The sequence below is a fragment of the Cricetulus griseus genome (assembly GCF_003668045.3).
Source record: "Cricetulus griseus strain 17A/GY chromosome 1 unlocalized genomic scaffold, alternate assembly CriGri-PICRH-1.0 chr1_0, whole genome shotgun sequence".
Classification (NCBI taxonomy): Eukaryota; Metazoa; Chordata; class Mammalia; order Rodentia; family Cricetidae; genus Cricetulus; species Cricetulus griseus.
In genome coordinates, this window is record NW_023276806.1 from 273,697,108 (window position 1) to 273,840,317 (window position 143,210).

Here is a 143,210-nt window from a genome sequence, read left to right on the forward strand (position 1 = left end):
AGACTTCACTGAAATAAATAACTCCAGTCAGAACCATCTCAGGTTCTGGCAATCGTGTAGAAAATCATTTCACTGTAAGCGATCCTTCCAATCTCTAATTGCCCTCTCAAGGTGACTGCCTACTTTGCCAATTGAGAGGTTAGTTTGGGATAGCACTGTGGAAGTTTGGGAGCCAGGGAAGTTCCTAGGAATTCTTCAGTATGATGTAAGTGAGGGGCTGCTTTGTCAGGCAGAAGATGGCTGCCGGGTCTGGAGGAAGAGATGGATAGACTGAAACAGATTTGGTCATGAATCTTAGAGACAATGGAGACTTAGGGAATTATTTTCTTCCCCATCTTCCCAGGACAAGGCCAATACCTAGTAGCAAAGAATGCCAAAGTAGTCTTCATTCCATCACCACAGGTGAGGGTGAGTGGTGTTAAAGGGTGGGGCGTTAAGTAAGTCAAGGTCAATGGGAAGGTTCTGGCCATCCCTGAGTGTCTGTTTAGGATGCCTGGGTGTCACTATCCCCCTAGGAAGTGGCTGAATCAATACATGGGTGACATGACCAGTGCAAATCACATTGTACCATTTTCTTTTCTAATATTTTTTAGATTTTTTTATTTTATTCATATGCATGCATGTGTGTCTGTGCTCACATATATGCCTGACACCTGAGGAAGTTGTAAGCCTCTATGTGGGAATCAAACCCAGATCCTTCGAGAGAACAAGTACTCTTTCAACCATTGAGGCAACTCTCCAGCCCTGTACTATTTCCTTAAGGTTTTAAAACTATTCATCTTCAAAAGGTGATATATTCATATATTCACAATTTACAAACTAAGACTGGTGCTCAGGTATGTGATGTCCCCGGCCAAGTGCTGCATTCTGCTACATCTCACGTCTTCTCTTCACCAACGTTAATTTAAGATACTCTTAAAAACCTAGACCTGGGACTGGAGAGATGGCTCAGCCATTAAGAGCACACACTGCTCTTGCAGAGGGCCCAGTTTTATTCTTAGCACCCACATTGGGAGCTGACGCCTCTGGCCTTGTTGAGCACTGGTATTTACCGACATACTCTAACACAGACATACAAGTGATTTTTTTTTTATTATTTTAAGTCTATTTTTAAAAAAACCCACTACTTAGACTCATCATGAAGGCCAGATTATTTTAGCTTTCAAGAACAGACTGAACCCAGCAACAACACTAAATTTAAACTGCTTGTCTCTAGTCAAACAACATAAACATCATTTGTTTTTCATGAGCCATATATATCAAGACTACATTTTCAGTAAGTAAAGGAGACTATGTTGTCAATTTCTTTCATTTTTTTCTATAGTTTTATTATCATCAAGTTAACAAAATTGGCAAGAGTGAGGAAAGGATGCAGAACAGATCTGTTTTGAATATGAAAGCGCATCAACCATTGCAACTGTTAGCAAAATCAGGCTTAGACGGGTCAATGAGATGGCTCAGTGGGCAAGGGTGCTTGTCACCAAGCCCATGTGATTCCTAGACCCACGTGGTGGAAGAAAGAACCTCCATGGTGCATGTATGCCTTATACAACAATGAATAAATATAAATAAATAAATAAATAAATAAATAAATGTAATTTTATAAATTAGGCTTAGACATTTTTTTTTCACATTTTAGGCAAGCATTTGCCACTGAGTTCCATCCCCCCTGACACTGTATAAAATCACTATGGTTATCTCATGGTTTGTACAATTGAATTCATTGTAAAGAAAGTACTAAAATAGAAATCCCCAGGGGTTTTGTGTTTGTTTTGGACTTTTGAAATAGGATATCTCTGGTTGTCCTGGAACTGACTATGTAGACCAGGCTGGCCCTGAACTCCCAGAGATCCACCAGTCTCTGCCTCCCAAGTGCTGGGATTAAAGGCATTAGCCGTGACACCCAGCCGGATTTTATTTTTAATTTCAGGGAAACTTCATTTCCTTTTACAATGAGGAGTCATTGTTAAGTCTTTCACTTTTGTGAAAGTGTAACCATTAGGTGATTTAAGAATTTCTTAACATAATTTAAGTCTGTGCTATAGTAAATACAGGCTTGTTATTCCATGGCAGTGATCTGATTTATTTTATTTATTTATTTATTTATTTATTTATTTATTTATTATTTTTGGCTATGCCCATGATTTTGTTACAGCATGCAAGACGACAGCATAGAAGCATCTACTTCCATCTCTCAGCTTCTGCGAGAAAGCTATCTGGCTGAAACCAGGCATCGCGGGGACAACGAGCGGAGTCGAGCAGAGCCTTCCTCCAACCCTTTCCACTTCGGCAGTCCTTCTGGAGCCGCAGAAGGAGGAGGCCAAGAGGACCTTCCGGACCTGTCTGCCTTCCTGAGTCAAGAAGAGTTAGATGAGAGCGTCAATCTGGCAAGGCTGGCCATCAACCACGACCCTTTGGAGAGAGTGGATGAGGCTCAAGCTAGGAAACGTCTGTCTTCTGACAAGACGAAGCTTTCACCCAAACCAAGCTTCGAACCTGCCTTCTGCCAGGACAGCCCTGGAGGTCCTGCCAGCTCTAAAGACAGTCCCCCGGAGACCAAGAGGCCACAGTACAGTTCTGAAACCCAGTCCAAGAAAGTCTTCCTCAACAAGGCCGCCGATTTCATCGAAGAGCTGTCCTCCCTTTTCAAGGCGCACAGCTCCAAGAGGATCAGACCGCGGGCTTGCAAAAACCACAAGAGCAAAACGGAATCTCAAAACAAAGCCCTGCAGAAAAACAGCTCCACTTTCTCAGATCTGACAGAGAGGCGAGAAAGAGCATCTGTACCCATTCCCATCCCTGCAGACAGCAGGGACAATGAGCTGAACCACGCGATTGAACAACGGGAAGCCAAGAGGCGGGAAGCAGAGTTGGCCGCAGGCGAGGCTGCTGCTGGAGACAGCACCCCAGGGTCTTCACCTTCATCGCTGTACTATGAAGAACCTCTGGGGCAGCCTCCCCGCTTCACACAAAAGTTACGGAGCCGAGAAGTTCCGGAAGGAAGCCGAGTCCAATTGGATTGCATAGTGGTAGGAATTCCACCACCCCAAGTAAGGTAAAAACAGCCAGTGAGTGGTGTTTAGCAATGCTGTCAGCCATGATTGTTGTTCCAGAAAACCCTGAACTTCCTTTGAGAAAAGGAGCTAGGATGAAAGGCAGGAACCTAACATTAGCTCCGTAAGTAGTCAAATTATTCTAGGGTTGAGGCTGTAGTAGGCTTGGAATTGATAGTTTACTTGCCCAGCATGTGTGAGGGCCTGAGTTCAACCCCTCATCCCAGTATTGCAATGAATAAAATTTCTTGGGCTGGTAGAGTGCTTGTCTAGCTAGCATGCCAGAAATCCTAGATGCCCTCAGCATCACAGAAAATCAAATATGGTGGCACAAGTCTGTATTCCAGCACTCGGGAGGGAAAGGCAAGAGGATCCGTAGTCCGAGGTCATCTTTGACCACATACAGAGTTCAAGACCGGTCTACATACGACCCTCTCTCAAATTCTTTTCTTCTAAAAGCTGTAAGGTCAGTTTTTAAAAATCCATCCTACATATATAAAACACTATTCTCCCTTATTCCCATGTCTTTCCCTAATGTTCAGTGTGTGTGTGTGTGTGTGTGTGTGTGTGTGTGTGTGTGTGTGTGTGCATTAGCTGGTCCTTGAGTTGCTGGGAGTTCTTTGCCCTCGCCTCCCATCTTACCAATGGAACACTGGGAGAACATACAGACACTACCACACCTGGCTTTTACACATAGCTTTTTTTCTGGGGATCCCAGATTTGATTCTCAGGCTTGCAAGTCAAGCACTTGCCTTCTTTCTAAAGACACTCATCTTTACTGTGTCTACCATAGTCAGCTGTTCTGTGAGGCACACAGGCAGAAATTTCAGGGCCTACATATGCTGTACCTAACTTTATGTCCTAATGTGATACTATACTTTGAAGTATTCCCTTTTATGTTTTTGGTCCTACAGAGCCTGGAGCCAACCGTAGCTTCCCAGGTGATATTCGCTACCTCTTTTATTACTATATGGTAATATGAATAGTGCAGCTAAAATACATTGTTTTTGTGGAGAATTACTAGTATTCAGAGGCCTGGAAGAGTTACCATATTTCCCTAATCACCTAATCACTGCTAGAATATGACATCATTACTATGTAATCTTTAGTCTCTGTAAGTCAACAGTATTTCATCTTTTTCTTTTGTAATATTTGTACTATAAAGCAATTATATTAATATGAATAATTGTTTTTTATGTATGCACACTAATTGAAGGTATTCTGGCCCAAAGACATATTCATATATCAGATTTTGCTTTCAAGGATAACATAAAGCATATCCATAATGACCGTTTACTATCAGGTTACCCAGCTGACTTTCAAAGCACGTTTCCATGGTTTTGAGTCTTGAGCATCAAGCATCACTTCTACCCCATGCTGGCCATTCAGGAATGTTGAGCGAATAGATGAATAAATAGTGGGTGGGGAAAACTATACATTCAGGGACATTATCATAGCTAATTACTGTGAAGAGCATTGCCAACCCTGAGGAGAAGTTGCAGAGTGAAGTGGTTCCTGCTGTGGCTTCCCTGCACTTGGCATGTGCAGTTGATACTGGTTCTCATCATTTGGGAGAGTATAAGGCAGAGGACACTATCTGAGTGTTAAAAACAAACAAGCAAAACCAGAAAATCAAGAGTTCATTCACCTTACATTTAAATCGTGAGTTAGACAGTTGGACAAAGAGTGGGAATGGTGGTGTCTGACCTTCTCCTTTAAATATGACTGATGACACTTCCTGGGACTTTGGTCAGTAAAGCTTGTGAGGTGTCATTCCAGCAGCATGACACATGTCCTTCCATGGCTTCTGGTCAGTCTAAGTAAGCTGGTGAGCCCTTAGATTACAGCACACACACACTTTAGAGTGATCCAGTCCAACTCACTGGTTTCGGAACACAGACTTTTTTTTTTTTTAGAAAAAGACCAAATCCCTCATTCTTCCCATTTCTCAATGGCGACAGTCTTGGCTACAAGAACCAATCCAGTACACCTCCCCAAAAAACCAACCAGGATTATAAAGTATCCCTTCCCCAATCAAAGTAATCCAATAGCCACCCAAAACTGATTAATCAGGCAGGGAAAGGTTTACAAATCTATATGTTTTTCAAGCTAGAGAGGTGACTCAGTGGATTAAAGTGCAAATATGAGGATCAGAGCTCAGATCAGATCTCCAGAATCCACAGAATGCAAGATTCCTAGGTTTACTGATTAGTTAGATTAGACGGAATGGGTGAGCTCCAGGCTCAGAAGAGATCTCACCTCAGTAAATAATATGGAGAGAAATAGAGTAAAACATCTGATGTGACGTCAACCTCCCCTGCCTCCATGCATGAACATGAACTCACACACATATGAACATGCATACATTGATACTCACACACAAAACATGTATACACACACAAAGCAAAAGTCATATATATGGCTTCTATGAAGCAATACTAATTTTACCTGGGAAAAATTTCTCTACTGATAAGAGTTCATGTCTATACCAACTATTGTTCTGAGGCCAGGAAACATGTGGGAATTCATTACATTCATTTCTGAATGAACTTCTACTGAATTTCCAGACTATAATCGTATGAAGAAAACTGTAATTTTCCTGGCCGGCTATCAGCCATCACCGTTTTCCTGATAAAGAATTTATGCACGTTTACTCTGAAAGCAATATTTGTTTAGTTTTTAATTTGCTTGACACCATTGTCAATGCAAATATACAAATAATATAAATTCGTACCTATGCCTTCCAGGAGGTTAACATCTACTGGAAGAAGTCATCCTAGTTTCTATAGTAATAACCCATATATGTTCTCAGGCTGAGAAACAGGAAAGTTGAAGAAGGCTGTGGAGATGTAAAGACATTCCAGTTGAACTTTGGAGACAAAACAGGAGCTACTTAGAAATGAACTCATTTGTTATTCAACAAACACCTACTGAGTCATTAAAGTTGTTCCCTAAGAGTTCAAAGCAGTGAGCTGTTGGAGGTTAGTGACCTTGTTTTAAAACCACATCTAAACCATTCTGAGAGGGCAACTCATAATCTAGTACGGAAATCAGACGTGTAATCAGAACGCTGCAGTATCGTATAATAAGGGACATACAAAGAGTAGGGCTGGGGACGCCTGAGTTTGGTCCCCAGCCTCACATAAAGCCAGACATGGTGACACATGCCTAATCAGTACTTGGAAGTTAGAGGCAGGAAGGTCAGAAGTTCAAGGTCGTCCTTAGCAACACAGCAAGTTTGATGTTAGATTAGGCTCCATGGGACCCTACCTTTGAAGACAAAAAAGAGTACAGGATGCAGTGTGGCTCAAACCAGACATTACTGTGCCTGGAGTTCAGGATAAAGCAAGCATTGGACCCTGGAGTGGAAGCAGTGGTAGAAAAACCAAGTGCAAAGGCCCAGAGGCAGCTGCTCTCAAGGAATCACAAGCCCTTGTCTGGTGGAGAACAGAGGGCAGAGGCTCAATGAAAAGGTGGGTGGAAAGGATGAACCCTGTCCTGCTACGGAGGCCTGCTTACAGAGGGCCACAGATGCAGGCATTGTAATATTTTTATTTGACAGGGAGGAGACTCACCTAACCAGAAAGGAGAGTGGAGCCAGATGATTGATTCTGCAGGGCCTGGAAAGGAAAGTCCAGAACAAACTGGAAACCGTCTAAGGTTGTGTGAGCAAAGTGAAAGGGAGCATTTTGGGAGTATGGTTCTGGAAGGCTGGGTTTGATCAGGAAAGGGTGGAGTGCTGAGGTTTCTGGGGAAGCCGTGGAAGGTGTCCTGGGCATCAGATACTCCAGAGGGGCGTGGGGTGCATGCCAGGAGAAGGAGAAGAAAGGATGCCAGAGACCAATGCTTAGATGAGGCTGAACTCCATGACTGGCTAGACAGGAGGGATGATTTAAGAAACTTCTCCATTTGAAAAGGCTGGGTAATGTTCTGGGGGGGGCAGCAAGCGGATCCTTGGGGATCCCTGGTAGATAGTAGGGTGCTTATGCTCCAGGAAATGGCTCTACACCCATGCACATAAAGGTAGCACACTGTATGGCATTCTCAAAGAATAAATTGTAAAAGAAAGATAGACAGTAACTGATGAATGACACATGATGTCAACCTCTGGTTCCCACAAGCATGTGTATGCATACACACACACACACACACACACACACACACACACACACGCACACGCACACGCACACGCACACGCACACACACACACACACACACACACACGCACACACACACACACACACATTATTCCATAAGGGATGGGAACTCAAGGTCATCCTTAGTTACACATGAATTGGAGACAACCCGAGACCCTGTCTAAAAGGAATTAGAACATCTGAAGAGTTAGCCTGGACACTGGAAGGTCTGCCTCAGCGTCCTTGTGCCTAAGTTGGTCTAGCCTATAAGGACAGAGGGAATGCTTGTGTTTCTTAGTGTTTACAAAGGGACTTGGTCACACATTGACAGTGAAGAGCAGTGCTAGAATGGAAAACAGGAAAATAGTCTCCAGCTTTCCTTCAACAGTAACTCTCCACGAAAAAAATTTCCTCCAAATCTGTCTCTGTCTCTCTGTCTGTCTCTGTCTCACACGCACATATTTTTAAGACAAAATCAGTATGGTTTGGCTTAAAGGAGCTGAGCAGAGAGCGCCTGAAACCCGCTTGTTGCACCACTAAAGCTCCTAGAACATCGCAAGGGACCCTGCAACACAGATTTCTGATCTACAGAGTTTTTCTAACAATATATCACAGTTGAGCTGGGGATGTACCTCAGCTGGCAAAATGCTTGCCTAACATGTGTGAGGCCCCAGGTTCAATCCATAGCAGACCTGTAATCCTAGAAGGTAGAGGCAAGGAGGATCAAATATTCAAATATTCATCATTCTGGTCAAAATAATGAGTTCCAGGGCAGCCTGAGACTTTGTCTCAAAAAAAAAAAAAAAACAACAACAACAACAAAACAAGTAGAATGATGAATCATTTCAGCTTGTAAAATAGGAATATCGTGGGCAGGAAGGAAATGAAATGTGTTGGGCAGCTGTCTCCAGGCTCCCATTTTACCCGAATTCATGTAACCTCAGTTTAGCAAGCTAGAAACACCTCTGTGCTCTTAGCCTTGGTTTCCAAGTGAATTATGTTGAGATCTCTCAGTAGACTCAAGATCCTATTTCGACGAAATTAGCATTTCTGGAAACCCTGTTAAGGTTCGGCAGAGTTTCATTCTGGGTCTTAGAAAATGGCATCCATTGGTGCAGTAGTCCAGGATGAAAGAGTCTTCAGGAATTCACAGCAAATGGCCCTGATGCCGTTCTGTGTCCTGACTCCAGATTCTTTGCCCAGGAATGTACAGCTGGGTTACTCTGGGGCTGCCTATACACAAACTTCTAAGGCAGCACAAGTCTACCTTTTTATATCGATCAGAGCCTGCTATGGTTGTTGGTTTTCCTGACTGCTACTCCCGAACAGTTATGTGCTTGACAGTATCATGCCAAGGGAACAGAAAGGAAATGTGATAATTGTTTTAAAACAGAAGAAAGGATGTACAGCCGTGGGGCTCATGCCCATAATCCCAGCCAGCACTGGGGAGGTAGAGGCAGGAGGATCTGAAGTTTGAGGTCCTCCTTGGCTGCTTAGCAAGTTGGAGGCCATCCTGGGCTACATGATGCTAAAAATAAAATAAAATAAAGCAATCTTTTTTTGGGGGGGTGTATTGTAGCTCTGGCCATCCTGGAACTCTCTCTGTTGATCAAACTGGCCTCAAACTCACAGATCTGCGTGCTTCTGCCTCCCGAGTGCTGGGATAAAAGGCATGCACCACCATTGCCCAGCAAGGAAAGGTATCTTAAATAATACAGAGGCAAGTCATATTCTGTTATTTCGGGGCTTTTTCTTTAACCTTTTGGGAAATCCCACATTCACTCATTCATCCAATGAATATTTAGCACATTTATGTGTTTTGTGTCTAAGTTTAAATCAATCAAGACTCAGAAATCTCCACTTTCAGAAAGCTTAGAGCCTAGTAGGGGGATCAGATAATTAAAAACTCTACAAATGATACATAATTTTAATAGTGATGAACTTTATAAAGGAGGGAACACACAGTAGGGGACAAGCCTAATGATTGGTTAGGGACATTTTCCCTAAAAAAAAAATAGTACTAGAGCTGACACCTAAAGAATGACTAGGTGGAGTTAGCCCAACCAAGTAGAGTATGGGGAAAACTGTCACAGAATGAGGGAACAGAAAAGCCCGTGAGGCAAACTGCAAGGTAACTGTGGAGTATAAAGAGCTGAACGAAATTACACAGCCAAAACAGGAGGAGTGAGGCAGAGATGTTTTGAAGAGAGGGCAGCGGCTTCAGTAGCTTCTAGAGCAGGTAGAGTGGCTCACTGGACCTGCAGCTCGAGTGTCTCCCAGGACCTAAACAGGCAGGCAACTTCATAGCCTTTACCCAGGAGCCCCTGAGTCAGGGTCTGAAGAGGAGGCCAGACACCGTATTTTAGCGAGCCGCAGGAAACTTGTTAATAATTGATGACGCTTAGCAATGGGTGTGTCTCTACTTTGTCTATAATTAAAAAAGAAAAAAAAAAAAGTTAGAGGTCAGCAAGATGAAGGTGCTTGCCACCAAAGCTGACAACCTGAATTTGATCCACAGAACCCCCACGGTGGAGGGAGAGAGCTAACTGGGTATGTTCCTCCAACCTCCACATGAGCGCTAAGGCACGTGCCCATAGCCCTCTCCCCCACACACAATGTATAAGTATTAGCTTTTTTAAAATTAAACGTATGGTAAGTCCGTCGTGTAAACATTTTAGATGACTGGAATGAGAACGTCCGCTGTGTGACTTTGCTTCCTTAAGAGCATATGACTCTATTCAGTTATTTTTCATTGCTGTATAGTAAATATATGGCCACGTGGTTAGATTGTTGTGTTACTACCGGTGTACCTCTGATTTACCTCACTGTTTTTCCACACATGAATAGTGGTATATGCTCTCAATAATCCAGGTGAGTTTCACCTGGTATGTTACTGTGGGTAAGGATGGAATTGTAGGCAGTGCATGTATAGCTAACTTCAACTTCGTAATTCCAGCAATTTCTTTTTCCCAAAGAAAATAATGTAAGGATTTTGGTTATTCCACATCGTTTTGCCAATGTGAACGATACCAGTTTAACCATTACAACAGGTATGAAGTGCTGCCTCGTGTTATTTAGTCGTTTATTTTTAAATTTACTTATGTGTCTGTTATTTTGTGTGTGCAAGTGCCATGGTGTGATATAGGCTCTGGAGGACAACTTGCAGGAGTCACGCCTCTCTTTCCACCACGTGGTTTCAGGCTGGGCAGCAATCAATTTTACCGGCACCTATCTTGTTGACTCGAGATGTTCTTATTTTGCTACTGAATTGCTTAGTCTTTTCTTTTTGTAAGATTTTTTGGGGGGTCTCGGGAGGATGTTTCAAGACAAGGTTTCTCTTGTAATAAGCTCTGGCTTTCCTGGAACTCGATTTTTGTAAACCAGGCTGGTCTCCAACTCACAGAGATCCACCTGCCTCTGCCTCCCAAGTGCTGGGATTAAAGGCGTGCGCCACCACCACCCAGTTCTTTTTAATTAAGATTTAAAAAAAAAATAGTCTGGACATTAGCTGAGCTTAGTGGAGCAAGCCTATCATCCCAGCTACTTGGGAGGGTGAAGCCGAGAGATTATGAGTTCGAGATCCGCCTGAGCTGTGGAGTGGTTCTAGGTCTGCCTGGGCTATTTAGTTAAACCCTGTCTCATGGTATATTTTTCCATTTCCTTAGGTATCCTTTAACAAATTTGTTTGGTTTGGTTTGGGCTTTAGATTGTTTTTGAAACAGGGTTTTGCAGTTACCACTGGTTGAGAACTCCCAGGCTGGCCTTCTTTTGTGCTCCTTCTGGTGTCTCTTGAGTGCTAGGATTACAGGAGAGAGTATGTTACTGAGAATGGAATCTAAGGCAGCCGTGTGCAAGGCTCCACTGAGCTGCCTCTCAGGCCCAAGCAAATATGTCGGTAAAGATTTAAAATCATTTCTGTAAGTCTTACCAAATCTTTGGTTACCTTTATTCACAGGAATTTCTTTTTTTTTAATGCAACTATAAATGGTATCTTTTTTTTTTTTTTTTTAAAAATGACATGCTGTGTTTGTCAAGTATAGAAATATGGTTGACTTTCACAACCTTGCTGAATTCACAAAACATTCTCATTTGGGAAACTCCCCTCGTTCCACAACTGCTGAATTGATGAAAATTTAGCTATAGTTTTGTTCCCATAGTCTTTCTTTCTGCGTCTGTCCTGTCGTTCCTTGCTTACCTGTTGATCAGAATGGTGGCATTTATGTAGAAATCCCATTTAGAAGACAGAGGCCAGTTTTGTGAGACTTGACATGTATATATAAACTGGAGGCAACCTCTTTAAGATAAATAACTTAGCTGGGCGTTGGTGGCGTACGCCTTTAATCCCAGCACTGGGGAGGCAGAGGCAGGTGGATCTCTGTGAGTTCGAGGCCAGCCAGTGCCAGGATAGGCTCCAAAGCTATACAGAGAAACCCTGTCTGGAAAAACCAGATAAATAACTTAACCTCCTGAATATACAGTAATGAGGTTTGGAAGGGTGCCGTAGAAACCTAAAGCTTCAATGACATGGAGACAATATGAACCCTAACAGACAAGGGAACATCATACCTAAATCATAGAAAAGATGGCCTAGGTACTAGGATCTCTTCTGGGCATGCTCCAGACTCAGAGGGGAAAGACCCAGGAACTAGGAGAGGACCCTGGCAGTCGTCGTGATGAACCTGGGGACAGCATTTAGAGCAGCTGTGGGTCAGGGCTTCCCACTCTGCTTGGGCTGAGCACCAAGCACAGCCCTGAATACAGGAGCCAAAGCAGCAGGCGTGCTCTGAAGGGGCCGGGCAGTGGCCCAGATAGCTAACAATAGCCAGGAGGATTGAGGCACTTCTGGTACACAGTGTCTACCTATCTGAAACCTCAGCTGCCCCTCCCCAGCAATCACCAGAAACTATTGTCTCCTGTAATGAGAGCCGAGAGTCCTGAGCAGGCCAAAGTTTCAAAAGGCTCAGGAAAACCAACTTGGAGACAGCTCCCCCCGGGAACAAACAAAGGAGTTCTTCTAGAAGATGTAACCTAGCAGGGTCCAGGGACAGGTTGTTTGGTAAAATGCTTGTTGCACAAATCCGAGGGCTTGAGTTGGCTCCTCGGTGTGCATATAATAACCTTGGCATGGCAGCATGCTGCGGTCCCAGGGCTGGGATGTAACAGATGTAACAGGGTGACCTCTGGTGCATGCTAGCTAGCCGTTCAGAGCACTCAAATCAAGTCTGTGAGCTTCAGGCCAATGGGAAACCCTATCCTGAATAATTTTTTTTTTTAAAATGTAGGTAGAAAGTAACTGAGGAAGACACCCACTATTTGACCTCTGGCCTCCACCTGTGTAAACACATAATCAATCACATGTACACTCTCACCACCCCCACAATATATCGGACAAAACAAAGGAATACATTATATTTTAAACATGTAACACAGAAAGATTTCAGTACACCAGACTGATGACAGCAAAACCTGAAAATCTGTCTGTCTGCTCATTCAATAACAATTCAAGGCACTTAATATGTACTGGGAAATGTTTCAGGGACACGGGAATCCTTTAAGTAAAGGGAAGTTCTCTGGAATACTACATTCTGTGAAGAAGAACAGATAATAAATGATAACTTTAATAAATAAGCAAATTTTGTAGTAATTTAGACAAAAAAGGCAATGTATTGAAGCAAAATAAGTTTCTGGAAAGAAGCAATTAAAGTTTTGGGCAGGCAAGCCGTGGCAAAAAGTAATTTGGTCTGTAAAATATATTACTTTAGTGTTGGCCTGGTAGGATCCCTAGCAGTAGATAAACTCAAGAGGTGGAGGCAGGAGGGTCAGAAGTGCGAGGCAGTTAGAGACCAGCCTGGGATATATAAAACCCTGTGTCAAAAAAAAAAAAAAAAATACGGGGAGCAAATGTGGTGAGCTTGATCCTAATCCCAGGGCTTGGGAGGAGAAGATGGAGAATCGAGAATTGTGAATCCAAGGTCAGCCAAGGCTCAGGAATTGCTTTCCTTGTCTTTATCCAATCTCCTTTGCTCTACATAAATTTAGCTAAGTGGGGAAGGGAGGGCTCAGTGTCTTCATATGAGACACCTGCTTATTTTTGCTTAAGTTACCAATTAACTCCCACCTGGAAGAATTCAGGAAGAAGACTTCACACTTGGTTTTTTGTTTTGTTTTGTTTTGTTTTTTGTTTTTTTTTGAGACAGTGTATCTCTTTGTAGAGCTGACTGTCCTGGGACTCACTATGTAGACCAGGCTGGCCCCAAACTCAGAGCTCTGACTGCCACTGCCCCTTGAGCACTGGAATTAAAGTTGCACACCCCCACGTCCAGCTAAACTTACACATTTTAAAATAAACTTAAAGCTTGGCCTATCCTCCCACACCTTTCCAGGAGTGGAAGCCGCATACTCAATGGAAAAGGGAGACTTAAACTTGTGAATTTAGGAGTAAACAGTAAACATTGAAAACATGAAGTTGTGTCACGAAATTGAGCACACAGCTGGGAAGATGGCTTAGTGAGCAAGATGCCTGCCATGCAAGCATGAGAACCTGAGTTCCTCCTCTAGAACCTACACAAAAAAATGCCAGGCCTGGTGGGGCACCCTTGTAATCCCAGTGCTGAGACGCTGGGGAGACACGGTATCCCCAAGACTCACTGACCAGCCAGTCTGGTCCTATTGGTGAACTCCAGGCCATAGTGAAACCCTAACTCAAAGGAGGTGGATGATATTCCCATAGGTGGTAACCAAGGTGTTGCCCTCTGACTTTCACACATATGCAAGCATACCCATTCACATACACATATACAGTAAAATATGTGTATATTTTATGTAAAAATACAGCATAGCTTCTAGTCCTTGATATCTCTTGTGGTTTTCGCATCCAATTAAGGAAAGATATGTTAAACACATAATATACAAATAAAGATGTTATTACCCAACATCTGTAGATTCTAGGAAGGAAAAGGAACCAGCTAACAAAATAATAGAAGGTGAGATGGGGACTTTGGAAGGACTGGGGTGAGGTTAAAAGAGGACTCTGAGCAAGCGCTTGCTCCCTTAGCAGGAATTATTACTGGTGAGTCAGAGCAGTGCGTTCAAATTATACTTAGAACTTGTTAACGTGCTAAAACGACAAGTCACAATATTTACCCGTCATGTTTTAGCTGCACTAGTAATCTAGCAGTAGAATGGTAATTGGTAATGATAGGCAGCTGAGAGAGGGTAGAACAACCGGTTAAATTTGGAAAACATATTTCTTGAGTGTCCTCCTTCCCTGGCTTGATAGCTGGCCAAATCAGCAGGCTTGGCAGGTGACTACAATACATAGAAGGGAGGTTTGAATCTGCCCTGTTTCCCCAGCCCAGTGACTCATTTCTTCTGAGTCATGAATCACACTGGGCACCACCTCCTGCCATTCTATGAGTGTCATAAGGACAGTCATTCTGGAAACCTGGAGTTAGTGAGAGCATCTCTACGAAAGTATTCGACAATATAGGGAGCTCCGAGATCAGACGTCGCTCTCCCACCCTCAGATGTCTTCAGGGTGGCTGGGTAGGTTGTCAGCCTTTCAGGAGGCAGCCTGACCACTCTGGTTTCTGAGTGGATCTCAATGTTAAAGTCAGAGTTAAATGGACTGGTCTTGGGCCCTGGCTGAAGCCACCCTGGTAGTCTGAGTCAGGTGACGGTACTTCTGACAAATGGCTCAGGCATTCAGATCCACCCTGATTAGCTCCCTCTGGCTATGGAATTATCAGACATAATTCCACTCTCTTTTGGTAAGGAGGAGAAATCTTACCTATGGGATTGAGACAAACCTATAATGTTTATATAAAGGAAGGCATTTATTTGTTTTAAACTACTTATATTTGTTTTAGAAAATTAAAAAAAAAACCTGGTGCATTGCTTAAAAATTCAAATGCAGACACTAGAGAGATAGGTAAGTGGCTAAGAGCACTATATATACATATATATACATATATATATATATGTGTGTGTGTGTGTGTGTGTGTGTGTGTGTGTGTGTATGTATATATACTCTGTTAGAAGACCTGGGTTAAATTCCCAGCACTCACATAACAGCTCACAATCCTCTGTAACTACAGTTTCAGGGGATCCATCACCCTCTGTAAGTACCAGGCACACACAAAGACATGCAACCAAAATACCCAATACACATAAAATTTAAACATGAAAACTGAAATACTGGTCAGGGTATGGTGGCATACCCCTTGGTCCCAGCACTCCAGAGGCAGAGGCAGGTGGTTGTCTGTGAGTCTAAGGCCAGCCTGCTTACAAATTGAGTTCCATGCTAGCCAGGGCCACACAGTGAGAAACTACCCCCACAAACAAACAAACAAACAAACAAACAAAAAAACAAACAAACAAAAAAACCCGAAAATATTATAGCACAGACTACTTTCAATTCTCGTTGCAGTTTCCTGTTGTTTCCCTCTGTGTCTCTCCTAGTGCTTCCCAGCTATTATTCTTAGTTGTGCTTTATAATCTTAAAGATCACGAAGGTCCAAAAGAAGGGGTTTCATTGTCTCCTCCCTCTCCTTCCTCCTCCCCTTCTCTTCTTCCTTCCTCTTCCCCTTTTCTCCTCCTCCCTTCACAGGCCCATCCCCCTCCCCCTCTCCCTCCTTTTTGCCCTTCCTGTGCAGGAATGGAGCTTGGGTTATCAAACAAGCATTCTGTCACCAAGCTACAGTCTTCAGCCTAGAAATTTTGTTTACATGAGCTATAATTACATCTCATGTTAGAAATTAAAACTCCAGTGTGTTTCAAATATTCATTCATTTTAAAAATAGCAACAATAATAAATATATCACTCTAAATAATTTGATGAATAATAACTATTTTCCAAGTAAAAAAAAGTCTCCTACTGATAGGGAGTTGGAAACAGGAGAGTTTCACAGTTTCACGACTTTTCAGGTTGTGGCTTCCTAAAGGTTAGCCACAGTGGGAAACCTAAACCTTAGCAAATAACTTTTGTCCTCTGTTGTGTTAAAACCCATTGGTCCACTTTGAACTCCATAGGGACAGTGTCTTCCATCTGTCATTCATTTGGAAAAAAAAAACAGATCTTCCAAAATTTCTGGCATTAAGAAAAGCAAAACTTATTTGTTAAATCACTGATTTTCATTAAAAACCAAATCAAACCAAAAACAAAAAAAAACAAAAAACTTTAAGATAGTTAAGAAACCTAAACTCACTGTAGGAGACACAAAAGTTTTCTAATTTCTCCTAGAAAACACTTCTTCTTCTTCTTCTTCTTCTTCTTCTTCTTCTTCTTCTTCTTCTTCTTCTTCTTCTTCTTCTTCTTCTTCTGCTTCTTCTGCTTCTTCTTCTTCTTCTCTCCTCCTCTTCCTCCTCCTCCTCCTCCTCCTCCTCCTCTTCCTCCTCCTTCTCCTCTTCCTTTAATTCATGAGCAACAAACTTGCTTCCTCTGATTTGTGAGAAAATGCCTGTGGAATACCCATATCTGAGTGTCCATAGCTGGTTATCATTCATCCTTTCAAGTTGAAATACCACTTTGTGCATTAAACATCTAGTTTAGCCTTCAATTTAAGCACAGCACAAGGGCCTTCCCTCCCTCATGAGGCAGAAATGCCCTATACCACATCCCAGTCCACCACCCAGAATATTAAAAAACACGGACTCAAGGTTAAGACTCAATAAAAAGTTGCTGGATATGGTGACACACACCTTTCATACCAGCACCTGAGAGATAGAGGGTAACCTGGTCTGGTCTCCTTGGTGAGTTCTAGGCTAGCCCAGACCCCACCTCTAAAAGGGGGGAAAGAGTTGATAAAAAGTAATGACTTTTGTTGGTTTGTCCAAGTATGCTCTTTGCGGGTATGGTGGACCCAGTACCACAGTCAGCTCTGTGACAGGCTCCAATTCATGTGGCTGAAGCACTCAGAACTCTCTTCACTTGCTGGGGCTTTTGCCCTATCAGTGTGAACATGAACACAAAGAGCAAATAATCTCACTTTTGTTCTCACTGAAAGTGAGAGACACTAGCTCAGCGACATGCTTGTTATGCCATTGCTCAGTATGCTAGGGTCAGCTATTTTCTGCTGCCTTCCTTGTCTATTGCGGTAACTTAGCACCCTCACACGAAAACAGCTCTCCTGTTTTTTCTTTTTTATGTTGCCTCAATATATTGTCACATTGTTATATCAAAAAGTATTTAGTGTTCTTTTGCTTGTTTCTGGAAAACTGTCCTTCACGCCAGCCTTATGGGCTAGAAGAGTTTTTCTTTGTTTACACAGCACCACACTGTTATCAGGAAATTGGCTGCAGATGTTCCCTGCGGATACCAACATCTATGCTGCTTAAGTTCCCTATATAAAACTATGTGCTTTATTTATTGTTTGTATAGGATTGATGCATATTGTCCTATACACATTTTTCTCTTTGGGGTCATGGTGTTTGGGGCTAAACCCAAGGTCTCATGTGTGGTAGGCAGTCACCTGGTCACTGAACCATGACCCCAGACCTTCCTGTGTAATTTAAATTGTATCTAGATGAAATGAGAAGAAGGCTTTCATCTTTTGGGTTGATGGGAAAAGAGAGGCTGACAGAACATTTTGACATGAGAGAAGGGGTGCGGGCAGGTGAGCACCTGTCTGGGAGAAGGAAGGGAGCTAAAAAGGGAGATGAGGGGTAGCATGATGGAAGAAGAACACATCAGGACAAAGTAGAATGTCACCTGTGAGTGAAGAGGCCACTGCTAAACCCATGGCTTTGGTTGCTAACTTAAAAATAAATTTAGCTGGGCGGTGGTGGCGCACACCTTTAAACCCAGCACTTGAAAGGCAGAGGCAGGCAGATCTCTGTGAGTTTGACATCAGCCTGGTCTACAGAGCAAGTCCCAGGACAGCCAAGACTGCTATAGAGAAAAACCCTGTCTCAAAAAACCTAAATAACTAAATAAAATTTAAAGGCTAGGCATGGTGGCATATACCTTTAATCCCAGATCTTGGGAAGCAGAGTCAGAGAGATCTCTGTGAGTCTGAGGCCAGCCTGGTCTACACAGCGAATTCCAGGCTAGCTGGGATTACACAGTGAGACCCTGTATCAAAAAAAAAAAAAATTAAATAAAAGGGAAGGTGTGTGTGTGTGTGTGTGTGTGTGTGTGTGTGTAGCCAGCAAGAGGGCTTAGCTGGGGTAAGGGCACTTGCTACGAAGCCTGAGGATCAAAATTTATCCTAAGGGCCCCACGTGATGGAAGAAAAGAACCAACTCCCACAAGTTGTCCTCTGACTTCCACACATGCTATGGTGCACACCCAAAAATAAATAAACGTGATAAAAGTTAAACACATAAATAAGAGCATACCTGACATAATAAATGTATCAATAGTTGCTCTTGTATATTGTTGGGAAAACACTAACCCACAAAGTCTGTGCATCTCTGATGCAAATATGGTCCCCACCCCTGCATTCATGGAATTCCCGGTTGCATAGACTGCAGCTCCAGAAGGACGAGGCATACTGTTGATTTTGTCCTAACTTATTGTTGGCCTGGCTCTTGGTGGTAGTGATTTCGTCCCTACTTGTTTGAATATGAAACAAATTCATCCCAATTCTACTATCAGTTTGTGAAATTTCCAAACAGCCTGCTCTATAAGGTTAAGCCCTTCATTTCCCCCTAGAGAAATACCTCCTGCGTCTCTACCTTCTCTTGCTCCCTTCTGGGACCTCTGCTTGGTCACCCTGCAGTTTGGTCGTCCTGGGAGGACGGCTGACTGCTCAGCTGAGGGGCAATGACCTGGGGCGGAGGCTTATTTTCCAAATGTGTAACCTTTCCCCCTTTTTTACACTCCACATCCTCTCCCCTGTTGTCAAAAATCTCCTGTCTCCATGTCCCAGATTTCTGGAGTTTCGCTGTATCAATGCATCTTTCACTGACATCCCCAAGGTTTGCAACTCTGGGCTAGCCTGCTTCTGTAGGTTCTGTCTATCTTCCCACAGCACCTGAAGTCTGTTATCTGCTCTCCTTCCCATTCTTTTAGTTTTTGTGGCTTGGTGCCCCTAGAAGTTCTTTTCTTTTGTAATCTCAGCATTCAGGAGATATGGTCAGAGGATGGGGGATTCAAGATTATCATTGTCCTGGTATCAAGTTTTAAAACCTGCTTTGGCTACAAGGGACTCTGTTCTGACACCCCCACATAGGCAATAAACAAGCAAACAAACAAGCAAATAAATAAAGAAAAAAGAAAAGAAAAACCCCTTTAGTTTCATTTTATGGGTATTTCAAATGGAGAATAATGATGACAAATGTGCTCAACACGCAGTGTTTAATGGAAAGCCCAGGATTTGTACCTGTTTCTGGTTCATTCACAGCCACTCCCGGTAGCCTGGGTTAGCTGTGTGCTCTGAGAGATTTGCAAGTCTGTTTCAGCAGCTGCAGGTTCTGTGTCTGCTGCTCAGAGACAGGCAATGAATCTGATGGAACAAACTGAATACTCACAGAACATTAACTATGAATGTTTCCCATCAATTGGTGGTCCAAGAAGTCCATCAACACTTCATTTAATTTTCAACAATTAATTAATTTTCCGAGTACCTCCCATGTACCAGGGTGCTGCTGTAGGTGATGGGATTGTAGTGGTAAATAGGACTGATGAAGTCATCTCATAGGACTTAAAATGTGCTGAGGGGGACAAACAGTGGCAAGGTAAGTTTGTAAGATTTCAAGCGGTAGGGAGTGCGGAGAGGATGACAAATGAAGGTTCTGTGGTTTGGATATAAATGTCCCCCAAAGGCTTATGCATTGAATGGTCACCTAGCTTCTGATGCCGTGTTGGAAGATTAGAAACGTTAGGGAGTAGGTCCAGTTGGAGGAAGTAGGTTGTTGGGAGTGGTTTAGAAGGTGACAACTGATTCTAACTAATGGCCTTGTTCTTCCTGCTTCCGGTGGGCCATAAAGAGAAAAGCCTCTTTTGACTTATGTTTCCTGCTGCCATATGTTCTTCCTAAGTGCATGGGATCAAGTAACCAAGGACTATCCCCCCTGAAACCTTGAGCCAAGATAAATCCGTCTTCCTTTATGATGCTATCCGAGGTATTTTGGTCACAGCTACACAAAAGTAACTGATGCCTGGGTTAGCATGATAGAGTGGATGGATATAAAGAGACCACACTGGGAAAAGGGTGTGGGAAGCCTCCCCCAGAAAGTGACATTTGGGCAGTGGTCTTACTTAGCAAGATTTATTTCCATGAAGATCTGGGGCAGATGATTTTAGGGATCACAAAAGTCTCACAGTGGAGCCAGGTGCGAGAGTGCATATTTGTACTCCCATACTCAGGAGGTGGAAGTGGAACCAAAAGTCCAAGGTCAGCCTGGGCTATAGAACAAGTTTCAGGCCAACCTGAGATACCTAGTAAGATCCTATCTCAAGGGCCTGCAGGAAGACAACTTAGCAGGTAAAGGGACCTGCCACCAAACTTGATGACCTGAGTTGAATCCCTGGAACCTACCTAGTGGAAGGAGAGAACTGATTCCCACAAGTTGTCCTCTGACCTCCACAAGCATGCTGTGGCAGGAATGCTCCCCCAGGTGAATAATTTTTATAAATTAAAAAGAAAACAAGTAAGAATCCATGGTAGAGAAGGTTCAATGTGCTCACAGAATAGAAAAGTCAATCAGGCTGAACAGAAGGAAAGAGATGAGAAGAGAGAGTTGGGGCTGAGAAAGCAGATGAGGAGGTGAGGTGTGCTGGACACTGAGGGGTGAGATAAGATGCCGAAGAAGAGAGCAGACAGAGCTACCCTGGGCTCTGCCACTGCTTCAAGAGCATAAGGCACTGTCCTGAATGAGGCAAGCCGCTCCTTGTGGAGATAGAATCCTAAGAGTTCACAATTCAGTGAAATTAGCGAGACAAACAATTTCAAAACAGAGACTCAGTGAATTTCCTGTGTCATCAAAACTTTCACGACATGAGATAGATCTTTTCTTTTCTTTTTTCGAGACAGGGTTTCTCTGTGTTGCTTTGTAGACCAGACTGGCCTCGAACTCACAGAGACCCACCGGCCTCTGCCTCCTGAGTGCTAGGATTTAAGGCTTGCACAACCACTGCCCGGTAAGATAGATCTTTTCTTAAAGGTGAAATTAGAAAACACGCTAACCATCAGTGGAAGGGTAGCCTCCTGTGGGAGGTGATATCTGAGCCTAATGATGATGGATGAGTTATATTTATAGGTGCAGGAAAAGCAGAGGAAGGGGTAAGAACCTGGACAGAGGTTTGGATACTGGGGAGCCCGTGACATGTTTATGCAAGAGTAGAGAACAGCTTGATTGTAGGAAGTAGGTAAACAGATGAGATTTCTGGAATGAGTCTTAGAACGACATTAAGTGGTGGGAGGGAGGGGTTAAACCACTTGGTGGTTAAGGATGTCTTAGAATGCCGTCTACACTGACAGTCGGTGCTTCCTCTCATCCTCCTTTTGGAGCTGCAGTGTTCTGTTGTGTGGCTGTATCTTGGCTTGGAGAACAGTGACCTAATGATGGACAGTTAGGTTGTTTCCAGCTGCTTGCTATTCCAACCAGTAGCCTGTATGCTTATCATTTGTACGTCTGTAAGTCTCTCTGTACATAGATTCCAATAAGATTGTTGGTTCCAAGAATAAAATGTATCTGTAATTTTTAGCATCACTTCCAGAGTCCTTTCATAAGAGTAATAGTTTCATTGTTGCTAATATATATGATCAGTAGATTTTCCCAAAACTGTTATGTGGAAAATTCTATTTTCATTTTTTATATCATGAACTTCCACTGTAGGGGACACTGTAACCACGCCTGCTAGGGGCTAGCTTCAGGTATGCCTGACCATGCCTTCCAGGGTGTGGTCAGGGTGCTGTGGGGAAGGTTTAAGAGTGAGGGGTGCATACGTGGAGGCCCCTTCTTCCTTTTCATCATTTGCTTGCTGTACTTACCCTGTGCCCTGCCGGCTGACTAAGTTGCTCTGTAAGTAAGGTATCTTCCTAATAAATACCCTTATATTTTTACCTGACTCCGCATTGGTAATTCTCACATTACTTTCATATTTTAAATTTTTTCTTCTTTTAAATATATATTTTTTAATTATATGTGCATGTAAATTTGGGTACGAATGGAGGGCAGAAAAGGGTGTTGGATCCCCTGGAGCTGGAATAGTTAACAGTGGTTATTTACCACTTGACATGGATGCTGGGATCCATCTTCAGTCTGCTGCAAGAGTAACATGCAGTCTTAACTGATGAGCCATCTCTCCAGCCCCTAAATATTTCATATATTATTCTGTATTAACTTTTGGCCAAAACAAAACAAGACCTATATGCTATATGTAGTAAAAGGTTCTAACTTTAAGTATATAGAATTAAAATAAAGGACGATCCAGGCATGTGGCCCACACTTTTAATTCCAGCACTCGGGTGACAGAGGCAGGTAGATCTTTGAGTTTGAGTCCAACCTGTTTTTAGTGACTTCCAGGCCATCCTGGCTACATAATGAGACCTTGTCTCAAATAAATAAACAAATAAACCATGCATCCCCCATAGAAACATTTAACTTGGGTTGTTTGCTATGGAGAAGTAGTAATAAAATGAACTAATTTTCTTACAGTGTCAGACATAATGAGAGTACACCTGACATGGTAAACACTTACTACCTTTTTGGTGCTTTCTAGATAAGATGAAGTAGCAATTGGAACATGCTACAAAAATTTGGGAAGAAATGAACATCTGTATCACAGTCGTAGCTTTGGAATTGATAGTGTCTGTTTTCTCAGCATCTCTCAGTTTCGTAAATTTTTTAAAATTGTGTGTTTATGTGTGGGTTCCTATGCAGAAACGTAGTGCCCATGGAGGTCAGAAGAGCATCAGGTCCCTGGAGCCAGGATCCTGGGAGAGGTGGGGGAGGGGTGTGAGCTTCCTGACCTGAATGCTTAGAACCAAACTTGGCTCCTCTGAAAACGCAGTAGGGACTCTTAACCTCTGAGCCAGCTCATCAGTGTCATTTTCGATAGGAGTTACTCTTTGATTTCCAGAATGAGATATCAGTGTGGTTTGAATATTGACAACTGTCTTCTCCACTGTTGCAACCAAATAATAACTAAAACAAAGGATTGTTTAATATTCTGACTCAAAGTTTGTCAGTTTCCTTCTCAGAAAATGTCTGGAGCCATCTCTGCTACTCAATCTTTGATGTTATTTATTTAGTTTGGTGTGGTTTGTTGTAGTTGTTTTGGAGCAGGGTCTGGTGTAGCTCAGGCTGACTTCCAATTCACTGTGTAGTCTAGGATGACTTTGAACTTCTGATTCTGCTACCTCCACCTCCCAAGTATTGGGATTACAGGTAAATTCCGCCATGCCTGACAACTTTCCTATTTTCCCCGGGATCTGATGGCCATATGCTCCTCCTTGCAGGTGGTATTGTGAAGGCAAGGAGCTTGAAAATTCTCCAGACATTCACATTGTGCAGGCAGGAAACCTGCACTCTCTGACCATCGCTGAAGCCTTTGAAGAGGACACAGGACGGTACTCATGCTTTGCTTCCAACATCTATGGGACAGACTCAACTTCTGCTGAGATTTACATAGAAGGTAAAGCTACATACTTCTGGAACATGGCATACACTATCAAAATATAATTATGTGTAATTAAATAAACATTTGCTGAGGGCCTATCTACCTATCTAGACACTGAGGACAATGGCATGGATCGAGTAGACGAAAGTGTTTAGATGGGCTGACGAATTTACATTATAATGGGAGAAACTGCAGACGATAAATCACAGCATCACAGAGAAATAGGAAATGAATAGTGTGTGTGTGTGTGTGTGTGTGTGTGTTGTAATTTTTTGATTAGGTGACTTAATGTCACTAACGAGGGAGACCTGGAGGAAGTAAGTGGTGGTCACAAGAGAGTTGAGGGAAAAATCACTGGAGGCAGAGAATTCAGCAGCAAATGCAGTAGCCCAGAGGTGAGAGAACATCACCGGTCTTGAGGTAGAAATGAGCCAGTGTGTTAGGTCAGCTAGATGCTTCCTACTAAATATAAAAGCCTGGGCCCGGCGTTGGTGGTGCACGCCTTTAATCCCAGCACTCGGGAGGCAGAGTCAGGTGGATCTTTGTGAGTTCGAGGCCAGCCTGGTCTACAGAGTGAGTTCCAGGACAGCCTCCAAAGCCACAGAGAAACCCTGTCTCAAACAAAAACAAAAACAAAAAAGCCTGGAACCTGAGTTTGATCACTGGTATCCACAGTAGAAGGACAGAACACACACACACACACACACACACACACACACACACACACACACACACACACAAATAATGGCAATAATAATAATAAAAAAACAACTTAAATAAAATAGGAAGAATTGAACTAATGTGGCCAGAGTAGAGCAAGCAAGGACAAAAGTAATAGGAAAGAGGCTTGAAGTTCAAGGTGAGGCTGAGGTGGAGGGAGACAGTGAGCGGATTCTCAGTCCTTATCAGTCACTGCAGGGCTTTGCTTGTGAGTAACAAAGAAAATTCTGGAAGGCCCTGAACAGGGATAGAAGTCTGGCGACCACTTGAGAGCTTTGGGCTGTCGTTTGTAAGAGTATCAAGCAGGGGTGATTTAGAGGAGAAAACCATTTGTAGACCTCAGCTATCCATTAAGCTTTTGTTCCTGTTTGCTTCACCCTCTGAGTTTTATCTGGAGGACCATTGTCCAATACTTTTTCTTGCCTATATAATACCTCAGGTACGCTTTGCCTTGAGCACTTACATACCATATGATATGGATCAAACATTCATTTGCCAACAAGATTGCAAGGCCCAGATGGTCTCATTGCTCTTCATCTCTGATAATTTACACAGAACCAAGCACATAATGAATATTCGACAGACATTTAGCCAATAAATCATCCATAGTAATGTGTTCCATGTTTTTAGCCTCAAGTTTTTGGAGTACAATAAACACCCCCCCAGGTTTAGCTCTACTGTATATTCCTGGAATTTCCTATCTTGAGAAATAAATCTAGGATCTGGCAGGAGAACTGAGATTGGACTACTGTTTGTTTTTCCACTCTGGCATCTGGGCATCTAACACTCCCACACCCAAGATGGAGGATGACTTGTTAATACGAGGGCAGGACGGAAGAGCTCCCGCCTACACCTGCAATGTTTGGAATCCAGAATAATCCCCCCTTTCACCCACTCTGTTTGGATTTATGAGCACCAGGGATGCCTGCAAAGACGGCCCTGATAGTCCAAAGATCTTAGCAGGTGTTTCGAACACTGGAATGCAGAACTTGGCTCTTTTCATTGGAACTGTGTCATTCACTGGGCACACGTCCTTGATTGACTCCTTTGGCTTCTTAGGGTCTATTCCCCCCTTTGCCAGAATGACAGATTGGATGTTCATGTGGGGAGCCACTGGGTTCCTTCCTTCAAATGCCTAGGAATTTGTTTAATAAATTATTAATATTAAAAATCCCATCTCTTGTTTTCATTTCTCTAGGAGTTTCTTCCTCTGACTCAGAAGGGGACCCTAATAAAGAAGAGATGAATCGGTAATGCTAACAGCCTAGACATCCTCAGACCCCAAGGGAACCCCTAATTAATGTCTAGAACTTGAAGGAGGTGGTTCCATAATAGATCCTAGTATCATAAGAAACCATATATATGTACCTACATATACATGGGCAGATTTGGGGAAGACTCAGTTTGGTTTTGCTTAAATCCTGCCCAGCAGATTAATTTAAATCTCCCTGGTATTAAAAAAAAATGAGATGTCATTTATGAAATATTATCATGCTTTTATTTACAGGATTAAAAATATAACCCAATAACTTTTAAAATATGTTTTTTAAATAGTACTTATAAAGCTAAGTGCGGTGGAACACACCTGTGTTCACAGCACTTGGGAGACTGAGACAGGAGGATTGCCATGAGTTTTAGATAATATAAATGTCTTGGCAACTCAGCTTTTTTGATGAACAGTGGTACCGAATAAAGGGTTTTTTTGTTTGTTTGTTTTTTGTTTTTTGTCTTTTTTTATTTTTATTTTTATTGCTTTTTTGGTTTTTTGAGACAGGGTTTCTCTGTAGCTTTGGAGCCTATCCTGGTACTCACTCTGTAGACCAGGCTGGACTCGAACTCACAGAGATCCACCTGCCTCTGCCTCCCAAGTGCTAGGATTAAAGGTGTGTGCCACCACCACCCTGCCCTCTATAAAGTTTTATCCATCTAGTTATTACTTTTTTACAGCCTTTATTGAACCCTAACTATGGCCCAGGTTCTGCACTAGATTCAGTGGACACCAAGAAAAATCACAGGCTTCCTGCAAATTCCAGATTTAAGGACTAGTAGAGGGACATGTACAGGAAGTATGGCAAGAAATGACAAAAGTAAGAAGGTGCTATGGAATACGACCATGTGTGGTCTGTGCAGGACTCGGATGGATACGCCAGTGGTCAAGGAAGGAGAAAGAGATCAAGAAAGGCTTCACAGAGCTGTGGGCACAGAGGGAAAGCTCCAGAAGGGAAGAAATCACATCTTATTCCTTAGGCGTTCTGTGTCTACCCTTGCAATAACTCACTGTTAGCTCTTGTATGCATATGAACATTAGTAAGTAAAGGGTTTCTCTTTCACCCCTCACCCCTTTCCACCATCGTTCGCAAGGCCTTTGTCCCATTCCTCTTCCTTGTGTCTGTCTACCATCGCCTCTTTAAAGGCCTTCCTCTCTGCCCCAGGCTCGCTCTCTCTTCTAGACTTTGAAGAGGTACCAATTGTTCTCAAACTGAGCATTCTGGTCTCATCCTGTTCCTGGCTTAGAAAAGATTATCTGAAGACCGGTGGTGGGGTATGGCCTATGCCTTTATTCCTAGCTCTCAGTAAGCAGAGGCAGGTGGATCTCTGTTGAGTTTGAGGCTAGCCTGATCTACAGAGCAAGTTCTAGGACAGTTGGAGCTACACAGAGAAACCCAGTCTTAGAAAGAAAGAAAAAAATAAATAAAAAGATTATCTATAGGAAAAAAAAAAAACTAACTGTGACTTAAACGACACAGATATTTACTTCTCATTTACATACAGATCAGGAGTTGTCTGGCAAATGGGCTTCTCAGTCTACTAGGTGCCAGCATGGGACATCATAGGTCCCTGGTGGTCAGATCGAGCTTTCTGCTCACCTCATGCTAATACACGGCCCCATCTCCTCAGTATTAAAGGAAGGCATGAAGGACACGCCAACCCTCCTTTTGAGTCATCTCTCTTAAGCTGTACATGTCACTCTCCCTCATGGCCCATGTCCAGAAAGTCATCACAGAGACACACCTAGCCACAGGGGAGGTTAGGAAATACTCTTTATATGGAGTAGCCCTGTGAAAAGCTAAGTGACTCTCCTATTGTAGAGGGAGACATGCTATGGAGACAACGATAGGCCATGTAATTTCACTTCTTAGAATATGTGCTGCCAGTCTGAGGAAAATTCATTCTGTGTCTTTTTGTCCCACCCAGTTTTATGGAGATCCCACAGGCATCTCCACTGAGCATGGGGAAAGCAAGGACAAGCTAAGTATCTGAGGGGTGTTATCTCTTTAACCCTTCTAAAGGACTCACGGGCTATAAATGGTTGTTTACCCATTTTAGAGATGAAGAAACTGAGAGGCAACATCCAGACCAAAGAAAGGGTAGCCTACTGTGAGTGGTCATGTGTCCCAAGGGTCATAGGTGAAAGACCGATGGTCAAGATCTTGAGGGCCCTTTAAGCCCAGCACTTCCTGTTTCTCAGTGCTCTTTTGGAGGATCAGAATCTTCTACCCAAAGGGCTGCCTTTCCCTCTGCCTTAAGCTCTCTCTCATGCCAGATTCTCTGGCCAGATCCTCAGACCTCTATCTTCCTCACAGAACTAATTTTCCTTCTGCATCCCTCTCAAGAGTACTTCTCAGTTCAAATCTCTTTAAGTAAAGTTGTATAAATTTGAAGAGCTTGTCGACTTCAGGATATTTCTACTGTATGCCAGGGCAAAATCCCAGAAGTAAAGATTTATAAAGCCTAGCCTCTTTTTTTTTTTCCTTGCTCAAAATGGAAAGAGGAGGAGCTGGGGTATGAAGCTCAGTTGGTGGAACACTTGCCAAGTGAGCAGAAAGCCCTGGACTTGATCCCACATAAGACAGGTACAGTGGCTCACACCAATATCTGAGCACTCAGAAGGCAAAAGGATCAGAGGTTCAAAGTCCCCCTCAGCTACATAGCCAGTTCAACGCCAGTAGAAAGAGCGAGAGCCAAATTTAGTGGTTCAGACTTTTAATCTCAGCACTTGAGAGAAGCAGAGGCAATTGGATCACTGTAGCTTCAAGGCTAGCCTTGCCTACAGGGTGAAACCTTGTCTCAAAAAAGAAACAGAAAAAATAAAGAGAGGAGGGGGGAAGAAGGGAAAGAAGAAAAGAAAAAAAGAAATGAGAAATCCAATAGAGATAGTGGCAGCAAAATAGAGCTTTAAAAATTATCTCCAGCCTGTGCTGTGCCCATCACTTGTGAATCTCAGGTCATTGTTGATACCTCTGACTCACTGGCTGTACCCCAACCAAGAATCCAAGGCTAAGAATGTCGTATTCATGTGTGTATTGCCCAACAGAATGTGTAGCAATGAAACATTGGTGAATACTTAAAGAACACTGTCAAAGACTAGCTATTTCCAACAGCAAGCAATGCTGACATTACTGGTTTTGCTGACTTCCACAAGCAGTTATAATTTTGTTTTATAATCTGTATTTTAATAATTCCTCAGAATCCAGAAGCCAAATGAGTTGTCATCTCCTCCCACTACCTCTGCAGCCATTCCTCCAGTAGCCCAAGGCCAGCCCCAAGTGTCCACTATCCAGCAGGTAGGCAAATCTAAGCTGAACAAGTGACCCTGACTGCCTTGCATGGTGTGGCAAGGTCATGCTCCTCTGTTGTAATCTATTGTTAAGATAATTGATTTGTCCTTCTACTGCATGAAATTGCTTCCGATGGCTTTGGGAACCTAGTCTCCTCCTTGGGAAAACATAATAGGATAAGAGCCACTGGACAGTTAGTCTCTGGCACTACTGTTTTATAAAAAGTGATGATATTTTGTGAACCAATGGGTGTACATCTTAACTTTATTTCATAGAACTTGGAATAATTCTACTTCCAAGGCAAGCAGTAATTCTTTTTTTTTTCAAAAAATAGTAATGACTCACATCTTTCAAGTTGATGACAATGTTTATTATAAAACACTCAATGTATATTAAGTAAAAACTTTAATCATAGCTGAAGAGATGGCTCAGTGGTTAGGAGGGAGTATTGCCCTTGAAGAGTACCCAAATTCAGTTCCCAGTACCTACTTTGCTCAGCTCACAACCAACCATAATTCCAGTTCCTGGGGATCCAGCTGCCTCTTCTGGGATCCATGGGCACCTGAAGGTATATGCACAAATGGAGATACATACCTATACATATAATTAAAACTAAAATAAGATCTTAAAAAAAAACATCAACTTTATTCAAGCTTGTATCTCTACAACCCTATCCTCAGATGAATATCCTGTCAATAATAATAATTGCTAGGAGAGACTTCCAGGCATTTTCTACTCATACATAAAAATATTCATGGATGCATGTACTTTAAAACATGAAATTATACTTTCTAAATGTATTTGCTGCATGTCAATGATAATCTGAATAAATATATTTTGATATATTGATCTACAACTTAAAAAAAATATTGAGGATTACTTATCTAACCTCTTCAGTATTGTGGGGGGTCAACTTTGAGTCCAAATCCATTGGTCTTTAAACAGTGATTTGTGTAGCCCCAGGACTTGATGAGCCCTCTTCAGATTAGGCCTAGTTACCTGGACCCATATGGGGTGGGGGAAGTGTAATTTTACAGCCATCCTGACCTGGGAAGAAATGCAATAGGTTCAATCTACAATCTCAAGCCTGTGATTCGTGAATTTAGAAAACACTGGTCTTTTGATTTGAGATTAATTTTATATAACAAAGTCTGTAGATTTGTTATCTCAGTCTATCCCTGCAGCCACCTTGGTGACAATGAATGTATTGTTGGTTCCCTTCTTACAGTGTCAGAGTCCTACCAACTATTTGCAAGGACTGGATGGAAAGCCTATCATTGCAGCTCCAGTGTTTACTAAGGTAACCAAATAAGACTTCTTTCTGCCAGGGCTTTAAACACCAGGGGACCCAGACAAAGGACCTGAGATCCTCTGATTTTTATCTCAAGATTTGTCTTTCGGGAGTACAGTGCAGGACTAAAGGTTTCTGTGTTTTGGTAGTTTCTATGGTATCATGTCTAGTCCCAGGTTTATTTATTTTATTTAACTTTATGAGGTGGCATCTCATATATCCCAGGATGGCCCCGAACTTGCTATGTAATTTAAGATAACCTTGAACTTCTAATCCTCTTTACCTCAACCTCTTGACTGCTGTGATTACAGGTGTATACAGCTACACACAATTTATTCATTGCTAGGAATTGAACTTGAGCCTGTGTGTACTAGGCAAGCACTCTGTCAGTTAAGCTATATCCCAGTCCCCCCCCCCGCCCCCCGAGGCCCCCCCCCAAGTCTCAGATGTCTTTTCTTCTTTTTTTCTTTTTGTTTTTAACTAAAACAGTTGCCCTGGCTCCTGGAACTCACTCTGTAGACCAGGCTGGCTTCAAACTCATGTAGATCTGCCTGCCTCTGCTTCTGAATGCTGGGATCAAAGGTGTGTGCCAGCACTGCCTGGCTGCAAACTGTACTTTTTACCCCACTTCTTCCTTCCAAAACTATTCTTTCTGTTAGGAAGGGAAAAGTCTTCCTTGTCATGCAGCTAGAAAACACTCAGGCTCAACAGGTAATTGCCGGGGAAACATAACAAAAATACAAAACTGATCAAGAGCTCTTCTGCTCTTATCTGCCTGGCCAAGTCATGTCAGGCCAAATGGGAACAGGAGGTCTCATCATTGGAGGCCCAGACATCATGGGCATGTGGCCTCCCATGGGTGACCTTATTCCAAGGAGCAGGAGGGCCACTCATTGGCATCATGGGAATGCCTCCCATTTGGGGTGCAGGTCTCATGGCAGAGCAAGGAAGACCCAGGAGACTGGGAAGAGGCAGGATCACAGCCTCAGCAGGAGGAAGAGGGAATGGAGTGGAAGAGGTATCTTTCCTTGTTGAAATGTAGGCGTTGTTTGTCAGTCAGGCTCTAGGCCCGCTCTTCTATCCATTTCTGTTAGAAGTCTTTGACATTCTCTCTGCGCTTCTGACCACTTCAGTGTCTTTTTTACAGATGGAGAATCATAGGTATGACACATAGCACAGCAGTCACAATAAAACATAGGCATGTTGCTCCGAAGGCCATTTGCTCCAGGCTCATCACTGCCCCAGGTCTCAGATTTCTAATGTCATAAGGGAAATGTACTGCTCACTGCTAACCACACTGATCTTTATGGCCATTCTAAAGGTTGTTAAACAGTCACTCCTGAAAATCAGGTGACAGGATCCTGGCTACTTGTTCTTCCAGAAATGTATGCCGACTTTCAGGAGGATCTGGTTGTGGGGCTGGCTTTGGTGCTCAAGGAAACAGCTAAATGACCTTAGGGAATTTAACGTAAAGCCTGGATTAGGACAAAGAGCTGACTCTTCTGTTCCTCACTATTAGCGGACTATAGAGTCACCAAATTCTAAATCACACAGCGTTTGTATTTTGAACTTAAAAATTCAGTTAGAGATTTTCATTTACAAAGGAGAAAAACCAAGGGTGGGTCAGAGAGATTAAACGAAAAGTCAGCCAACCTCGAAGGTCTGGTTAATGGTGGAATTAGAAGTAGAAACAAAGTTTCCCTCTTCTAAGACTATGAATCTTTCTAAGTGCAGCACACACTGTTGCCCAAGACAATGAGTTCAAAGGTGAAAAAATAAGTCACACTAGAATTTTTCTTTAAAGATTTATTATGTATATGTTGTTCTTCCTCATGTATCCCTGAAGGCCAGAAGAGGGCAGCAGATCTCATAATGGATGGTTGTAAGCCACCATGTAGTTGCTGGGAATTGAACTCAGGACCTCTGGAAGAGCAGTCAGTGCTCTTAACCACTGAGCCATCTCTCCAGCCCCTTAGAAGTTTTGGTAGTATGAAGATCAAATGTGTTTTCGTGATAGTCTTCCTAGTATGAATAGCAAATTGTAAGACCAAACAGAGTTTTACTCTATAAAAAATATGGCTTGAGTCATGGATTAATTGTGGTTGATTTTGTTGTCCAAGGGTCATTGGTAATGTCTGGAAACACTGTTGATTGTCACGTGAGAGGGCTATGCTAGTGGCATTTGGAGATGTTGTTAAGAACAGTACAGCGAACAGGGTACCAGACCCTACAGAAAAGAATTATCTAGCCCCTAATCTCCAGACTGCTCAAGATGAGGAAGGGGAGTTCGGCCATTTGGATGGAATCTTCCAAAATGGCTTTCCAAAATCTATCTCTGAGTCTAGAGTGATGCCTATCTACTCATTTCCATGTTGATTAAGCACATTTTCCTTATGTGAATAAGATTATGTCTTTATGCCAAGTGATGGTGGTGCACATCTTTAATCCCAGCACTCGGGAGGCAGAGGCAGGCAGACCTCTGAGAGTTTGAGACCAGCCTGGTGTACAGATCTAGTTCCAAAATAGCTAGGGCTACACAGAGAAACCTTGTCTCAAAAAAACAAAAACAACAACAACAAAAAAAAACAACAGCAGCAAACAAAAAAACAAAAAAAGGTATCTCTGTTTTTTAGACTCACTTAATAATCTGCCTCTGGTATTTCAGCTACACTGTTGTAAAAGACTGGAAGTAGAAAAATACATCATGTTATGACTTAGTAGATGCAAGACTCTGAAGAAAAATTGTGGATAGACTGTGTCTTTGTGTGTGTGTGTGTGTGTGTGTGTGTCTGTATGTGTGTGTCTGTATGTGTGTGTCTGTGTGTATTGATGTGCCTGTTGTGTGTGTGTGTGTTGTGTGTGTTACAGTTAGTAGACCTATTTCTGTCATCTCTTATCACTGCTAAGCCATCTAGCCTTAAGAGACAGTGTAAGCCGGGTGGTGATGGCTCACACCTTTAATCCCAGCACTCAGGAGGCAGAGGCAGGTGGATCTCTGTGAGTTCGAGGCCAGCCTGGTCTACTGAGCAAGTTCCAAGACACCCTCCAAAGCTTCAAAGAAACCCTGTCTCAAAACCAAAAATAGAGAGAGAGCGTAAAAGCAACACAGAAATAAAGCATTTGTCTTGTCCTCTTGTCACAGGTAGCTAATCCACCAATACTCTGGTGGTCCCAACAGTCTCCCTTCTCCCCATCCTCAGTACCTGCCACCACTCAATTTCAAATCTCAGCTGTGCTAAGATTCCTATCACCCAGAGCGCATGACTTGCAGGTTCATCACAGGTAAAGCTGCTTGTATTTTTAGTTTTTCCCAATCACCCTGAAAGCAATGTGTAATATGCAGATAAAAGGTAAAGTCTGGTACACTGACGCATGCCTATAATCCTAACAATCAGGAGGCTGAGACAGAGAGAGGCTGTTCAAGGCCAGCATGGGCTACATAAAAAGACCTTCTCTTAAAAACTAAGTTTGAAAAGCTTTTTTTTGGTCTGTGTTCAGAGTGTAGTTCAATGGTTAGGTACTTCTCTAGTGAGCACAAAGTAAGAGGAGACAGAGAGAGACAGTCAGATAGGACCCTTTAACATTCTTTATATTTAATTTCCAAGGACAATCAAAGCATTCACTTTAACTGCTTTACTGGGGTGACTCTGAACAACTCTCTCTGATTAGATGTTCTGGTTGGCAGATACGTATTGCCTTTGACAAATAAACATGGGGAAATGAATTGATGATTAGATACAGTGAAATCTATAAAAAATACTAGCCACCTGGTGGGAAACCAGTTCTTGGAACACAGACACAAACTGTGAGGAGGTTTTCTCTGCCCTCTGAATGTAGGCTCTTGCCTCCATAAATGGGATTGTTCAGGGACATGGGGCACCAGGCTAGGCTGGGGGGTTCAGATTCCAAAGAGACTTATCAGCCGCAGTGTGCTTGCGTTACTTTCCGTCAGTGAGGGCAGGATTGAGGTCACAGTCACTGCCAGTGTCATTAGCGAATTTCTGAGTCACAGTTACCAAGGATGGTATTTCGCCACCGAGCAATGCTAGCAGGTGATTTGCATATATCTGTCCAGATTATTCTGTCTCTGTTTATCTCTTCAGGGGCTTCTGGCGGCATGGCTCTTGTGACTCACTTTCTATACAGCCCAACAAAGCATTTCTTTGCCAATTAAGGCAAGCCGTGGTTTTTCAAAAAGAGAGTTTTATTTAACTCCTTTTCCCCCTTCTTTAATGAGCTTCCTTTTATAGAAGGTTTAAGTGAAAAGGAGACTTGCCTGGACAAATGGTAAGAGTTAAGAGCAGACTATGGTGTTCAGGAGGAGTTGCACATAGAGGAGGCCTGTGGCCTTTGTTTGCTTGCTGTGCATTGAGTATGTGCTTATGAATGCTAGGTAAATCTCTGCTGCAGCAGAGCAGAGCCCCCCTTTTTGTTGTTGTTGTGTAACCAAGGCAGACCTTGAACTCTCTATATAGCCGTGGATGACTTTGAACTCTCAGTCCTCCTGCTTCTACATCCTGAATGCCAGGGTTACAAGGTATTCATTACCACACTGGTTTATGTGGGGCTGGGACTCAAACCCAGGGCTTTTGTGCCTGCTAGGTAACCTCCCTACCAACTGAGGTACATCCTTAGCCCACCTTCTATGTTTTGTTTCTTTTACTTTTTTAGATTTATTTGTTTATTGGGGTTGGGGTGGGTACAATACATGCATGAGTTTAGAGGCAACTTACAGGAGTCAGTTCTGACCCTTGACCATGTACACTCCAGGGATGGAACGTAGGTTGTCAGTCTCCATAATAAGCGCCCTTCCCTGTTGAGCCATCTCCCCATCCTTCTTATGTTTTTAAACATCCTGGGTCTGGCGCTAGACCACCCTTCCTCCTCTTGGCAGCATCAGAAACACTTCTCTCTGCTTAGGAAGAGGACAGCACTCACGCTTCTGGAGTGTGAAGGGAGGGACGTGACCAAATTAGAATCTTGCTCCTGTCACCTCCCACTCTGTGGCATCTGCCCTGGCCAGCTTTCAAGGCTGCGGCAGCCCTGGCTCTGGCTGCTTCAGCAGTAATTTGAAGAGTGTAAGGGGGCAGGGGACTTCAGAATTTGAAGAGCACTACATTATATAACAGCAGAGGCAGGAAACCCGGAAATAACTGGGCCAATGGCCAGATCCAGATTTCTGAAAATTTCAGGGTCCCTCTTCCCAATCCACCAAATTCAGAGACTTACCTTTTCCTGGGGTGCCCATGACAACCAAGGAGCAAAGGGCCTTCTGTCTAGCTTTTTTTTTTACACCCCCCCCATTTGTGTGTGTGTGTGTGTGTGTGTGTGTGTGTGTGTGTGTGTGTGTGTCACGGCCCAAGTGTGGAGATCATAGGACAACTTGTGGGAGTCAGTGTTTTCCTTCCACCATGTAGGTCCTGGGACTGAACTCAGATTCAGGCTTGGTGGCAAGCCCCTTTACCTGCTGAGCCGTTTCACCATCTCCCATTGGTCTAATCAGTTAAACTTTCTGGGCTAATTCCAGCCTAAGACACTGTACACATTCACCTGCATCAAGCCCAAAGGTGCAGAAACATAAATAAATATAAACATAAAACAATAATAAAGATAAATATAGACATAAAAAGATAAATGAAAAAATGAACCTTGAACCTCTTGTTTTTTGTTTTTGGAGAGAGGGGGTATGGTTCAAGACAGGGTTTTTCTGTAGCTTTGGAGCCTGTCCTGGAACTAACTCTGTAGACCAGACTGGCCTCAAACTCACAGAGATTCCCCCTGTCTCTGCCTCCTGAGTGCTGGGATTAAAGGTGTGCGCCACCACTGCCCAGCCACCTTGGAACTATTCTTTAAAAATATTTATATATTTTATTTTATGTATATGAGTGTTTTGTCTGCATATATGTATATGTGTTCCATGCATGCCTTGTGTCCAAGGAAGCCTGAAGAGGGCATCAGATCCCCTAGAATTGGAGTTACAGACAGTTGTGAGTCACCATGTGGATTCTGGGAATCAAACCCAGGTCCTCTACAAGAACAAGTGCTCCTAACTGATAATGTATTTTAACCAACAAGGTATCCTTGCATTGTGTCTGCCAGCCAAGATCCTCTAAGCAGGAACCCACATCTGTAGCACCTGATGAAGGGTGGGGACAAAACAAGCATGTGTTAGAATTTATCCCATGGTAAATCTATTTCTGGAAGCTTCGGGAAGAGCAGAAACAATGGGCCCAGGGCTGGAGTCCATGGACCAGCAGGTTGGTAATGAGTGAACTCAAGATGATCTGTATGATGACAAATACGGTTGATTTGTTCTTTGGACACTGTTTTACCTTGAGAGGCTGTGGACTTTTGACATGGTGACTTTAGTTCCAATCCATAATTTCTAGTAAAAATTAACTCAGCCTTCCTCAGTTGAGGACTGGTTGATTTGTTCTGTTCACCTTTAGTGAAGTGAGAGGCATGTGACCAAGTCTGCACACCTTCTCTGTGTGTGTCTTTTTCCTTATTGTAACGAACTGTTGGAGGTTTCGTCCTTCATTCAGAAGAGAGGTTTCTTTATCTTTCAGGGTTTTTGTTTGTTTGTGTGTTTTCAAGACAGGGTTTCTCTGTGTAACAGCCCTGGCTGTCCTGGAACTCTCTCTGTAGACCAGGCTGGCCAGGAACTCACAGAGATCCACCTGCTTCTGCCTACCACCACCACCTCAAAGCCTTATCTTATAATTTTGAAGTTTCAGGGACATAGCAATGCTATATGCTTAGCTCTGGTGAAGATGTTGAGAAAGATGGTAACAATGGTGGGAAAGAGAGAGGGAAGAGAATCATGCATCCATACAGGAGGCGGGATTTTAAAAGAAAAAAAGGAGGGGGCTGGAGAGATGGCTCAGTGGTTAAGAACACTAGCTGATCTTCCTGGTCTTCCAGAGGTCCTGAGTTCAATTCCTAGCAACCACATGGTGGCTCACACCATCTGTAGTGAGATCTGGTGTCCTCTTCTGGCCTGCAGGGATACATGCAGACAGAACACTATGCATAATAAATAAATAAATCTTAAATAAATAAAAAATAATTAAATAAAGGCCAGGCCATGGTGGCGCATGCCTTTAATCCCAGCACTTGGAAGGCAGAGACAGGCAGATCTCTATGAATGCGAGGCAAGCCTGGTCAACAGAGTGTTTCAGGACAGCTAGGGCTGTCTTGAAAAAACCAAAAAAAGAAAGGAAGAAAGGAAGGAAGGAAAGAAGGAAGAGGGAGGGCGGGAGAGAGGGATGGAGGAAGGAAGGAAGAAAGGAAGGAAGAGAGGAGAAGAAAAGAAAAGGAAAGGATACCCCAGCAGGTAAAGGCACTTGTCTCCAAGCCTGATGACCTACGTTTGATTCTCAGGTCCTACTTGGTGGAAGGAAGCAGTGAACCCCTGCAAGTGGTCCACATGTATGCCATGATGCTCATGAGCCTCTAAACACACAGTAAATAAAAATGCAATAAATTTTAAGAAAAAGAGAAAAACACAATTTGCAACAATAACGACTAAGTGGCTTGTAAGACAACCATTAGGATCTTCCTGCTGAGTATTGGTTCCTATGGGAATGAACTTCTGCCTCCTACCCGAGACATTAGCAGGCCTACTCTCTACACTGAGGCATTGTGGGTGTCTTGGCTGACCTCTTAAATAGAACTACTTTTGTTGTCCCTACTTTTATTGTCAAATGAGAAATTACAATCATGAGATAGGACTTCTCTCACAGCCTCTCTAGAGGGTCCTTCTGCAAGAGGGCTTCACAGACCCCCCTGCTGAGAACTAAGTTAGCAAGTAAATGGAGCCACATGTGATGTTAGAACATATAGAGTGACTTCATTCTCCATATATCCATTTTATAAGCCTGCCATATATCATTTACACAATCCCTTCTGCCACAGCCTTTTTTGTTTGTTTCTCCGGACAGGATTTCTCTGTGTAACAGTACTAGCTGGCCTGGAACTCATAGTGATCCACCTGCCTCTGCCTCCTGATTGCTGGGATTAAAGGCTTGTGCCACCACGTCTGGCTTTTTTTTTTTTTTCTCCACCACCATTTTTTCTTGGAGTCTGTTTGAGTTGATTTTTCTAACTTGTTTACCTCAGAAGTAATGAAAACTCCATTACATATTAATTCCAGAGAGATGTTTGACAGTCACTACAGTTCTCAATAAGCACCTAAGTTGACATTTTAGCACAGAGTTTTCTCGGAGGTCAGGGAGAGGACACAGCATATCACACATTGATGCTGCCTTCGTTCTATCTTGTCATTATAAGATGTGTTGGGGAAATGAGGGATAATTAGATTTTTTCAGTTCGATAACACTTTTATTAATTCATAAACCACTCTGTGTTATTCAGGTCATGGATGATTTCAGCAAACAAAGTTGACATCACATAAAGAACAAAATATTGATGTTGAACTACAGTGCCCCCTGGCAGTCATAAAGCCAATTCACAGACACCTCTAAATTAAAAGTCAACTCATTCAGGCCAGGGTTCTACTTTTTGACACTGGGATAAGATCTTGTCATCTACAAAACTGGTGCTTGAAAACTGCAGTTGACCAAAACCACCCTACTCTGTAATATTTTTAAATAGGTTTATCACTTTTGTGTTAGGCATTACTCATAGCTGTTGGGGGGCGGGGAGGCCCATGCAGTCCACATCACTAGGCAAAGGTTATAAATGTGTCGGGGCAATGTGCATGAAATATCGTAAGCTTTGTTTAGACACAAATTGTAAAAAAAAAACAAAAACAAAACAAACAAACAAACAAACAAAACAAATCATAAGAGTGAACACAAAAGAAAAAGAGAACCAACAAATGAAAACAGAAATTACAAAAAAAAAAATCTCCTTTACTCAAAATATTTGACCTAATGCTTAATAAATTTGATTAGCACTTACGTGTAGGTAAATGAAGAAAGAGTCCCACAACGGTTGGATGGTGCTATTTCCAAACTGGACTCAGTGTCTCCTCAGCTGCCGGAGACGTAGATCTGGAAAGAAGCCAGGGGTGGAGATGGAGTCCCTAAAATCCAGCAGTGGGATACAGTCTACAAGCGAGTAGGTGATAACACACTCCTCTGTCGTCCCAGATGCTACAGAACCTGTCAGCCTCAGAGGGCCAGCTGGTTGTCTTCGAGTGCCGGGTAAAAGGAGCCCCATCCCCGAAAGTCGAGTGGTACAGAGAAGGGACCTTAATAGAAGACTCTCCGGACTTCAGGATCCTACAGAAGAGTAAGTGGTTGCTTCTCTGATAGTCTTACATTTTTAAACAAGAGTTTTATGTAAGTTTGTTTTTGCGCTTTTAAACAATGAATTGAATAGCTAGTAGATAGCTAACATAAAGGGGCTGGAGAAATGTCTAAGCAGTTAAATGCGCTGGCTGCTGCTCCTCCCACTCCCTTCCCAGAGGGCATCTTTCGCCCTCTTCTGGTCTCTGTGGGCACTGCAAACACATTGTGCACAGACATGCCTACAGGCAAAAACACCCATACACATAAAGATCGTTTAATTTTTTTTAAAGTAACATAAAAATCACTTTGACAATCATCTCCTAAGAATAAATTGTAAAGCTGGGCAGTGGCGGCGCATGCCTTTAATCCCAGCACTTGGGAGGAAGAGGCAGGCAGATCTCTGTGAGTTCAAGACCATCCTGGTCTACAAGAGCTAGTTCTAGGACAGCCTCCAAAGCCACAGGGAAACCCTGTCTTACAGGACACTTGTGAAGTCAGAGGACAACTTGCAGGAGTAGTCCTCCGTGTGTGTCCCGTAGAGTGAACTCAGGTCATCAGCCATGGTGACAAGAGCTTTTACCCACTGAGTCATTTTGTCAGCCATATTTATAAAGTTTTCTTTCTTGAGGTACTAAGGATTGAACCCAGGACCTTCTGCATGCCAGGCAAGAGCTCTACCACTAAGCTATATACAAGTTTTGTTACCTTTAAAACTAGTGTAAGTCATGGGCCAGTGGGATGGCTCAGTGAGTCAAGGTGCCTGCCTTCAGCCTGACAACTTGGCTTCAATCCCTAGACCCATATAGTGGAGGACATGAACTGACTCCTGAAGATTTTTCCTCTGACTTCCACGTGCATGGGGGTAGCAACAATGATAACTCAGAATAACTGAGAAAAGAAAAGCACTTCAGTAGTTCTGTGCATTGTGAAGAAGTGCTAGGCTTCTACATAGATGTACAGCATTCATTGAATGTCTATGACTGGATACATGGGTGGAAGGAACACCTGTATTTTGTGGTAGGCACTTTGAGGAAAACCAAACAATTTTAAGATAATGAACCAGCCTTCAAGGAATCTTTTTGTTTGTTTGTTTGTTTGTTTGTTTTTCCAGACAGGGTTTCTCTGTGGCTTTGGAGGTTGTTCTGGAACTAGCTCTTGTAGATCAGACTGGTTTTGAACTCACAGAGATCGGTCTGCCTCTGCCTCCTGAGTGCTGGGATTAAAGGCATGCGCCACCAATGCCTGGCCTTCAAGGAATCTTTTGCATGTTCTGAGGCTCTTATTACAAATTTTATAGAAGGAAGAAGCTACACTTTATTGGCACTTCAGAGCCCAGAGCTAAGAAATATTTCTCAAATGGCAAGGCATGGGCTAGTGAGATGGCTCAGCAGGTAAAGACTCCTACCTTCAAACCTTAAGACCTGAATTTGATCCCAGGAACCACAGGATGGAAGGAAAGAACTGATTCCTGCAAATTGTCCTCTGACCTCCACATGAGAGCTGTGACTTGTCCATGATAGACAGACAAACAGACAGACAGACAGACAGACAGACAGATACATACATACATACATACATACATACATAGATGATAGATAGATGCATAGATACATATATAGATAGATGATTAATAGATACATACCTACATACATAGATGATAGATGCATAGATACACAGATAGATGATTAATAGATGATAGGCAAAAAGATTCATAGACAGATACATAGATACATAGATGCATAGACAATAAATAGATACATAGATTAGATAGATAGATAGATAGATAGATAGATAGATAGATAGATAGATAGATAGATACTAGTTTTTCTGAATCCCACCTTCCTTTGGCACCCTGCCTTGCCTGGGTGCCTGAAGCTTGTAGTCACTGTGACCCCAGATGTGCTCTCCAGCTGCCCCTCTGTGACCTCATTGTAACTCGAGTTCTAATTGGTCTTAATAATAAAAGCCTGGAGTCAGATATAGGGGTAAAAGCTGAAAGATCAGAGAGATGAAGGAGCAAGTCACAGTCACGTGACCTACTCAATTTCCCTGTTTCCTCCCACCTATATCCTTTCTCTGCCCAGCCATCTCACTTCCTGTCTGTTAGCTAGTGGCAAACTGCACGCTTTATTTGTACAAACAAGGTATCACCACCACACCTTATTGAGGTCACTGGTACTTGGGTCATTACTTAACCTTGACAGATTGTCCTGACCACTCCACCGGCAAGTGAGCAAGACGATGAGACTCTCCAGGGAGCTTCTGATAGAAATGCATCTTCTCAGTAGAGTAGCCACTCACAACCTTTTGTCTTTTCTTCCTTTAGAACCTCGATCCATGGCAGAGCCAGGTAAAGATCGTCTCAACTAAGTTTTTAACCTGTGATGAGTGGTTTGAGATACACCTACGTGGATATATGCTGTAACTATTCTAAAATTGTTAAAATAGTCAAGAAAGGGTGAAAATGAAAAATTCCAGAAAGATCCAAATGAACTCTAGCTGTTATTGTTGAAGGGGAGAGGAAGAGGTTTGTGCAAATTTGCATATCAATTTAATACATGATATGAATTTAGTTAATATTTTTTACATTTTCCTGGGAATATTTTTCCTCCGACAGTTACTCCCACTTATCTCATGCCCTCCTCAAAACTGATTTTGCAATTTCTTTGATGCCAAATCCAACCCCATAGCCTTTGTGTACCAAACTTAATGGGTGAGAGTCTGGGAATATCAATAATTGAAAACACTCAAAGCCATGGATTTAAGCCCCACAACTAGTCAAAATTTCTGCACCAGACCCAGAAATGTATAGAGATCAAATACAGTGTGTGTGCTGTTTCTTGATTTCGTTTTGGAGAATACTGACATAGAAGCGAGAGCCATGAAACTCTCATTTGCCTGTAGACGATGCAAGTCACTTTCAAACCAGAGCCCTCTGGGTGAGGAGATTGTTTGCAATTTCATTGCAGTTCTCTTCTGAGGCAAAGGTGTTCCAGAAGTAAGAGCAGAACATCCACATTGCACATATTGCATCCATATTGCACACCATGGGACATATAATAAAGACAAGGGTTCTTCCTCGTAAGGACTAACCAGTGTTGTCCACCAGGGCCTTCTGGGAAGTTCTTCTAGAGCAGTGGTTATCAACCTCCCTAATGCTGTGAGCCTTTAATACAGTTTCTCATGTTGTGGTGACTCCCAACCATAAAATTATCTCCGTTGCTACTTCATAACTATAATTTTGTTACTGTTATGAATCATAATGTAAATATCTGTGTTTTCCAATGGTCTTAGGTGACCCCTGTAAAAGGGTCATTTGACCCCCAAATTGCAACCTGTAGGTTGAGAACCACTGTTCTAGAGGGCCCTAGTTGACTTAAACTCAGTCATTAAGAAGTACTGAGATGCCACGCTTCCCCTAATGCAACTGCTTTAGTAATTTCATTTCAATAGACTATCTAACTGTATTAATTTAGTCATATCTGAGAATTACCTGTATAGTCACTCTCAAGACTTCATGTTATGGATCAGGCTACTCCATGGGAATGACTATGTATTACAAAGGGAATTCTTATTTCTCTATCAGCTAATCACTCTTAATTAAAGCATTCATTGATTGTCCAGTTCCTTGTGCTGCTGGAGATCAAACCCAGGACCTCACACATGTTAAGCATTAACTCTCCCACTAAGATAAAACCACCGCCCCAGCCCTTCTGCCCAATTTGAAACCGTGGCTTTTGTTTAAAATCGTCTCACTGTGAAATTTCCCCATGAAAATAATGAGACTGCGATTTGGGAAACTATTTTATTAGTTTCTCTGTTTCACACACACTTCCTTTCCTTTTGACTACCCCCCCCCCGTTTGTTTTTGCGACTTTTGACATTTATTGTTAGTTCACTTTTTGTCATCTGGATTGGTGACATAGAAACAGAATGTTCATTATGTGTAACTACTGGTCTTGGTTCACCCTAGTTGGCAAATGCTGAAGAGAATAAGGAATCAGGAGTTTGAGGCAAGCCTGCAATGCCCCTTTGGGGGATGTAGCTCAACTGTTAGAGGGCCCCCCTAGTGTTATATGCAACACATTATCACAAAACCTTTTCATCAGTACTCAGCCTGTCAGTGTGAGCGATTGGTTTATGTTTCTGGACTCGTTCAGCCTCCTAACGAACAATTTGATCAAATAGTTATCTGGTAAAGCTGTTTTCAAAGAACTAGTTAGCTCCTTATGTCATTTACAGAATCATCATTTGATGTCATTTAGTCTCACAATTCTGTCTCCATGACTAAGTCATTCACTTTTCTGTCTTACTGGCATACAGAGGAGATCTGCACTTTAGTCATTGCTGAGGTGTTTTCGGAAGATTCTGGATGCTTCACCTGCACTGCAAGCAACAAATATGGCACAGTGTCCAGTATCGCACAGTTGGATGTGAGAGGTAAGCACAGTGGTTAGACTGTACGTGTAAACTTCAGAGTCTTTTTTTTTTCTTTCTTTTTTTGAGACAGGGTTTCTTTGTATAGCTTTCCGTCCTGGAATTCACTCTGTAGTTTATAGTCCAGGCTGGCTGAGACTAAAGGTATTCACCGCCACACCCAGCCCAGAGTCATCTTTTCTTCCTTATTTACATATGAATCATAAAGATTTAAATTACCCGCTGTGTAAGTGGTCAAGGTCTGATGTAGAGAGGCAATAATGTGCAAGACTGACTTGAAAAAAAAAAGATTTAAAATAGGGCATGGAGAAATGACTTAGTGGTTAAGAGCACTGGCTTGTCTTCCTGAGGACCCAGGTCCAATAGCCAACACTCAGAGGGCAGCCTCACAACCATCTGTAACTCCAGGTACAGTATCTATCCAGCACCTTCTTCTGGCCTCCAGGAGATAGGTGGTACACACACATATATACATACAAGCAAAGTACTCACACATAAAATAGTGTCTTTAGCTGAGCGTTGGTGGCGCATGCCTTTAATCCCAGCCCTCAGGAGGCAGAGGCAGGCAGATCTCTTGTGAGTTTGAGACCAACCTGGTCTACAAGAGCGAGGTTCAGGACAGCCTCCAAAGCCACAGAAAAATCCTGCCTCAAAAAACTCAAATAAAAAATAGGAAAAGAAAAGAAAAGAAAAATAACAACAGTAAGAAAAAAAGAAGAAAATGTTCTTGTGGCTGGTGATTTATAGTTCAATTGATAGAGTGCTTGCCTAGCATGCATGAAGCCCGGATTCCTTCTCTAGCATTGCGTAAAGCAGGCATAATGTTCATGCCTGTAATCCCAACACTGGGAACGTGAAGGCAGGAGGATCAGGGGTTCAAGGTCATTGGCAACTGAGCGAGTTCAAGGCCTAGGATACATGAGACCCTATCACCAAAAACAGTTTATGGACAATATCCAGTTTTCAAATTCTTATTACACTTAAAGCCACAGCCTCCTCGGTGGCTCTGTTGTCACTTCATACTTCCCAGAAAGCAGTTCCCTGGCTTTATATAAACTTCCCAAGTTCTTAAGAGTACTTCTTTTAAAAGGCTGGAAGATAATCCAGTAGGTGAAGTGCTTGCTTCACAAACTTGAGTACCTGAGTTCAGTGCCCTGAGTCTACATTCAAAAGTTAGGCATGGTAGCCTATGCTTATAATGGCTGCATTGGGGTGAAAGAGATCTCTGGAACTCATAGCCATAAATAGCTGAAGCTGTCCTTTGGCTTCCAGAAACACACACACACACACACACACACACACACACACACACACACACACACACACACGTAAGACACATAGAACATAGCCAGGTGTGGTGGCACATGGCACATACCTTTCATCCCAGCACTCAGGAGGCAGAGGCAGGCAAAGCTCTGTGAGTTCAAGGTCAGCCTGGACTACAGAGTGAGTTCTAGGACAGCCAGGGCTACACAGTGAAACTCTGTCTTGAAACAAAGCAAAGCAAAACAAAATACAGAGCTCTTAGATCCCAGAGGTCAGGATTCAGGGAATCAAGCCCACGTCCCCAAATAAGCTAAGCATGTATTGCGCACCGATACACGCACAACGGTGTACTCCGATGTTCAATTCAGTTTTCCCACACCCTCACCATTCTTGAATGCTCTGGATTTGGCCTGTTTTTTGGCAAGCATCTTCCTGTGTGTGCATTTCCATGAACTGATGTCTTCGTGCCTGTGTGCATACCCCCACTCAAGGTGACAGTGCCAGCTCAGTCCTGTTGGTGGCCTCTAGCTCAAGTTCTGTCATTGTCCTTTCAGGAAATGAAGACATCAGCAATAATGGGACTCTTCACTCAGCCAACTCAGCCACCAACCTGGCTGTGGCTGAGCAGCAGCCCTCCCCACCCAACCCAGAGCCTCGTCCTGAGGAACAGCCCCCTAAGCCCAAACTCGAAGGGGTCCTGGTCAACCATAATGAGCCCCGCTCCAGCTCCAGGATTGGGCTACGGGTGCACTTCAACCTGCCCGAAGATGACAAAGAGAGTGACGCATCCTCTGGGTGTGGTGTGGCCAACACCAGCCAGACTAGGCCTGATTCCTTCCCTGAGAGGTTCAACGGACAGGAAGCCAGAACCCCAGAGCCTTCCTCACCCGTCAAAGAGCCCCCTCCTGTCCTGGCCAAACCCAAACTGTAAGTAAAAATAGGATGAATAACTGTGAGTGCCTGTGAGCTTCCTATGAGCCCGACCTTAAAAATTATAGAGATGGGGGCTGGCAGGATGGCTCAGTTGGACGCTTGCCGCACAAGCCTGAAAATCCAGGTTCAATCCCTGGGACCCATGTAGTAGAAGAAAAAGCATCCTCTGGCCTCCACATACACGCTGTACACATACACAGGCACACGCGTGCACGTCTGAGCACTTGTGCGCTCACACACACACACACAGGAAAAAAAAATTAAATTGAAAAATGTTAGTAATAGAGTTGGGCTGGGGACGTAGCTCAGTTATTAGAATGCTTGTCTAGGATGCGGGAGGTCCAGGGTTCGATCCCCAGCACTGCGGTAGGTGAAATAGGGCACAGCTGTGACCCCAACACTTAGCAGGTGGGAGCAAGAGGACCTCAAATTTAAGGTCAATTTCAACATCACATGGAGTTTGAGGCTAGCCTGGGCTACGTGAGACCTTGCAGCAGACCAGATCAAACCAAACAAAAGATAAAACTGAAAAACATAACTCCAAGCGAGAAGATATATTGAGTGCAGTGCAGAATGTATATCTCTGCATCGCCATGAATGCACTCCCACTGTCATCCTTATTATTAGCACTCTACCCGAGCAACGCGGAACCTAATGGCACCTGAATTTGGAAAATGCCTGTCTAATGTTAGAGTTCTCCAGGCAAAGCATTTCCGGGCTCTTCCCAGAATAGCGCTCTTTCTTGTACCTGATAATCTCGACAGTCCGCTCTTTTGTCCTTGTGTGTCTCTGCATCAACTTGAGATTGTGTGGTCATTAGAAACACTCTTCAGTACATGTGGACAACTCTTGGCTAATGCTGAGTACACAGTGAAAACAGCATGATATGAATATGACTATGACAGGATGCAAGAAGTGTTCAGGTCAACTGGGCGTTGGTGGCGCACACCTTTAATCCCAGCAGAGGCAGAGGCAGGCAGATCTCTGTTAGTTCGAGGCCAGCCTGGTCTCCAGAGTGAGTGCTAGGATAGGCTCCAAAGCTACAGAGAGAAACCCTGTCTCGAAAAACAAAACAAAACAAAAAAACCAAAAAACAAAAAACAAACAAACAAAAAGAAGTGTTCAGGTCTTTCCTCTTTGTTCACACACCTGTGTGTGTGTGTGTGTGTGTGTGTGTGTGTGTGTGTGCACTCACGAGCATGTGCATGTATATAGAGGTGTCTTAGTTAGAGTTCCTATTGCTGTGAAGAGACACCATGACCATGGCAACTCTTATAAAGGAAAACATTTAATTGGGGCTGGATTACAGTTTCAGAGGTTTAGTCCGCTGTCATCATGGTGAGAGGCATGGCGGCACACAAGCAGACACAGTGCTGGAGAAGGACCTGAGACTTCTACATCTTGATCAGGATGACCAAGCAGCAGGAAAAGACAGTGAACAACTAGGCAGGGTTGAGCTTCTGAGACCTCAAAGCCTGCCCGCACAGCGACACACTTCCTCCAACAAGGCTACACCTACTCCATCAGACCTCCTAATAGTGCCACTCCCTATAGGCCAAGCAATCAAACATGTGAGTCTATGGTGCCATACCTATTCAAATCACAAGAGGCCAGAGGTTGATGTCAAATGTCTCTCTTATTTTTTTAAAACTTTAAAAAAATATTACATTAGTGCATGCCTTTAACCCCAGCATTCAGGAGGCAGAGGCAAGTGGATCTCTGTTAAGTTTGAGGCCAGTCTGGTCTACAAAGCAAGATCCAGGACAGCCAGGACGGTTACACAGGGAAACCCTGTCTCAAAGCAAGCAAACAAACAAACAAAATTGCATTTTTTATATGTGGGAAGGGGCATATAGAGGCACCCACATAGCAGTCTCACTTGGAACTCTGGTTTTCAACTCTGTCTTCTGTTTTTTGATTGAGTATGGTTCTCAGAGAAGGGAATTTGAGGATGGATAAACCAAACAACTCCTTTAGGATCTGTCTTCTCTTTGTAGGGTTTTCTCATCTGACTGTGTCAGGGTGGGTCATTTAAGATTATGTGGAGTCTATCATTACCGAAAACCTAGAGTAACAGAGGTTAAACACCTAAAATTTTATTTATTTTTTCTCACATAAAGGAAAGCATGTGTGGCTGTTCTGACGTTAGGATCTAGTCTCCTCTGTCTATTCTGCCATCACCAGCATTTGCTTCCTTGCTGGAACCTCTCATGGCCAAGATGCCTTGTGGTGTAGCCGTTGCACGATCATTTCAAGAGCAGGAAGAGCACATGGGCAGGAGTCACAGTCTTGACGTTAGAAGCCTCTTTTAAGGTATGCTAGCTGCAAAGGAGACTAGGAAGTGTAGTCTATAGTTACATACATTGAAACCATGAAAAAAATGGAACCCAAGCAAAACACAAAGCATGTTCTTAGCCAGGCTCAGTAGCAGACACCTATGATCATAGCACATGGGAGGTAGAGGCAGGAGGATCAGAAGGTCAAGGTATCCTCAGTTACATAACAAGTTCAGGGCCAGGCTGGACTCCATGAGACCCTGTCTCAAAGAAACTAAACCTAATGAAAAGAAAATCAGTTCCCTCCTAAGCAAAGAATTAAGTAGACAGTGATGTCCGTCATATGAGACTTCCAATTAATAAAAATAGTTTTGCAATAAGTGACACCATCTGAAAATCCAATCCTTGTCACTATATGATTCTTTAGTATTCCTTGCCTTTTTAAGTTTCCTCTTAATTTTATTTATGTTTACATTAGTATAGCTATTAATATACATGTATATGCACATTCATACGCACCATCCGTGAACCCACAAACCTATAACCTTTCCTTACTAGCTTTAAAAAAGGTTTAATTTTATGTATGTATTTTGCCTGTCCGTATGTATGAGTACTAATGTATGGACAGTGTGCACAGAGGCCAGAAGAGGGTGTTGAATACCCTGGAACTGGAGTTACAGACGGTTGAAAGCCACTATGTGGGTGCTGGGAATTAAACCTCCAGAACAGCCAGTGCTCTTAACCTCTGAGCCAACTCTCCAGCCTCCTACTGTTTCTTTTCTTTTTTTTTCTTTCTTCTTTTTGACACATAATAATTGTACAGTTACAAGGTATTGGTGTGGCATTTTCGATACAGTATATACACTGTATAAAGGTCAACAAGTATAATCCAAAGATCAAGGCCTCAGTTATCATTTCTCTGCTGGGATTTCTCATACTGGTTTTAACCTGCTTGGTTTTCACTGCATCGGCTGTGCATTAAAATGTAGGCACACTCTGACGGATGCAGGTGATTTTGTTTATTTCTTATTCCTTCAGTTAGCTGTTCCTGTGGGAAAAAGAAATAATGTTGCTCTTTAAATTGCTACAGAAAGGAAGGCTGTCACTTTTCAGCACTGTCTACTGAGTGAGAGCCAAGAAAAAGCCTCCTTTGAAATTTGCAGCTGGGATACCAAGTGGGCTGAAGCAGTGCTTCTGAATTAAAAAAAAAAAAAATCTATCAGTGCCCTTTGACTTGACTGAATCAGAGTCTCCACGGATTATTTTTAATACGCAGCCAGTTTGGAAGCCACTGACCTTAGAGACATAACCTGAGTTGTCACTCTTCCTACCCTTGACCCCTCTGTGTTCAGGAAAAAAAAAATAAGCATTTAAAAATGAGCCAACTGTCAGACAAAAGAGAGGCTAAACTAGAAAGCCTATGTTTGGGGGGACAATGTGTCTTTTTGTTTATATTATTTTGAGACAGGGTCTTATGTAGCCAAGGTTGGCCTTAAATTTACTATGTAGCACAGGATGACCGTCTTCTGGTCCTTATGCCTCCTACTTCCTTCCTGCTGGGATCACAGGTGTGCACACCACCACCCAGTTTTTATGGGTGCTGGGGACTTCCTGAATGCTAGACAAGCATTCTATATCTCCAGACCCCAGACAAATACATCTTTCATGCAGTGGCATGCATAGGAGAGTTACCTTGAGTATGGTAGGTGGACTCTGACCGATGGAATCAGAAACTCTGGGTAACGTGGAAGTTTGTATTTTAATCAGATTCTGAGGCTGGCTAACACTGAAGAACCCCTGACCTACATTTAAAAGTCATTGTGTTTAGTCTCCTTCCTAGTCCAATTAGCTCTCTGAGTATCAGTGCCTCAGTCAGCCAGATTTGTTTTACAGTCTCCAGGTAACAGAAATGAGCAGCCTCCGCCAGGAGGACTGGTAAAGCTGTGTACATCTGCTCAGACTTAGTTGTCCTGATCAGCTGGGGAAACATTTAACAACTGATAAAGGCGAGAGAGCCAGCAGAGTTAGCATTTGCCAACTTCTCCCACATGAATTTAAGCCGCTGAGAGATGGCCATTGAGTGGGTCGTTGGGACTGGGTTCCTAACAGCTGCCCTTCAGAGCCAGGGAGAGTTGGTGCTGGCACACAGTATCCAATATTGTTGCTAAAGCCATCTTCAAACTTGATACCCAGGCTTGTATTTTGACTGTCTAATACTTTAATCTCAAAAATTCAAAATCCACAGGATATGATGCACAGTACATTTGTAATCTTAGCACTCAGGGGACTGAGGCAGGGGGATTGAGAGTTCCAGGTTAGCTGGAGGCACATAGGAGACCCTGTCTCAAAAATTAGAATGTCAAGATTTTGCCTTTTCATATCATGAAAAAGCCAACATCAGTAGATGTTTATTTTATATTCTTTGCTGAGGAAAATGCTACAAAGATACTTATGCTTCTTAATTTATACCTATTTGATATATATATATATATATATATATATATATATATTATATATTTGTGTATATAAGTGTGAGCATGCATGTACCATGGCAAGCCTGTGGAGATCAGGGGCAGCTTCTGGGAGTCTGGTCTTCTTCAGACACATGGATCCCAAGTATCAAATGAAGGCCATCAGGCCTGGCAGCCTGAACCATCTTTCCAGCCTTATTTTTTGCTTCTTAATTGCTTAATCTTTCAATGGTGAAGAAATGAAAAATCCAAGTAGAGTGGCACATATCTTTAATCTCAGTGCTTGAGGGCAGAGGAGTGAATTTCTAGATGTTCAAGGCTAGCTTGGTCTACATAAATGAGTTCAGACCAGCCAGGGCTATATAGGGAGAGTATGTCTCAAAAGAACAAAAACAAACAGAAGAGAAATGAAAATGTTTAATTACTTTGTTTGTTTTTTCGAGACAGGATTTCTCTGCATAGACCCAGCTGTCCTGGAACTCTTCGTGTAGACCAGGTTGGCCTCAAACTTGGAGACCTGCTTGCCTGGGCCTCCCAAGTGCTGGGATTAAAGGCACCTGCCATTACCCATCTGATGAAAGATTCTGTTTTAAAAGAAAACTAACCAAAGATCTGGGAGTGTAGTTTAGTGGTAGAGTACATATTTAACATTTGTGAAACCCTGGGCTTGACCTCCAGTATTCCAAAATGATGTACATTTTTTGTTTTGGGGTGGGTTTTTTTTTTTTGTGTGTGTGTGTGTGTGTCTCTGTTTGTTTGTTTGTTTGTTTGTTTGTTTGTTTGTTTTTGAGAAAGGATTTCTCTGTGAGCTCTGGCTGTCCTGGAACTCATTCTGTAGACAAGACTGGCCTCAAACTCACAGAGATCCACCTGTCTCTGCCTCCCTGAGTGCTGGGATTAAAGCTGTGCACTACCACCGCCTGGCTGAAATGCAAGATTTTAAAGAAACTTCTGGTTCAACATGGCAAGTGTTGTGTAGTATCCCTCAGAGACAACAGCCAGGTTCCACCTGGCTTATTTGTCCACTCGGTGCTTGGAGAGAAGCGTGTAGATTAAGAAATGGCAGGTAGGAAAATTATAGATACTAAAGAAAGGACAGGGACAGAATCAGGAGGGCATCTCCAGTGGATATTGAGGGGAAAGCCCCAAGTTTATTACACACAGTCCTTATATACCCCAGTCAAAAGTGGGGGAAGGCAAAAAGACTTCCTTACCAAGATATGAAGAACAAACAAGTGTAATTGCCTTCTCAATACCCAAAACATCAAGTAACCACACCTTAAGCCAAATATCTTAATGTCAAGGCAAGATACACAATAGCCACACCTTAGGCTAAATATCCTATTTTTAAAATAAGACATCCATTAGTTACTTCTTAGGCCAAATATCCTGTTGTCAAGAAAAAAATATGCAATAGCCATACCTTAGGTCAAAGATTTTGTGGTTTGACTTTGAAAGAGTAATAGTGAGTTTGAACCTTAAGTCGAGATGAAGCAGAGCCATTTTTCTTTCTTTCTTCCTTTCTTTCTTCCTTCCTTCCTTTCTTTCTTTCTTTCTTTCTTTCTTTCTTTCTTTTTTTTTTTTTTTTGGTTTTTCGAGGCAGGGTTTCTCTGTGTAGCTTTGGAGGCTGCCCTGGAACTCGTTCAGTAGACCAGGCTGGTCTTGAACTCACAAAGATCCACCTGTCTCTGCCTCCCGAGTGTTAGGATTAAAGGCGTCTACCACCACCACCACCCAGCAATCAGAACAATTTCTATGGGCTTCGACAGTGTTGACTTCTTTTTCAAAATGTTTCTTTTAGATGTGTGTGTGTGTGTGTGTGTGTGTGTGTGTGTACATGTATGTGTAGATTCCTATGCCCAAAGGAAGACATTGGTATCTGCCATCTCACTCTGCTTATTCCTTTGAGACACAATCCCTTACTCAACTTGGAGCTTGACTGGCAGCCAGCCAGAAAGCCACTGGACCTACTGCCCTCCTTCCCCAGGGCCAGGGTGCTAGGTATGTGTTGCTATACTGTCTTTTTTACATGGGTGCTAAGGATTTGAACCTATGTTTTCAAACTTGCATGGAACCATCTCTCCTGCCCCCTTTCTCTTTTTTTTAAGAACAAGAAATGTCAAAGGGGATGTTTATAAACGAGATAAGCATAAAGCTTATCAGGACACTTCTTTTATCGTTGTTGTTTGTTTTTTTTTTTAAAAAAAACAACGTCATGTGGCCTGGACTGGCAGGAAACTTGGCACACAGCTGAGGCTGGCCTTAAACTCCTGATCCTCCTTCAAACACTCAAGGGCTAGGATTAAGGCATGCCCTAGTACACACAGTGTCACAGTAGGGCACTTTAGAGAGTGAAAACTAACCTCCATAATAATTATGATGCTAAAAAAAGGTTTAGAGCAAGACTGCTTTGAATGAATAGAAACATAGGATCATCTTATCCACAAAGCCTTGCCTGGCAGATCTCAGTGAGTCCGAGGCCAGCCTGGTCTACAGGGTGAGTGCCAGCACATCCAGGACTATACAGAGAAACCCTGTCTCAAAAACAAACAAACAAACAAACAAACAAACGTACCAAAAACCCAAGGCATTGCCTAGAGAGGATGGGAAACATGCAGACACACTCAGAACCTTTCATAAGGTTGGCTTTGGAGGAGAGCTGAGAGTGTGGACCGGTGGTAGAGCAATTGCTTAGCCTGCACCAAGCCCTGGATTCCACCCCGTCACAGGTGGAGTGGGAGACATTCTTTTGGAGAACTCAGTGCTTACAGTAACTACACCTGTATGCAGCTAGAAGCCTTCTGTCCAAGCTGAGAAAGAGTGAATGCCATCGTAACAGTATCAACAAGAGCTGTTAGTATTCAGAAGACTGTTCTTGGGGTTCTGACAGGATATGCCCTCAGCTGCAGCCACTAAGAGCACCACCTGTGCACATTTACTATGTTCCCTTTTAAAAGGGCCCTGCACATCTCCCATCTTCTCTCTCTTTCTCTCTCTCTGCTCCTCTGTCTGTCTCTCCTCTTTCTCTCTCTCTGTGTCTCTCTTCTCTTCTGCTGCTGCTGTCTCCAGAGGCCAGCCTTACCCCTCCCTGCCTCCTTTGCCCCTAATAAAAAACCCCTCCATGTGAGCTCTGTCACATGGCATCTTTCTCATGCTGCTTTTTAAAATTACAACAAGAGTAACACTGCCTCTATTTCTTTTATTTTTCAACTTATTAACATTGCACAGCTGCAGTGTCATGGCACAAAGACTAGAATATTTGTAATTCCGTTAGGGAGAGGGAAAGACAAACCAACAGCTCAGTAGCAATTATTAGGTGATGCCTTGCCACTTTGGCCCTCTGTCTCTCTGTTTGTCTCTCTCTTGCTCCCTCTGTGTCCACTCCCCTACAGCCCAATCTAAAATAGCCATCTGTAGCCCAGGTTGGCTATAAACTCACTGTGTAGCTGAGGATGGCCCTGATCTTCTCACCTCCACGTCTCTACCTCTTGAGTGCTGGGGTTATAGGCGCGTGCCGTGATGCCTGGTTTATTCAGTGCTGGGAATTGAACCCAGAGTTCTTCGCATGCTAGGAAAGCATTCTCCCAGCTGAGCTACACCCCCAGGACAGGTTTTCTGAAGGGTGAGGCTGATGGTAACACTTCCCTCCTCTCTCCCTGCTGTTTTGGGTGCAGTGACTCCACTCAGTTACAACAGCTTCATAACCAAGTGTTACTGGAACAGCAGCAACTGCAAACTCCTTCATCACCCAAGGAGGCTCCTTTCAACTTCGGTGTTTTGAACTCGGCTCCCCCAGCAGTGACCATTTCCAGCAAGCAGGTGAAGGGTTCAGCACCGCAGACATTCAACTTGGCCCGGCCGAAGCATTTCTTCCCCGCTTCCAGCAGTTCTGCAGCAGCTGTGTCCCCATCCAGCTCCCCGGTGTTCACCCTGAGCAATGCTCCTTCAACAATCCAGAGGACAGTCAGCAAAGAAAGCCTCTTACTGTCTCACCCCTCCGCACACGGCAGATCTCCAGGAGGGCTCTCCATCCAAAATGAGCCAGCTCCTCCAGGCCCAGCAGAGCTAGCAGTGCCACCACCGCTCCCATATCCAGTCCCCAGTGGAAACCAGTTTCAGCCTCACTGTGTGTCCCCAACTCCTGTCTCTCCTACCGGTCGGATTCAGAACCCAGTGGCTTTCCTCAGCTCTGTTCTGCCTTCTCTCCCATCCATTCCACCCACCAACGCCATGGGGCTGCCTAAGAGCGCACCATCCGCGTAAGTATCTTCAAGGTTTGGTGGTGCCAATTAAGAGGGCACATGTACAGAATCACTTGGTCTGAGCCAGAACTCTTAGTGAGTGGATTCTGAGACAATCTTATGGAATAGTTACAAAATGGATATTGATTGCCTCACGACAAGGGGCATAATTTTTTTTTCTTTTTCTTTTGTCGATTTTTTCTGTGTAGCCCTAGCTATCCTGGAACTCACTCTATAGACCAGGCTAGCCTGGAACTCAGAAATCCACTTGCCTCTGGAGTGCTGGAATTAAAGGTGTGTGCCACCAGCTCATTCTCTATGGAGAGCCATACCTTGCTCAGCCTCGACATGGGGCCTGGGGTGCCTTGGTCTTACCTCAATGAGGTGATGGGCCAGACTTAGTTGACATCCTAGGGGAGGCCTTACCCTCTCTGAGGAGCAGATGGGAGGTGGGATGGGGGAAGAAGGGGAGAATGGGAAGAGAGGAAGAACGGGGGCACTGGGATTGGAACATAAAAATAAATTAAAAAAAAAAGAAACTACGAAGACTTTTGAAGAAGCAAAAATAAAAGTGCATATCACCATGCCTGCAATTAAAAATATGCAACTCATTTGGTAGAGTGCTTGCCTAGCTTAAATGAAGCCCTAGGTTCGATGTCCAGTATCTTATAAACTGGGTGTGGTTTGCACACTTGTAATTCTAACACTGAGAGCCAAAGGTCGGAGGATCAGAAGTTCAAGATCATCCTTGACTACATAGCTAGTTCAAAGCCAGCCTGGGCTACAAGAAATCTTGTCTCAAAGCAATAAAATAAAATACCTCTATATACAGTATTTAATCCCCTGAGTGCTGAGATCAGGTTGTTATTTACCCACTCTGACCTATACATTGACTGGTCATTTCATTTGGGTGGGGATTTCTTTTACAGACCACCCCAGGGTCTGATGAAGAAAACCACAAAGGCCCCTCAAACCATGAGTGACGATTACATCCGAGAGACTAAGAACTCAGTGATTCTGGACTTGGGGAAGAAAGTGAATTTCAGTGATGTCAGATCACACCAGCAGGTAAGAGTGTTGGACTCAAATGTGTGGGTGGAATCTTGTTTTAAGGATATCACTGTTTGATACAGTCTTTGGGTGCTGAGGTCATCGGCCCTCGTGAGCGCAGCTTCCATGGTAGAGCATACACTGAGCCAGCTGGGGAGTTTGTTGATGGAGAAGGTGCCTCTGAACCATCCCCATCAAGTTTATAGGTGTTTGCCTGGGATAGACTACTTTGTTTACAGGTGTTTGCCTGGGCTAGACTGTTGGGTGGGCTCCTGTTACCCACGGAGGACATGTTCCAAGACTCTCAATATATGCCTGAGTTCCACAGATGGTATCTTTATACAGAATATATTACTATATTAAAGCTTAACTTAAAAAAAGAAGACATAAGGGCTGAGGCTGTAGCTCAGTGGTAGAATGCAGGGTTAGTCATGATCAAGTTGGGAAGCAGACAAGGATGGTGTTGGAGCAGTAGCTGAGAGCTTTAAATCCTGACCTACAGGCAGCAGGAAGAGAGAGGGACACACTGAGCCTGGCTTGAGTATTTGAAACCTCGAAGCCCACCCCTAGTGACACACTTCCTCCAACAGTTCCCAAACAGTTCCACTAACTGGGGCCCATGTATTTAAATCTCTGAGCCTGTAGGGGCCATTTTCACCCAAAGCAACACATATCCCTTCAGAGGATTACACTTAAAACAAGAAATTATAGTTTCAAGTTACATCTCCTGAAATTTTTATTTTCAGATTTTCATTATCTTTTGTGTAAAACAGCTGTAATTCTATGAGACCAGAAATCTAAAAAGGACAGGTCACTTATCATTGATTCCAGTTTGATACTGGCCATATTACAGAAAATGGGGTGTGTGTGTGTGTGTGTGTGTGTGTGTGTGTGTGTGTGTGTGTGTGTGTGAGTGTGTGTGTGTTCATGCTGCTGATTACAGATACCACTAAGGCAGCTGATAAAGAAACTTCCATTTTTATTCTGAAAGTAGATAAGGTAGAAGAAAATGACAAGTGGCCTAAATCCAGTATGGGAAATCGGAAATGGTTGTCTACCAATAGTGGATCTGAAGTGCCATTTTCAGGAGTAACAGTGCAAAAAGACCCTGTGGGTTTAATGTAAACACATTGCTTGCATTTGCATAGCATGTTAGGAACTCTGACAGAGGCTGTAACTTTACAGTAGGATCTGTGTGTGGTGGAGATAGTCGACCTTGAGACCAAGCAAAGTGATGCCCAAACTGCCTGCCAGCTCAGGGATTTATTTAGCATTCTCTGCCACAATGTCCTTGTTCCTAAAGCTCCACCTGCCAAATGTTTAATCTGTCACGGAAGCAACTTGGCCTTTATATTCTTATGTTAGTGCTCATCTTCAATTCGTACGATGTATTACATAGTTGGTACATTGATCAGGTATGTCTGTGTATTTTATATTTTTAATTTTATAAACTTTATTATTAAAAAGCTTGCAGATAAACTAATCATATGCCAGAGTTAACTAGACCCAAACTATACATGTCAGTGAAGTTCTCTTCAGTTCCAGCAGCCTTTCTGAAGCTGGATTTCACACTTTCACTATCAGATATATTTTTATGTATTTATCCTCCACAAGTTTAGCAGCCAGAGCTCATCCCCAGAACACATGGCAAGGTAGAAGTAGAGCTGTGATGGTTGATTTTCCTCAACTTGATACAAACCCGGACATAGCTTGGAGGAGGGAATCTATCTTCTTCTTGTTGTTGTGTTGCTTATGTTTTTTGAGACAGGGTTTCTCTGTGTAGCCCTGACTGACCTGGAACTCTCACTGTAGACCAGGCTGGCTTCGAACTCACAGAGCTCTGCCTGCCTCTGCCTCCTGAGTGCTGGGATTAAAGGCCTGTGCCACCACTGTCTGGCAAAATAAATATTTTTTAAGGAAACCCTGAGACAAGAACCAACTCCAGGGAGCTGTCTGGGACATTGGCATGGTGTCCTGGCAAGCATGCATGGCCCCCTACACTAATAATGATAAAGGTGGTTTTACTTACATAGAAATTTCAACATACCCTTCTGTTTGGCAGGAATATAAAATTTCAAGCTTCGAGCAGAGGCTGATGAATGAGATAGAGTTCCGCTTGGAGCGCACTCCTGTTGATGAATCAGATGACGAGATCCAGCATGATGAAATCCCCACGGGCAAGTGTATTGCACCCATCTTTGACAAAAGACTCAAGCACTTCCGGGTCACTGAAGGCTCTCCAGTCACCTTCACCTGCAAAATTGTCGGGATACCTGTTCCAAAGGTAGGGAAGATGGCCTGACAGTTGACCATCAACAGTGTGGAACTTACACATGGTCTTCAGGAAACTCTCATGTGGCCGGGATGTAGCTCAGTGGCAGAGTTTTTGCTTCTAATGGCTCTAACATGTATCCTCCAAACCAGGAAAAAATCTCAGGGGGCTAGAGAGATAACTTCTCAGTCAAGAACACTTCAGTTCCCAACACCCACTTTGGGTAGCTTTCAACCACCTGTACCTCCAGCTCCAGGGCATCTGATGCCCCCCCTCTTCTGGCCTCTTCCTGAACACCCCTACCCACAAGAGACACATTTAAAAGAAGTCTCAGTTGATTATTGAATAAAGTACTGTTTGGCCAATGAGACAGCAAGTTAGACAGGACCAGGAGTCAATGAGGATTCTGGGAAATGTAGTAGAGAAGTGGTGATCCAGGTAGGAAGTGACATAGCAAGGAAACTCATATTTAAGCAAGGAGAAACAGGAAGTGTCCCTTTTTCCCCTCCGCTCTTCCTCCAGCCGCACAGTGTGATCCACTGGCAAGGAGGGATGCCAATGGAAGGTGTACAATAAGATAAGTCTTATAAAATATATAGATTTATGATAATTAAGACTGAGCTAACAGATGAGAATCCTAGTCATTGGCCAAACAGCATTTGTACCTAAAAACAAACAAACAAACAAACAAAAAGAAGTCTCAGGCTTGGGATGTAGCACACATGAAGCCCTAGGTTCAATCCCCAAAACAATATTTAACAAAACAAAACAAAACAAAAACTTGGCTGGGTGGTGGCGGCACATGACTTTAATCCCAGCACTTGGGAGGCAGAGGCAGGCAGATCTCTGTATTCAAGCCCAGCCTGGATTACAAAGCAAGTACCAGGAAAATCCTGGGCTACACAGAGAAACTTGGTCTGGAAAAAAATCAAAACCCAAACCCAAACAAACCAACAAAAGCAAGAAGCAACAAATTCTGGACCTGGCCTGGCCACGGTGGCACACACCTTTAGTCCCAGCACTTGGGAGGCAGAGGCAGGCAGATCTCTATGAGTTCGAGGCCAGCCTGGTCTACAAGAGCTAGTTCAAGGACAGCCTCCAAAGCCACAGAGAAACCATGTCTTAAAACAAAAGAAAAGAAAACAAAACAACCTCCCCCCCAAAAAAAAACCAAAAAAAAACCCAAAAAACAAAAAAACAAACCAAAAACCTGGACCTGGTGATACCTGCCTGTAATCTCAACACTCAGGAGAATCAGAAATTCAAGACAGTGTGTTTGAGGCCAGCCTAGGCTACATAATACCCTATCTCAGAAAACAAAACAAACAACTTATCATACTGCTGATGCATCTACTGAATAAAAACAATACTCAAAAACTCATTAGGGTTTTTTATTTGTTTTTGGACGGGGTTTCATTATGTAGTCCTGACTGGTCTGGGACTCACTATATAGAGCAGGCTGGCCTCAAAGTCACAGAGATCTACCTGCTTCTGTCTCTGGAGGGCTGGGATTAAAGGTGATCAACACCACATCAAGCCTTGTTAGAATTTTAATGAAAGTTTAAAACAAATTTCTTAGTCATGCTGCCTTATTTTGGATTATTGGCTCCTAAGCCATCAAGCTCATCCAATTAATGTTTTTCATTGTGTTTAGTTTCTACTGAAGACCCACAGGGTGCCTTTTGCTGTGCAAAGAGAGCTATATCAGTGTCCTTACTGTTAGGTTAGTGAATGCCAAGAATGTCCCATGCTTGTCACTGGCTGCTGAACCATTTTCTGAGTCACCACATTCCTTGGCAGTCAGGGAAGGATTTGCACCCGGTGAGGCTGTGGCAGGGGATCTGCTTTCACAAACATGAGCGTGGTGGTGCCACACATGGTTAGGTAAGCAAGGAAGAGGTGAAGTGGACACCTACAGCTGGCACTTTATCCGCCCAGCCTTGAGGAGCTCACCCTCATGTGTGCAGGGCTGACCACTGAAATATTTGCACAGCAAATCCGAGTATTTCAATCTTAGAGTTTGGTTTGTGGACAGGGAATACATTTAGAAACTTGATCATTCTTCTTGGTTCAATAAACCACGATAGACTTTCAAGCAAGATGCACCATCCCAGGTGCTCAGACCTGCATCTTCGTAACTGGGGCTTACATGGGGTGATGGGGGATACTTCAGGTTCCTTGTGTTCATTATTTGGCTTGTGAAGACCTATTTGGTCCTTAGAGTAACCTTAAGCTAATTATGAGGTACAATAAAGATCGTCAAAAGCTTTACTGCAATGCTAAACTATATCATTTTTTTAGGTAAAGATGGAGGTACACAGTATGCTGTCATTTTGAATACGTTTTATGATTTTTTTTCTAAGTGTTTGCCTAAGTCGGGTGTCTGGTAACAATGCTGGTATTTGACCTTTGCCTCATATTTCTGAAGATACAGAACAGTATGTCCTGACCAACATTTCCTTGCTTACTTTTCATTCCAGGTTTATTGGTTCAAAGATGGGAAGCAGATTTCAAAGAGAAATGAGCACTGCAAAATGCGGCGTGAAGGAGATGGAACCTGCTCCCTACACATCGAATCCACCAACAGTGATGATGACGGCAACTACACCATCATGGCGGCCAACCCCCAGGTTGGTTGCAGGGTTCCTGGATCTCAGAAGGAGTGACTGATGTCACTGTGAATGAGACCTTGACAAGTGCTGAGGAGCGTGTCCTAACTGTCCTAACAGAACACAGGGTCAAATTGAGACTGGTCTGCTACTGGTTGCCCTGGTCAGAAGGCATTCTCAGAACTTGTCTAGCATGCGTGAGGCCCTGGGTTTGATCCTCACCCACCTCATAAAAAGATGCAAGCATGGTGGGGAACTTGGGAAGCAAAGGTGAGGAGGCTCAGCTCAAGGTCGTGATGTATTGAGTTTGAAGACAGAAAATAAATCAAAAGGAAAACAAAGGGCTGGAGAAATGGCTCAGTAGTTAAGACCATTGACTGCTCTTGCAGAGGACCCAGGTTCAATTCCCAGCACCCACATTAGACAGTTCACAATCACCTTTAACTCTAGCTCCATGGGCTCCAACACCCTCTTCTGGCCTTTGAAGGTACATACACACCTGGCAAACATATATACACATAAATACAAAACAGATAAATGAGGACTAGAGAGGTGGATTGTGGTTAAGAGGATCAGGGCTCAGTTCCCAGCACCCACATAGCAGCTCACAACCATCTGACCAGGGGTTCTGGTTGCCTCTTCTGAATTCCAATGGAACTAGACACAAATGGTACAGAAATATGTATTTCAGCTAACTACTCATACACATAAACAAATCTTTAAAAAAAATAAAATAAGTAAACCTTGAGAAGAAATGACTTCAAAAAGGCTTTAAATATCTCAAACTTATATCAGATTTTTTTCTCTTTTTTATCCTTATGGATAAAAGGAGAACAGTAGTCTTGCACTTTTCTATTCTGAATGAGGCCAATTTTCAAAATTCCCCTAAAAGATAGGACAGAATATTTTCAATTATCATTCAAATTGAAAATATAAAACCATAATTTCTATTTTCATCCATTTCCCACTAAAATGTCATTTTGATGGATCTCTATTGAGGAAAGCATAAGAATATTTGGCCATGTTCTTTGCATTGTTGCTGTGAATGATGTTAAATCTGGGGGGAAATGGTAATTTTTAAAATATTTGTGCTCTTTTCATTTCTCGGGTTGAAGTGGAAAATATAATAACTCCTAAGATCTCTCCCCCTGAAATATTAACAGTGCCTTAAGAAAGTCATTTTGGGCCTGGAAAGATGAGTAAAGGCATTTGTCACATGAGTCCAGGGATCTGAGTTTGATCCCCAGAACCCGAGAAAAAGCAGGAGAGAACTGAGTTGGCCTCTGACTTTCACCAAGGATATTGTGTGGCATGTGCACCCCCCCCCACACACCTGATAATGATAAATAATAGAAGTCATATATCTATATATATCTTAAGGATTATGTGTGAGTGTGTGTGTGTGTGTGTGTGTGTGTATGTGAGAGAGAGAGAGAGAGAGAGAGAGAGAGAGATGCAGATGCCCTCAGAGGGCGTCAGATTCCCTAGAACTGGAGTTACAGGTGACCATGTGGTGCTGGGAACAGATCTGAAAGAACAATAAGCTCTCTTCACTTCTGAGCCCTCTCTCCAGCCCCAGAAGTCAGATTTTTAAATCACTCACTGTATAAGTGTGGGGACTGGAGCTCCTGTGAATGCTAGGTAGGTGTGGTGCCTCACCTGGAACTCAGCCCCAGAAAGGCAGAGATAAGGGACCTCCAGTACAAGTTACTAGTCATACTGATCATATCTGCAAGCTCTGGGTTTAACTGAGAGATCTTACCTCAATGACTAGGGTAGAGGGCCACCTAGGAAGACCTGAATACACACACACACACACACACACACACACACACACACACACACTAAAAGTTGCATTGTTTTTAGCTGGGTGGTGCTACCACATACATTTAATCACAGCACGTAGGAAGCAAAGGCAGGTAGATCTCTGAGTTTGAGACTAACCTGGTCTATGGAGTGAGTTCCAGGAGAGCCAGGATTATACAGAGAAACCCTGTCTCGAAAACAAAACAAAAATCGTATTGTTTTCATTCTTCTTGAACAAAGAAAATCTCTTCATTGTTAGAAAAAAATGTATAATGTTTTAGTGAAGAAAACATTTATATAAATTGCAAAAAAAAAAATGTGGATTTCTCCTTATTTTAATCTTGTATGTTTTCTGCTTCTCAGGGGAGAATCAGCTGTTCGGGCCACTTGATGGTACAGAGTTTGCCCATTCGAAACAGACTCAGCCCTGCTGGTCAGTCCCACAGGTAAAGCAGGAGATCCCCCTTTTCTGGACCTCTCCCTTGCTCCCACTCGCCACAGTGAATCACTACTCAAATGTACCTCACATACTGAGACACCACCACTAGGGGTCTCCCCGGAATTACAGACATCAAGCCTGGTTCAGAGTGACTCAGTTAGAATTCGTGCTTTTAACATTTACGTTCGAGAAGCTCTAGGCTTTGGCACTTTAAGACAGGCTCTTGTGTCCAGGCTGACCTCAAATATAGCAGAGAATGACCTTAAACTGATACTTCCGCCTTCACCTCCTAAGTGTTGGGACTATAGGTATGCACCACCACACCCAGTTTTAGTGGTGCCGGGGAATGAACCCGGAGTTTCATGCATTCGAAGCAGGAATTAGCCCAGTTGAGAACATTCTCAGCCCCTTTGGTACAATTGTAATGGTTCAAAACACTGTAACGATCAGTAACATTCGTGTACACAAAGAGGGATGAGACCCTTTGAGACGACTGGCTTTTCTATCGCCAAGCAGAAACTTGGGGGCTGAGTATTTCCATTGCAGTCTCCATTATAACTGGTTGTCTTCTTGGATTTTATGAACTACTAATAAGACTCAGGATTTCTCCCCTTGAATCTTAGGGTGCCACAAAGTCTTAGCAAATATTTGCTGAAGTTGATGAATTGAATGGCTTACCAGAGGACCCATGTTTCACATGCTTTTGGGTAGACACCTCTCCGCCCCTCCTTTATCTTTGTTTTGTTTTGTTCTCAAGAACAGCTGTTCCTGTTGGTCACTCTGACTGAGTTCAAGTTCATGGTCATCTTTAATTATCAGCCATAATTTATTGCCAGGCTGAATTTTATTGTGGTCACAGACATCCTGTTCTGGGCGATGGACAGGCCTTCTCTTTGGGCTTTCAGATGGAGTACTGATTTATGTTTATTTTGATGACTTTTCAACAAGTGCCAAAGCCCACAGAGAGGGGAGCTAAGCCCCCAATTAATTCAGGATGACTTCAGAGAGAAAGAAGCTAATGCCTGCTTGTTTTAATTTTCATTATTTTGAATAATGTCTATGGTCAGGGTATGTGCTCATGAGTGCAGGTACACTGGATCCTCTGGAACTGGAATTACAGGTGGTTGTGAGTCACCCAGTATGGGTGCTGGGGACTGAACTTGGATCCTCTGGAAGCACCCAGCCCTGAGCCTGTGTCCTTGATTTCAGAGTTCAGAGATGATACTTACAGTATAATTGCCACAAGGAGTTTTGGGTTTAATTTGGTTTGGCTTGGCTTGGCCTGTGTGTGTGAGTTTATATCAGTTCTAAACTGTGATTGATTGATTGATTGATTGATTGATTGACTGTCCAGCAAATCCTTTCTACTGTAGGGTGTGGTTCATTTGATAGAGTGCTTGTTATGCCAGGTTCGAGGAACCCCAAACAGACCTCCACAAGGAACCGACCGACACACATGGATGCAAAAGCAAAGGTTTCTTTTATTTTCAAGTTGGCCAGCCAGGATCTCACTCCATTGGGAGGAAGTGAGACTCCAACTAGCAATTAAGAGAAGACAGAAGGCCACAAATTACAAAGTTTCCATGGTTACTCAAGGTCGTTACAGAGTACAAAGTAAAGCAAAAACTATATATTTTAGCAAGATACATTTGAGCAAGATAGGGCAGGGGCATAGGGGCATGAGTTTGCCAGTTATCCCCTGAGCCAGGGAACTTTTACAACCAGCAATTAGTGGTTATCTGGTTTTCTTTGAACAAAGGAATGTTGACACAGATGGTGATGGGCTAACTCCCTTTCTCCAAGAGTTGGGCTCAGGCTCCTTGTCACATACTCCCGGTTAGAGGATCAAATTCTCTTAATCATTACAAGTTTCTTTTCTCTCTGCATAGGTTCAGCGGCCTAAGTCTTTAAACTTTTATTAATTTTAATTTTTGGTCTCTCATGCCAACCTAGCATGCACCAAGTCCTGGGTTCCATCCTCAGTAGGATCTCATAAACTGGCATAATCATGCATGCCTGTAATGCCAGCACTCAGGAGGTAGAGACAGGAGAACCAGTTCAAGGTCATCCTGGATTATTTATTGAGCTCAAGATCAACCTGGTCTATAGGGGACTCTGTCTCATTATAGCCTTATAGCCATTTCTAAATCCATGTGGTTATTGTTATGCATTTGTATATGTTTCTTGTAGGGGAAGGTCCAGGATGCAAGAAAGAGACAAAGAACCTCTACAGGAGCGCTTTTTCCGACCACATTTCCTGCAGGCCCCAGGGGACATGGTGGCTCATGAGGGCCGCCTCTGTCGGCTGGACTGTAAGGTACTTTCAAATGCATGTCCTTAGCTCCAGACCTGTCCAAATTTTTTATCTAGTTATTTGTTGACATTCATTTTTGTTTGTGTTTGTTATGTGGGGTTTTCTCCCAAATGGAAGGGCCTTAGGGGAGGGAGGGAAATTGTCCCCTCCACAGGCTCTTTTAGAGCATTTAATCTTTTGATTTTTTAAGTAATTTATTCAACTTTATTTTATGTGCATTGGTGTCAGTTACAGACAGTCGTGAGCTGCCATGTGGGTGCTGGGAATTGGACCTGGATCCTCTGGAAGAGCAGCCAGTGTTCTTAACTGCTGAGCCATCTCTCAAGCCCCAAATTTAATCTTTTTACATCATATCTGTAATCTGTAATCATATTACAGATATTCATTAAAATCTTAAATCACCATATCTTAATAACAATTATATAAGCGTAAAATTTTTAAAGAAAGAAAACATTTTATGCGGGCATCATATAAGTCAATTCTTTGTTGTGAAAAGGTAACCAAAGAGGCTAATGGACTTTTCTAGGTGGTCCCTGGGATCCTTTATTTGTAGGGAGGAAGAAACTGAAAACTCATAGGTGTGAGAAGACAGGGCCAAAGCACTTTGAGTGAACAGAGGTCATTCTCTCACACTAAGCTGCCTCTGTTACCTTTTATGATTCTATATTAGACTTTCTCAACCTGAAATGAGACTTCATAGGTGCGGTTCAATGAAGGCTGGAGGTTAAGTATGCGCAGAGAACCCCTTTCTGTGAGTGGCTCTTATCCCCCCCCCCCAGTTGCTGTCTAAATAATATTCAGGTTGTATGCTCTCCTGCCTCAAACTCCAAAAACTACCGGTATCTGGCTCCCATCCCCAGAGACTCTGGTTTAATATAATTATAATTAGGCATCAAGACTTTAGTCCGGCATCAACTTTTTTTTTTTTTTTTTTTTTAGAAAGTCTGTGAGCAAAATCTGAGAGCTTTGATTTAATATCTGACTTTTCTCTAACTCTGGAATCTAAGCCGAAGTCAGCTCTCTCGTGGATGCCACAGGCCTGTTTTATCTATCAGGACATAATCACATGAGTTAATCATGGCTCCAGTGGGGCCAGGATCCCACACAGTTCAAACTCACGACACCATTCCTTCAGCTCCCTCTTTCAAGGCTGCTGCAGAGTCCCCAACCCTCTGCTTTCCTTTACTATATATTTGGTGCCAGTAAGAATAAATAATTCACCTACCAAATAAACCTGCCTGTCATCAGTGTGTCAGCTGTTCTGTTGGTTGTTAGGTGAGTGGCTTACCGCCCCCGGAGCTGACATGGCTGCTCAATGGGCAACCTGTGCTACCAGACGCCTCCCACAAGATGCTGGTCAGAGAGACGGGAGTCCACTCTCTGCTCATCGACCCGCTCACCCAGCGCGATGCAGGGACCTACACATGCGTGGCTACAAACAAAACCGGGCAGAATTCCTTTAGTTTGGAGCTCACTGTAGTAGGTAAGGTTTGCTGTGGGACTCCTAGCCAGAACTCCCTTCCAATGGTCTGTCCCAAATATTCAGAGGCTCTGACAGAATTCCGGAATCCCTCGCCCCACCAATCTGTTTCCCTTTCACTGTAGTAGACCCTGTTTTCTTTCTTTCTTTTTTTTTTTTTTTGTTTGTTTGTTTGTTTTGTTTTTTTTTTTGGTTTTTCGAGACAGGATTTCTCTGTGTAGCTTTGGAGCCTATCCTGGCACTTGCTTTGTAGACCAGGCTGGCCTGGAACTGACAGAGATTCACCTGCCTCTGCCTCCCGAGTGCTGGGATTAAAGGCGAGTGCCACTAACGCCCGGCAACTTGTTTTGTTTTTTTGAGACAGGGTTTCTCTGTGGCTTTGGAGGCTGTCCTGGAACTAGCTCTTGTAGACCAAGCTGGTCTCAAACTCACAGAGATCTGCCTGCCTCGTGCTGGGACTAAAGGTGTGCGCAACCAATGCCCGGCTAGACCCTGTTTTCTATACTGTTTTTTGAGATACATAGTAATCTAGAAATGTAATGTGGTTGCTTCTTCATTTTAAACATACAGTCAATAGGAGCAACTGTAATCATTGACAAAGCAATCAACAAGTTGTTTAATAGGCTGTCACTAAATTCTAGTCATTTGCCCTTCAGTCTGTGATTCCTGGAGCACACTAGGCTCTTTTGTCCCGAGTTATAGGCCTTTGCATTACACCAGTGGTCCTGCTAACTGGAATGTTATTTACCTGGCGCCCTTCTCATTCTGTAAAGCCTAACTTCAGGACCAAGGATTTCTCAGCTCAGTTGGTAGAGTGCCTGAGAGCACACAGACCACTTAGAGCAGGTATGGTGGCATACATCTAACACCCAGCACTGGAGAGGTGGGGACAGGCCGTCATCCTACAGCGGGAAGTTGAAACCAGCCTGGTTACCTGAAGCCTGCTCTCAAAAATAAAAACAGGAATGAATAAAATTCAAAGGCCGAAGTGTAATGTCACTACCTGGGCACAGTGAGTTCGCCAGGCAGCCCTTTGCCGCCTCCTCTGGGTCCTCATGGCATAAGGACAGGCAAGATTCACAGAGCACCTGTGGATCGCTGTGTCAATTGTTCAGAGCTTTGCCTCCCTGCAGACTCTGAGTTCTGAGGCCAGAGGCTCTGGTTTGCTGTGTTGTGTTTTTGCTTATGAAGAAGGGGCCATGCCATAGCCTGCATGTTGTGGTCAGAGTACAGGCTGGCTCCTTCCACCGTGCAGGCCTGAGGGATCAAACTCAGGTCTTCTGGCTTAACAGCAAGCACCTTTACCCACTGAGCCATTTCCTGAGCCCCTGGTTTGCTGTGTTTTCTGATGTTTACCTCGGTGGAAGGTGCTCATCAAATGTTGACTCAAATGAGCCTTCACATCATAAGAAAGATGATGTGAATAAAACAGCAACGCCCACAGAAAGGGAAGAAAGATCGGATTCAGGGCAGGGACCCAGTGGGAATTCTAGTGCTCAGCTTCCTCCCACTTCAGGTGACCCATTAACTAAGCCAACCTGAACTAGGCATTCCCAGCATTCAGGAGGCAGGGGCAGGAGGATCTCTGAGTTCCAGGCCAGCCTGGTGGTCTACAGAGTGAGTTCCAGGACAGCCAGGGCTACAGAGAAACCCAGTCTTAGGGGAAAAAAAGACCCCTGTGCAAGGATGACATGCAAATTCACGAAGCATTCCATATTAAAAAAAAAAAAAAAAGATAGAAAGGAAGAAAACCAACCGAGTCAGCACTGCTGTCCCTTCTCAGGCTGCTCTCTGGTGGGCCCTTTTCCTTTGCTCTCAATTTAGTCCCTCTTTTTGCTGCAGGCTTTGACCTTTTTTCCATTTTTATTTTATTTTATTTTAAGACAGGGTTTCTCTGTGGCTTTGGAGCCTGTCCTGGCACTCGCTCTTGTAGACCAGGCTGGTCTCGAACTCACAGAGATCCCCCTGCCTCTGCCTCCCGAGTGCTGGGATTAAAGGCGTGCCCCACCACCGTCCCGCCCTTTTTTCCATATTTTTAAAACAATGACTTTGATAGATGAGGCTACCTTCTTGGGATGCAAAATTTTGTAAAGGTTTTTGTTCCGAATACATTTATGGGTGGGAACATGCACAACAGAAAAAGGACAATGGGACCAAACCTAAAATGTTGGTTGGAGCTGGAGAGGTGGCTCCGTGGTTTGAATGCTTGTTGCTCATTCAGGAGACCAGAGTTTGGTTCCCAGCATGCACATGGCAGCTCACAACAGCCTAGAACTCCTGTTCCAGGGGATAGGAAGTCCTGCCTGGCATGCAAGGGCTCCTGAATGCACACAATGCACATAAACTCACCCAGATGCACATTCATATAATTTAGTTCCTATGAAATAAAGTCCTCAAAAAGAATCAGTTTTAGAGCCGGACAGTGGTGGCGCACACCTTTAGTTCCAGCACTCAGGAGGCAGAGGCAGGCAGATCTCTGTGAGTTCGAGACCAGCCTAGTCTACAAGAGCTAGTTCCAGGATAGGCTCCAAAGCCACAGAGAAACCCTGTCTCAAAAAACAAACAAACAAACAAACAAAAGAATCAGTTTTAGTATGTGGAATATGGTCTCTAAAGTCATTATTTGACTATCGAGATGGCTTAGTGGGTAAAGTCACCTGCAGCCAAGCATTCTAACCTGGAGTTCAATCCCTGGGATCCTCATGATGGAACAGGAGGAGTTAACTTCTGACAAAAGCTGTCTTCTGACTTCCATGGGAGTTGGAGGTGTACACACACACACACACACACACACACACACACACACACACACACATGAATGCATGTACATATACACACACACTCACATGCACATGCACACATAAACAGGAACTCACATTCAGGCACACAAAACATACACACACAAACACATACAAATGAATTAATTAAATATAATTTTGAAAAGCCTTTTTTCTTTCTTTTCAGTTTTGAGACATGTTTTCTCTGTGTAGCCCTTGGTGTCCTAAAACTAGCTCTATAGACCATGCTGGCCTTAAACTCAGAAATCTGCCTGCCTCTGCCTCCTGAGTGCTGGGATTTAAAAACCTTTTTTTTAAGTCACTATTTCAGGATGGGTATGGTGGTGCATGCCTTTATTCCCAGCTCTTGGAAGGCAGAGGCAAAGTTCAAAGCCAGCCTGGTCTACAAAGCAAGTTCCAGGACAGCCAATACAGTGGGACCTTGTCTCAAAAAGTAAAATAAAATAAGAATGTGATGGATCTGAGGCAGAAACCTCAAGGCACTTGCTACTATTCAAATAGAAAAGTAATTTCTCTTGTTTAGCCAAAGAGGTGAAGAAAGCACCCATGATCCTGGAGAAACTCCAAAACAGTGGCGTTCCTGAGGGCCACCCAGTGAGACTGGAGTGCCGAGTTATAGGCATGCCCCCGCCTGTGTTCTACTGGAAGAAAGACAATGAGACCATCCCTTTCACCAGAGAGAGGATCAGGTACAGCAGACACCATCTTCATGGCGATGTCCATCCTCAGGGTGGCCTGGGGGCCATCCAAATAAGCCTGCAGCCTTCTGTAGTTGGCTTCTTTCATTTAATATGGTGCTCCTGAGTTCCAGCCATGTTATTGTACATGATCCAAGCCTGCCTGGGCTACAGAGTGAGTTCGTAGTCAGCCTAAACTAGAGCAAGGCTGAGTCTCAAAAAGGGGTGGGAGTATGATATTCTTACCTTCAAGCCCCTTCCACTCTCAGAAGTTTTTTTTTTTTTTTTCCTTCTCACTTTGCCTTAATGAACCTATGTTTACCAGAGAGAGAAAGAGCAATACTGACTACAAGGGCCGTAGGTATGGTAGTACCCTGCACTCCCCACACTTGGGAGGACTATGGAGGCAGGGTCAGAAGTCCAAAGTTACCAACCTGGCTCAGTTATTAATCTGGGCTATATGAGATACTGCCTCCAAAACGAAAAGAAGTTTTTAAACATATACATGGGAGGTCAGGGGGAGGGGGGGGGCTGGAAAGATGGCTCAGCAGTTAAGAGGAGCCAAGTTTAATTTCTAGCATCCACACATTGGGTGAATCACAGCTGCCTGTAACTCTAGTTCCAAGGGACCCAACACCCACTTAAGGCCTCCACAAGCTCCTGCAGATACAAGCGGAACGTTAACTTACAGAGGCACACACACACACACTGATATAAATAAAAACAATAAATCTTAAAAATTATATAAGGATCATTTAAAATCTGGCATATTTTTGTCATATTCTCAGTCAGTCATATTAGGGCTTGAAAGAGTTTTTTAATTTTATTTTTTTATAAGCAAAAGGCTGTGTTAGGGGCTGGTATGATGGCATATCCCAACACTCGGGAGGCAGAGGCAGGAGGATCAGGAGTTCAAGTTCTCTGATACCATGAGCTCAATGTCACTCTGGGCTACATGAGACCATCTTAAAAGGGAGTGGTGGTAGAGAGATGGCTCTGTGGTTAAGAGTACTGGCTGCTCTTGCAGAGGACCCAGTACCCACATGGTGGCTCACAACTGTCTGCAATTCTAGTTCCAGAGAATCTGATGCCTCTTCTGACTATCAATATATATGTGGTATACATACATACATACATACATACATACATACATGCCCAAATAAATGAATCTTTAGGGCAGGGGGAGGAGTATCGGAAGGGAGAGAGGGAAGGAGAGAGAAGAAGAAAGGGAGGGGACAAGATGAAGGCTTTCCTAGGCTTTAGTTAAGAAGCTAAATGCCCCCCCCCACACACACACACCAAGAATTTCTCCAAGCCTAAGACTGACCAAGATATTTTGCTCCTGAGTTAAAGGTGAATATATTCTTTCTCTTCCCCAGCATGCACCAGGACACAACAGGCTATGTCTGCCTCCTCATCCAGCCAGCTAAGAAATCTGACGCCGGCTGGTATACCCTGTCAGCCAAGAATGAAGCTGGCATTGTGTCCTGCACAGCTAGGTTGGATATATATGGTAAGGATGATGTCATTCAAGGAACATCTGTGTATGGACAACAGTTTTTAAATCATTTTAAAAGTCTACCGTACAATGTCCCATGCATAGAGAGATTACGTTATCTGTCATACTTGGAAGATGGGTTCTCCCTGCCATTTGTTTATTGTTCTTTTGAGAATCAAGTGGTCAGACTTGGCATCCAATGCCATTACCAACTCAACCATCTTGCTGCTCCTTCTGTTTTTAGGAATTCCAGCAGAAACTCCATTTACAAGAAAGGGACATACTACTGGGTGGTTGTGGTACATGCCTTTAATCCCAGTGCTCTGGAAGCAGAGGCAGGTGAATCTCTGAGGCCAGCCTGGGCTACATAGAGAAACCCTGTCTTGAAAAACAAAACAAAAAAGAAAAGAAAAAAGGACATGTATTAAATCCCTTGTTCAACCTTAGCAGCTAACAAATTTACCTTATCAGATTATAATCTGAAGCCATCTTCAGAGCCATTCTATGGCAGGGGGCTGGAGAGATGGCTCAGTGGTTAAGAGCACTGGCTGCCCTTCCAGAAGTCCTGAGTTCAATTCCCAGCACCCACATGGCAGCTCACAACTGTCTATAACAGCAGTTTCAGGTGATCCGACACCTTCACACTTACATACATGCAGGCAAAACATGAAAGCACATGAAATAAAAATAAAAATATTTTTTAAAAGGGAGAAGATAGGGTTAGAGATTTGTTTTAATTTTAGATATACTTTTATTTATGGGAATCTGTGTATATGCCAAGTAAGTGCAGGTACCTGTGGAAGCCCGAAGAAGGAGCCAGATCCCTGGCTGAAAATTATAGACTAGCTGGGAAGGGGGCAATGCAATAACTAGTTGTTAATTGTGCTGGATTTTGTTGTTTGTTTGTTTGTTTGTTTGTTTGTTCTGAGACAAGGTCTCACTATACAACTCTAGCTGGCCTGCAATTCTATGTAAACCGGGCTGGCCTTGAACTCACAGAGATCCACCTGCCTCTGCCTTCTGAGTGTGAGAATTAAAGGCATGCTCTACCATGCCTGGCCTTTAACTGGAATTTTTGCTTCCCAGCTGGTGAGAGGTTTCAGTCCTGGATGAGGGGCTCCCTTCTCTCCTAATGTCTCCATAATTCTCCCTGTCTGTCTGTATGGCCTCCATTTTAGACAGGGTCTCACAAAGCCCAGACCTCAAGCTTGCTATGTAGCCAAGGCTGGATTGAACTCCTGGTCCTCCTATATCCACCACCCAAGTGCCGGGATTATAGGAGTGAACCACTAACTGAAAGGCAGGAAGGTTTTAATGTTCCTTTTAGAAATGGGGTATCCATGTTCCTCCCATTGATTTCTTTGATCATAACATTTTACTTGGTTCGTTCCCCAGCTCAGTGGCACCATCAGATCCCACCACCCATGTCTATCCGGCCCAGTGGCAGCCGCTACGGATCCCTCACCAGCAAAGGACTTGACATCTTTTCTGCCTTCTCCTCCGTGGAAAGCACGATGGTGTATTCCTGCACTTCTCGGAGTGTAGTGGAGAGCGATGAACTTTAAGGATGCCTCGGTGCCTGCTGTGTGAGAGGGTGGACTATGGAGGGGAAGGAGGACTGATCGTATGCAGTGGTTTCCAAACATGGATTTGAGTGAGTTCCCATCCTGCTGGACCCATGGCAAGATGTGTTTTAAGTCAGTTGGCTGGGGCTTTTTAAAAGAGCCTCAGCTGAGGGAGAGTTACAGAGCTGTGCGTCTTAAAGATGCAAGGAGACAATACACACAAACCAAAGATACCAGGCCACTGCCACCACGGCTTGAGGTGGGGGGCTAGCATGCTCCCCCACCCCATGTGTTTGGGTCGCTAGCCCCAACTAGTAGCAATTAGGAGCCATAGCCAGGGCTGAGAGAAGTTAGCAACTTTAGAATACATACAAAGGCGAAAGAAAAGGGGATGTAACGCACCTTTCATGGGTTACATCTGTAGCAGTCATCTTGGTGAATTCATTAGATGAGCTCCGGTTTGACATTAGAGGATCTTGCCATACACCCATCTGCTGGGGTGGTGAAACAATTTGCATGATGCCTGTGGAATCACATAAGAAGCCAAAACGTGCCTGAGATTTAAAAGCAAAACAAAGGAACAAACAAAACCAACCAGGACACTCAAGATTTCACAGCACACTTGTTATGTGGTCAAAACAAAGCTCCCACCAGCCTATCATACCATATTAGGCAGAGTCACCCCTACATCCACGCCTAGCACCTAGATGGATTCCGAGCACCACGGAGACCTTCATCATCCATCTGCTGGGGAATAATGCTTACTCAGCTTTCTGCCATTCTTAGGCCAGTCCAAACATGGCTCTGGGAATGTTTGTCTCAGCAGTTTGCTTCCGGCAAGCCAGGGGTATGAACCGGAGGTGACTGTTATCTGTTCCCTTTGCTCAGATCTCTAGCGTTCTCTGTGCCAGGTCCCCCTCAGCTGATGATTTTTAGCTGGAGATAGTAATTACTTAGAAAGGCTTGAAACTTTCTTTGCTTCAAGGCAAGGATTTCCAGTATAAAAATAAATTCATTTACTCAATAAATCAGCTGCATGTCTATTCTGTATAAGAGGCTGGGCTAGGTACCATGGGAGACAGAAAAATATGAATAAGGGGGCCGGAGAGTTGGTTCAGCAAATAAAGGTGCTTGCTGCCAAGCCTGAGAGCCTGAGTTCGATTCCTGGAACTCACATGGTGAAAGGCAAGGATTCACTCCTACAAGTGTGCTCTGGCCTACACACTACAAACACACACACAAAAAAACCCCAAAACAACAACAACAACAACAAAAACCCAAAAACCAGGAAACACATTTAAGCACACTCAAAAAATCTTCTCACTCTATTTTCAGTTTTGAGTTGTTCAGTTCTATGAAAGGTTACATCCACTGGGCAGGGGTGGCACATGCCTTTAACCCCAGCACTCAGTTTGAGACCAGCCTGGCCTCAGAATAAAGATTTCATTTGATGACTCAGCTGAGTGCTCCCATCCTCTTTCCATTTTCATGTAGGCAGTGGCAGGAAATTTCATTTTTATATAGGGCGAGACATGCCACAGATGTCAGATGGCAATCACTCCTTCCACCACACAGACCCCAGGGATCGAACCCAGGTTGTCAGGCTTGGTTTCAAGTGCTCTCACCAGCTGAGCCATCTTGGCAGCCTTAGGAGCAACATTCACACATAATGTAGTAAAATGTTTCCACAGTGGCATTTTTCACAAAATCTCTTATAGCCAAGAAACACGTTCTAACTCCTGAGACTGCCTCTGGACTATTGTATATATAATATTACCATCATCATGCCTACTTATTCTAACTCTTATATTCAAGCTTGGAATATATATTCAAGTGGGTAATATGTATAATACCACCATTCTGTCTGCTTATGTAAAGTGTAGTCAGTTGTCTCACGAATATCCTTCATCTCCCAGTACCATTGTGTGAATGTACCACATTTTCTCTATCCATTCTTCAGTTGAGGGGCATCTAGGCTGCTTCCAGGTTCTGGCTATTACACATAGTGCTGCTATGAACATCATTGAACAGATGTCCTTGTTGTATGAATGTGCTTCTTTTGGGTATATGCCTAAGAGTGGAATTGCTGGATCTTGTGGTAGACTGATTCCCATTTTCCTGAGGAGGTATTTCTCTCCAAAACACCAAACAATCCAATTAAAAAGTGAGGTACAGAACTAAATAGACAATTCTCAATAGAGGAATCTAAAATGGCTGAAAGACACATAAGAAAGTGTTCAACATCCTTAGCCATCAGGGAAATGCAAATCAAAACAACTCTGAGATACCATCTTTCTCCTGTCAGAATGGCCAAAATCAAAAACACCAATGACAGTTTATGCTGGAGAGGATGTGGAGAAAGAGGAACTGTCCTCCATTGCTGGTGGGAGTGCCAACTTGTACAGCCACTTTGGAAATCACTGAGTATTTTTTAACCTGGTCCTTTGTGTAAGAACTAAGATATATTTTGGCACTAGGTGGTGCTGTCTCACTCAAAATAGAACAAGCCTCAAGTCTCCAGTTTGCACTACTGGGTTATGTTTTAAATCAGGGTTTCTGAGTCTCCTCATTGCTGACATAAGGGCACTTTCCCGTGCACTGTGTGATATTTGGTAACAACCCTGGCCTGTTTCCCTGTCCCAGGCTCTGGTGACCCCAATCTCCAGACATAACTGGCTGTTCCCTGAGAGGCAGAATTTCTCTTTGTTCATATAATATGGAAAAAAAAAAAAAAACCAAAACAGACAAACAAACAAAACTAGTGTATTAGAATTCTATTGTAATGGAGAATATTTGAGTAAAAGGTCTCAGTTCCTGTAGATATATTTGTTTTCATCACTTTCACAATCAAATACGTCTTCTGTTTTGTAAGCAGTTGCTCAACCTGGCTTAAGGATGTGTAGTCCTCATCACCCGGTAAGAAACAGCCAAGCCATTTCTTCCTCTTCTATCCAGTTCATAAGTCCTTTGTTTGTTTGTTTGTTTGTTTGTTTTGTCGTTTTAAGAGATTTTTTATGTGTATCTGTGAGTATGAGTATGCACACTTGTGTGTGAGTACCGGGGGAGGTCAGATGGATCACCTGCAGCTGGAGTTAAGGGCTATTATTATAAGCGGCCTGATGGGGGCGCTGGAAACCAAACTCAGATCTTCTGAAAGAAAGGCAAGGGTTCTTAGCTCTTGAGCCATCTCTCCAGCCCCTTATTTTGTTTTTGTTTTTGTTTTTTTTCAAGACAGGGTCTCACTATGTAGCTCTGGATGTTCTGGAACTCACATCAAGCTGGCCTTCAACTCAGAGATCCACCTGCCTCTGCCTCCTGAGTGCCAGGATTAAAGGCGTGTGCCACTAGGCCCAGTTTTTTGGTTTGTTTGTTTTTTCGAGTCAGGGTTTCTCTATGTAATAATCCTGAGTGTCCTGGAACTCTGTAGACCAGGCTGGCCTCAAACTCAGAGATCCTCCTGTCTCTGCCTCTGGAGTACTGGGATCAAAGATGTTCGCCACTACCACCCAGCCTCATACGCAGATTTATAGATCGTACAGACTCAGTGCCCTGGCCTACCCACCCTCGGTCAGCCCACTCTTGGCCTCGGATACCCACTTGTTCATATGGATTATGTCATATGGACTATGTTAGGCATTTACTTTTATGCCTTATACAGAGTAGGCATCAACAAATATTTACTGACTTAAGATTAATTTAAAGTTCAGTATAAGTGTGTTTCTATGGGAATCGAATTGAGTCTTACCAGACTTACTCTTGGATGCACATTGGAACCTCCTAGAAAGCTCTTTTAAAATTTTAGCACCCAGCTGGGCAGTGGTGGTGTATGCCTTTAATCCCAGCACTCGGGAGGCAGAGACAGGAAGATCTCTGTGAGTTCAAGGTTAGCCTGGTCTACAGCGCAAGTTCCAGGACAGCCTCCAAAGCTACAGAGAAACCCCATCTCAAAAAAAAAAAAAAAAAACCCAATGACAACAACAACAAAAATTTTTCAGCACCCATCTAGTCTTTAATCCCAGCATCCAGGAGCAGAGGCAGACGGATCTCTTGTCAGTTTGAGGCCATCTGGTCTACAGATTGAGCTCCAGATCAGCCAGTATTATACAACTATCCAGTCAAACCTTTTCTTTTATATAATATAATATATATATATATATATATATATATATATGCAAACACAGTACACACTCCAGATCAATTAAGTAACTAAGTGCCAGGGTTGTGAGATGGTGTTCATGGTTTGGGTTTGGGTTTTAGTTTTCATTTGCTTGTTTAAGATGGGAGTCTTGGGTAAGCTGAACACAGTCTCTGCCTCTCACTCTCCATTTGGCATCCATAGTGTTTAAAGTTTTTCGGGTGATTCCAATGAGCAGCAAAGAATGAGAAAAAAATGTTTTCTTGCCATGATTTGATCCCAAAATGTACTACAAGAAGTCCAACAGTACAGATCACTCACAACCGAAGGACTGGCATCCGTGCAGAATGCATGCCTGCTCACACATGTGTGATCCCTGGAGAGCAGGGAAAGGTGTGCCTTCGCTTGGCCATTGTGTGTGCCACGTTCTTCAGATAAGCAGCACTCATGGAGCCCCCAGAGGAAGCTCAGAGATCGAGGAAACTGAGCACGAGGAAGTCTCCATTCCAAAATCCACATCTCTCCACCAACAACCTTCCCTACAAAAGATGGAAGGGCTCCCCATAGCCTGGTTAATCAGAAGAGGCAGCAGAGGTGTGCTGGCTGGTGTTTTTGTCAACTTGACACAAGCCAGAGTCATCTGAGAAGAGGGAACCTTAACTAAGAAAAGACCTCCATCAGCTTGGCCTGGAGGCAAGTCTGTGGGGCATATTCTTGATTAGTAACTGATATGGGGGGGGCTCTGCCCACTGGAAGTGGTGCCTCCTCTAGTGGTCCTGGGTGGTCTAAGAAAGCAGGCTAAGCACCCCACACGAGGAAATTAGTAACCGGCATTCCTCTATGGCTTCAGTACTTACCTTCAAGTTCCTGCCCCAACCTCCCCTTCGTGATGAACCTCCAGGACCAGGAAATAAACCCTTTGTTTCCCACGATGCTTTAGGTTGAGGTGTTTATTACAGCAATAGAAAGCCAACTAGAACAAGAGGGAACAGAAATAATCAGAATTTCTCAATATGAGCTGGCTCAGACACAGCCTCGTCGTGTTCACAGGTGTCCAGTGGGAAACTAAGTGGCCCGGAGGCAGGCAGAGCTCTGGGTGACACTTATCACAGAATTGTTCCCCTACGGGTAAAGCTGACTTTGATAGGGACAGGTTCTTTGAAGCCTCCTCAGATGATTCATGTTTGCTTTGCAAATGTTTACTTACACATCTTACTTACAGAAGACGGGTAGGGCTGTAGCTCAGTGATAGACCACCAAAACTGATTGGATACATTAGGCCCCCTCCTTCCCAACAATATAGACAGCCAAGAGTCACTCCCAGAGGACTAGACCAGCTGCCTGGGAGAGGCTTAGACCAACTGAGCCACCTGGAAAGGACACTCTCCAACCTGCTGAGCTGCCTGCAGGCTGTGCAGTGTGCTCCAGATTCCCAGCTTTTGTGAGCTGGGGTTGGCTTTGGTGATGCAGCTGTCTTGAAGTCATTTCTGCTCCTGTAGGTAACCCTCCAACCAGACTCCTGTGAGTAACTTTGGTCTGTTGTGAGCTCCCTATCTGGGGCAAATAGACGGTAAATCTATTCACCCTATCTATCTATCTATCTATCTATCTATCTATCTATCTATCTATCTATGAACAGGGGTGAATCTCACTAGGAAAAGTCTTGTCACACAATAAATAAGGCTAGCAAGATGTTCAGTGAGTTAAAGGCATTTGCTCCCAAGACTGAATCACCTGAGTTTAATCCCTGGGGATTCACATGAGGGAAGGAGAGAACCAGCTATAGCAAGATGTCATGTACACACACACACTCACAAATGTTTACTTTTAGTTTACAAATAAACCACAGAATATAATGTCTTGTATACTTATCACCTTATATTAGATTTCCCAAGAGACTCCAGAAGAGCCTGCCAAATTCATGACTGAATTCTAAATGTCTCTATCTCTCTAGAGGTGTGGTTCTCAACCTTCCTTCAATACAGTTGGCCATGTTGTAGTGACCCCAGCCACAAAGTTATTTCATTGGTACTTCATAACTGTCATTTTTTTGCTACTCTTATGAATTGTGATGTAAATATTTTTGGAGATAGAGGTTTGCCAAAGGGGTTGAGACCCACAGGTCATGACCACTGCTTTAGACCACTGTGTCAAAAATCAAGGACTGTAAGCTGGGGGAAGAAACCAAAAGAGATGAGAAAGTCTGTTCCCTCTCTTTTTGTGTCTGTATGCCCGGGTTTGAGTGCCTGAGTCCTTCTGCAGCTACCCAGCTCTCTGAGCCGGATGCTCACGCGGTAAATGCTCACTGCTGTCCCTTGTCTCATTCTGCCCTTTCCCAAAGCCTGTCCCTGTGCGTCTCGCTCCACAATGACCGAAGCCTTCCAAATGAACGCTACAGAACGAATGGCTGAGTCTTTCTAAAAATAATTTTTAAAAACGTATGTATTGGCGAGGGATACGTGTGCCACAACGTGCATATGGAGGTCAAAGGTCAGAGAACGATTTGCAGGAATCAGTTTTCTCCTTCCACCGCGTGCATCTCAGGGATTGGACTCCGGTCCCTAGGGGGTTGATCAAAGCCTTTACCTAAGCTCTGAGCCATCTCACCAGCCCCGCCTGAGAATCCTCTGAGGTCACAGATGTGCTTCACTTTCAAAAGCAATTGCTTTCTGACGCCATTTGTTTCTAATCAATAGAATGGCTGTAGCGAATGGCTGGCACCTGCGAGAGGCCAGAGACCATCATCAGATGTCCTCTGTCGCTCTCCACCTTATCATTGGAGACAGGGTCTTTCACTAAACTGGCAGGGCACTGATTTGGCTAGACTGTCTGGCTAGCAAGCCCCAGGGACCTTCCCCAGTGCTAGGACACGCCTCTGTACCTAGCTTTAAAAAAAAAAAAAAAATTAAAAGGCTGAGGACAGATACTGAAAATTGAGACCAGCACCCAAACTGTTCTTCCTGATGGTAGTGTTCTCCTACCTTCCCTGCCCTCCATGCACGCGCTCAGTTAGTGCTTTTCAAGATAGGATCTCTTTAATGTCAATTATGTGCATCTGCATACCTGCCTGCCTGTCTGGACGTGCACCCGTGCTTTCCATAAAAGGACATCAGAACTCCATGAACTGGAATTACAGATTGAGCTGAGCTGCCTTATGTGGGTGCTGGGAATCAAACCTAGGTCCCCTGCAAGAGCAACAAGTACTCCTAACCATTAAACAATCTCTCCAGCCCCACAAGAAGGAATCTTGAGGCTGTCTGCCCATGGGCTATTTATAAGTTGGTTATAAACTCAAAGCTGCTAAAAACAAAACAAAACAAAAACAAAAAAACAAAACCAAAGCATAGGCAAATTTACTCATCGTTAACTCAAGTCCTTCCAGAGTCCTTGGGTAACCTGGATGGGAAATACCTCCACTAGTGACTGAGTTGAAAGGCTATATATACCCCTTACCAGTAAGGTGACCAGTCACTGGGCTCCACCAGTATTTGTGGAAGCACTTTCCACCACATGTTGCCTTTTCTTGTTTAAAGTGGATCGATGTTTCAGAGAGTTAGTGACCAAAGCCCCTTACAAACTTGACGATGTGGCGCTCATCTCTGTATGCTTAAAAAGTTGCTAATATCATGGGTTTTTTTTTAAATAAAAATGTGTACAGTGCAAAAAAATTGCATATTAGTTAAAAATATGTTCACCTCTGATTTCTGCCTAATTATATTAGTTAACATCCTTGACATTTGCAGAGAACTGCAAACATGCAGCCTTTTGTTAATATGGAAGTAATAGCCGCTTCAGACTCTCAAGAGCCATAGCCTCAAAATTGCAAGAAATAGACAAAAGAGCACATGCTTCTAATCTCTGAGGATTGGGCAGGAAATGCTGAGGGCATGCATAAAGAAACAGCTATATGCCATTTAAACATCGGCTTCCTAAAAGATTTGAACATGAGTAAAATTAAAATGGCTAAACATTTAACAATTTAGGGCTGAGATATGTGAACATTTTGTTTTGTTTTTGAGACAATCTTGCTCTGGAGCCCGGGCTGACTCAGTTCTCACTGACTAGTACAGGCTAGCCTTAAATTCTAAATCTTCACGCCTCGGTCTAGCTTTCTAAATGCTGGGATTACAGGCAACCATAATTGGCTACATTTAAAGAAAAAATTCCTTGGTATGTGTGTGTATGTATGTATGTGTGTGTTGTTTGTTTTGGTTTGGTTTTGGTTTTGATTTTTAGGTTTTGGTTTTTCAAGACAGGGTGTCCTGGAACTCACTTTGTAGACCAGGCTGGGTTCTAAATCATAGAGATCTGCCTGCCTCTGTCTCCCAAGTGCTGGACTTGGGTTTTTTCCTTTAACTGGAGGGCGGGGGGGGGGTGCTTTATAGACTCCATCATCACCAGTTGTTGGTTTAATTGCCCAATGCCCCTCAGGAGCTCTCTCTCATCACACTCACTGGCCCTGCACTGCTGAAGGGTTCAGGGGCCTGCAGCCTGGCCAGGATCAGCACAGGCAGGATCCTTCCAACTCTGTAGGTTAGGGGAAGGATATCACTTCCTAAGCCTGGGAAGAAACAGGTGCTTGACAGTATCGATGCTTTGTTGAGAAAAAGCAGCCCATATGCTGTATCACTATACAAGAAGTCAATTGATTTATTTTTAAAAAGAAAGAAAATTATTTTCAGATGTGGACAGTAGAAAAAAGTGCTGTAGCTGATGGGCAGGTGTTCAGGAAGAGTGAAATAAAGATAATCCCGGTAACTGATTCTATATGGATATTGACTTCACAAAGGGGTGTGTGCGCGTGTCAAGAGGTTAAGCATTTTGCTCTGTAGTCTGCAGTGAAGAACCAAAGTCCTGAACTATCATTGGTGCTTCATTAACAAGCAGCAGAAAGGGAGACCCCAGCACAACAGTCTTCCAAAGGGGGCCCCACAATAACCAGACTTTTGGTTTTTTAAAGATAGACATGTTCCTTCAATTATTTATTTATTTATTTATTTATTTGTTTATTTATTTGGTAAAGAAAGAGTCTCATGTAGCCAGAGATAACTGGAAACTCCTGACCCTATCTCTTGAGTATGGGCATTGTAGGCACTTCACAACACACTGAGAATAGAATCCAGGGCCAGGCTAGGCAGGCACTCTACCAACTGAGCGATTATCCCCAGCTCATGCTAAGTAAAGAATGTTGATGGTGGTGCCCTATAAAGATTTATCTAATACACAAGGCTGTGTTGGTAGTTGGGCTTTGGAACCCATAATCAAAAAGACTTCGGGGCTGTTGCTTTTGTTGGCCTGTGGTAGTTCCACATGCATGGATAACTTCAGTGTCCTGCTTTTCCTAGCTCTGAACAGGTTATTTCCCCAGATTCATGAATGCTGTTGACCACAGTCACTCTAGGTGAAGGGTTGGTTGGTTCATGGCTAATCAAACTTGTGAAAGCAATCCAAATCAATTCCACATGTGTTGCTTGGTCTCTTTTGACTAGCCATCGTGGTAATGAAGCCTTTGTTGTTCAGATTATACTGATGAAAAAGAAAGAACTTCCACAAGCAAAATTAATCTTTCTGTTGTTATAGAAATAAGCATATTCTTCTCTGTGTAAATGACTCACTGGATGTGTACAAATTATGTGTATGGATGTTCCTGCCTACATGTTGGGACGCATATATCTTGGCACTAAGGAAATTTAGTAGCTGTCTTAGTAAGGGAACTAAAATAGTCCATACTTAGTGTCTTAGTACCTGAAAGCTACCTGTTAGTTTAGTTTAGTTTAATAGCATCCATGGTGATTCTCTTGCCTCATCTTCTGAGAGAGCTGGGATTATAAAGTGAGCCACCACACAGGATGTAGTGAGATAAAACACTCCCTGTCGATATCTGGGAAGCACTCAGCATCACCCCACCCCACCCCAAATAGGTCTTGAGTGTCTTCAGAAAACTACTAAATATGTAAGTTTAAAACACACTCACAGTAGTTGTATTTTACAAAATCTATATTTTAATGTGTACACAGTTAAAAAAATACAGAGGGCTCATGTCCAAGTACTCTACCAGCCCCCCCCCCGAAAATAAAAGTCTGACTCTACCTGAGGCATGCACACACAATATACGAAGCATAAATGCATTTACAGGACAAGGTAGCTGCTCTGAACATACACAAGACACCTAATATAACTCCACCCGGTCAGAACAAACTTGCAGAGTTCAAGAAGGTAGCACTTTGTCCGATGACTCAGTACCAGCCCAATGCAATCCAATTCTGATCAAGGAATTCTTTTCCTTGAGACAGGGTCCCATTTATTTTCCTCTCCCTCCCAAATGATGCTAGGATTACAGGCATGATCACCAACCTCTGCCTATGAGGTGCTGGGGCTGGAGCCCACAGCTTTGTGCATGCTAGACAAGCACTCTACCAACTCAGCCAGACCCCAGGACCATGTCTTAAGCTAAAAGTGGTAGGGCATTATTTTCATAGCAGCCCAAAGTCATTCACAATGTCCATTCACGAAATCTACAAAACACAGGAAAAATGGAGTAAGGAACCACTTCATCCACGGGTCTCAAAGGCAAAGGAAATTAACCGGAGAGGTGACTGGTTTCTCCTAAGACAGGCCACCCTAAAAACCGTGCGGCTTAGCTGGCCATGGGGAAGGGCTCGGGCTGGAAGCCGAAGAGCCTCTGACCGTAGGGCTCAGACTCCGCCTGCAGCCTGGCACCCGGGAAGGGGAGATAGGGGTGGTCTCGACCCCGCTGCTCGCAGCGCAGCCCCACCCAGTCCCGCTCCGCCTCAGCCAGGATGCGCGTGAGCGCCACGATGTAGCTGAGAGCCATCTGCAGCGTCTCGTACTTGGACAGCTTCTTGTCCTGGCCCCACTGCGGCACCACCCTGCGCAGCCGGTCGAACGCCGTATTCAGCCCTTGCATGCGGCGCCGCTCGCGCGCGTTGGCCGCCAGGCGCCTGCGGGCCGCGCTCTCCAGCCGCCCAGGCCCGGTGCACGAGACCGCGGCGCGCTCGGCTGCACCGGCGCACGGAGGCGCGCCGCGCGCTCCCGCCGGAGAGCCGTGGGGTTTGCAGGCCGACTTCATCCACGCTGCAGATCTGCGTGGCTCCCGGAGTGAATAAGTCACAGACGGGGTGACTCACGTGCAGTCAGTCAGTGGGCAGTGGGGGACCCTCGCTTCTGTCCTGCTGGGTAGCCAGGCTGATGTCTCTTCCCTTTGCCCAGATGCAGCTGGAAGGGATGCTCAGGGGAAAGTCATTTTCACCCGCAACCACGTGAAGTTGAAAGAGGGGGAAACTTCCTTGCAGTTTGCTGTGGGTGGTTCTGCGGGTGAGGGGAAGAAGGCCCTTCAGATTCTCTGGGAAAGCCTTAGACTGCTTTTCGGGGTGATGAAATCTTCGCAGAAACTCAGCTAGGTCAGGACCGCTTGGACCGCTCGCAGTAGATGTCTAGATGTCGGAGAGCGCAGGATGAAGCGGTGAGGGAGGAGAATTTATAGCCCAGGGCTCAAGGAGGGAACAGGTGGTGGCAGGTGGGCGGGCGTCCCTCCGCTTCCATCCCAGCACCTTCCTACCCTGGGAACTGCAGGGGGGAGGAAGGGGGACGCAGAGCAAAATCCTGACATTACTGCCTTCATCTGTTGAAGTTTCTCCAAAGCAATGTCCAACACTAACTAACACACCATCTGGAGTGGCCTGGCCTGCTGTCCCCAATAGAATAACAAAGTGGGGGCGGAGGGTGAGCGTGGTCCATCTCTTCCCATACCAGCAGGCAGCTTATGTATCAAAAACAAAGCCCAGGTTTTTAAATGATTAAGTACAAATCATTGGAGTGAAGATGTTGATTTTGACATCGCTAGGTGTATCTGAAGTCCAGCAAGGTTTTGCTTTGCTGAGAAGTCGCAATTTTACATTCTAAAATATTAACACTTTCACTTAATTGACTAAATCAATTCAGAAAAATTGGGAAGTCCTAAGATCATTGCAGACCTGAAATAGGACTCTGCAAATAATTTCCATGAAACAACTTACAATGTAGCCAAAGACATGAATGTGTCTATTTTTAACTTGATACTGTTCTAATTATGTGAATGAGTTTCACAGATTCCAAGTTGGCAGCTTAATTCAGCATCTCTATTTCATTTCCTTGCTCATTCATATTTGTGGGGCACACACTGAAATAATAACCGATCACTTCATTATTTAGTACTTAATTGCTATAAAATATCTTCATATACATGTATGTGCAAAATGGAAACATCTAAATAATTTGGGAATTTCAAAAAATAGTTCTTAATGGATCTCAAAGTTCTAGTATGTCACCTATCTTCAAGAACAGCAACAAAACATGATTCCCACCACTGATAATTATTCCATTCACACAGAAAAACTTTAATTTTCTCTCATCTCAACTTGTTTCAAAGGAATCGAGAGGCAAAGAAACAGGTTCCAAATAGTTTCAATCCAGCAATACCTTCTAGATAAATCAGGAAGGGCCGAATAAATTCTCCCTCCTTTTGAAACATGGGTATGTCAGCAGTATCCTCAGATATTTTTGTTTGACTAAATCACCTACAAGCTCATACAAACCAGGAGCCTTTTAGCATGTACTTGTTTCCCCTCTAGCACCTCAGGCTACAACCCAACACCATCATCCTGACTTCAAGCCAGGTCCTCCCATAAATAGTTTATTAATCTCCAGCTGAAGCACTGACAGCAGAATGAAGTCCAACAACTTGAGGACAATGGGATGCAATTGGACATTAATAATCTTTAGAGTGACAGATGTTGGACACAGACTTTTGCACAGAGCCACTCGGCCCTGTCACTCTTGAGTCCTAACAGTCCTGTTGGGAACAGCAGTTCTGTGATGGGAACGATTGTGTTAGTCTTCAAAATGTCTAATTATGCTTTTTAAGGTTTTCACAGAAATCTGCCTTATTAGTGCTATTATTCCTCGAATTCATTTAGCTCCCCCTCCTCTCCTGAAGAGTCGCCTCTGTGATGCACTGTGGATTATCTCCCTGCAAAACAATCCATTTTCTGCCCATTATTGTCTAAAGTATTAATAAGATGTGTGGTTTTGCAGATGGTGTATCCAGGGTAGGTAAGATTTCTGCCCACCCATCAGAGAATTAAAAGTACAGAATAGAGAGGAAAAAAAAAATAAACACTGGGGTACAAACTACATGTGATGTAAAACTGATCCAAAGTTAGCAAGATTTAGTTAAACTAAAGAGCCTCGTGGGACATCTAGTAATACACTTTCCAAGTGCGTCTTGGGGGACATCGGGAGTCCTGCTGTCCCACACAGGAATAGTCATGATGAAAAATCGGCACGGGAAACTTTCTGAGACTCCCGGGAGAAGGGAAATCTATTGGCTTCAGCGTTGCATAGACTGGGTTGGAACCCAGAATTCTCTTCTAGTTATTAACATTGTTTGTATACCTTTTCAAAGGAATGTCTGCTCTAGCACCTCCCATGCACTTATTTATTTATGGACAGCATCGTCTGTATTACAGGCTGGCCATGAACTTGCTATGTAGCTAGAGTGCTGGGGTTACAGCTGTGCACCACCACACTTAGTGCCTGCAGTGCTGGGAATCAAATCCAGAGATTCCAGCACTCAAGGCCAACAGTCCACTGGCACAGTTATATTCTGGGCCTGGCCTTCCACTTATCATATAGAGAAGAAGACTTCGGTCCAGGGAGTGAGCCCTATGCTTGGAAACTAGAAAGGGACACGGCTGGAGTAAGAGAGGGAGTCAAGTCCCCTGAATCCTTTTATTCTGGAGGCTTTGAAATTATAGGATTACTTAATTATGCCCTCAGTTGGCAATGGGGCAAGAGGGAGCCACCAGTGACTTCCCAAAGTCAGGCAAAGCACTCGTAAAAGTTTCAGGCATATGACTAGCCTTGCCATTCTTAAAGGTCAGTGGGCTTTAAATTGCAACCCAGTGTCTAGGACGAGGCCCCCCAAAATACTAAGAACTCAGGAGTGACTGGGACAATACATTAGATAAACTGACCTAATAATAAGTGCATTTCTGCCAGGCGGTGGTGGCGCATACCTTTAATCCCAGCATTCGGGAGGCAGGCGGATCTCTGTGAGTTCGAGACCAGCCTGGTCAACAAGAGCTAGTTCCAGGACAGCCTCCAAAGCTACAGAGAAACTCTGTCTCAAACCCCCCCCAAAAAAATGCATTTCTAGTGAATAATCCATAGAATGATTTGCAACCCTCCTCTTCCTCCCACATAGAGAGACAGAGACATACACATGGGATGGGGTGCACACAGAGAAGAGACAGACAGACATACACTCCCACCTGCAGGGAACACATGCTATCTCTGAATTTTGTGTGTGTGTGTGTGTGTTTTTTTTTTTTTTTGATACAGACTCTCTCTCTCTGTGTGTGTGTGTGTGTGTGTGTGTGTGTGTGTGTAACAGCCTTGACTGTCTGTAGAGATCCAGAACTCAGAGATCCATCTGCTTCTACCTTCTGAGTGCTAGGGTTAAAGGCATGCACCATCGTGGCCGGCTATCACTTCTGTCTTCTACACAAAAACTGCCTGATGAAGCTGCTGACCAAGTGCTTTGAACCCGTTGTGATTCAGAAGGCTGATTTATTATATCTTAAGTTAGGAACACCTTCAATCCCAGCACTTAGGAAGCAAAGGCAGGTGGACCTCTGTGATTTTTGAGGTCAGCCTGATCTACATAGATTGTTCCAGGCCAGTCAGAGCCACATAGTAAGACCCTGCCTTGATTTTTTTAAATATTATTTTTGTTTTGTTTTGTTTTGTTTCGGACAGGGTTTCTCTGTATTCCTTTGGTGCCTGTCCTGGAACTCGATCTGTAGACCAGCTTGGCCTCAAACTCACAGAGATCTGCCTGCCTCTGCTGGGATTAAAGGCGGGTGCCCCCAATGTCCAGCTTTTTTATCTTTTTATTACTGTGTGTGTGTGTGTGTGTGTGTGTGTGTGTGTGTGTGTGTACATGTATGTTCGCTCTTGCATACCATATGCACATACATGTGTGTGCAGGTGTAAGTGTCCATGCCCATGAAGAAGCTAGGAGAGGACATCTGATGCCCTGCTCTTGTACATGACTATCTTCAGAGCCACCATCTGCAGGAGTTCAGCCAGGCCTGCTCAACAAAGACCATCACTACTGGATTTATTGAAAGTTAATGTTCCCTCTCAGAAGGAGGAGCCAAGGGGGCTTACCTGGGACCCTTACCTGAGTATCCATCTCCCCCCTCCCAACCAGTTATGTATACAATTCTGCCCTCATCAGATGAGACCTCATGGTCTTTGGGAGGGGCTAGAGTGTATGTATGGGTGGGGACTCCATCTGCACAGCCATGGAAAATCATCCTCCCTAGTGGGTGCAGACCTTCCAGTGGGGTTGCTCTAAGGTTACCCACACTCCTGCCCATACACTCATACCCATTGATCTGTGAGCCTAATAAAATGAACTGTGATGGAATCATTCCTTGGTTTGTCTTTGGGGACATAGGAAGAAGAGAAGGTAGATGGTGTTTACATCTCCCACAGGCTGTCTTAGCGTTTCTATTGCTGTGAAGAGACACCATGACCACAGCAACTCTACAAAGGAAAACATTTAATTGGGGTGGCTTGATTACAGTTGAGAGGTTCAGTCCATTATCATCATGGTGGGACATGGCAGCATGCAGGCAGACATAGACCTGAAGAGGTAGTTGAGAGTCCTACATCTTACAGGCAGCAGGAAGTCCTACATCTTATAGGCAGCAGGATACTGGGCAGTATCCAGAGTATAGGAAACCTCAAAGCCTGCCTCCACAGTGACACACTTCCTCCAACAAGGCCATACCTACTCCAACAAAGCCATACCTCCTAATAATGCCATTCCCTATGAGATTATGGGGGCCAATTACATTCAAACTACCCACACCAGCTCCTCCTTACTCCTTTGGGGCTAGGTCTCTCCCCGATCCTTGAGCTAGGCCAGCAGCCAGCAAGTCTCAGACAGTCTCTGCCCACAACAGACCTGGGGCTGCAAACACATGCAGCCATACCATGTGGGTGCTGGGGCTTTGATCTCAGGTGCTCAATGCTTGTACTTATGCTTACATATCTAATCACCTCTCCAGAGAGTTATGCCATGCTGTGCTGACTTCCAGTACCTGGTCCCTCCAGGCTCCTTCTATACCAGACTAAATCACATGGTGTAAAACCCCTAGCATCCCCTGAAAGTACAGAAAAGCCAGATAGTCTGGAGGACTTGTCTGACTCTACTCTGGATCCCCTGCCATCACCCTACCCATAACAGTGGTCTCTCTTACTCTTTTGTTTTGTTTCTTTCTAGACAGGGTTTCTCTGTGTAGCCCTGGCTTTTCCTGGAACTCACTTTGTAGACCAGACTGACCTCAAACTCAGAGATGCACCTGTCTCTGCCTCCCTAGTGCTGGGATTAGCTGAATTAGCCTCTTAATGGCTCTCTTTTACTATTTCAGCTATTTTTTAAAGTGTGTGTGTGTGTGTGTGTGTGTGTGTGTGTGTGTGTGTGTGTGTGTGTGTGTGTTGTGTGTACTGTTTTGATGTTTTTATTTTTTGTTTCATTGGGATTTTGGTTGTTTTGTTTTGTTTTGGTTTTGGTTTTCCAAGACAGGTGTCTCTGGGTAACCTTGGCTGTCCTGGAACTCGCTCTGTAGACCAGGCTGACCTTGAGCTCACAGAGATCCATCCACCTGCCTCTACCTTCCTTCTGGTTACTCCAGGTTGTAAAGGGAAGCCTCTCCGTCTCTGTTATATTGTACTTTTTTCCTCATGCCTTCCCTCCATAAGGCCAATCATAGCACCCATGGTCTTGAAGCATCTTTCCTAATACACCTCATTTCTTGAAGGGAAATCTTCTGTCCTCAGCTTCCCAAACCCACCCACTTGCTGCCTTCATCATCCTTATCTATGGAAACAGCATCACCTCCAACAGCTTGCTGATGCCCGAAAAGTCTGCTGTCACCCATCTGCCACTGCCAAAGCTTGGGTTTGAGTGTCCCCTCACACTTGTCCCTGCAGCTTCAAATGTGATGTCCCTAGATGACCAGCTGGTTCCCCATGTCATTCGGTTCTTTCTGATGTTCCATTTCCTTCCTTTTGTGTTTGGAAACTCCTGCAACTCAGGAACTTCCTCTGTGTGGCTCTTAACTAACTACCTCCTCAGCAACCTCCTCTGTGTGGCTCTTAACTAACTACCTCCTCAGCAACCAGACTTATGTCTAGAACAAAGTAGATGTGCAAGATATATTGTTGGAAGCTGGACATGGTGTGCCATTCTGAAATCCCAGCACTTGGGTGGCTGAAACAGGAGGAGCCCTGAGCGTGGGGATAGCCTGGGCTACCTAGTTGACCCTGTTCCATACACACACACACACACACACACACACACACACACACACACACTGAGAGAAAGAGAGAGAGAGAGACAGAGAGAGAGAGAGAGAGAGAGAGAGAGGGCGGGGCCAAGAACAATAAATAGGGCCAGTGAAAAGGTTCAACAGGTAAAGTACTTGCCACCAGTCATGATGAGTTGGAGCCACATGGTGGAAGGAGATAACAAACTCCTGAAGGCTGTCCTCTGACCTCCACATACATACCCAAATAAATAATTTAATATTAAAATAATTTAAAACAATAAATAACCATTAGATGGAAAAGGATGAATGAAAAGAAGCCAGGAAACGAGAGACTCAGAGAGTGGTCCCTGTTCCCATTGCAACCCAATTCTTTTTCCTTCTGCTAACAGCCTCTTAGGGGGAAGCTGTGCCCTCCAAAAGTCAGGGACACAAACCTGCTGCCTTTGTTCCTGCTAGGAAAACATGACATCCGCTGTTTTCCAGTGAGCAGGTGGCTCCCTTCCCCAAAGGAGGCTCTCATTACCATCCAGGTTTCAGCTCCTGAGTCAGCCTGCTCACACTAAAAGCCCAGGCTTCATGGCGCAGGCCAGCCACTGATGTCCACTCGAAGCCTGTGGGAGGGAGGTGTCTTTTCGCCTCATTAGTGTTGGTTTTTTTGTCCTGTCAGCAGTTTAAGCACCTTGGCTAAAGTTATTCTAAATGTCTAGACACTCTGGTCACTGGAGTCTGAAGTTGGGCTTCTAGAAGTTTGTCCTCACCATCAAGTATGGCTTTTGCCTGGCTATACCCCAGTCCCCTCCAGCAAGGAGAAATTAAAACAATATGCTGTTGTATCTTAAGGTGAAACAAAACCCCGTTAGGAGGATGTCTAAGTGTCTCCCCTCTTCTATTTGTTGGCAGTGACGTACCAACCTATTTGGTTGCTTCACATTTGGTTGCTTTTCATTCCTTCAGTTGTGATTTATCGACTTGCTATGTGCCAGGGATTGTTCTAGGCACGAGAAACAGAACTGAACAATTTAAAGTTGGTGTCATAGATACCTATCTTCCTGTTGCTCCGTGTCAGTTCTCTGGGGGAAGGGCCAAAGTGTATACACAATGGTCTTGCTAGATGTTCAGTAAACGCACACAGGGTGCTCTGGTTGGCTGCAGTTCTTACTGGAAGCTGATGCCACACTAAGGAGTCCCACCTCATCACCATAAACACCTTCAGGGTGTGGATTCCACATAGCAAAGCCACTGCATAACTAACCAGCTGAAAGTGCCAGCAGTTAGCATGAAGCACTTTCAAAGTATTAGCCAGTTTGTGTCATGGTGAGTCAAAATGTAGCAAGATAGTTGGGGCTTCATTTCTCTGATTTAAAAAAAAAAAGGCAAGAAAGATAAATGAGAAAGTTAAAGAACAATGCTAGATTCTAATTTGATTTTGAACAATTTTAAAAAAGATTTTACTGTTATGTTTATATGCATATGTGTTTATTTGTATGTATGTATGTGCACCACGTGCATGGCAGGTATGTGACCAGATGAAGACATTGGCTCCCCTGGAAATGGAGCTGTGTGTGGGGAGGTGTGAGCCACCATAAGGGTGTCCGGTACTCTGTGAAAGCAGGAAGCACTATTAACTGCTGAGCCGTCTTCCCATCACACTTATTTGTATGTGTCCAGGTGTGCATGCCATGGCACACATGTGGAGCTCAAGAGACAACTCTTGGGATCTAATTCTTCCCTTCTACCATGTGGGACCAGAGAATAAAACTCAGGTGGCCAGGCTTGGTGCCTAGTGCCTTAAGTCACTGAGCGAGCTTGCAGAATGCTAGGCTCATGTATCTGAGGCTGGTCTCAAGCTCACTTGTTGCCAAGGATGACCTTGAACTCCTGATCTTCCTTGCTTTCACTTCCTGGGTGCTGTGTGTATGTGGGTTTCTGCTGGACATTGTAAACCCCCAGTTTGATGATGTCACCGTTAGGTGCTCACTCTCTCTCAATTAGACTACTTCAACCATTTGTTTGCTACTTGTTATTTGGCCTTTTACTTTGAGTTGCACATAAATTCACTCATTTGAAACCAAATGTATGGCAACCACAGGTTTCTCTAGACCATTCAGACCACTGGGCAAGCACCCTAGCAGCAGAGCTATAGCTGCAACCTTTGCTGGATTTTTTAAATTATCTTTTGTTTTTGTTTATCAAGACAGGGTTTCTCTTGTAGCCCTGGCTGTCCTGGAACTCACTCAGTAAACCAGACTGACCTTGAACTCAACAGAGATCCACCTGCCTCTGCCTCCTGAGTGCTAAGATGGAAGGCATGCACCACCACCCTTCATTTCTAATCAAGATTTATTTAATAGTCTGTGGATGATCCAGCTACTATGTTAAGCCCTTTCAATAAATTATCCTATTTCATCCTCTCATTGGCTTTGGGAGGTGGACACCACCACTGTCACCATGTTATTCTATTTGTTTTAGTGTGTATGTATGTGTGTGAGAATATATGTGTGGTATATTCATGTGTACGTGTGCCAGTGTGTGAGTCTGTATACACACTACAAAGGCCAGAGAAAGACACTTGAGTGTCCTGCTCTGTCACTGTCTCCCTTATTCCTTTGAGACAAACTTTCAAACTGAACCCGGAATTTTGGTGGCCAGCAAGCCCATCCGTCCTCTTTGGCCTCACAACAAGACTCCAACCCTAACCCCTAACAAACAGACTCAGCTTTAGCTAGTCCATGGACTACCCAGACATCACACCCCGTCAGAACAATGAGAGGATGCTCTGAGGTCCTCCCTGCCCATTAGGAGAAGTAAGTTTGTGCAAATAACCATAAAATTAAACCCACCCAGGGAGGGCCATTGATTTACAATTGGCATAGCTTTGCCAGATGCTATCTGGTCTAAGAACTGCCTTGGCCTTTCCTGCAATAAATGCTGTCTGCCCTTGGCTTTGCGGGGTGTGTTCCCAGCAGGGAAGGCCTCTCTGCTAATGGTTGCTGGTGGAACTTGAGTCCTGGCAGGTTTCCCATATGTTGCAGGAGAGAGGCCAGCCATGTCCCCTGGTGCAGGAGTCACCCTCTTATCTAATTCTGAGGCCTGAAGCCATCCCCAGGAGATTAGAGACGCTCCAACCCTCAACTAATTAACAAGGTGGCCTCCTGCTGCAGAAAGGGAATGAGGGCGGAAAAACAGGGAATGCCTGATTAAACTGGGACCCCAGAAAGCAGACTCAGGAATCACTGATGCATGCTTGAGACATGTCTAATGAATGGGCCAGTGCAGTTCTATGCCTGAGACCCAGAGTTCTGTTCCTTCTCAGCCCCTTTGTACTTCAACTCTTACAGCATAGACACTCTACACACGATTTAAAATGCTATGCATTGATGAGTATATCTGAACAATTGTTCCTACCAATCCTTACACTCAGGTTGTAAAATCATGGCGACTATTCCAAGATTTTGTTTTGTTTTTCACTTGGGACAACTTGCACAGTGCTGAGTGAGCTTCTGGAATCAGAGCTGGGTGTTTGCTTCTGATATTAGCTGTGAATCTAAATATTTGTGCTACCGTCAGTTTACACAGAAACAAAGTCGTAGTTTTGGCTAAGGAACCTGGCCCTCAGAGTTCAGCCTCAGTAAGTTACCAGTGGCCTCTGTTTTGTCTTTGGAAAGAAAGAGGCCTGATTTAGGTGAGAGACAGTAGTAATGACGGGGAAATGGAAGGAAATTAAAATGATCGGAAGTCAGAGCACCTTGACACCTCTGTGCCACCAACTTTTGACATTCTAATTAGGGTATGTGCTTATGCAAATCAAGTCACTGTCACTCTTCCCCACCACAGCCCGGCGCCTACAATTGTTCCAGGGATGTTCCGGTGAGGCTGGCTGGTGACATGATTAAAACTCTCCCAGAATTTTAGAGCGAAGCGGAAGGGAGTCTCCAGAGAGGCCCTAGCTTGTGGGCAGCCATGGTACAGCTGTGCTTTTGTCCCGCTAGCCACCAGGACGCCTTGAATTTCTCCCATCAAGCAAAATAGAATGTGACACTGAAGTGTTGTCAAGCTTCCGTCCTTGAGAGTGGAGTGGGAGACGGCCAGGAGTCCACCACACACAGGCTTCAGGAAGTGGGTGTGCAGGGTGAGCAGGAGACAGAACACTTCACTTTGAGCATATAGGAAATAAAGTTGGCTGTGGGTTGATAACTGTTGACACTGCATGATGGACATGTGGCTGGGGGTGGGGGGCATGTCTGAGATAATATTGAAGAGTGAAGTAGATACTACCAAGAGAGCATCTGTCATGGTATTTTTCTTGTTTTCAGCTTTTTTGTTGTTGTTGTTTTGGTTTTTTTGTTTTCCTCCTGGGAACTTTGGTTCACAGAAATCTTCGTAGTTTGTTTGTTTCTGCACTTGTTGCTTGTTGTTTTGGTTTATCTAGGTCAGGATGGATTGAAGCTTGAAGTCCTCCCGTGTTTGCTTCCTGAGCACTGAGGTTACAGGCATGTGCCATCATGCCCAGCTCCTTTGGGTATTGTCCTTAACCCTAGGCCAGTACTGGTGATTGAATCTAGGACAGTGATTCTCAATCTTCCTAACACTGAGACCCTTTAATACAGTTCCTCATGTTTGGTGACACTCCACCCCCCCACACACAAACCATAAATTTATTTCATTACAACTCCAGAACTGTAATTTTGCTATGGTTACAAATTATAATGTAAATATCTGTGTTTTCCAATGGTTTTAGGTGACCCTGTGAGTCATTCCACCTCAAAGGGGTCTCAGCCCTCAGGTTGAGAACTGCTGATCAAGGGCCTCATACTTGCTAGGCCCTGTGGTTGCCAGGCTGCTCATGAGAGCTTGCAATCCTCTTGCCTTGACCTCCAGAGTAGCTGGCACTAGAGAGCCCAGCACCACCAGGGCTTTTTCTTGCTGGGTGGTAGTGCACAGCTTTAATCCTAGCACTCAGGAGGCAGAGGCAGGAAGATCTTTATGAGTTCGAAGCCAGTCTTGTCTAAGAAACCTTGTCTCAAAAAAAAAAAAATAGAATCCAGAGAGAGAGAGAGAGAGAGAGAGAGAGAGAGAGAGAGAGAGAGGGAGAGTGGGAGAGAGAGGAGGGAGAGTGGGAGAGGCAGTTGAGCAAAGGGCAAAAGAGCCTCACATCATGGAGACATAAGGAGATAAGAGAGCTCTCCACACTATTCTTCCAGAGGATAATCTGAGGTAAAAGTCAAGGAATCAATCACTCCACCCCACAGAAGAGTAGCATGGGGCGACATGATGGCTCTGTGGACAAAGGTGCCCATCACCCTGCCACCAAGTCTTGAGACCTGAGACTCCCCAGGACCCACGTGATAGAAAGAGCCAACTCCTGCAAGTTGTCCTCTAACCCCTTCCACGGGTGCATGGTAGTGTGGGTGTAAACACACACACACACACACACACACACACACACACACACACACACAATGTTTTTTAAGAAGGCAGTGCAATCCCTTTGACTCCCAAAGAAAAATAAGTGAAGCTCCTACATTTAAAAAACAAAGAGTTGGGGGCTAGAGAGATGGCTCTACTTGTTGCTCTTGCACGCAGAGAACCTGGGTTCAATTCCCAGCACCCACATGATGGCTCACAAGTATCTGTAACCCCCAGGCAGGCACTCCTGTGATAAACATTCATATATAATAAATCTGATAGAAAAAAATGTTTATAGAGGGCTAGGCCCTGTTCCAAATGATAGACAGACCTTAAAGACTCCCCCATGGAAGGCCTCATTCTCCCTGGGGTGCAAAAAGGGAATGGGATAGGGGGTTGGTGGGGGGCAGGGGAGGAGGGAAGGGAGAGGAACTGGAATTGACATGTAAAACAAGCTTGTTGCTAATTTAAATTTTTTTTAAAAAAGAAAAGAAAAGAGTGCTAGGTAGCTACTTCCCTCATGAGAACCTGGCAGCCATGGGTGGGATGGGATGGGAATCTTGGCTGGTCAGTCAGTCCAGTGCTTTGGATGGATGCTTTTCAATATGGGGAACCCCATGGCATAGCATTCAGCACAAGAGAGCTAGCTGCAGGCCTTGGAGATCACCAGTTCTCCATGGTGCAGAAAGATGCTTTCTCCTCCATCTTCTAGGAGTGCCCATGTCTGGTCCGACAGTAATTAATGAGCTTGCATGAAGCTGCCCCAGGCAGGCTGAGCCAGGACTTCCTAGCTTTGCTCGGAAAATGGAGCAGAATCGGTATGGGCTAATTAATTGGTCTTCAGGTAGTAACTGCATCAAAGATACCTTGGGTACCCTGGGAATCCTGGGAGAGTCAACCAGCTCAAGATTGATGAAGGGCTGCTAAGGTCAGGCTGCAAAACACAAAACCATCTGCCGACCCTCTGGGACTGGTACCTGCAGAAAAGCAATTTTAGAAGAACAGGTGCTGGCTTTTAACTTAGCCCTTCTTTTCTTTTATGCTGAAATCATGACTTTTGCTGGGAAGAGCCTCCAGTTGGCTGGCAAAATTCACAAACTGTCGATTGTACCTTAAAATAACCTGGCCCAATGGTATTGCAATAACCTCGACTGGCTGCTGCCCAAAGTCACAGACCACACATCCCTAGCCACAGCCACTCTGGAATCCCCAGAGTGTTAAGCAGCATCAGGACACAGTGAGTCCCATGAACCGTTTCAGAAAATTGAAAGCTAAAAAATGCTGTTGCCCTCCAAACAGTGTACAGCTGCAAAACAGAGCCTGTGGCCCATCTCCTCTGCATAGCATGGGTGAGAGCCCACAAAGTTCTTGGAAGGTGACATTCACATGTTTCTGGTCCCTTGTAAGTTTCTCCTGGCTCAGTGGGCTGAATATTCAACTCTCTGTGATGATGATCCATGTGTTTGGTGACAATGTTTCAAAGACATCTTTGCTCCTTTAAAAACAGCACAAGGGGCCATCAAGATGGCTCAAAGCCCACTCCCAGGGACACATCTCCAAAAAAGGTGTGTTTAATCTCTCCCAAAAGAGTTCCACCAACTAGGGCCCAAGCATTCAAATGTACAAGCCTATGGGAGCCATTCTCATTCTGGCCACCCTAACCCCTACACACATAGGCACTGGCTTACACATTCACAAATAAAATGTAACAAGTTAAAGGAAGAGCTTCCCTTGAGAAGAGAGACCGGCTAGAGCACCCAGGAAGTTGCCTCCTTGGGATTTGACTGTGCTCAGTACCCACTGAGCATAGTAGGAGCTCAGCTAGGGGTAGACCTCAGCGCTGTCCACATGAGGCTAGTTTTGCAGGCTTGGAGGATGCCAGAATTATAGGATATGGAGGATTCCACCAAGATTTCTTTCTTTTCTTCTTTTTTTTTTTCATACCTTTTCCTCCCATACCTTTCCTTCTTTCTTTTTCGTCTTTTCATTGTTGTTTTTCGAGACAGGGTTTCTTTCCAGTATGGAGAGTCAGAGGAACTGGTTAATTTATTCAGAAGAAAGAAAGAAAGAAAAAGGGAATCTAGCAGTGAAAAGTTCCCCCATGCCACACCACACATGAACACATTCCTTTGAGGTAGATAGAAAATAAATAAATAGTGTTTAATAGAAAACCGGGAAACTCTTCATATTGAATGTGTGTCTCTGTTCATGCACTTATGCTATAGCGTGTGCAGATGCATGTGCACGCACGTGCCTTGCATGTGCACGCACGTGCCTTGCATGTGCAGGTAGAGGCCCGAGACCAATGTAGTGTCTTCCTCATATTTTTCCCACTAGGGGTTGAAGTCAGGGCCTCACACAGCTATGTCAGTGCTGTGCCCCGAGCCCCTTCCTCAGCCCGCTTTTTATTTTACTGTTATGATTACTTTTTGAGACAGGGTCTCACACACCCCACAGTGACCCACAACTCACTATGTGGCGAAGGATGATTTTGCACTCCTGTTCCTCCTGCCTTAGCTTCCTGAGGGCTGGGATAACAGGTATACACCATTACATCTGTCTTTAATGTGGTACTGGGGATGTAACACAGGGTTTCCTGCATGCTAAGCAGGCCCTCTACCAACTGAGCTACATATCCAGCCCTTTCACCTACATTAGAGAGCCATTTGACAGTGTCTACATTAAACACGCTGAAGCCGTTGCTCAGTAATTATATCCAAAGGGGTAGTGCCCACAGTAAAAATAAATAAATAAATAAATAAATAAATAAATAAAATAAAAAATGTGGGAGTCTAGAGAAGACAAATACAAGAGTACAACTTCTTCAAGATTTATTTTTATTTAGTTATGTGTCTGTGTACATGTGTGGCCGCACATACCTGTGCAGGCAGATGCCAGAAGAACATGATGGATCCCTCGGAGCTGGAGTTACAGCTATTCGTGGGATTCTCAGCCTGTTACATGAGTGCTAGGATCCAAATCCCATTCCTCCTGATTGCACAGAAATGCTCTTAACTGTTGAGCCATCTCTCCAGTCCCCTGTTCACACCAATTTTATGCATAGTCCCCAAATGGAAGCCAGGGAAATCATCACAAACAGAAGACAGTATAAACAAGCTGTAACACATGACCAAACAACACATTCCCTCTTCGCAAAGCCTAACCAGAGAACTGTACATACACTGATGTGTGGAGCCAGTTCCTGCTGGAAAGTGGTACTGTGATTAATTAACGTAGCCTTGGGGACTCCTTAGTGTTGTATAAAATAAAGTTTGTTTTGTTCCCCTTTAAAAAATGGTGGGGTTATTGTTTGCTTGTTTGTTTTTTGTGGCCTCGTTTGCATGTTTAATTAGTGATCCTTCTGTGTCTGCAATTAGCACCATGGTGATGAATAAAATAACTCCTTTAAAGCCCCATTTGTGCATCAGAGGTGCACAACCAGGTGTAATTAATTCTTCATGAATAAATCATGGCTGATTAACTAATCTGTTTGTTACTAACATATTACGGAACAACTCCCACCTGAGCACAGGTAATTTTTCTCTGCCGGACAGAGCCAGAAGCTAACACAAAACCGACTCTTAAAAAAGTGCACTTCTAAGCAGCAAGTATTATTGGTGCAGTCGGGAGCTTCTGAGTTGTAGCAGTCAAATGCCATTGAGCTGCACAGGCGATCATCAAGAGAGTGATGGAAACGGCCCCTACATCTGGAGGCCGGAGTGCAGGGCAGGTCTCACACTAACCCATCCGCTAGAGGGACTGTTGAAATTCAAAGAGCTGGCCCCAGGCCGCAGAGCTCCACACACAAGTGGGTCCAGAAGAGGGCCGATGATTCTGCTTTCCTAGCAAGTTCCCATATGGTGCTGATGCTGATGAAGGGATCGTGCTCAGGGAACCCCCCTCCCTTTCTCTTCTGCTAGGGATGATTTACAATTGCTGTGCTTCCCAAGTCCTTTCTAGAGATTCTAACAGGTTTGTTGCAGTTTTTGCTTTTTGAAGCAGGGTCTCAGGGAGCCTGTGATGGCTTCAAATTCATTGGCTAGACAGCTGGAGCTGGCCTTGGAATTCTGATCCTTCCTACTTTTCCCTCACCAGTGTTAGGTTTACAGGTGTGTACCACATGCCTGGCTGGGTGGTGGGGAATCCCCACAGTCCTAGCTCTCACTTTCTACCTTGTTTGAGGCTGAGTCTCTGAGTGTTTGCCACTGTGCTGTATGTGTTGGCCTGTGAGTTTCCAGGTGTCGTGGGGTGGGGGGGTGGGTAGGGAGTGGATATGGAAGGATAATGGTTGGAGGTGGATTCTCCCATCTTGACAAAAGTATAATGGGATTACAGCCACTTGTCACTGCATCCATCTTTTACCGGGATTCCAAGGATAAGGCTTGCCTGGCAAGTGTTTCACTCATCAAGCCCCCAGCCCACCTAATACATCCTCTCTTCTATTAATTTTCTGAGTTTTGTCCTAGGTTTTAGTTATTAAACATGAGTGCAAAAATAAAGAAAATGATTTTTATTACATGTATTTGGTTTTTGTATATGTGTGAGTGTATGCATTCTACAGCAGCTATATATGTATATATAAGTCAGAGGACAACATGCAGGAGTTGGTTCCCTGTTTCTACTGTGTGGGTCCCAGGAATCGAACTCAGGTTGTCAGCCTTGAAGGCAAGTGCTTTAGCCACTCAGCCATCTTGCTAGCCCTCAAATCATCGTTTTGTTTCTTTTGGCTACACTGAAATTTTCATTGTCCTCAACTTTACATTGTCCCTCAACACAAACTGTTTCATTTTGCTATCTTCACAGCTCATACAGATCCAAATACGCCCCCCACCCCCATCACAGGACAAGCTCCCTAACAGTTTTTAGTCTATTAGTCTTAGTGTTGTTACATTGTGAGATGTTTTCCTGTGTGTCACTCAGGATGGTACTCTGAGCCAAGCAACTGCAGTCTTCAGTTCAGCTGTCCCACTTGCAAAAGACCATGCCAGCTGGGTTCCTTAACTTAGAGGGGTGGGGAGGTCACAGGACCCTCACCTGAGTATCTAGCCTCTCCTTCCACCTATGGTATGGAATGCTTCCCTAATCACAAACACTAAGGACGTGGGGGCTCCATCTGTGCCGCTACAGGAAAGTCATCATCGTTGCTGGTTAAAGCCTTTCCCGGTGCCACATTTCAGGAGGGCACAGCCATGCTTCTGCAAGTAATCCCTCTCTGGTGCTCCGTAAGTAAGCCCAATAGCTCACTGGTGCCCTGAGGGAACTTTGGTGGCCTTGTACCTCAGTTTCTCTTTGGAAACTCAGATGAGGGGGAGGAAATGTTTATGTGACCCACAAGGAAGGGATTTTTAGCAACATTGCATTTCCACAGAGCTACTAATTCTTCTGAACAGCTGTGAAATACTCTGTCAGGTACCCGAGTCTAAATTTAAGTGGCCTCGGCTGGCTCCTTATCAATGAACTTCTCCCTTTGGTTGGCAGTCATAATCAAAAGGAGTGACATCGGGTGGGCAGTGGTGGCGCACACCTTTAATCCCAGCATTTGGGAGGCAGAGGCAGGTGAATCTCTGTGAGTTCAAGACCAGCCTGGTCTACAAGAGCGAGTTCCAGGACAGAGCCGCAGAGAAACCCTGTCTCGAAGCCGCCCCACCACCACCCCCAAAAAAGAAGAGACAGCATCACTCCCTGCTGAATGAGGTTCCTGAAGATACACACAGGCAGGGACCAGAGCCCTTCATCAGCTAAGGAGTCAGGAGATGAGATGCTCTCTCACCTCCATCGGCCGCCTTCCCTTTCTGCTCTTCACAAGAGGGTTGAGGACACTGGTCGGTGGGCTTGCTGAAGCAAGCTCTGGGCATTTGTTGCTGGTTTGGCTTGGGGTTTTGTATTTGTTTTGGTATGGAGAAAACACTGTGTTTAGCAGTGGCCACAGCCCAGCACAAGTGTCTCTAGACTGTCAGTGTTCCCTCTAAGACAATAGCAGCGCCACCCTTCATGTCAACTCGTCCATCAGGTCGCAGGGAAATGTCCAGTTCCCCTCCTCGGCGGGAACACTGAAAGGCTTAAAGAGAACACAAGAGTGGGGCCAGTTAAGAGCATTTCCCTGTGATTAACAAGCCATAAAGGGAAGGACTGATTGTTACAAACCCAGGCCAGTCTCCAGAATAAATCCCTTCAAATCCCTTCATGTGTCCATAGTCGTGTGTCATGTTGTGTGTGTCTCCCCCCCCCCCCCGCCCCTGCCATTCTCCTGCAGACCCAGAGGTCCACACACAGCTGATGTACACACACTGCCCGGTCCTTTCCTTCCTGGACCTTTTAGTGCGCCTCTGAGAAGGCCCCATCTTCAGCCCTGAATTAAACAGAGGGAGTTTGTTCTCTCATAACATATTAAAGCAACCATATGTGCCAGGCCCACCAAATCTGGCCTCAGATTTCTAGGAGCTCTGGAAGTCATTACACTCACCCAGGATAGAGAAAAGGGATTGTCCATCTCAAAGGTTACATACCAAGCTAATTACACTGATCACAATTTATTAAATACTTACAGTATCAGAAATATCTGTGTTTGGGGAGGCAGGGGTGGAAAGGGTTGGGAGTGGTAGGGGTCACTGAAAGGGAGATGTTTCCAGGATATTTCACACAAGTGATAAAATATATGTAACACACATGTACACACATATGTATATGATCTACTTTTTTTTGTTTTTTGGTGTTATTTTATTTTTGAGACAGGGTTTCCTTGTGTAGCCCTGGCTGTCCTGGAATTAGCTCTGTAGACCAGGCTGGCCTTGAACTCAGATATCTGACTATCTCTGCCTCCTGAGAGCTAGGATTAAAGGTGGGCACCACCAACAACCAGCTCAGATCTTATTATGTTTTTAAGGAGCTAGTGCACTTGAGAATAGATACGAGCCTAAAATGAGGCAAATAAATTTGAGCTGGGCCTAGTATTGAACAATCCAGCCCTTAGGAGTTATATGCAAATGGATGGCTAGCCTGGTCTACATAGCAAGACACTGTCCCAAAGAGTTGAGGGATGGGCTCTGACTGTATGGTTGAGCATTTACAAAGCCCTGAGTTGAACACACAAGCACCCAAAAAGGAGGGGAGAGAGGGAAGTATCTGCCCTACCTCGCATCTCTTTCTTCCCAAGCTGCTGGGACCAGTAACTGCTGAGAACGGTGTGCGCCGATCCTGAAAAGTAAGACGCTATTAGAATAGGCAAAGAAAACGAAGTGTGTGTCCCTGATTGCGTTATGTGAAAAATCACTTACGCGGTGTGGCTACACCTTAGATGACCTAATCCTAATGTCAACCAGGCCACAGCAGAGTGTGAGGAAAGGAAGACGGGGTGTGTGTGTGTGTGTGTGTGTGTGTGTGTGTGTGTGTGTGTGTTATGAATCCACTCTCCCAAATTGTCTATCAACTATGCCTTACTGTTTCTGAAGGATTAGACTCCAGGGATTTGCTTGCTTGTTTTCTGACACACAGGGTTCCACGTCACTCAGGCTGGCTGGAATTCTTTATGTAGCTGAGACTGATCTTGAACTCCTGGTCCTCCTGCCTCTACCTGCTGAGTGCTGGGATTACAGGTGTGAACCCTGTCTTAAAAAACGGTGTGGGGGCCAGTGGCACAATGGATAACCCGTCTGACTATGAAAAACGGGGGAGAGGAGAAGAAAGTAAAAATGCTACAATTTTATTTATAACTGGCTGAAAAGTCTCTAGGGAAGGGAAGAAAGGAATAAAGTTCTCTCTTCTCACCCATCAGACAAGCTTACTGAGCATTATGGGATGTCTAAGTATGGTAACCAACATTCTGCTTTGCCCAAGACTGTCTTAGGGTCCCTCAATACCACTCTACCCTAGCTGGCCCAAAGATCTTCACCTTCTAGAAAACAGTACACACAAAAGTGCACTGCTTGTCATCCTTGGAGAAGCAGCTATGTGTATGCACGCTGCCATGATATGCTGGCTAGTTTTATGTCAACTTGACATAAGCTAGAGCCACTGGAAAGGAGAGAACCTTAACTGAGAAAATGCCTCCATAAGATCTGGCTGTACAGGATTTTCTTAATTAGTTATTGATTAGGGAGGGCACAACCCATCGTGGATGTACCATCCCTGGGCTGGTGGTCCTGGGTTCTATAAGAAACAGGCTAAGGAAGCCATGATGAGCAAACCAATAAGCAGACCCTCCGTGGCCTCTGCATCAGCTCCTCCCTCCAGGTTCCTATTTAGTTTGAGTTCCTGTCCTGGCTTCCTTCAGGGATGGACTACAATGTCGAAGTGTAAGTCAAATGAACCCTTTCCTCCCCAACTTGCTTTTGGTCTTGGCGTTTCGTCACAGCAATGGGAACCCTAAGATACATGGGGAGAGACTCAGTGGACTTCATAGATGCTGTGGGCATTTTCTCCAGTCTTATGCAATACTTTGCTGAGCTTGTGTTCGTGCACTTTGTTTCAGAGAACTCAATGAAGTACCAGAACCACATGGCTCCAAGCATTTGGAGCCTCTGCCCAGCCCCTTTCAGCCTTGAACTCCATTTTCCCCAGCAACCCCCTCCATCAAGCACCCCTACCCTTGGCCACATAGATCACTATTGTCAGAGAGGGTATAAATACATGGTGTGACATTCTTGCTCATCTTTGATGTCACTCCTCTGCTTCCAACCGGTACAAGGTCTGCAAGTGTTGGCTCAGGGTTCTAGGTGCATCGCTAGTGAAGGACGTAGGTCTGTGGATGTAGCTCTGTGAAGGAGCCAGTGCCTAGCAAGCAAGGCGACCCTGGGTCTAATCCCCAATATTAGGAGAGGTAGAGCAGGAAGAAAAAGAGGCAGAGACTGAACATAGCTAATGTTTGTTGGGCATTTACCATGTGCCAGGCACTGTATTTCCCCCCTCAGGCATGTGCTGTGCTGACCCAACCCTCTGAGGCTATTAGTCACATCACATAGAGGAGGGACGGAGACTTTCAGGGTTTGTCACCTGTCCAGGTGATAAGAACAAGGAAGGCAGGGATGCAGAACTTCCTTTTTAAAGCATCTTTTCATAGATTTCAGTGAAGGGGTAGGGGGGGGAGAAAGAAAGATGGAAGGACAAAGGCAGCCCAAGCCACCCAGCCGGGCATGGTGGCACATAGCTGTAACCCCAGCATACGTATGTAATCCAGCCCTTGGAAGGTAGAGGCACGAGGAGGCAGCAGGAAGCCAAAGTTGTCCTCGGTTCATGCTGAGTTCGAGACCAGCCCAGGTTACACGAAACCCTATTTCAGGAAACAAAATCAAAGCAAGGCATCTGAAGTGTCACATGAAAGCTTTTTGCTTTAGTTTCTTTCCTTGTAGCTGGGATAAAATATTGTGACAGAAGCAACTTCAGGAGCAGAGAGTTTATTCTGGCTCACGGGTCAAGGCGTGGCCCTTCATAGCTTCCCAGTTGGCTGCAGGAGCTTGAAGCAGCTGCTCACATCACAGCCACAGTCAGGAGAGGGCAGTAAATGCAGCTGCTGCTTAGCCACTCTCCATTTACACAAGCCAGGATCCCAGTCCGGGAATAAAGGTAGGCTTGCCCACTTAACATATTCAAGGTAATTCCTCAGAGTTGTGACAGAGACCCATCTCCCAAAGTGGTTCTGGACGCTGTCACATCGACAACACCAAGCACCACGGTGTGTAGCTATTTGTATTCCTCCTCTTCCCTAGTCAAGTCACCCCTGATTGTAAGTAAAGAATACCTGTTACCGGGTCTTCAGGCAAACCAACCCATGGTGCAAAGTATCTGGAGTAGAAGTCATATTGGGGTGTCTGCCCCTCAGGCTGTCCTCTGAGAGTGAGAATGAGTCCTTTCACCTTCCCTGTCTTTTCAATTCCAGGCAGAGGCTTTGTGTTCACTTTCAGGGTCTCTAGAAAGGACCTTGAGCACAAGCAGAAGGGATCAGCAATAAGCATTTCATAGACCACCCCCAATACTGCATAGAAAAGAGGCTGAGCTGTGCCCAGATGGCTCAGCAGAGGGAAGGGAGAGCCTAGCCTGCCTTTGGTATCTGCCTATGGGAAAGAAAGTGGTTGGTCCAGGCATGATGGCAGATGCCTCTAATCCCAGCACTCAGGAGGCAGAGGCAGGTGGATCTCTGTGAGTTTGATGTTAGCTTGGTCTATAGAGCTTGTTCCAGAACAGCCAGAGCTATACAGTGAGACCATGTCTCAAAAGAAAAGTCATGTGTTGGAGATAGCAGAGCTAGAAACCTGGGTGCTGGCATGTAAATGGTTAAACATGGCATTTACCTGCTGTAAGAGTCGCTGAGCCGGACCAGGAGTTTTCGGGTATCTGGAGAGTACTGGATATCCTGGACTAGGGTGTCACCTATGGCTGCCTGTAAAGCAGATCAAAAATGCCTCAGAGGGCTGACAAGATGGTTTAATGAGAAAAGGTACTTGCTGAATTCAGTCACCCAGACCCAAATGACTCCTGCAAGTTGTCCTCTGACCTCCAACCTCACACCATGGCTTGCCCAGCATGCATGGAGCCAAAGCACCACATAACCAGGCAAACGGATGAGAAGTCATGGTCAAGCTGCAAAGATAGCCCAGTTGGCAAAGTGCCTGCTTTGCACTCATGAGGACCTGTGTTTAACTTTGTTTGGTTTTTATTTTTTGAGAAAGGGGTTCTCTGTGTAATGGCCCTGGCTGTCCTGGAACTCACTTTGTAGACCAGACTGGCCTTGAACTGACAGAGATCTGTCTGCCTCTGTCTCCCAAGTACTGGGACTAAAGGAGTGTGCTAACACTGCCCAGATACAATACATATTTTTAAAGCCAGGCATAATGACCAACAGTTGTTATCTGACTGTTGGGGAGACAGAGACAGGAGGTTCCCCAGAGCTTGCTGGAGCTCCAGAACAAAGAGAGATCCTGCTTAAAAGGAGGTTGTGTCTGGAAAGATGAATAAGAACGCTTGTGGACATGGATCCCCAGCACCTACCTACATAAAAGGCCAAGTATGGCCACATGCACACACATACCTGTAAACCCTGGAGATGAGGGGAGGTGACACAGGAGACTTTCTGAGGCTATTTTGTGTGTGTGTGTGTGTGTGTGTGTGTGTGTGTGTGTGTGTGTGTGTAAGTGTGAAGGTCAGAGGACAAGTCGCAGGCGTTAGTTCTCTCCTTTTGGTACCAGGCCTACCCTCCGGTTGGATAGTGATATGGCCGCTACAGCAAGGCTTTGCCTCTAAGCACTAAGATGCTCCAGTTCCCGTGGCTGAGGCCCCTCTGCCTTAAATGCTATTTGCAGTTGTGTAGTTGTTTGTTTTCAACAGAAATATTCCCTCCTGGAGAGGGGAGGAAGGCTCCTCAGACTCAAGAAGCAAAGGAAATCCAGAAAATTACAGACTCACAAGGCTGGTTCCTAAGGCTATGAAAGCATCAGCAGTTGTTCTCAAGTGGAGACTCTGGGATGGAACTGCCCACAGGTTGTACAGGGAGCTCCAGGGATGCAGCCACTGTCCCCCATGCTGGAAAGGGTCTTTTAGTGACCCAGCTCCTTTTGGGATCACAACAAAGCTCACTGAGCTAGACTCCATGAGATTGTTTTTTTGGTCAGCTCTGTGTGCCCATCTAGGGTAAATGGTCACATGTTCACATTTCCCAGTTAAAGTCAGTCCCATCACAGCAGGGGAGAAAAGGACAGTGGTACACATGTGCGGAGGGCTTCTCAGCAGAGTCCCAAACATGTTTTTCTAATGGTCTCCCTTGCTCTGATGTGGTCCCTTCCATTTTCCCCTGTGCACCCGTGGTTCTAGACCCTCCATAGGACAACTGCAGTGATTATCTCACTGGGTGACACTGAAAATAAAATGAAGCCGGGTGGTGGTAGCACACGCCTTTAATCCCAGCACTCGGGAGGCAGAAGTAGGCAGATCTCTGTGAGTTCAAGACCAGCCTGGTCTACAAGAGCTAGTTCCAGGACAGTCTCCAAAGCCACAGAAAAACCCTGTCTCAAAACAGGCCTCCCCCAAAGAAAATAAAATGAGATAGTGTGGGTAAAACACTTAGCACATGGCATCACCCACAGAGCTGGCTCTCGAAGCCATCTTCTTCATAACAATTATGGTGGAAGTGATGGCTCACACACTATAGACCCACAAAAAGAACAAGCAATATGTCTTGTCCTCACTGGGTTGCACCCAGACTTTCTTTGCCCTCCTCCTCTCTCTCAGTGTCCAACACTCAAACTGATGATAGTGACAACTGCCAGCACTTTCCAACCTTTCTTTTTGCCTTTTTTTCTACATATTTCATGGACTGGTCTTTCCTATAGAAAATCTAACATTGGTGCAATAGTGGCATGACCCTTATGGGGAGTAATCAACCACTTTCTCATTACACTAGAGGCCTGCTTCACGGGCTAGAACTCATTTCTCATACTGTGAGCCCGGTTAAGTGGCCATGGCTGGGAAGGTCAAGAGCCCTAAGAGGGGACCGACTACTGTGGTTTTGGTAAATGGGCATGAGTCACACAACCTTCTAAATACTTGTGTTTGTATCTATAGGTCAGTGCTATCCTCAGCCTTTGTCAGAGAAGCTTAGTTTTACAGTAAGTAGTGGTTAATGCACAGACTCGTCATTGGTCAAAAGCTGAAATGAAGTAGCTTTTGAGTGTGTGGCCCTAACTGAGACATATATCATTATCTATTCCCAAGGTTCAGAGAACACAGTAAGAAGGAGGAGATATGGGAAGACTGTAAAAGTCAAAGGATGGAAGAGCACTCCAGATGGATCTTCTAGACATGGCATGCCCACTGCACTCATGAGCTCATGAACACCACAACAGCCATGGCTGTCTGCAAAACATCAGGCTGGTCAACATTGCATCGTAGATAGGGAGGAGCTCATGAGGTCCACAGCTTCCCCGGTAGACTATTGGCAGTTAATGGCAACTGAAGACAGGGTGTCATTTTGTCAGTGTTATGACCACTGATAAATTGCCCAGATTCCAGTAAGTAACAACCACCTCTACTCAGTGCTCATGCAAGCAACTCTGTTTAAACTGTGTGGGACAGACAGACACACACATACACACAGAGAGGGGGGGAGGAAGAGGGAGAGGGAGAGGGACAGACAGACAGACAGACAGACAGACACACCCAGAAGTGTGCAAAGTAGGGAAATTGTTGGAAAGAACTGTTTCAGTGGGAGAGGGAGAGGGAAGAGAGGAATGGTAGTGGGAGAAAAAAAGACCAAAATTTGTTCTATACAGGTCTGAACTTGCAAAGGAATTTTTAAAGAAAGAAAATCCCCAGTTCTTGAACTTTCATGGGCACACCATCACCCCTGGCTGATTTCTCCTTCCTTCTGGAATGAACAGAAATCCAACCTTTCATTGTTCAAGGGGGCTGAGGATGCCTGATACCTTCTTCATTGCCTCCTACAGGTCTCTCTCTCTCTCTCTCTCTCTCTCTCTCTCTCTCTCTCTCTCTCTCTCTCTCTCCCCTCCCCCCTCTCTCTCCCTATGCCCTAAACTCCCTATCTTACTCCTGTCCCTCAATGGAGGTTATATTGCTCATAGACATAGTTAAATGTGTTGGGTGTGGTGGCATGAACCTGTCGTCCCAGCAAGCATTTGATAGGCAAGAGAATTTCAAGTTCAAGGCTAGCCTAGGCTACACAGTGATTACAACTCTATGAAAGTGAGTAATCTTACCAAATAAATACAATACTAACATGCTAATCTGAAATTACCTAAGCTTTCACGGCCCATTTTGATGGGGATCACATTATGTCAGAACAAAGTCCAACAAGAATGCAAAGTAAATTCTGAGTACCTGTGAGAAAACAAGACAGGAGTCTTGTAACCTCAGTGTCTTCAAAAACATGGAATTGTTCTGAAATATAGTTTTATGCCTCTCCTAACTGTAGTGGGTAGGAGTGAGTTTACATCACATTTATTCATTACAACTGTAATGAATATGGTTAATATGCCTCTATGAAAAAACATGTTTGCCAAGTGCAGCTTGGCCTTGTGAATATCCACTTGACTCAGGTGACTCTTCTTAACCCTCAGAGGATGAATAGTCTGATTCTCTGAAGAAAAGTTGACTATTGCATGAGGCTTTAGTCCACCTCACGTTTAGGCCCCACTCTCCCAGGTTCACACACCGATCAGAGTGGTAAACAACATTACACCAGAGCTTTCTGTTCAAACACGAACAAGTGACCACCACATCACAAGGCTCTAACTGGATTCTTTCCACCAACCTTTATCAAGCCTTCCACTTCATGGAAGTCCTAGAAGAGGGAAAGACATATAGTCAGTGCTGAACAGGAGAGCTGCAGGCTAAACACAGTTTGTGGAAATAACTGTATGGATTACAATTAGACATAAATACAATAAGAAAGAGCTAACCTGGGGGAAGGCTGGGTAGAGAGGAAAGTCTAAGACAATCCCGTCCTCTGCTCTTCTGGCCTTTAGTTCCCCACTCATGGTGGCAAAGGTTAGAGTGCTGTTTGTGTTCTCTGGACAGAGGAGGAATCAAGCAAGAATCAGAAAATAAGCTTGGTACAGGGGACTTCCCTAACCCCCAATACTAGGAACTGAATCTGGCACCACACAGATTCAAGGCAAGTGACCTAACACTGAGCTATATAATCCCAGCCTACTTTAAATGGTTTTTAAAAAACATTTTCTGTTGGGCTAGAGAGATGGTTCAGTGGTTAAAAGCACTGGCTGATCTTCCAGAGGACCTGGGTTCAATACCCAGCAAACACATGGTGGCTCACAACCATCTGTAGTGGGAACTGATGCCCCCTTCTGACATAGAGGTGTACATGCAGGTAGAGCACGTATATTTTTTAATACATTAAAATATATATTTGCTGTTTTATTTTTCAAAGCAAGATCTTAACTATGGAACCCCCACTAACCCGGAACTCCCTATGTATGCCAGGCTGGTTTTGAACTCACAAAGACCTATTTGCTTCTCCCTCTAAAGTACTGGTGGTCCATACATGGGATACTAGTACTGGAAATATGACGGCAGGAATGTCAAGAGCACAGCATCTTCCATAGCTACAGAGAGGACCCAGGGCAAGCCTGAGACATAAGTACCTGTCTCAGAAAATTATACATACGGGAGCCAGGTGTGGTGGCACACATCTTTAGTCCCAGCATTGGAGAGGTAGAGGCAAGAGGAGCTCTGTTTGAGACCAGTCTGGTCTATAGAGTAAGTTCCAAGACAGCCAGGACTACCTGGCTGAGAGAAAAACAACATATATGCATGCATAATACAAGTATACACAAAGTAAAATTCGGATTACTTATTTTGTGAAACAGCACAGCCGCAGAGGCCAGGGTGGCATGGCCGCACAGAGGAACCTCACTCACTGGTGTAAACCACCTTAGTCCAAAGCAGGAACCTTCAGAGGAGGGAAAGCCAGAGTGACACAAGTCAGACCCACAGGGGCGAGTCTTCAGCTTCCAAGCATCTTCTAAATCTCTCGCTGGTGTGGTTAACAGCAATTGTTATCTATCAAAGGACAAATGCAGACTAAACAGACATCCACAGGCTCCCTGGGGCTGGGTCTGCAGCAGAAACAGTAGGTTCACAAACACCCTCTTAGTCTATTCGGGTTGTTGTAACAGAACTCCACTGATTGGGTGACTTGGAGAAAAGAATATCTGTAATAGACCCGATAGCTTGCAGGTTCAGGGTCTAGGGGCTGGCACCTGGGGAGCATCCTGTCACTGTATCAGCCCAGGGCAAGGCACAGACACACGAGGGCGCCAAACACCCATGTCCCAGAAGCCCACTCTTGAGATACCAACCCGCCCTCACAGAGGTGACACCACTTTTTTATCTTCTATTAGGATCTACCCCCTGGGGACCCATTTTTCCAATACATGACCTTAGGTGGTGGGAAACCTTCAACTTTAAACTTAGACTTAACTTCAATACGCTGCCTCCTATATGAACTAAAACCCACAATTGCTATCTGCAGGAAGATAATACATAAGCATCTCCTTAAACCTCCCTCCCAAGACTCAGCTTCACCAGCCACGCAGGAATCTATGAAAAATGTGCATTTACTTTGTGTGAAGTTGTCACTTGGTTGCAGTTTCCTGATGAAAGCTGTTTCGGAGAGGTTCATTTCCCTTGCAATTTGTTGATGGGCGTCTTCAGTCAATGTCTTAATTGGGAACAAAAGATTATGGAGACTTTGGAAACACAACTCAGACTTCCTTGCATGGCCAACTACCCTTAGGTAACAGCAGTTTACTCTCAACTTATGAAATACATGTTACGTGCCGAGTAATTCCAGGCATGTTTATGCAGACAGTTTTTCAGACGCCCAGGCCTACAGCACCTATGTGGGATCAGAATGTGCAAAGCCACAGGTGTGAAAATCGGTAAAACTGGGTCAGGTTCCTCTTTGTCAATTTGTTGTCAAATAAAAGATCTTCTGCTCTTCTTAATTCACTGTTTCCAAGTGCAGGGAATCAACCCCAGGGACTCATGCATGCTGGGCAAGTGTCCTGTCAATGAGCTATAGCCACAGCCAATTTTAATTAATTGATTACTTTTTCTTTGTACACAAGTACTAAGATGCCCAGGTGGGTCTTCAACCTGTGATTCTTCTGCCTTGGCCTCTTGAGAAGCAGGGATTGGGGGCTGCACACCCAGGCCTGGTTTTTTGCTCTATATTTTTGTTGATTCAGGGTCTCATTGTAAAGCTCAAGCTGTCCCGGGATTCACTATGTATGTAGCCCAGGTTATCTCCATACATATAAACCCTCTTCCTCATCTCCTAATTGCTGAGATTTCAGGTATGTGCCACCATCCCCACCTACCATTTTCCTCTAATTTGCATTTTTAAAAAGAAATTACATCTGTGGGAAGGGGCTGGACATGTGTACTTTTGAATACCATGATGCCCTTGTGGAGTTAAGAGAAAAACATGTGGAAGTTAATTTTTTTTCCTCCCACAATGTGGGTCCTGAAGATCCAACTCTGGTCATCAGACTTGGCAGCAAGTGCTTTTTCCTCGGGAACAATCTCACTCAGCCCCAGCATTTTTTTATTTTTATAAAGTTAAACCCACTAATACATACAAAACGCTTCTCCAGCATCAACACTCCACAGTACTTAAAATGAGACCTATGCTAGTTTCTGATAAGAAAAGCCTTTTCTTCTATGCCAAGCGGTCAGTTTAACATTCTGGGGCATGTATGCCACAGTATGCATGTGGAGGTCAGAAGACAACCGTTTGGACTCAGCCCTCACCTTCCATCTCTAACTGGGCTCCAGGGATTTAACTCAGGTCATCAGGATTGTGCAACAAGCACCTTCATTGGCTGAGCCGTGTTTCTGACCTTTCAAGCAATTAAACAAACAAACAAAGTTGAGAACAGTGGCCCATACCTGCAGTCCTGCTACTCAGGAGGTGGACACAGAAAGATTAAGTTAAAATTTTACTGAGGTTTATGTTCTGGAGTGGAAGAGAATTTAGAGAACCATGCAAATTCTTATTAGCTGGTAAAAACTGAATATTTAAATCCTTCAAATCTCAAGGATATTACTCGGGTATACAGACAGAGCGTGTCATCATCGCCCACCCCAGCCCCACTGCTGGCAAATATATATTTCTGACTTGGAGACGTGGGACTATACTCATTGTAGCGGAAGTGCGGGGCAGCCAGTTACACGTGAAAGGGGAGAGAGAGCAGGCCTGGCTAAGGAGGTCAGAGGACAGTTTTCAGGTGAACATCAAACACAAGGCAGTGCACTCTTCTGCCACTGCACTGTGCAGTCTGGGTTGCTGGCCTACAAGCTTCCGGAAGATTCTCAGGTCTCCATTCCCCTCTCTTGGTAGGAATGCTGGGAATACAGGTGTTTTCAATGTAGGCGCTGGGAACTGAACCCTAGTGAGCTGAAATCTGCTCATCAGACATACATGGCTCACACCTTCATCTGCCCCAGTGATTGATTCTCACCCATGAACCTGAACTGTCCTTGAGTGATTCTCACCCATGAACCTGAACTGTCCTTCCAGGGTGCAGCTTGGCCCTGGAAACCTGACTAGGGAGAGGGTCTCTATAGGGGACAGTCACAGGCTTTGATCAAACCTAGGAGGAGGCAGCTGCAACCCCATATTCTAGACATTCTGTCAGCGTTTCCACACAGACCAGAGGATGCCTGGCCTCTTCCTGAGCCTTACTCAGGGCTTCTTTGATAATTCCCATGGATCTGAGCACTGGGATCCTTGACATGGCTGTGGTCATAGCAAACAACACATACTCACCCAGGACTTCATCCAGTGCCCACAGTGTCGCCCACAGTGTCGCCCACAGTTAGGGAGGGTCTCTCCAATACAAGTAAAGTTATCTGAGGCCTCCCTCTCAGAAATGTCAAGGCTGTGTCTCCGAGGCCACTCTAGAGCTTGTCAAGATGACCATCATCATAGGAAGCTCCCTGCTTCCTACTGCCCAGGAAACAATACAACAGTCACCCAGAAGGCCAAGGAATATTTAACTATCTCGCTGGCCATAATCCTAATCAAAAGCCTATATATTTCTAATATAAGTTCAACTAATTCATTTATTTGGGGGAGGCGCATGTCCACCATGGCACACCTGTGAGGTCAGAGGTACATTTGCAGAGGAGATTTCTGCTTCCACCATGTGACTCCCAGGGATTGAACAGGTCTTTGGACTTGGTGTCAAGGAACTATCCCCTACTGAGCCATCATCTCAGGCAAAAGAGCTATGTATTACAATGAAGATTTTTGGCAAACTAACTTTTCCAGGTACTAGAGATCAACTCCTTCTAGTTTCTCCTTAATTTCTTGAATTAATAAATTACCTTATTTTCTTGATCCTAAAGAGATTTTTAAAACTATTTTGATTATTTTAAGAGAGAGAGAGAGAGAGAGAGAGAGAGAGAGAGAGAGAGAGAGAGAGAGAGAGAGAGAGAGAGAGAGAGAGAGAGAGAGAGAGAGAGAGACTGAGACTGTCTATCTGGGTTTGTACACATGAGTGCAGAGCTCCTGGAGGTCAGAAGAGAGTGTCAAATCACCTGCAATTACAGCCCTGGGCCCCCACTCCCTGCTGCTGCCTCTTCAATCAGCTCCAGTTCCTCTGCATGGGAATGTCTGTGGTCCTGACTCAGTCCTGTCATAACCTGAAGACATGACCATCACCGATATGACAGAGAACACAAGCCAAAGGAGCAAACACTCAGGATGGTCTCACGTCTTTTCCACAAGTCATGGGCTCCCCACACATCTAGGATTTCAGGCATGGGCCTTGAGAACGGAGTACTTACATTTTCCAGGAGGCAGACGGCAGCAGGATTGCCACGGAAAGCTGTGGTTGTGAACGCATCTGCTATGAAAATCGGGAGCTTCATTTTCCTCACTGGCTCTGTCTGCAAGGTCTCGGCCTTGCTGGGAGCCTGCTTCACTTCCTGTTGTTCCAAAACAAAAGCCAGAAAGTTAATGTTTCACTGGTGCACACATGCACACAGTTAATAGTTTCCCAGATACAAAGCCAAACAATTATTCTGACGTAACTCCTGCTTAAGACACCAGTCCTCTCATGTTTTCAGCCTTTCCATTAATTTAGCTTTGCAGAGAGAATCTTAATGCAGGGCAAGTGAGCACTTGCTTGGTGTGCACAGAGCCGTGGTTCCATCCCAGCACTGAAGGAGAGAAGGCTGCAGATCCAGCTCAGTCACTAGTGTTGTTTAGCGTGCACAAAGCCCTGGATCAAATCCCCTGTGGGCCTTAAACAGGACATGGTGGCACACATCTATAATCCTAGCACAAGGAAACTGAGGCAGGAGAGACAGAAAGGTTCAAAGCCATCCTCGGCTACACGGAGTTCCCAGGGCAACCTGGGATATATGAGACCCCATCACAAAACAATAGAGTTTACCATCGTACACAGTATATGAAAGTTTAATGTCCTTTAGTTTGAGAGATAAAGAGAAAACATTGGGTTTGTTTGTTTCTTGGTTTTGGTTTTTTATTGTTGTTTGCTTCATTTTTGTCTTTTGAGGCTGGGTTTCTCTGTGTAGCCCTGGAATTCCTGGAACTCCGTAGACCAGACTTGCCTTCTAACTCAGAGATCTGCCTGCCTCTGCCTCCCGAATGCTGGGATTAAAGGCGTGTGCCACCACCGGCTGGCAAACATTGCGTTTTCATCAGCAGGAAACAACATCAAATCACCCTCTTCTTGTTTTTTTTTTTTTATTCTTTGTAAAGATGGGGTTTTACTATGCAGCCTTTATGGCCTGGATCTTTTTTTTTTCTTAATCATTTTTTTATTTGAATTAGAAACAAGATTGTTCCATGTGACAATCCCAGCTCCCTTCTCCCTCCTGTCCTCTCCTACCACCACCCCCAACTAAAACCCTACCTATCACATATCCTTTCTTCTCTTCTTCCCCTGACTCAACCTTTCTGTTCCCTCATGACCTCTGCATCCTTCCTCTTCTTCCCTTCTCATTCTCCTAGCTCCCTCCCCCCTCTTCCCGTGCTCTCAATTTGCTCAGGGGTCAATTTGCTTGACCCTTCTCCCATCTCCAGGGGACCATGTATGTCTCTTTTAGGGTCCTCCTTGTTTACTAGCTTCTCTGGCAGTGTGGATTGTAGGCTGGTAATCCTTTATGTCTAAAATCCACATATGAGTGAGCACATATCATGTTTGTCTTTTTGTGATTGGGTTTCCTCGCTCAGAATGGTTTCTTCGAGTTCCATCCATTTGCCTGCGAATTTCAGGATTCCATTGTTTTTTTTTTCCACTGAGTAGTACTCCATTGTGTAAATGTACCACATTTTCTCTATTCATTCTTCAGTTGAGGGGCATCTAGGATGCTTCCAGTTTCCGGCTATTACAAATAGTGCTGCTATGAACATGGTTGAACAGGTGTCCTTATTGTATGAATGTGCTTCTTTTGGGTATATGCCTAAGAGTGGAATTGCTGGACCTTGTGGTAGACTGATTCCCATTTTCTTGAGGAGTCGACATACTGATTTCCAAAGTGGTTGTACAAGTTGATGGCCTGGATCTTAAGGCTGGTCTTGAACTCAGAGATCTGCCTGCCTCTGCTACCCTAGTTCTGGGAATAAAGTCCTGTGCCACCACACCTACCTTCCCTTTCTCCTTTTGAATTTACTTGGCTGCTAGAATAGTGTCTGGTACACCACAAATATATACTGAAAATATTTAATTGGCAATATACTCAGAACACATCTTAACTGAACTTTAGAGTCTCAAAGATAATCAGGAGGCTTGGTCATTGAAGCCATCTTCCAGGATGTGTCTCCATCAGTAGCATCACTGTTATGTCACTGAGTCTCAGCTTGTTTATGTGAATGTTTGAAGATGTCCTGTGGGTTGCACAGAAAGGACAAAAGCTTCTCTAATGGCACATGGTTCCCTTCTACACTCCTGGGCCTCACACATGACTGCTAACTGCTCTGCCACTCAGCTTGTTTACTGTTATGTGGGGTCAGGATCTTGCCATATTCTCCATGTTGGCCTTGAACTGTCTGTGCAACCTAGGCAGACCTTCAGCTTGCAATCCTCCTGTCTCAGCCTCCTGAATAGCTGAGATTACAGGCTTGTGTCTGCTGGCATCGGGTTTTCACAGATGTAATGGAAGCTTGTGAGCCAGACTCAGCGGCACAGGCCTATGATACCAGGAGACTGCAAGAGGAGGACTGCCCTGAGTTCAAGGCCAGACTGGGATATTTCAGTCTCAAAGAAAAAAATATTTAAGAAATATTATGTTGAGGGTTGGCTGATCTTCAGCCTTACTGGTTCCATCCATCAGCTCTTACTTCCTGGGAGAGAAAATACATGAACTCCAGTAACCAGAGTTACATCTGTAAATTTTTGAAATGTCAGTTAAATTGTTTTCTGAAATTACATGTGTGTGTGTTTGTGTGTGTGTGTGTGTGTGTGTGTTGTGTGGTGTGTTTATGTGTGTGTGTGTGTGTGTGTGTGTGTTGTGTGGTTAAGATCAGACACCCAGGTATGCTAAGCATACCTTTTACAACACAGATACATCCCTTCCCCATCCCTGAACTAATGTTTTTAAGAGATGAGAAGGGCTTAAGGGGTCCCTCTGCCTCGCCTTCTCCAGGACAGTCATAGTTTTTGGCTGTGAATATTTATAAGGGCTAATTCCAGGAGCAGAGAGATGTCTCAGCCACTGACCACACTTACAATGCAAGCCTGGACCACAGTTCAATCCCACAAAAGTGGGAGGAGCGACTTGTAATGATAACTCTTTCCACCAGCCGCCTGGGTTCTGCCGCCACTTTAGGGCCCCCAAATAACACAGAGAGACTTAATGTTAGTTACAATGCTGCTGGACAATGACTAGGATTTCTTATTTGCTAGCTCAGTTTTAATTATCAACCATAACTACTAATCTATATGTTTTTAATACAGACTTATCTTACCAAGGACACAGGCCTTATGGATCCTCTCCGGGATCACGTGGTGACTCTCTCCCTTTCCTACATTTCCCAGAATCCTCGTTCTTTCCTAGTCCCACCTAACTTGCTTCCCTATTGGCCAACAGTGCTTTATTTATCAACCAATAAAACAAACATACACAGAAGGACCTCCCCCATCAGAAACTGACTCCACAAAGTTGTCATCTGTTGTTGTCTGAGTTTTAGGTCCCCAGTAAGATCCGAGGATTTAATCCTGGAACCAGGGGTGTGACCCCACAGTTTGTAGTGTTTGCTTGGCATGCACAAGACTCTGCTTCTAGTCCCAGCATCGCTTAAAACACAGTGAAAACGGAATTATAGACTGATGCACGGGGCGTGGAAACTGATTTGTCAGCAGATGGGTGTGTGAGTGTTTTTCTCTGCTCTGCTGTTTTGTGACTCCATCTGACTATGCATCCCAGACTGTTCTTCAAGTCACAATCCTCCTGCCTCCACACAAGTCGGGGGTTTATAGACCTGCTGTACCAAAAGCTCGCAGTTTTTGAAATGGTTGAGACTTAACATCAGTGAATTCAGCTTTACAAAACACTCTTTGTTGAGACATGGTTTCTAGTGGCACAGGTTTGCTGATAATTTGCCCTGATGAAGCTAACCTTGAACTCCTGAACCCCCTGCCTCTCACTAGAGTCCAGGCATGTACCACCACACCAGGTTTAAGATTATCTTGCATGAGGAGGAACTCTACTCCAAATCCACCCATGTTAAGTCGACGTCACAGATTTCACCAAATTCAAAGTTACATTAAATCACCGTTTATTAAACAAGAGAAGACTTTGGCTTTACTAGTGTCAAGAAACAGAGGAGAAAAAGGTCACAGATCACACTGTTCCTAGTTTTTATTTTATCATCACATAATCGCATCAGATACACTTAATTTCCTAAGTCCTGTCCTGATTGTTACTTATTAAGATTACTCTGAATCTTCCCACACTGTTTCCTTTGCTGTCTTGACAGTCATGTGACTCCATGTTCCCCACAGCCATAGCACGGTCTCCCTAACAGTTTACAGTCTATTTTCTTTAGTGTTCAGTCTGAATTTCCACAGAGTTATTGGATGTCTCAAAAGGTTATGAGTCTGGGCATGATGGCACACACCACTAACCCAGCACTCAAGAGGCAGAGGCAGGCAGATGTCTGTGAGTTGGAGGGTCGCCTGCTCTGCACAGAATCTCTACAGTAAGACTCTGTCTTTAAATTAAAATTGTGTATATACTTGTAAAATCTTCTATCCGGTACACGTACCTAAATCTAAATTTCATGTCCACCCTTATCAGTGAATCTCTCACTTTGGTTGGCAGTCATAATCAAAAGAAGTGACAGCATAGATCCCTATCAATCCCTGCTGAGTGAGGTTCCTGAAGATACACACAGGCAGGGACCAGAGCCCTTCATCAGCTAAGGAGTCAGGAGATGAGATGCTCTCTCACCTCCATCGGCCGCCTTCCCTTTCTGCTCTTCACAAGAGGGTTGAGGACACTGGTCGGTGGGCTTGCTGAAGCAAGCTCTGGGCATTTGTTGCTGGTTTGGCTTAGGGTTTTGTATTTGTTTTGGTATGGAGAAAACACTGTATTTAGCAGTGGCCACAGCCCAGCACAAGTGTCTCTAGACTGTCAGTGTTCCCTCTAAGACAATAGCAGCGCCGCCCTTCATGTCAACTCGTCCATCAGGTCGCAGGGAAATGTCCAGTTCCCCTCCTCGGCGGGAACACTGAAAGGCTTAAAGAGAACACAAGAGTGGGGCCAGTTAAGAGCATTTCCCTGTGATTAACCAGCCATACAGGGAAGGAGTGATCGTTACAAACCCAGGCCAGTCTCCAGAATAAATCCCTTCATGTGTCCAGTCTCCCCCCCATTCTCCTGCAGACCCAGAGGACACAGCTGATGTGTACACACTGCCCAGCCCTTTCCTTCCTGGGCCTCTTCTGCTACTTCCTGCATTGCCCCAGCTGTGCCCACCTAAAGTGTCCCCTAGGAATACTTAAGGACGTGCTAAGAGATGGAGGTGGGAAAGGGCAGTCTAAGAAGGTGTAGAGAGGGGTCCTGGCTGTCCTGAGAAGGCCCCACCTCCCTTGCAGCTCAGAAAGTCAGATGAAGTTTGTTTCTTTGTAGAAGTTAAGGCAACTGTGAGGCCAGGTGCCCAAGAGAGGCGCAGCCTCAGCCTTCCAGAGGCTCCATGCTTAGCAAATCATTAGAGTCGTCCAGAACAGAGAATAAGCTCCTGTTCTCCACATCACAGTCAGAGACTGAGCCCCCGCACTGATGATGGGCTAATGTAGCTTCCTTCAGCTGAGTTCCTTCTCTGTGAATGTGAGTTTTAGAGTCATTCCTGGGAATCTGGGCCTTCAGGAGGCAGGTGCATGCACCTGGCCATCCTGAATTCCACAGTAGGACTTCATCTCAAAAAGCCAGAGATTGAGCTATGACTCCATGGTATATATACCATTTGGCGAGCACTTAAAAGACCCAAGTTTAACACCCAAGCACCCAAAGAGGAGAGGAAGGGATGGGGAGAGCTAGCCTACCTCGCATTTCCTTCTTCCCCAGCTCCTCAGACCAGTAGGGGCCAAGAATAGTGTGTGCAGACCCTGGAAAGAAGTAACAAGCTATGACAGCAGGAGTGATGTTTCTCCAAATGTACCAACAATTACAACCACTCATCCAGTGTGACTAAACATTAGGTCATCCAGTCCTATGTCAAGGTGGCCATGGCAGAGCATGGAGTGAGGAAAGGGAGAGAGAAAATTTATGAGTAACTGCTTCCAAAGTACCTGTCAAATCTCTCCTACTCTCTCTGAAGCTGCATTCAACTTCAGGGTTATTCTCTGTTTGTTCTCTTCTTTAAAGACAGTCTTATGTAGCCTAGGCTATCCTACAACTAGCTGAGTTTAGTACTGAACTTTTCCCTCCTGCCTTAACCTCCCAAGTGCTACCTTGCCGTCTGTGCCAACATTTTCTCATGTGATTTACCCTAGGACCTGATCAGAGATTACACATGAAAATGAAGAAATGAAATATAAATAAGTCTTACAGGGTTCTGTGGCTCACATGTGTAATCTCAGCTTTTGGAGGTAGAGACAGAAGAGCCATGAGTTTCAGGTCATCCATAGCTAGCTAGAGAGGCCAAGCTAGGCTCAGACACGCTTTCTCAGGAAGGAAAGAAAAAGTCAGTAGTAACAAAATCTTGAGGGAGAAAAATGTGGTGTGGGAAAATTCCCCTCCCCCTAAAAAAGTTTGTTCAGAATTACGAGATGTCCTTAAGAGTAAACAGCCATACCAGTTTCCTTCTCCCAAGACCCCCGAGTCCCACTCCACCCCAGCAGCTCATCCTTCGTGGTCCAAAGACCATTTTAGAAAACACTGCACACACAATACACACTGGGTGTCTGTTCCAGTCTGGGGGAAACAGCTGTGTGTGTGCATGATGTCCGGGATCCTCTGCACTAGGGAGAGACTCCCTGGACCTCGTCGACTCTATGGCCATGTTCCCGAGTCTTCAGTTTGCCTTTGTGCTGAGCTTTGAGTTGGACTGTTTCGTTTCTCACTGAGGACTAGGTGAAGGTTCCAGAGCCATCCTGGCTCTTGGTGTCTGCAGTATCTTCCCAGCTCTTCAGTCCTGAACCTGCTTCCCCCAGCAACCCCTCCATGAGTCACCGTCACCCTTGGCTACATTGAGAGCTGTCCTCAAGGAGAATGGAAGTAGGAGGCACACAGTTCAGCCCATCTTTGATGTTTTCTCTCTGGTTCAGGCTGGCACAAGGTCTGCAAATGTTGACTCAGCGATCTAGGTGCATGTTAGTAAAGGTCTCTTGAAGGGTACTATGTAGCCCTCCCTTGTCTCAGTGAAGCCAAAAGCATAGGGAATAACTTAGCAACCTAGGATTATGCTTGGCTTGGGCTATGCTCTCTCTCTGAACAATGTACCCAGCAAGGAGTTAACAGATTAGGATCCTCCCAGCTCCTCAGAGCTGGAGGCATACCTGTTATAAACAGTGGGAATGCGTTCAATAAACTATTCCCCTTAGTACCTCCTGTTTCTATTCAAATACATTGTAGAACACAGTCTGAGAACTATGCATGGGCAATGGGTCGATGCATCCGAGACTGTTTGGAGTACGTGGGCAATAAGGCAAACTGTCTTCAAAGTGAACTTTTAGGAAGAATGCCCTAATCACTGTCTTAGGCCATGCATAATTGGGTGTGTATGTGATTAAAATCAGACACGTTATTGCAAGCAATGTGCCTAGGGAGGAAGGGCTTTCATAACCCGAACTTGTCAGTCAAAACAGAATCTCCCAAATTATGTTCTTAGTAAGCAAAGGCCTCTTTCTCTTGAACCCCATCAAAGAAGATGCCAGGGACTGGAGGGATGGCTCAGCAGGTCAGAGCATTTGGTGATCTTATGGAGGGCTGAGTTCAGTTCCCAGCACCCCAAACTGAACAGTTCACAACCATGTGACACTCCAAGGGTTCGCATAGCCTCTGTTGGCTTCTGAGGATACTACACATCCAAGTGCAGGCAGGCAGGCAGGCAGACAGGCAGGCAGACAGACTCTCTCTCTCTCTCTCTCTCTCTCTCTCTCTCCAAACAATAGTTGGAGCCCTCAGTAGGCACTTGCTCACATACCTCACTATCCGCCTTGACAGTGTGTCCTTTCTGATCTATGCTCTTGCTTTGAATGAAGCTTCCTCACAACTTTGTAACCTCTCTGGGCTTTATTTCAACTCTTGAATAAGATTACAAGGACCTGGTTATGCACGACAGACTCTGAGCACATGTAACATCAAGGGAAGAGTACCTGTTACTGGGTCTTCAGCCACACCAACCCACGGTGCAAAGTACCGGGAATAGAAGTCATATTGGGGTGTCTGACCCCCAGGCTCTCCTCTGAGAGTGAGAATGAGTCCTTTCACCTTCCCTGTCTTTTCAATTCCAGGCAGAGGCTCTGTGTTCACTTTCAGGGTCTCTAGAAAGGACCTTGAGCACAAGCAGAAGTGATCAGCAATAAGCATTTCACAGACCATTCCCTGCACAGCATAGGAAAGAGGCTGGGCTGTGCCCAGATGGCTCAGCAGAGGGAAGAGAGAGCCTGCCTTTGGCATCTGTCTATGGGAAAGAAAGTGTTTGGTCCAGGCATGATGGCAGATGCCTCTAATCTCAGCACTCGGGAGGCAGAGTCAGGAGGATCTCTGTGAGTTTGAGTCCAGCCTGGTCTACAGATTGAGTTCTAGGACAGCCAGAGCTATACAGGAAGAAAGGAAAGGGAAGGGGAAGGAAAGGGGAAGGAGGAAGGGAAAGGAAAAGGGAAGGAAAGGGGAAGAAGAAAGGGGAAGGGGAGGGAAGGGAAGTAAAAAAAAGTAAAAAGTAAATCATGCTTTGGTGAAAGCACAGCCTGATGGAAGCAGGGCTGGAAATCAGGGTGTTAGCATGTATATGGTTAAGCATGGCATTTACCTGTTGTAAGAGTCGCTGAGTCTGACCATGAGGTTTTTGGTATCTGGAGAATACCGGATATCCTGGACCAGGGTGTCACCTATGGCTGCCTGTGAAGCAGATCAAAAATGCCTCAGAGGGCCGACAAGATAGTTTAATGAGAAAAGGTACTTGCTGAATTCAGTCACCCAGACCCAAATGGCAGGGGAGAGCACACTTCTGCAAGTTGTCCTCTGACCTCCAACCTCACACCATGGCTTGTGAGAGCAGACCAAAACTCCTCAGAGAACTAACTCTTAATCCTTTGTTAGATGTTTGTCTAGATGCCAGAAGCCTTGGGTCAATCCCCAGAACCACATGAACTGAGCATGTTTCTAGAAACCCAGGATTCAGAGGCAGTTAGGTTAGGAGTTCAGGATCAGCCTTGGCTAGTCAGCAAATGTGAAGTCAGGCTGGGACCCTGAGAGTCTGCCTCAAAAGCAATAAAATGAAACAGCCAAGCACACTCCTTTGACACCAGCACTTGGGAGACAGAGGTAGGAAGCTCCAGGAATTCCAGGAGTCAGGGCTGGCCTGGGGTTAGAACTTTCTTTATCCTGTGCTGCTCAGCAAACACACTGCCTTCATCATATGGGAAAGTCACTCTTCTCGGTCCAAAGGGGCTGAGGATGCCTGTTACCTTCTTCACCACCTCCTTTAGGGCTTCTCTCTCTGCCCCAAACACTCCATCTTATCCTGTCCCTCTATGGAGGTTGTATTGCTCATAGTCAAACCAAATGAGTCAGCTGTGATTGTATGAGCTGTAATCCCTGGTATTTGAGAGTCAAGAGAATTGCAAGTTCAAGGCTAGCCTGAGCTACACAGTGAGGAAAGAAATGTTACAACTCAATGAATGTTAGACACAATACTAACATTCTGAAACCATGTAGGCTTCCACAGCAGGATGGAGGGGATATTTTATGGGATCATGCCACACCGGAGCTTTCAAACACAAACACAAACACAAACACAAACGACCACTTCACAAGGCTCTAACTGGATTCTTTCCACCAACCTTTATCAAGTCTTCCACTTCATGGAAGTCCTAGAAGTGAGAAAGACATACAGTCAGTGCTGAACAGGAGAGCTGCAGGCTAAACGCAGTTTGTGGAAATAACTGTATGGATTACAATTAGACGTAAATAGAATAAGAAAGAGCTAACCTGGGGGAAGGCTGGGTAGAGAGGAAAGTCCAAGACAATCCCGTCCTCTGCTCTTCTGGCCTTTAGTTCCCCACTCATGGTGGCAAAGGTTAGAGTGCTGTTTGTGTTCTCTGGACAGAGGAGGAATCAAGAATCAGACAAGCAAAAGTGATTGTGTTTTCTGGGTGTTGGTCGATGTATCTGTGGTGGTGGTGGGGTATCTGTGTGTGTGTCTGTGGAATGAGCCCAGAGGGTCAATCATTCAAGTATCTCCCCCAAAACTCTCTTCCCCATACTCATTGGTCCTTTGTTTTCTAAATGGTGTCTCACTAGGTTATTTGGGCTGGCCTCGAATAACCTAGTGGCCCAGGAAATCTGTGAAATTTAATCCTCTCTTCTCAGCCTCCTGAACAACTGGGATTTCAGGCCTATTTCACCAACCTAAACTTGTCTTCACTCTTATCCTCTACCCACAGAAATAAAATCATTTTATTGTAATGATCAGAATTTTATGATTTGAAAGCAAAATGTCTCCAACAGTTGGTCCTCAGCTCGTGGTAGTGTTTTGGGGAGAGACACAGTTTGAGAACTGATCCACAGGTGAAAGGCCTCAGAAATGGCTTTTTTCAAGAGGGACACCTAGACTGATTGTCGGGGAGTAAGGAGTTGGTTAAATGCATTATTAACACCACCATGGGCAGACAAATAAAAAGACGGTAGAGGCCCTGAGTAGAGCTAAGTCTCCAGACCAGGAGAGAGATAGTATAGTGGGTTCTGAAGAGAGGAAATCGGTGCTCACGTGGCAGAAGTGGGGGCAGTCTCATACCTCTCTGGGGGTGGCTTCATAGCACAAGCCTGTGGCTAGGTGTCAGAGTCCCAGGGTATGTGGCCACCAGGACCTGCTTTGATATAAAATCACTACCATAGATGAGAGTTCCTGACACCAGGAAGTCTGTGACTTAGGGACTCAGTGTCTCAGTCAGGTGCCTGCCAGTGTCTGTGAGGGGAAAGGATTTCCCTAGGGTCTTGTGGCCTGAGCAGTGGCTGGATTCTAATGCTACATCCTCACCAAGGTCACAGGCCTTCAAGGGCTGTAACTTGACCAGCATCTGACCCAAAGTTATTGCTCTTTCTATAATCTCAGAGTTACTAGTGCAAGCTCTTAACGCTGTGGACCAAGCCGCCATGGCCACCATGATGGCCCTCATCCCCTGAAGTGTGAGCCAAACCAACCTCTTCTCCCTAATGCATTGTCATGCATTTTGTCACAGTGACAGGGAAGTAATGAGTATCCTGGATGCCGTGGTGAAGAGGCCTTGGCTAACTCACAACTTTATCTCCTCCTCAGGAACCTAAGGATGCTGGAGTCTGTAGGAAACACAGCAGGAGCTTTGCTCATGCCCCGAAGCCTCTGAGGATGCATCTCCTCTGGACCTAGCTCAGTGCAGGGGTTTCATCTTCTTCACTTCAAGTTCTAGTGTCCACCTTCTTAAACCGTGAGTCACAACCTCGTACGTAACTGCACGTGGATGTTGCAAAGGATGTGTCAGTAGCACGTGTCTTCTGAACACACAGCAACCAAAAATTAACTTAAAATCGTCTGTGTAGTGAGTAGAGAGTGTTTCTGGCTGTGTGGTGTGACTTCACTGTGGCCTTGAGACATGCACACCTTGCACTCTGCGTGCCTTCTCTCCCCACCCCAACGAAACACGTAGGCTAAGATCTGAGTCTATATACAATGCGTTTCTCTTACAGAAACATAATTATAGTCTGGCAGTGGTGGTGCACGCCTTTAATCCCAGTACTCTGGAGGCAGAGGCAGGCAGAGCTCTGTGATGTGAGTTCAAGACCAGCCTGGTCTACAAGAGCTACTTCCAGGACAGCCTCCAAAACCACAGAGAAACCCTGTCTTGAAAAACAAAACAAAAAGAAACATAATTGTTTACTTATAGGAAGCAAAGGTGTTTAATGGTTTTTTGATTGTCATTTGTCAGCTTGTAAGTATCAAATCAGTGTCTCTTTGGATTTGTGTTATTATAATGTTTGATTTTGCTTCTTATTTTTAGAAGGCAAAAGAATATTAACCTGTATGAGCGTTTTGCTTCATGTATGTCTGTGTGTACCATGTGTATATGTTGCCCTCAGAGGCTATAGATGCCCTGGGAGTAGAGTCAGAGAGGGTTTGTAAGCCAGCATGTGGGTGTTAGGAGTGGAACCCGGGTCCTCTGAAAGAGTAGCCGGTGCTCTTAACCACTGAGCAATCTCTCCAATTCCTAAAATGTTTTGAGTTTCAGCTAGATGTCTCAGTGGGTAAGGGCACCTGCAGTTAAGACTAACATCCTGGGCTCAATACTCCAGTCCCACGTGGTGGAAGGAGATAACAGACTGTGAAAATTGTCCTTTGATCACCACATGTACACTCTAGCATTTGTGCACACACAAAAATTAATTGACTAATTACAATGTAATAAAAAATTGTTTGGGGGATCTAACACCCTTTTCTGGCCTCCACAATCATGGCCCACACATGATGTACGGGTATATGAGCAGGCAAAAACACCTACATACATAAAAATAAAGGGAAAAATTGATTAGGACCAGCACATCATTCTTCAGTGACAGGGTCCTGGGAAGGAAGGTCCAGGGGATCAGAGATTAACATGATAGAACAGGGGGCCTCAGGAGGTCTTGAGAAGCTGTGTCCTATGCCAATCAAGCTTAATTTTTGGTTGTGAGCCTAGCCTTTAACGGCTGAGCCATCTCTCCAGCCCCAAGCAAGCTTAATTAAGAAGTATAGAACCTTGCAGACTAGTTCCAGGGGGGAACTGGGACAAAGTCAGCAGAGACTGTCATACAACGGGATGAAGTCAGCAGGGAGCTAACCAAGAGATGCTGTACGAGGTGAACAAGGTATCTCCAGAGCATCACAGAGCAGGCACACAGTGATCCTGGGACTGACTGACAACTGTAGCCCTGTAGGGTGAGAAGGGTTGGGTTCTTATGATCTGAAGCCACAGCTCCCCCAAGGCCTTGGCCCCAGGCTGTTTCCAGCTCTGCCAAGCATATTCCTGGTCTTAGAAAAGAAGCTATGTTCTTTACATCAGAGGTTCCATATATAAGAGCCTCAGGGAAATCCTTGGGTCAGTCCAGCCCTCAACAATCACAACAACAAAGAAATTGCTGTTCCAGGAGCTGGGTGTGGTAGCTCAATTGGTAATACCAGCATCCGGGAGCAAAGGTGGGAAGGCTGCAAGTTCAAGCCCAGCTAGGCCTAAGGAGCAAGTTCCAAGCCAAACAGGGCAGGGAATGTGGCTCCTTTGGTAGTGCTTGCCTAGCATGCTGGAAGCTGGGGGTTCCATCACCAGCAACGCGTAAATGGTTTGTAGTAGTGAAAGCTTGTAATACCAAGACTTGGGAGTGAAGGCAGAAAAATGTTCAAGGCTATTTGGGGTGTACAAGGACCCAATCTCTAAATAAATAAATAAATATTATGACTTTAGGATCAGTAGGACATTATGTGGAGAATGGCTTGCATTTGTTTTCTAGATATTCCGTTATACGCTATGTCCATTCTGGCCATGCAGTACCCTCAGCCACATACAAATAAATTATGTTTTAAAAAGAAATTCACATTGCTAAGCCATGGTGGTTTGTACTATAATTATAATTCTTGGGAGGCAGAAAGAGTCGAATCCACCAGAATTTCAAGGCCACCATCATCAACCCAGGAAGTTTAATGCCAGCCTGAGCTAAATGAGACCTTATCACAAAACAAACAAATCACTATAAATAAACAAGCAAAGTCCACATTACTCATTTTGTGAAACAGCACAGCCGCAGAAGCCAGGGTGGCGTGGCCACATAGCGGGAACTCACTCTCAGGAGTAAACCACCTTAGTCCAAAGTGGGAACCTTCAGAGGGGCAGAGATAAAAGAAAAGCAAGATCAGACCCACACAGTTAGGTTAAAGATGCCTCAGCATCTCCTTCCCATAATCATCAGCATGGCTAGCAGGTAAACCTTACAAAGGGGTGAGCACCGGGTAGACAGACAGACATTCTGTTCCCTCCTGGGAAAGATCCGGATGACTTAAGTTTGATCCCCAGGACTCACATCGTTGAACCAAAGAATTAACTCCTATAAGCTGTCCTCCAAACTCATACAAATGCTGTGGCATTTGCACGCTCTCGCACACACGCACGCACACACATGTAAAACAAAGCATTTAAATGTATATTTACTTTGTGTGAAGTTGGCGGTTGGTTGCAGTTTTCGGATAAAAGCAGTTTCAGAGAGGTTCATTTCCCTTGCAATGTGTTGATGAGAATCTTCATCCAATGTCTTAAATAGGGTGGAAAAAGGTTATTGATAGCCTGAACACAGATCTGACTTAATACAGCACCTTATGGCACCAAAAGTCATGCTTGGCATAGTGGCACATATCTTTAATTCCAGTAGAGACAGGCAGATCTCTGAGTTTGAAGCCAGCCTGGTCTACAGAGTGAGTTCCAGGACAGCCAGGGCTACACAGAGAAATCCTGTCTTGAAAAAAAAAATATATTGATAGATCCTTTAGCTCCAGTGTTTATTGATATTAGTGTTCTGGAGATAAAGTTACGAAACAACTCAAATTATTATCTGGTGAAACACAGCTATTACATGTACATATATTTATATCTATAAGTATGTATGTATATATAACTGTACACACACACACATATGAGTGACATGGAGACATGGGACAAATATAGTTAGATTCTTGACAAGCAATCCCACAATTGTTTGACAGGAAGTTGTGCTTGCCAGATTAAGCCTAGAGAAGGTTCCAATTTTGGAATCTGGGATCTGGTTGCTAATTATTCTCTCACTAATCTTTCCAAGCTCTTGTATTAGCAGATAAAGCCTTGTAATTCCTTTACCCTCTGCAGCTGGTGGAAGGAAAGTCTGGCTGCAGGGTTATTGATGGAGGAGGTCTGTCTCTCTCTCTCATCTCTCTAGCCCCAGATCATCAACTCCTTTATGCTAACTGCTCTAAGTAAAAGGGTGAGACATATTTTATTTTACTTTATTTTTTGAGGCAGTTCTCATTAATAGTCCCAGCTGGCCTAGAGCCTGCTATATAGCCCAGGCTGGCCACAAACTCATACTCCTCCAGCCACAGCCACTTCCTCTCTTTTATTTGGCTCCAGTTACTTTGTGTGTGTGTGTGTGTGTGTGTGTGTGTGTGTGTGTGTTGAGAGAGAGAGAGAGAGAGAGAGAGAGAGAGACAGAGACAGAGACAGAGAGACAGAGAGTATAAGTATATGAGTGTATGTGAGCATGTGTGTGTGTGAGTGTGTGTGTAAGAGAGAGAGAGAGAGAGACAGAGAGACAAAGAGACAGAGACAGAGAGACAGAGAGACAGAGAGTGTAAGTGTATGAGTGTATGTGAGCATGTGTGTGTGTGTGAGTGTGTGTGTGTGAGACAGAGAAAGTGTAAGTGTATGAGTGTATGTGAGCATGTGTGTGTGTGTGAGTGTGTGTGTGTGTGTGTGTGTGTGAGACAGAGAGAGTGTAAGTGTATGAGTGTATGTGAGCATGTGTGAGTGTGTGTGTGTGTTTGAGAGTGTGTGTGTGAGTGTGTATATGTGTGTAAGAGTGTGTTAGTGTGTAGAGGTCAGATGATACTTGCAGGCACTCTCCTCTCTCCTTCCACCACGTGGAACCTAGAGATCTAATCAGGTAGTCAGGCTTGGCAGCAGGTATTACTCACAGAGCACTTTCATAGCTCCCACGGTGCATGTGTGGAGCCAAAGGACACTTTGCAAGAGTCAGCTCTCTCAGGGACCCAAGTTCAATTCCCAGCACCCACATGGCAGCTCACAACTCTGTAACTCCAAGATCTGATACCCTCACACAGATATATTGAGGCAAGACACCAGTACACATAAAATAAATAAATTTAAAAAAAAAGAATCAATTGTCTCCTTTTACCATGAGTCTCAGGATTGAACTCAGGTCCTCAGGCTTAGCAGCAAGCAGTTTTACCTGCTGAGTCATCTTGCAGGGCACTGAAGAGAATGTCTGCATCTCTGAGGTATCAATAAGGCTGCATCCAGGTATGATAATAAAGCCCAGCACTCAGGAGGTTGAGACAAGTAGGGGTAGCCTGGGCTACAAAGGGAGTTCCAAGCAAGTCCGAGTAGCATAGTGGACCCTGTCTCAACTGCCCCTGCTGAAAAGCCCCAAGATGTCCACATAGAAATGCCATTCCTACCCACAGATCTCCTGTGATTTTATGCTTACTTTTTGGTGCTAATTAAACAAAAACCTAATTCTGAAAGGGAACTCCAGTTATTCTTTTATAAAATAATTGCTTGATTATTTTTATTGTTGTAAGATTGTTCTCTATATAGCCCAAGCTGGCCTCAGACTCATGATCTTCCTGCCTTATCCTTTGGAACATCAGAGTTACAGGCCTGGGCCCCCACTCCCTGCTGCTGCCTCTTCAATCAGCTCCAGTTTCTCTGCATGGGAATCTCTGTGGTCCTGACTCAGTCCTGTCATAACCTGAAGACATGACCATCACCGATATGACAGAGAACACAAGCCAAAGGAGCAAACACTCAGAATGGTCTCACGTCTTTTCCACATGTCATGGGCTCCCCACACATCTAGGATTTCAGGCATGGGCCTTGAGAACCAAGTACTTACATTTTCCAGGAGGCAGACGGCAGCAGGATTGCCATGGAAAGCTGTGGTTGTGAACGCATCTGCTATGAAAATCGGGAGCTTCATTTTCCTCACTGGCTCTGTCTGCAAAGTCTCAGCCTTGCTGGGAGCCTGTTTCACTTCCTGTTGTTTAAAGAAAAAAAATAGTTAATGTTTTACTTCATATACAGGCACAGTTAATGGTTCCTAGATAAAAGGCAAACAATTACTCCAACATACCTACACCTAAAGATTTCCCCTACTTTTTTTTTAAAGTCTTTGCATTTAATTTTTTTTAAATACTAGCTAAATTAATTGGAGTGGTGGTGGCATACACCTTTCATCCCAGCACTCAGGAGGCAGAGGTAGACAGATGTCTGTGAGTTTAAGGCCAGCCTGGTCTACATAGTGAATTCTAAGACAACCAGGACTACAGGTTTTTGTTTAATTAGCACCAAAAAGTAAGCATAAAATCACAGGAGATCTGTGGGTAGGAATGGCATTTCTATGTGGACATCTTGGGGCTTTTCAGCAGGGGCAGTTGAGGCAGGGTCCACTGTCTCATACTAGCTAAATGAAATATTTTTCACTCCACACACAGAACTCTGCAACATGTCACCCTCCTTTCTAGAGTAGCCCTGTGGCAGTATATTTAATGAAGTTCTTGAGATGTCTGGGACGCACAGTTGTTGCTTGCAGTCTTCCCAATTGGACAAGTTCTCCTTTCAAGGCCAAGCATGGCAACGCTCACCTGTGATTACGCATGTACGGCAGAGGATTGAGAACAAAGTCAGAGTTCAAGGCCAACATAATCTACAGAGTGAGTTCCAGGACAGTCAGGATTACACAGAGAAGGCATGTTTTGAAAAGCAAACAGACTTTATATGGAAAAATAAAAAGCCCAGGATAGCCAAAAAAACTCTTTACAATAAAGGATCTTCTGGAGGCATCACCATCCCTGACTTCAAGCTCTACTATAGAGCCATAGTTCTGAAAACAGCTTGGTATTGGCACAAAAATAGACTGATAGACCAATGGAATCGAATTGAAAACCCTGATATTGACCCACGCACCTATGGATACCTTATTTTTGACAAAGGTGCTAAATCTATACAATGGAAAAAAGATAGCATCTTCAACAAATGGTGCTGGTACAATTGGATTCGGACATGCAGAAAATTTCAGATAGATCCATACCTGTCACCATGCACAAAACTTAAGTGCAAATGGATCAAAGATCTCAGCATAAATCCAGCCACACTGAATCTTCTGGAAGAGAAAGTGGGAATTACCCTTGAACAAATTGGCACAGGAGACCACTTCCTGAACATTATAACAGTAGCACAGACACTGAGGTCTGCAATTAATAAATGGGACCTCCTGAAACTGAGAAGCTTCTGCAAGGCAAAGGAAACAGTCAGTAGGACAAAACGACCACCCACAGAATGGGAAAAGATCTTCACCAATCCCACATCTGACAGAGGACTGATTTCCAAAATATATAAGGAGCTCAAGAAGCTAGCCACCAAAACACCAAACAATGAAATTAAAAAGTGGGGTGCAGAACTAAATAGGGAATTCTCAACAGAGGAATCTGAAATGGCTGAAAGACACTTAAGAAAGTGCTCAAAATCATTGGCCATCAGAGAAATGCAACTCAAAACAACTCTGAGATACCACCTCACACCTGTCAGAATGGCTAAAATAAAAAATACCAATGACAATCTATGCTGGAGAGGATGTGGAGAAAAAGGAACACTCCTCCATTGCTGGTGGGAGTGCGAACTTGTAAGACCACTCTGGAAATCAGTATGGCGGTTGCTCAGAAAAATGGGAATCAGTCTACCTCAAGATCCAGCCATTCCTCTCTTGGGTATATACCCAAATAGGGCATGTACATACAAGGACATATGTTCAACCATGTTCATAGCAGCATTGTTTGTAATAGCCAGAACCTGGAAGCAACCTAGATGGCCCTCAACTGAAGAATGGATTGAGAAAATGTGGTACATCTATACAATGGAGTACTACTCAGCAGAAAAAAGCAATGGAATCTTGAAATTCGCAGGCAAATGGATGGAACTAGAGGAAACCATCCTGAGTGAGGTAACCCAGTCACAAAAAGACAAACATAGTATGTACTCACTGATATATGAATTTTAGACATATTACCAGTCTATAATGCTCTTCACCAAAGAAACTAGGAAACATGAAGGACTCTAAGGGATAAATGGTCCCCAGGAATGGAAGTGGCATGAACTCCTGAACTAATTGAGAGCATGAGGGTGGGGGGGAAAGAGCTGCTACAATAAGAGCAAGAGAAGAGGAGAAGAGGAGAGGAAATGGAGGGGGAGAAACATTGAGTTGGGGAAGAATAGAAGAAAGAGAGCAGGATGAGAGATACCATATCAGAGGGAGCCACTACAGGTCCGAGAAGAGATCTGGAACCAGGGAGATCTCCAGAGACCTACAAGGATGACACGATCTGACAATCCAGGCAATGGTGGAAAGGATAACCCAAAAGCCCTTCCCCTAAAATGAGATTGATGACTTCTCTTTATGCCATCCTAGAGCCCTCACCCAGTGGCTGAAGGAAGCAGAGACAGACATCCACAGATATACACTGAGCCGAAATCGGGAATTTAGTTGAAGAGAGGGAGGAATGAAGAACGCAGGGGTCTGTACCAGGTTGAAGAAACCCACAGGAACAGTTGACCTGAACAAGGCAGAGCACATCGACCCCAGATGCTGTCCGGGAGGCCAGTACAAGACTGATCCAGACCCCTGAACATGGATGTCAATAAGGAGGCCTCTGCACTCCAGGGAGCCTCTGGTGGTGGATTAGCATTTTTCCCTGGTGCAAGAAGGGACTTTGAGAGCCCATCCCATGTGAAGGGTTACACTCTGGCCCAGGACCATGAAAAAGATACACAGAAGTAAAAAAAGGAAAAGGCCCAGAGGCAAAAGGTAGAGGGATAATTTAAATTTAGAAAAGCTAGTTAGAAATAAGTCAAGCTAAGACTAGGCTCTTTTTTTTTTTAAGATTTATTTTTATCATATATAGTATTCTGCCTGCATGTTTGCCTACAGGCCAGAAGAGGGCACCAGATCTCATTACTGATGGTTCTGAGCGACCATGTGGTTGCTGGGAATCAGGACCTCTGGGAGGACAGCCGGAGCTCTAACCACTGAGCCATCTCTCCAGCCCCAATACCAGGCATTTATAAGAAATAATAAGCCTCCATGTAATGATTTGGCAGTTCCCCTACCCCCCAAAAAAGAGTAAAGAATAAAAAAAAACAATGACAGCATTTTGGTGTACCAATGTGCGGCTCAAAGAATTTCCATAGGGCCTGAGAAAGCTTGAAAAACAAAAACAAAAACAAAACCACTCCTTTAAGAAACCCTGCTGTACAGCAGAGCACTTCAACAGCATTTTTCACACTAAATAGAAACAAACAAAAACAAAAAACAAAAAACAAAAAACAAAACAGAAAAACCGCCTGCCACAGTTCATGCACTGGATTCCAAAGCTGGGGGGTTGAATGCATTTATTGGTCAAATACACCTCCAACTGGCCTCGAGTTTTAGCCGGTATTCTCATCATAGCCTTTGCTAGTACTAATGTCAACAAAGAGTTTAATATAGCTTACACTTTTGGGGTTACCTTCTCAGGTCTTTAATAGGGGACCTGCAGAATGTAACTGAAGTATAGGAGAAGGAGAAAGGAGAAACTTCCTTGTTTTTGGCTATTGGTTATTTTCCAAACCTTGTCCCTAAGGCTCATTGCATGAGCATAGTAACAACAGGTTAGAGACGCGATGAGATAAAAGGGCATGCTTTAATGCTAACAAGCCCATCGGAAGAAGCCCAAAAGGCTTTCTGTTCAGAGCTTCCTTGGCCTCTCTGCATGCATCAGTCCTTCCTCTCTGGTCCTGGGCACCACCCCTTCTGAAATGGCGTTTTATCACCTGCTACCAGATGTGGGTGCTGGGAACTGAACCTGGTCCACTGCAAGAGTAGGAGATACTTTTAAGCCCTGAGCTCTCTCTCTAGCCCTAGGTTTCTCTTCCTCATAACTTGGGGTTTTGTTGTTGTTGTTTAGGTTTTTTGAGACAGGCTTTTTCTGTGGCTTTAGAGGCTGTCCTGGAACTAGCTCTTGTAGACCAGGCTGGTCTCAAACTCACATAGATCCCCCCAACCCCCACCGAGTGCTGGGACTAAAGGCGTGTGCCACCACCAACCAGCCCATAACTTGGTTTTTAATCCTCAACTTGGATTGAATATACTCTTTTGTTATTGTTTATCAAGACAGGGTTTCTCTGTGACTTTGGAGCCTGTCCTAGAACTTGCTCTGTAGACCATGCTGACCTGAAAGTCACAGAGAACTGCCTGCCTCTGCCTCTGCCTCCCGAGACTTAAAGGGATGTATCACCACTGCCAGGCAAATATACACTCTTTTAATAAACAGTAAGAAAGTACAGAAAAGGCTAATGTCCCTTTGACACCTGTCTTGTTTGCCCTAAGTCATATGACACAACACTGTAGAAACGTCCCTGAATTCCCCGGGCGGTGGTGGGTGCTGGCACATACCTTTAATCCCGCCACTCAGGAGGCAGAGGCAGGTGGATCTCTGATCTCAGGAGGCCAGCCTGATCAACAGAGCGAGTTCAAGAACAGTCAGCGCTACACCCTGTCAGACTTAGTAACTCTTGTTTGCAATTGAATGAAGAAAAGAAATAAAAAGGAAAGGAAACATGGCTGTTCCTAGGTATGATGGAGGAGAAGGTTTATTATAGATATATGAAAAAGCAGAGATAGAGGCAGGGACAGGAACGTCTGGGAGAGTACAGAGGGAACATGCTCAGACTGAGTTGAGTCATGGGGAGGGGGAGGTGGAAGGGAGAAAGGGGAACCAGGTGCAGCAGCCAGGAGCAGGAGGCCCAATGGTACAAAGAGAGGAAGAGGCAACCAAAATGGTTGGATTATACAGGGACAAGCAGCCCAGCTCCCCAGGGCTGGAGAGTTCAGGATAGGGGTGGAGTATGCCAGCCAGGAGGACCCTGTGAAAGGTAGGGGCTGAGAAAGCCAGGAAGAACCTGGCAGCCAGGTTGCTTTGACAATTTAAATAGGCACCTCAGTAGCAAGAAGAGGAGATCATGGCTTCTGAAACAATCTGACAGTCTCTGAAAGGGAAAGGATATGTTCACAGTGAATTACTGCTTGGTTTGGCTTCTCTTCTGTTCTCCTGGCAGACCCCCAATAGCAAGGCTTTTTCTGTTAACCTGATTTGGTTCACACAGTAAAAACAGCTTTTTCTCCAGAATTGTTTGTCAAAAACAGCCAACCAACTGTTTAATAACATTATGTCTGCCTGAGTGGTAGGGAAGTTACTGAGGCAAACAATTGACTTTAAGTAAATGTTTATAAGAAACAGCATGAGCATGAGCATGAGATGTTGAGGAGAGTATATTTTTAAGCTCTATTTCAGTGTGTGTACACATGTGCACCTATGCCCAGCAAAAAGGACATTGGATCCCCTGGAGCTGGAGTTACAGGGGTCTGTGAGTTGCCTGATATGGGTGCTGGGAACTGAGATGAAGGGTTCTGCAAAATACCAACTATAGCTGGGCCTAGTGGCACACACCTTTGATTCCAGCACTGAGGAGGCAGGTGGATCTCTATGAGTTTAAGACCAGCGTGGTCTATGTAGAATTCCAGGACAGCCAGGGATACATGGTGAGACCTTGTCTCAAAACAAAATAACAGCAATAACAGGAATGACAGTTAATTTCTCATCATTGTAACAGAGCAGAACTTATGCTTGCAATATTTATTTTGGCTCCCTTTCAGAGGGTTCAGGTACCATGTGGATTAAGAGCATGACAGAACAGAGCAGATATGGGGGTGGTAGCCAGGAGGGAGAGGGAGAAGGGGGAAGAGAGAGACAGAGACAGAGACAGAGAGAGTGCACTAGGGGGCCCTTATTCCATTCTCCTACCCACCCCCTTAATGGATAATGCCACTAACATGCAGGCCAGGCCTTCCCCTACTTAGTTCATGTTCTCTGGAATCATGCTCAAAGACAGAGAGGAAACAGGAACTACACTTGGCTAATCTCCTCAGCATCTTTCAATCCAATTAAACTGACAATCAGGACTAAGCTTCATTTCCACTAAAATCAGGAACAAGTCAAGGCTGTCCACCCTCCATAACTATTCAATACAGCACTTGAAGACTTAGCTAGAGCAATCAGAAGACTGAAGGAGATCAAGGGGACACAAATAGAAAGGGGAAAACTCAAAGATCTTTATTTGCAGATGAATGATTTCATACATAAAGGACCCTAAAAACTCCACCAGGAAACTTCTACAGCTGATAAACACTTTCAACAAAATAGCAGAACACACCAGGTGGTGGTGAAAGAAGCCATTGATCCCAGCACTCAGGAGGCAGAGGCAGGTAGATCTCTGAGTTCCAGGTCAGCCTGGTCTGCAAAGTGAGTTCCAGAATAGCCACAGCTGCACAGAGAAACCCTGTCTCAAAAAACTAAAACAAAACAAAACAAAAAGTAGCAGGATACAAAATTAGCAGAACAATCAGTAGTTTTCATATAAATAATGACAAGCAGACCAAGAAAGAAATCAGGGAACAATACCTTTACAATCGCCTCACAAGGGGTGGGGGGATTAACCAAGCAAGTGAAAGATTAATATAATGAACATTTTAAGACACTGAAGAAAGAAACTGAAGAAGATATGAAGATATCAGAAGATGGAAAGATCTCTCATACTTGTGGATCAGTAGAATTGATGAAATGAAAATGGCCATCCTACCAAAAGTCATCTACGGATTAAACACAACCCCATAAAAATTCCACAAAATTCTTCACAGAAATTTCAAGTACAATTTTCAGCTTCATACAGAAACATAAAAACCCAAGATAGTCAAAACACTCCTGAATAGCTGGGCGTTGGTGGAACACGCCTTTAGTACCAGCACTCAGGAGGCAGAGGCAGAGGCAGAGGCAGGGGGATCTCTGTGAGTTCGAGACCAGCCTAGTCTACAAGAACTAGTTCCAGGACAGCTTCCAAAGCCACAGAGAACACGCCCCCCCCAAAAAAAACACTCCTGAATAATAGAATTGCTAGTGATAGCATCATCACCATGTCAAACTGTGCTACAGAGCTATCCTAATAGAAAAACAGTGAGGTATTGGCATTAAAAACAGACATGTTGATCAATGGAATTGAAGTTCACACACCCATGGACACCTGATTTTTGACAAAGAAGCCAGAAAATACACAGTGGAACAAAAGAAAGCATCTTTAACAAATGGTGCTGGTCAAACCCTAGGCCAGTGAGCGACTCGTCTCATTAAGAGGTGTATGGGGGCAGGTGAGATGGGTCAGCAGTCAAGAGGATGAGGGTTTGGTACCCAGAACCCACAATAGGTGGCTCACAACTGCCTGTAGCTCCAGCCAGTTTCATGAGATCCAATGCCTTCTTGCCTCTGAGGGCACCTGTGAGTACATAGTGCCCATAAAGTCATGCAGACATTCACATATACATATAATCCAAAATCTTGAAGACAAAGAAGCTTAACAGCTAGGTGTGGTACACACTTGTCAACAGCACATGTGGACTGAACCTGTAGAATGGAGAATACCAGAGGAGTCCGGGCTATGTAACAAAAAGCAGCACATATACAAAACTACCAAATCGTGTTGTGAGGAACGGTCTGTGCTGAATTTTCTGTAGAGTCACCCACTTAAAGATTCCAAAAGTCACTGTAGTGATTCACCTTTCCTGTTCCCTACCCCGCTTTAGCTCCCACAGTAATCACCGGAGCAGAATAAACGTTCAGCATTTGGAACTATTTTCAAAAATGAGCTAAAGGGGATGACCATACAGTTCATGCCCTGAAAGCATGAGAAACTGAGTCTGAGCCCATGTAAAAGAAGGTGGACATGGGGCAGAGACAGGAGAATCTCTGGGGGCTTGCTGGCCAGCTAGCCTAGCCTGGGCAAAGCCTAGGGCAGTGAGAGAATCTGTCTCATTGAGAGGTGTATGGGGGCAGGTGAGATGGCTCAGCAGGAAAAGGTGCTTGCTGCTAAATTTAATGCCCTGAGTTTGACTCTCCAGGACGCACATGGTAGGGGAGAACCCACCCCCGGAAAGCTGTCCTCTGACCTGCACTGCAAATACAGGCACACCATACACACTTGAACACACGTTAAAAAGAAAAAAGATGCTGCTTGCACCCTGGCCTCCATGCACAAACAAGCACAGGCACTCTCAAATACAGAGAAGGAATGGGTAAGGTTTCTGATGTAAGGTTACCATGTTTACTTAGAACCAGATAAGGTTTCTTTTGGTTTCCACAGTTCCCAGTGAAGTAATTTAAACAAAGTCTCAAGAATGCAATCTTTGTCTGAAAGCCTTGTTCTGAGAAGCAATGATGGTCGTAAGGAGAAGGTGGTCGATTTTCTAAAGACACCAGATAGGACATAAACAGGAGAAGAAGCCATTCACAAAGCTTTAGTCAGAGTTGCTGGGACAAAGCCATTGAACACTTATTAGACACAACACCAATATGTCTCTGTGGCTTGTTGTTCTTGGTTTTCACGAAGGCAAAATGGTTATGATTATCCCACGTTAGTGACACTCTGCAGTATCATTAGGGATATTCGAACGTCGACTATAAACTAGTTTTTAGTTAATGTGCTCCTTCTGCCCCAAGAGAATGCCATTTCCCAATTTCTCTTTCATTTTCAGGCAGGCCTTGCATGGAATTTTCCTCTCTTCATTCTGATGGATTAATACATGGTCACGTGTGCCTCGTGTTGCTTTCCTCTGGGATGCCGGTACTTCCATTTCCTCCTGCTGCTTCATCTTTTCTCTCATTGTAAACTGTGACAAAAATCCTCTTCAGGGTCCCTCTGATCTCTAATGGGAGAGCCCAGAGATGAAAGAGAGGGAAAGAGAAGGGTGGAGGGGGAGGCAGAGGGGAAGAAAAGAGAGATCATGAGAGCAGCTGGGAGCCCTAGGAGCTCTGAGTTGTAACCATCTCCATGGAAACAGTTCCTTAGCGATCAGTCTGGAAACAATTCTGCAGGCATCACTGGAGCAGCAGGGTCCAATCGCACCAACCCTTACTAAGAGGGTTCAAATGTGTGGGGGAGGAACAGAGAACTAAGCAGCTAATAAAATTGCATTTACCACCCATAATGCATCTTTAAACTAAAAGATTCCTACTGCCTGTAACAAAAAGGCAAAAGGCCTTCTAAATCTTCAGAGTGTTTGTAAAGAGCGCTCACCATCAAGAAATTATGGGAAACAAAAGAAAACAAAACAAAACACCTCCAAAAGAAACATCACCATTGGGTTGTGCTAAGCAGTAAAGCAGAATCATGAGAAAGATTGAGGAGGTCACCCATAACCACACAAAGTGTGTGTGTGAAGAATATCAAACTTATTCAATTCCAGGAAAAGAGTGAAAGGGGTTACAGAATTCCGCTTTCCAAATCAGGTTGAAAGACTGAAAGAATAAAGAAACCATGTAATTTAAACCCAGGGAAGGAAGGCCCAGGGGAGAATTCACCCTAAGTGTGGAGCTTGGAGTTTTACTAATAAACCAATTACTTTTTAAAGGGAGAACATACTTTAGGCCCTAAATTTAATCCCCAGTTATTAAAAGAAAGGGGGGGATTATAGGATAACCAAGCCTCAGCAGAAGTCTGCAACCAGTAAACTACTAACTTATAACTTGTAAACACACACACACACACACACACACACACACACACACACACGGTTTAGAGTTACATCAGTCTGGCTCTATCCCTCCAGGAACTATTTTCACTTGTTTTGGGATTAGGAGCAGCATCTCTGAAATGAATGCCACCTTTTAGGATTATAAAGACGGTGCTGACACGGAGGTAGGAGGATCATGAGTTCAAGGATATAGTTGATTACCCAAGAACAAAGACAATGAACAGTGCTTACCATGCCTAGTTCCAGTAAATTCAAAGTAAACCTTTATGACTTCTGCAACCTCTTTTGTTTTTCCTGTCTGTAATAATAATCACACTGTTCCCCCCACTCTTTTCTCTGAGGAATATTTTGGATTAAAATCAGTAGCGCGCTAAAGACATTTAAGTAGGTTTGAGGATGAATTGAAGCTGTGGAATGAACCAGTCTCACTCGGCTCCTCATGGGCTTCCCGGTGTCTTCAGTACAAAGAAATCTTCGAAGTGCACCTTGAAGGGGTGACCATCGCTCGCACCCCCCCCCACATTCACACTCAAACGTTTACAGCCTTAACCTGTCCTGCCTGGCCTGAGACTAAACTCGTCCTCTCTTTGACCGTTGACTTGCTTTGCTCTAAGTCTCTTAGGCCGAGATCGCACCTTCCCACAGATTGTCCATGTGCCATTTGGGTTAAAACTTAAAAGACCCTCATATATAGAGTTGTCAAGAGGAACCTTGGTCGCAGCACGGGACCCCCTAGAAGCGTTTCTTAGGTGTCTCCTGTGGGCATGGTTTTCAGGAACACCAAACTATTTAGAAGAAGCAGTCAGCTGCCGCGAGCCACGGATGTGTCTGTCACCGGGATTAAGGCGGGCTAGGCGGGAAGGAGAGCGAAACCCCGCGGGGGCTAGGACCCAAAATCCTGCCGGGTGTTAATCTTCTCAGGCGAAACGCCCGTCCTTTCTGATTGCGTAA

The 143,210-nt window shown here is 44.4% G+C and overlaps 4 protein-coding genes and 1 long non-coding RNA gene across 7 annotated transcripts in view; 1 reads left to right on the plus strand and 4 right to left on the minus strand.

The window, feature by feature from the left end:
* The first annotated feature begins 2,156 nt into the window (after positions 1–2,156).
* On the plus strand, positions 2,157–74,707 carry Mypn (myopalladin). Of its 2 annotated transcripts, XM_035451068.1 has the most exons (19): positions 2,157–3,055; positions 23,596–23,771; positions 25,675–25,726; positions 28,945–29,041; positions 30,264–30,335; positions 39,443–39,584; positions 41,910–41,933; positions 43,907–44,023; positions 45,841–46,213; positions 54,641–55,225; positions 56,137–56,275; positions 58,320–58,541; positions 61,010–61,159; positions 63,308–63,390; positions 65,574–65,700; positions 66,973–67,180; positions 70,499–70,664; positions 72,032–72,165; positions 73,546–74,707. In XM_035451068.1, exons 1-19 carry the CDS (start codon positions 2,157–2,159, stop codon positions 73,713–73,715), a joined length of 3,936 nt encoding a protein of 1,311 aa, XP_035306959.1. In that variant the 3' UTR covers positions 73,716–74,707. The 2 variants fall into 2 exon arrangements, with proteins under 2 accessions (XP_035306959.1, XP_035306960.1); XM_035451069.1 differs by lacking the exon at positions 41,910–41,933 and having other exon boundaries at positions 73,546–73,715.
* Positions 74,708–84,487: 9,780 nt separating this feature from the next.
* Positions 84,488–84,940, minus strand: LOC113833426 (protein atonal homolog 7). The gene has a single exon (XM_027395019.2). It carries the CDS (start codon positions 84,938–84,940, stop codon positions 84,488–84,490), a length of 453 nt encoding a protein of 150 aa, XP_027250820.1.
* A 14,539-nt stretch (positions 84,941–99,479) lies between these two features.
* Positions 99,480–119,176, minus strand: LOC100762717 (phenazine biosynthesis-like domain-containing protein). Of its 2 annotated transcripts, XR_004772045.1 has the most exons (11): positions 119,125–119,176; positions 115,977–116,117; positions 112,743–112,842; positions 111,973–112,071; positions 111,062–111,171; positions 110,914–110,943; positions 106,943–107,031; positions 106,393–106,571; positions 104,097–105,924; positions 103,791–103,853; positions 102,638–102,717 (listed from the first exon to the last, which is right to left on the minus strand). XR_004772045.1 is itself a non-coding variant. In XM_027395030.2 (10 exons), the coding sequence occupies exons 2-10, from the start codon at positions 116,058–116,060 to the stop codon at positions 102,605–102,607; spliced, it is 867 nt and encodes a 288-aa protein (XP_027250831.1). In that variant the 5' UTR covers positions 116,061–116,117; positions 119,125–119,176; the 3' UTR covers positions 99,480–102,604. The 2 variants fall into 2 exon arrangements, 1 of the variants encoding a protein (XP_027250831.1); XM_027395030.2 differs by lacking the exon at positions 104,097–105,924 and having other exon boundaries at positions 99,480–102,717.
* Positions 119,177–119,937: 761 nt separating this feature from the next.
* On the minus strand, positions 119,938–132,702 carry LOC100762425 (phenazine biosynthesis-like domain-containing protein 2). Its single transcript, XM_035451236.1, has 9 exons — positions 132,486–132,702; positions 130,034–130,133; positions 129,606–129,704; positions 125,814–125,923; positions 125,666–125,695; positions 124,633–124,721; positions 123,977–124,155; positions 121,703–121,765; positions 119,938–120,896 (listed from the first exon to the last, which is right to left on the minus strand). Exons 1-9 carry the CDS (start codon positions 132,567–132,569, stop codon positions 120,784–120,786), a joined length of 867 nt encoding a protein of 288 aa, XP_035307127.1. The 5' UTR covers positions 132,570–132,702; the 3' UTR covers positions 119,938–120,783.
* A 6,067-nt stretch (positions 132,703–138,769) lies between these two features.
* The window catches only part of LOC118239443, a 4,707-nt gene continuing 266 nt past the window's right edge, over positions 138,770–143,210 (minus strand). The window contains exons 1-2 of the long non-coding RNA XR_004771575.1: positions 142,491–143,210; positions 138,770–141,431 (exon numbers count right to left, since the gene is read on the minus strand). The exon at positions 142,491–143,210 is cut by the window's right edge and continues 266 nt beyond it. This is a non-coding gene — a long non-coding RNA (uncharacterized LOC118239443). The remainder of the gene's footprint in view (positions 141,432–142,490) is intronic.

Bases quoted from the DNA above. Each gene is read 5' to 3' on its own strand.
- Mypn (XM_035451068.1), top strand. From the start codon at position 2,157: ATGCAAGACGACAGCATAGAAGCATCTACTTCCATCTCTCAGCTTCTG. The intron at 30,336-39,442 runs GTAACCAAATAA...CTGTCGTCCCAG, and splicing joins CAGCTCCAGTGTTTACTAAG to ATGCTACAGAACCTGTCAGC. The intron at 56,276-58,319 runs GTAAGAGTGTTG...TCTGTTTGGCAG, and splicing joins ATGTCAGATCACACCAGCAG to GAATATAAAATTTCAAGCTT.
- LOC100762425 (XM_035451236.1), bottom strand. From the start codon at position 132,569: ATGAAGCTCCCGATTTTCATAGCAGATGCGTTCACAACCACAGCTTTC. The intron at 124,156-124,632 runs GTAAATGCCATG...CTTGTGCTCAAG, and splicing joins CTCAGCGACTCTTACAACAG to GTCCTTTCTAGAGACCCTGA. The intron at 121,766-123,976 runs GTACTCTTCCCT...ACTTCTTTCCAG, and splicing joins GGCTGAAGACCCAGTAACAG to GGTCTGCACACACTATTCTT.
- LOC113833426 (XM_027395019.2), bottom strand. From the start codon at position 84,940: ATGAAGTCGGCCTGCAAACCCCACGGCTCTCCGGCGGGAGCGCGCGGC.
- LOC100762717 (XM_027395030.2), bottom strand. From the start codon at position 116,060: ATGAAGCTCCCGATTTTCATAGCAGATGCGTTCACAACCACAGCTTTC. The intron at 111,172-111,972 runs GTAATCCGAATT...TCCTCTGTCCAG, and splicing joins TGTGCTGTTTCACAAAATAA to AGAACACAAACAGCACTCTA. The intron at 107,032-110,913 runs GTTGGTGGAAAG...TCTGCTTTACAG, and splicing joins AAGTGGAAGGCTTGATAAAG to GCAGCCATAGGTGACACCCT.